The sequence below is a fragment of the Sinohyriopsis cumingii genome, unplaced genomic scaffold, assembly GCF_028554795.1.
Source record: "Sinohyriopsis cumingii isolate HCF-2022 unplaced genomic scaffold, ASM2855479v2 utg001176l, whole genome shotgun sequence".
NCBI classification, from domain to species: domain Eukaryota; kingdom Metazoa; phylum Mollusca; class Bivalvia; order Unionida; family Unionidae; genus Sinohyriopsis; species Sinohyriopsis cumingii.
The window spans coordinates 1,830,196-1,974,374 of record NW_028315968.1 but is presented as its reverse complement, the minus strand read 5'-3'; the positions used below and the strand labels follow the sequence as shown (position 1 = coordinate 1,974,374).

The 144,179-nt window shown below is 37.3% G+C and overlaps 2 protein-coding genes across 2 annotated transcripts; one reads left to right on the top strand and one right to left on the bottom strand.

The window, feature by feature from the left end:
* The first annotated feature begins 21,557 nt into the window (after window positions 1-21,557).
* Window positions 21,558-39,357, top strand: LOC149772765 (DNA-directed RNA polymerase II subunit RPB4-like). Its single transcript, XM_089947346.1, has 5 exons — window positions 21,558-21,810; window positions 25,413-25,470; window positions 31,095-31,217; window positions 32,272-32,367; window positions 38,884-39,357. The coding sequence occupies exons 1-5, from the start codon at window positions 21,735-21,737 to the stop codon at window positions 38,960-38,962; spliced, it is 432 nt and encodes a 143-aa protein (XP_089803472.1). The 5' UTR covers window positions 21,558-21,734; the 3' UTR covers window positions 38,963-39,357.
* Window positions 39,358-59,892: 20,535 nt separating this feature from the next.
* LOC149772764 (spermidine synthase-like) lies at window positions 59,893-115,949 on the bottom strand. Its single transcript, XM_089947335.1, has 8 exons — window positions 115,765-115,949; window positions 112,098-112,218; window positions 107,714-107,806; window positions 82,466-82,619; window positions 80,391-80,474; window positions 76,755-76,900; window positions 72,039-72,161; window positions 59,893-65,577 (listed from the first exon to the last, which is right to left on the bottom strand). Exons 1-8 carry the CDS (start codon window positions 115,893-115,895, stop codon window positions 65,509-65,511), a joined length of 921 nt encoding a protein of 306 aa, XP_089803461.1. The 5' UTR covers window positions 115,896-115,949; the 3' UTR covers window positions 59,893-65,508.
* Between the last annotated feature and the right edge of the window lie 28,230 nt (window positions 115,950-144,179).

Genomic DNA, 144,179 nt, shown 5'->3' with positions numbered 1-144,179 from the left:
TTTGGAATCTGAATTTTTCATTCCGTTTGGTGGGTTAAATCAATTCATTTCACTCTACATCATTTCATGTAATACCACGTCATTTGAAATATAAATGCATCATTCGGTTTTGTTCGTTAAATCATTTCATGTGACAACACATCATTTGGAATCTGGATTGATCATTTCATTTGCTAGGTTAAATCATTTGATTTCATACTAGATCATTTGATTAATGTAATTTTGGCGGCGACGGCTGCCCATACAAGAGTCATCAATCGGATAACCTTCTGTCTTTTCCGTAATGTTGAAAAAGACATTATTTCATGATTTGACGGTTCACTTTGCACCAACCTGCATTGAAAAACACCGTAAGTTTGAGTTTTGCCAAAGAAATTAATCGAAGTTGCAAATGATAACATTTGATTCAAATATATAAGCCTGATTACGAACCGAATAATCTAGTTGAAAAGCAGGTATAATTTTATTTCGTTATTTCTGACTTCAAATAGTGCTATGAATAAAATACAGGTCATACTTGTGTGTTCAATCACTAACCCAACCCAACCCCCTAACCCCCCCCCCCCCCCCCCCGCCCAAATCTGTGTTGATATTGATGGATGATAACCCGAAAATAAACGTCATCATGGGTGAGGGGCTAATTTATCGGCCTAAGTATATACCTGTAGGCGTTCAGTATCGACTATTTCAAAAATGAGTGAAATTTTCAAGACTTTTAGCATGCATACCACTAACTGGCGATTATTCACTTTATTCCGATCCCTATATATCCATATTCCTTGCAAGTCATATACAGGTACCAAAAAATACATACGCCAAAATCAAAGTTCAAGTACGTGGACATTTTTGGATGAAGTCGTCTTATGAGTTTCATATAGTACAAACATGAATAAATGTTGCGTGTTGTAATGTCACAGTGCGAGTTGAACGTGTTTTTGAGAAGAAAAGAAAATGCCAAGTACCATGTTGTTTGCTATAATAGACCTGACGTCATCTTTTCTTGACCCAGTTTTGTACCAGATAACCATTGCAAAAGTCCAGAGCTATCAATTATTCTCGTCTGGAAGATTTGTCACGATATCTAAAGTGCAGAGTATTCAACAATCATAACTGACTTAATCTTGGCTAAAATACATTAGTATTAAATTTGGATCAACAATTAATATTGCATTTAATTTTAGTAAATGCCCGCCGCACCCCCACATGACCACGTTGACATGCACTTTAGGTTTCTACGTTTCTTTGAACTAACAAAGAAAAGAAGCGGTAATTTAGAAAAGTACCAAAGTCAACCCAAGTTGAATATTGCATGAACCAAACATTCAAAGCAAATGCAACATTTTTTCTTTTCGTTCATGCATGTAATTAGATACAAACGTGAAGGTAATAATTTGATGAATTGAAGATAATAGTAAATTAAGTATCCATTTCGTGAAATGTCATCACGTATTTTAGTTTTCATCTGTCGTATGGACGATTTAACAAATCAAAGAACATCTGGATGTGTACTGTCTAAATTTATGCACAATTTTATATATAAATGTATTGCATATTGCTGATACAATATGTCCATACATACTTGATCATTAAATGGTACATGTACTGCCTGTACTCGCTTATAACACGAGCACAACTTAAAACCACACAGACCCAGATCCACCTCGCACAATGCGCTGGCAGATGTGATCTTTGGAGTTTATAGTGAGTAATTAGTAGAACAAACCACAAACTCTGAATTGTCAGCGCATTGTGCGACTGTATATAAGGGTCTATGTTTTTTCAGATGGAATCGACATATTTGCTAATACAGACGGTGATCTCCAGCTATTCGGCTGGATTATGAGAGAATGGGGCTTTTGCTCATGTTCCAAGTAATCTTCATTTAAAGTCTATGCACATGTATACAACATATGCATACAACACATGCGTACAACATATGCATGCAATATATAAAGACATGATCTCTTTTTTTTTCTTCTTACTTCTATATTTTTTCTTTATTTTTCCCCGTGATAGCTTGAACCTTTATAGCTGGGTCAGGGAACACCATGCTAATGCCACCTTAAAATTAAACATTTCTTGGTATCAGATATTCTTGGGACATAAAATATAATGCACAAAAATTGAAACGAAAAGCATACACATGCATGCACACACGTATATAGCACGCAATCTCTTTTGACGTAAACTAGATAGGCTTACACAAGCATACAGTATATAAGTGACTTGGATTTCGCAATACAGATGTGGTTCCTGTTTAACGATTTGCACAAGTTACGTGTTCATGATTGAGGCCCATTTTTGAAGGAATTGGTCATGCTTTTGTTTATATTAGCAGTATATTTTTAAATTTTTTGATGCATTTCAATAATTTTGTTAAAAGCATAAATTGAAGGATTTTGCACGTCGAATCTTCAAGTGTAAATACAATATTTAGCCCAAAAAGTAAGAGATTATTCAAAATGTACAATTGTTCACTTCCTAAAAATACTTCTTTTTTGGACAAATGTACAATATTTGGACAACAAGGTGCAAAACGTATAGTAAAACGGTACAGAACTGAAGTAATATTGCAATCGAAGAATAAATGCTCAATACTTTCGTTTTCACTGTTACAGAAGTGCATTTCTCGTCATCTTATATGTTAATTCTTTTCAAAAGGTTAAAAGCGACAATTTATCTGTGAATAAATTTAAACTTACGAGAGAACAACTTTGTAACCTTAGCATAAAGTTTTGCCTAGCTATAAATCTTAGACCACTGCTCACTACTTATATTTTTATTTAATAGTAGTATCCACGTTTCTTACCTCGCAGTGTATTGCCTCGTTACCTTTACTGACAATCTTGGTAAACAAACTTCAGTGAATTTTGTTTTTGCAAGTTCATTTTTTTAAACCTCCTGCTTATCAAACATTTGTGAGCCAAATGGTTTCTGATTGCATCTTTCCAAGATTTTGGAACTTTTTATATTAATCAAAAGTATTTCCAAAATATCGTCGCATCCAGGTTTTCGTTTTATCGTTTCAAAAGGTATTAAATTGCTATGATCATCAAGTTAATTATCAAGAACTTCAATGTACTGACGGAACTTTCTAGGTGGAACAATATTTTTTTTAAAAAATCAGGGATAAATACTCATTCGCATTTTGTAGATCCTATTTCCAGTTTGATACTGCATAAATTACATCGCTCCAAAAACTGTTTTTAATGAGCTTACCAATTTTAATCTCATTTTCTCCTCACTAAATTCCAAATATCTTTCATATTTGTGAATATATTTGTATTGACCAGGTTCTGCCACGCTCCATCGTCGTTTTCCAGTATTTTGTTAATCGATCTTATCTTAATATACATAATACATTAATAAATGTAATCCTCCCTCATTCTCCGGGGGTACTAGTATATCACGTTTAATTCTCTCTACTTTTCCACCCCCATACAAATGTAAATAAGGTACGATTTAGTTCTGCTTCACTTTTTTGCTGATGGATTTGGAAGTGCTGATAAAAGATGTATGAATTTTGGCAGAACCAGAGTTTTTACAAAATCTACTTTACATACTACAGAAAAGAGTCGTTGACTCCAGCTTGCCAGAATTCATTTTTGTTTGTTTATTGGTTTCTTACTATAATTCATTTCCATCATTTGTTGTAAGTCTAAAGAAAAATCATTGACAAGGAGTTTAAAATTGGAAGAAGACCAGTTCAGTTTCATATCGGGGTATATTCCTTAATCTCTTGTTTCCAATCCAAATGCCATTTGTTTTTGTTATGTTACTTATAAGTCCAGACAATAGAAAACGGTCTTGCAAGATATTTAAGACACAAGCTCATGAGTTTGTCCTAATAAACATTTAAAACAATAATTTAAACAAGAATAAAACTGAAACGTTTAAGAAGTGCAAAAGAAGCAGCAGGGAGGGTGAACAGACCACTTTTTAGAGCAGTCTATTTATGAAAAGAAATCTTCCTACGAAAATAAACAAACAAGCGTCAATAGTTCTAAACCGAGTCCTCTAACCAACCAAGACTTTTAATCGGGTTAGAATTATTGTAGCAGCAGAGGGGGCGAATCCGACATTTTGTCCAATCGTTATTTTGCTTAATTAATACTTTCTGCACTCAGCGGATCCGGTGTAGTCAGCGCCTGGTAAAAAAAAAACGACGATTGTCCATCCTACACGACGGTGACGTCATTTGGTTTAATACACTTTTCTGCGCGCCGATCCCCAGCGTCGTCAGCGTCCGGTAAGCACATCGACGACCGCGTCGATGTCATCACCCCCTCTGCTGCTGACTATTTGCCGGATTTGTATCAAATCCATGTGTGACATTGACCAGCATCGATGGAATTAATAATGACATTTTCTTCATTGATGAGGAAATTGTCATAGTTCCTATAATACATTCCCCATATGTGGCAGGTCAGTTTTGCAAAACAGCATCGATGAAGGAACTGTCATAGTTCCTATATAATAATTATTATGACATTTCCTTCATTACTCTGTCATGGGTCATTGTTGTTGTTGTTGTTGTCGTAAAATAAAAAATTTTTTTATTAAATAATGCCCCATCGGCGGATTTTAACCGACGAGGATACCAATGAAATAATAAGACTCCGTGGGAAAACACCAATATCGGAAATAGCAGATCGATACAAAATCAGTTACCAGCGCATCTATAAAATCTGGAAAAATGAGCCCGACAATGATATCAGAATGATAGACCTCAGTATCGACGATGAAATAAACCAGATTGTTGATACACCCAGTGATGCGAATTCATCCATGGACGCCATCGTGGATAAACAGACCATTCAAGACTTGCAATGGCGGCTAAATAATTTGATCAACGAGAATAAATCATTGCAACAACGGTTAAAACACGTGTCAAGCACGGCCGATTATAGTCGAGTACAACGGCGTTATGATTATTTGCAACAGCGTTATGACGATTTACAACAGCGACACGATGATGCGCAACGGCGTCACGATGATATGCGACGCACCATTGGTGGGCTCCAGCACAAACTCGGAAATGTTCGGAAGGAATTGAATGAAGCGCAACACGATAATGCGCTACTGATTCAGCGAATCACCGAAATGACCGCAGTCCTCCCCAGCGAGCCGGAAATAATCAGAAAAAAGAATAAAAACCCCTCGGACAAACCTCGCGAGGATAAATTCACGATCGACGAGATCCCCGGTGTGGTATCTCGCAGCGATATTAGGTTTGTCAACCGCATGGACAAGGTGCTTTAAGATAGCGACTAGACCCTTCGTTGGTCATGGTTTGGAAACATTTTTTCGTATTCTCGTTGGTAATATTTGTCGCGGAGACATAACCGAGCTTTCGCTGAACGGCTTTCAAATACCATACAATCGTATTTATCCCCGCTGGGAAATTTCTGAACTGCATGATATTTTCCGTTCTTGAATTTTACACTGATTGGCATCCTCGGGCAGGATTTTTTATAATCGCTGATGACGCTGTCGAATTTCACCGGATGATATTCCAACAACGACATTATAATTAAAGCCGTTATTTAATTAAATATTAAAATGATATCAGGTGGACGATCCTGGATGAACAGTTGTGCCGAAAACTTTTCCAGACAAGCTAGTCATTTCGTTGACGATGTTGCTTCGGGGCGAATTAAACTAGCACCACCGAAATTACCATTATTTCGGTACGACAAAACCAGAATAATTTCCCCGGCGAAACAACTTTACAAGGGCACTAGAGTCAATACTATCTGTTTAAACATCAACAAGAAAAATATCATCGAATTTGATTCCATCGCGGAGACGTGTAAATGGTTCAACCTTAGACCGGACACAATTCAACAACCCTTTTTTCAAGCCCAAGATGGAATATTATGGATCGTACTGCGCGGTGATATTGGCGCGGAAAAGCGGGTTTGGTTCGATGACGTTGATACTCTATTCGATAACGCGATTAATAGTCTTCCAGAAATATATCGGCTGTGGGTCAATTGTTTACTCGAGTCCGGAAAATACGGCCTCAACCCCAAAATACCGTCAATTTAACTAAATGATTCAGTTGTATCAACGAAAGCCGTTTTTTAAGTCAGCGGGGGTAATTCGCGGTGATAAAAAACATTGTACCACCAAAGAGATAATTTCCGACGCGATGAAGAATTTAACGCCCGACCAGTGAAGGAAATGTCATAGTTCCCATATAATAATAATTATGACATTTCCTTCATTGATGGGGAAACTGTCATATTTCCTATATAATAATAATTATGACAGTTTCCCCACTATCGAGAAAACCGACCACAACGTACCACCGAGGAGATAGATTCCTCCATTACTCTAACCGGTCTCCGCCGATGGTAATATTTTGAGCGTGAAGGGAACTGTCATAGTTCCCATATAATAATAATTATGACATTTCCTTCATCATCGGGAAAACCATCCATTACTCTGACCAGCCCTTCATTGATGGGGAAACTGTCATATTTCCTATATAATAATAATTATGACAGTTTCCCCACTATCGAGAAAACCATCCATTAACCGACCACACATGAAATCGTAACATTGTAGTGTGTTCGTCCGTCGCGGTAACATCTCCCCCGGCGAATCCAACATCATCGATGGTCTCGTTGATCCACGCCGGATCATTTACAAAATCAGATTCGGGCCAGTCGGGATAATACAGCACGTAGTCGGATCGATCAGCGTGTTTAGTATCATCCGATTGTAATCGACCGCCGAATCCCTTATATATCGATTTGATTTTTTCAATGATATTTTTTAGCGTCAATTTACCCCTTCGGAACCTCATATCCGGAAATATATCGCCGAAATGTTTCAACAGCGCGTTGTACTTGTCAAGTCGGTCTGGTTGCGCTAGCATTTCTGAGATGCTATTGATTAACCCGGCACGACTCACGGGAACGCTCTTCACATCAAGTCGATCCGGAACTACATCGGGGAGACTCAACGCGCCAAGAACGTTTCTAACGGTGTTAAGTTGTTGCCGGGGACTGATTTTATCGGATCGACATGGCGTCGTTGCTACGGCGTTACCGTTATTATGCTCGTCAACGAGAACGCGCTGATATCGCTGCAGCCGTGAAACGTTTTTATTCAGATGTTCTATCCGGTATTTATCTAGTTTTCTTACGTCGGTCTGAAACACGTAATTGAGATACGTCAATGCCTTTTTGTATGGCTCTAGTCGCTGTTCGGGGTCGTATTGGTAGTATTTATCGCCGGTGATTTCATCGTCGGTGATTTCATCGTCGGTGATTTCATCACCGTCACTATTAACCGCTGCAATTCTTTCTCCGATGGACGATTTTAAAAAATCATCTACGCGTGGATCACTGTTAAGTACAGCGTCGCTGACTCGTTTCTGCTTTTGTTGTTTTTTTTCCTTCCATATTTCGTATTCATCTGGTAATTCCCATTCAACTGAATAACCGGTTCGTTTCATCATTTCAACCAGTCTACACGTGAAATAACGTTTTGAATTGTTCTCGTCGATGATCGTGCTAATAAACATATATCCGTAACCGGTATGCACGTCACAGCGGTTGGGCGTTCTAAACAGTAACTCTGTCGACGATAAATCCCTTTCATGTGATTCGATTGCGGAAATAATATCATCGCGGGTCAGTGGAAGCTCTGTGCGGCTCCGTTTTGTTGCTGAATAACGTATTTCCGAAATATTTCTGAAACGATGGATGGCTTGTTTGGTCGCCTCTACAGAATTTAATTCCTCGGAAAACACCGTCATGTACTTGAATCGCGAGTCCACAATGGATATCCCGGCCTCGACGGTGCAATTATAGATCACCACGTCGATGTTTTCAAACGCCGCAGTGGTATCAGCGAAATCTCGCTGTTTTTCGGCCGGGTCAGTGTACGCATGATAGTATTTTACTCGGTATCCTAAGTGCTGTAACAATTTGGCGAGCTTCTCCACAGAATAATTTCCGCGTCGCTTGTGCGTGAATACAACTACACGATTTCCTCGTCGTAACATGTCCAACAGTTTACTGTAGTTATCTCTGTGAGACTGTTCCACAATAAATTTTTTACCATGATCGGGCCGATATTCGTTGATGATGAATTTCATGTCCGGGCGATTCAAGTATTTCCTGAATAATTCCAAGTCGTCATTGTTAGCGTCCGCGTCAAGTACAATTACCCGTTTCGCGGATGAAATCAGCCATGTCAGTGTTCCCCAAATCTGTTTACCGCGTCTTGATGAGACTATCTGTCGAAGGATTCCGTGCCACTCATCCAGCAATAGAACATCGGGAATTCCCCCGACCCGTACAATTGATTCTATTTGTGAAATGACTTTACGAGGCTTTTTAACGTTGAATATAATATCTCCATGGATATTTTCGTATGATTCAAGATTATAGTCGATGGCGGTCTTTCTGGTAAATGTCTTTCTGTACGATACGCACAACACAGACTGATCATCTCGTATTGATTTCCACGCCGACTCTGACTTGCCGAGTCCACAGTGGGATCCATCCATGTAGTCGTCGTTGAGAATGATTTTACATCCCCGGCCGCCTTCATGAACGGGTGACTCGTGATAAGTATAATCGGGAGTCCTCTTGGGAAACTCGCCACTGTAGTCCTTGCGGCGATAATTAAAACCCCTTACATATCTTTCGTAGAGGGTTTTATCATCACCGGGATTTTTGTCACCATCACGCGGTATTATTATTTTTTGCGTGCTTCTGTAAGAACCGATCACAAACTGATCAGAGTAAACACGCACAAATGCGTCAATGGCCTTTCCTTCGATGAATCCACCGATCTCATTGTACCCGTGACGTCGCTGACATATGCTGCAAAATGAGCCTGCAACTCGCCGTAGCGACACTATGTTGCCGAGTCGATTTGTAGTCCCGGTGATTTGATCGGGTTGTCCGGACAACAACGTGGAAAATTGTCGAATTTGTTCAGCGGTGATTTCATCATCGGTGATTTCATTATCACCAGTGATTTCAGGTTTCAGTTGTTCGTAACACGGCTGAATAGAGACCGGACAAGATAGCAGCGTGCTGGTAAATCCAACAGGATAAATCAATCGCTTATCAACGCTATTTGGTCTTGCCGACCTGGTTCCGGACAATTTGATGCTATATAGCCCAGCTTGCGTATCAACATTCCATGTTGGTCTATCCGCGGCGACTTTTTTCAACAGCGATTGATGTTCCTCGAAATCTACCGGGATCGTTCTTAACATGATGTGATAACCGCCGCTGGTTTCAAAAACCAAAACATCGTTGATTTCATCAACTAACTCATGGAAATACGACAACAACTCGGCCAGCGATGGCGTCTTGGAATCCACGTCGATGGTAGGATATCTGCACCGGTGTTTCGGAATAATTTCATTAACAGCGGAATGCCCCTGAAATTCTCTTATGTCAGGATCATCTACGAATACATAGAATTTTCCCATTTGCTGGATGATTACTCCACGAATTTGATAGTCTGCTACGGTGAGAAGGTCAATTGCGGACTTTTTACTGGAAACACTCCAAGATGGGCCCAAATGCCTTCGGTAGTATTCTCGCACGTCGTGATACGTCTCCGGGGACGTAAAAAATTCATCCGGGGACTCCTCGTAGTAAGATGTTCCGCGCCCCAATGCGTCGATGAAGGTGTTATTGGAATAATGATTATCCATTATACTGTATGCTTTTTAATATTTAATTGAATGGTTAATAATGGTTAATAATAATGGTTAATCCGGCGCTTGCTGTCAATAAATGCAAATGGCTTCCCCAGGGATCAGGGGTCCCATGCGGAAAAAACTGCTACGGTGAGTTTTGCGGGGTGCATAACAGTAGATCAAAACAGGGGAGCAAGAACGGTCCTCAGCCCTGTCTCAGATGTGGAACGGGCGTCCGAGGAAGGATTAAAATTTGTATCAGCTGTGGAAGCCCCCAGTATCGATCCGCGGTAGAATACTGCCAACGAAAGAATAAACCGATACCATCCCCGGAAGAATTCTTAAAATCACGATGGGACGACCCGTCACATGTCAATAGTTTCCCCATCAATACTGGTCAAAAGTAAAACCGACCTGCCACACATGAGGAAAGTGTCATAATTATTATTATATAGGAAATATGACAGTTTCCTCATCAATGAAGAAAATGTCAATCAGTCCCGATAATGGGGAAAGTGTCATAATTATTATTATATAGGAAATATGACAGTTTCCCCATCAATGAAGGGCTGGTCAGAGTAATGGATGGTTTTCTCGATAATGGGGAAAGTGTCATAATTATTATTTATATGAACTAGGACAGTTTCCCCACTGATGAAGGAAATGTCAATCAGTTCCCGATAATGGGGAAAGTGTCATAATTATTATTATATAGGAAATATGACAGTTTCCCCACTGATGAAGGAAATGTCAATAGGAATTCATCGGCGGAGACTGGTCAGAGTAAAAAAATTATAAAATTATTGTTTTTGTTAATTCTGGCCATTTTTTGACCATTTTTTGACTGTTTTTGGCCATTTTTTGACTGTTTTTGACCATTTTTTGACTGTTTTTGACTGTTTTTTGAGGGCAAAAACCCAAGGAAATCATTTAGAGAAAATCGATGTTTTTCTGAAAAATCGAGAAAAAAACGACTATAGTCGGCAAAAAACGACCAAAAACGACCAAAAATCAAGAAAAAACCAGAAAAAAACCGGATTTTTATCGAGGGCAAAAACCCAAGGAAATTTTATCAAAATTCATTCCGGTTTTTAACAGGAAAAAATTCCCCATGGTCAACCCACCCCCGCGATGACGGACTTATTACGTCGTAAAAATGGCTCTATCATCGATGAAGGAAGTGTCCTAGTTCTATATAATAATAATTATGACATTTCCTTCATGGTGGTGACTTGTAACGCCAGGGTGCGAGTAAATTACCTATCGCGGCGATGAATTACAAAAAAAATATCGCGGCAATAATTACAATTAATTTTTTTCTCCGTGGTAAAATATATCAGTTGTTTTTATTGTTGTTATTGACCCCTAAACAGTTACTACTAGTAGTGACCTTGCTATAACAACAACAATAAAAACAACTGATATATTTTACCACGGAGAAAAAAATTAATTGTAATTATTGCCGCGATATTTTTTTTGTAATTCATCGCCGCGATAGGTAATTTACTCGCACCCTGGCGTTACAAGTCACCACCATGAAGGAAATGTCATAATTATTATTATATAGAACTAGGACACTTCCTTCATCGATGATAGAGCCATTTTTACGACGTAATAAGTCCGTCATCGCGGGGGTGGGTTGACCATGGGAACTTTTTCCTGTTAAAAACCGGAATGAATTTTGATAAAATTTCCTTGGGTTTTTGCCCTCGATAAAAATCCGGTTTTTTTCTGGTTTTTTCTTGATTTTTGGTCGTTTTTTGCCGACTATAGTCGTTTTTTTCTCGATTTTTCAGAAAAACATCGATTTTCTCTAAATGATTTCCTTGGGTTTTTGCCCTCAAAAAACAGTCAAAAACAGTCAAAAAATGGTCAAAAACAGTCAAAAAATGGCCAAAAACAGTCAAAAAATGGCCAAAAACAGTCAAAAAATGGCCAAAAACAGTCAAAAAATGGTCAAAAAATGGCCAGAATTAACAAAAACAATAATTTTATAATTTTTTTACTCTGACCAGTCTCCGCCGATGAATTCCTATTGACATTTCCTTCATCAGTGGGGAAACTGTCATATTTCCTATATAATAATAATTATGACACTTTCCCCATTATCGGGAACTGATTGACATTTCCTTCATCAGTGGGGAAACTGTCCTAGTTCATATAAATAATAATTATGACACTTTCCCCATTATCGAGAAAACCATCCATTACTCTGACCAGCCCTTCATTGATGGGGAAACTGTCATATTTCCTATATAATAATAATTATGACACTTTCCCCATTATCGGGACTGATTGACATTTTCTTCATTGATGAGGAAACTGTCATATTTCCTATATAATAATAATTATGACACTTTCCTCATGTGTGGCAGGTCGGTTTTACTTTTGACCAGTATTGATGGGGAAACTATTGACATGTGACGGGTCGTCCCATCGTGATTTTAAGAATTCTTCCGGGGATGGTATCGGTTTATTCTTTCGTTGGCAGTATTCTACCGCGGATCGATACTGGGGGCTTCCACAGCTGATACAAATTTTAATCCTTCCTCGGACGCCCGTTCCACATCTGAGACAGGGCTGAGGACCGTTCTTGCTCCCCTGTTTTGATCTACTGTTATGCACCCCGCAAAACTCACCGTAGCAGTTTTTTCCGCATGGGACCCCTGATCCCTGGGGAAGCCATTTGCATTTATTGACAGCAAGCGCCGGATTAACCATTATTATTAACCATTATTAACCATTCAATTAAATATTAAAAAGCATACAGTATAATGGATAATCATTATTCCAATAACACCTTCATCGACGCATTGGGGCGCGGAACATCTTACTACGAGGAGTCCCCGGATGAATTTTTTACGTCCCCGGAGACGTATCACGACGTGCGAGAATACTACCGAAGGCATTTGGGCCCATCTTGGAGTGTTTCCAGTAAAAAGTCCGCAATTGACCTTCTCACCGTAGCAGACTATCAAATTCGTGGAGTAATCATCCAGCAAATGGGAAAATTCTATGTATTCGTAGATGATCCTGACATAAGAGAATTTCAGGGGCATTCCGCTGTTAATGAAATTATTCCGAAACACCGGTGCAGATATCCTACCATCGACGTGGATTCCAAGACGCCATCGCTGGCCGAGTTGTTGTCGTATTTCCATGAGTTAGTTGATGAAATCAACGATGTTTTGGTTTTTGAAACCAGCGGCGGTTATCACATCATGTTAAGAACGATCCCGGTAGATTTCGAGGAACATCAATCGCTGTTGAAAAAAGTCGCCGCGGATAGACCAACATGGAATGTTGATACGCAAGCTGGGCTATATAGCATCAAATTGTCCGGAACCAGGTCGGCAAGACCAAATAGCGTTGATAAGCGATTGATTTATCCTGTTGGATTTACCAGCACGCTGATATCTTGTCCGGTCTCTATTCAGCCGTGTTACGAACAACTGAAACCTGAAATCACTGGTGATAATGAAATCACCGATGATGAAATCACCGCTGAACAAATTCGACAATTTTCCACGTTGTTGTCCGGACAACCCGATCAAATCACCGGGACTACAAATCGACTCGGCAACATAGTGTCGCTACGGCGAGTTGCAGGCTCATTTTGCAGCATATGTCAGCGACGTCACGGGTACAATGAGATCGGTGGATTCATCGAAGGAAAGGCCATTGACGCATTTGTGCGTGTTTACTCTGATCAGTTTGTGATCGGTTGTTACAGAAGCACGCAAAAAATAATAATACCGCGTGATGGTGACAAAAATCCCGGTGATGATAAAACCCTCTACGAAAGATATGTAAGGGGTTTTAATTATCGCCGCAAGGACTACAGTGGCGAGTTTCCCAAGAGGACTCCCGATTATACTTATCACGAGTCACCCGTTCATGAAGGCGGCCGGGGATGTAAAATCATTCTCAACGACGACTACATGGATGGATCCCACTGTGGACTCGGCAAGTCAGAGTCGGCGTGGAAATCAATACGAGATGATCAGTCTGTGTTGTGCGTATCGTACAGAAAGACATTTACCAGAAAGACCGCCATCGACTATAATCTTGAATCATACGAAAATATCCATGGAGATATTATATTCAACGTTAAAAAGCCTCGTAAAGTCATTTCACAAATAGAATCAATTGTACGGGTCGGGGGAATTCCCGATGTTCTATTGCTGGATGAGTGGCACGGAATCCTTCGACAGATAGTCCCATCAAGACGCGGTAAACAGATTTGGGGAACACTGACATGGCTGATTTCATCCGCGAAACGGGTAATTGTACTTGACGCGGACGCTAACAATGACGACTTGGAATTATTCAGGAAATACTTGAATCGCCCGGACATGAAATTCATCATCAACGAATATCGGCCCGATCATGGTAAAAAATTTATTGTGGAACAGTCTCACAGAGATAACTACAGTAAACTGTTGGACATGTTACGACGAGGAAATCGTGTAGTTGTATTCACGCACAAGCGACGCGGAAATTATTCTGTGGAGAAGCTCGCCAAATTGTTACAGCACTTAGGATACCGAGTAAAATACTATCATGCGTACACTGACCCGGCCGAAAAACAGCGAGATTTCGCTGATACCACTGCGGCGTTTGAAAACATCGACGTGGTGATCTATAATTGCACCGTCGAGGCCGGGATATCCATTGTGGACTCGCGATTCAAGTACATGACGGTGTTTTCCGAGGAATTAAATTCTGTAGAGGCGACCAAACAAGCCATCCATCGTTTCAGAAATATTTCGGAAATACGTTATTCAGCAACAAAACGGAGCCGCACAGAGCTTCCACTGACCCGCGATGATATTATTTCCGCAATCGAATCACATGAAAGGGATTTATCGTCGACAGAGTTACTGTTTAGAACGCCCAACCGCTGTGACGTGCATACCGGTTACGGATATATGTTTATTAGCACGATCATCGACGAGAACAATTCAAAACGTTATTTCACGTGTAGACTGGTTGAAATGATGAAACGAACCGGTTATTCAGTTGAATGGGAATTACCAGATGAATACGAAATATGGAAGGAAAAAAAACAACAAAAGCAGAAACGAGTCAGCGACGCTGTACTTAACAGTGATCCACGCGTAGATGATTTTTTAAAATCGTCCATCGGAGAAAGAATTGCCGCGGTTAATAGTGACGGTGATGAAATCACCGACGATGAAATCACCGACGATGAAATCACCGGCGATAAATACTACCAATACGACCCCGAACAGCGACTAGAGCCATACAAAAAGGCATTGACGTATCTCAATTACGTGTTTCAGACCGACGTAAGAAAACTAGATAAATACCGGATAGAACATCTGAATAAAAACGTTTCACGGCTGCAGCGATATCAGCGCGTTCTCGTTGACGAGCATAATAACGGTAACGCCGTAGCAACGACGCCATGTCGATCCGATAAAATCAGTCCCCGGCAACAACTTAACACCGTTAGAAACGTTCTTGGCGCGTTGAGTCTCCCCGATGTAGTTCCGGATCGACTTGATGTGAAGAGCGTTCCCGTGAGTCGTGCCGGGTTAATCAATAGCATCTCAGAAATGCTAGCGCAACCAGACCGACTTGACAAGTACAACGCGCTGTTGAAACATTTCGGCGATATATTTCCGGATATGAGGTTCCGAAGGGGTAAATTGACGCTAAAAAATATCATTGAAAAAATCAAATCGATATATAAGGGATTCGGCGGTCGATTACAATCGGATGATACTAAACACGCTGATCGATCCGACTACGTGCTGTATTATCCCGACTGGCCCGAATCTGATTTTGTAAATGATCCGGCGTGGATCAACGAGACCATCGATGATGTTGGATTCGCCGGGGGAGATGTTACCGCGACGGACGAACACACTACAATGTTACGATTTCATGTGTGGTCGGTTAATGGATGGTTTTCTCGATAGTGGGGAAACTGTCATAATTATTATTATATAGGAAATATGACAGTTTCCCCATCAATGAAGGGCTGGTCAGAGTAATGGATGGTTTTCCCGATGATGAAGGAAATGTCATAATTATTATTATATGGGAACTATGACAGTTCCCTTCACGCTCAAAATATTACCATCGGCGGAGACCGGTTAGAGTAATGGAGGAATCTATCTCCTCGGTGGTACGTTGTGGTCGGTTTTCTCGATAGTGGGGAAACTGTCATAATTATTATTATATAGGAAATATGACAGTTTCCCCATCAATGAAGGAAATGTCATAATTATTATTATATGGGAACTATGACATTTCCTTCACTGGTCGGGCGTTAAATTCTTCATCGCGTCGGAAATTATCTCTTTGGTGGTACAATGTTTTTTATCACCGCGAATTACCCCCGCTGACTTAAAAAACGGCTTTCGTTGATACAACTGAATCATTTAGTTAAATTGACGGTATTTTGGGGTTGAGGCCGTATTTTCCGGACTCGAGTAAACAATTGACCCACAGCCGATATATTTCTGGAAGACTATTAATCGCGTTATCGAATAGAGTATCAACGTCATCGAACCAAACCCGCTTTTCCGCGCCAATATCACCGCGCAGTACGATCCATAATATTCCATCTTGGGCTTGAAAAAAGGGTTGTTGAATTGTGTCCGGTCTAAGGTTGAACCATTTACACGTCTCCGCGATGGAATCAAATTCGATGATATTTTTCTTGTTGATGTTTAAACAGATAGTATTGACTCTAGTGCCCTTGTAAAGTTGTTTCGCCGGGGAAATTATTCTGGTTTTGTCGTACCGAAATAATGGTAATTTCGGTGGTGCTAGTTTAATTCGCCCCGAAGCAACATCGTCAACGAAATGACTAGCTTGTCTGGAAAAGTTTTCGGCACAACTGTTCATCCAGGATCGTCCACCTGATATCATTTTAATATTTAATTAAATAACGGCTTTAATTATAATGTCGTTGTTGGAATATCATCCGGTGAAATTCGACAGCGTCATCAGCGATTATAAAAAATCCTGCCCGAGGATGCCAATCAGTGTAAAATTCAAGAACGGAAAATATCATGCAGTTCAGAAATTTCCCAGCGGGGATAAATACGATTGTATTGTATTTGAAAGCCGTTCAGCGAAAGCTCGGTTATGTCTCCGCGACAAATATTACCAACGAGAATACGAAAAAATGTTTCCAAACCATGACCAACGAAGGGTCTAGTCGCTATCTTAAAGCACCTTGTCCATGCGGTTGACAAACCTAATATCGCTGCGAGATACCACACCGGGGATCTCGTCGATCGTGAATTTATCCTCGCGAGGTTTGTCCGAGGGGTTTTTATTCTTTTTTCTGATTATTTCCGGCTCGCTGGGGAGGGCTGCGGTCATTTCGGTGATTCGCCGAATCAGTAGCGCATTATCGTGTTGCGCTTCATTCAATTCCTTCCGAACATTTCCGAGTTTGTGCTGGAGCCCACCAATGGTGCGTCGCATATCATCGTGACGCCGTTGCGCATCATCGTGTCGCTGTTGTAAATCGTCATAACGCTGTTGCAAATAATCATAACGCCGTTGTACTCGACTATAATCGGCCGTGCTTGACACGTGTTTTAACCGTTGTTGCAATGATTTATTCTCGTTGATCAAATTATTTAGCCGCCATTGCAAGTCTTGAATGGTCTGTTTATCCACGATGGCGTCCATGGATGAATTCGCATCACTGGGTGTATCAACAATCTGGTTTATTTCATCGTCGATACTGAGGTCTATCATTCTGATATCATTGTCGGGCTCATTTTTCCAGATTTTATAGATGCGCTGGTAACTGATTTTGTATCGATCTGCTATTTCCGATATTGGTGTTTTCCCACGGAGTCTTATTATTTCATTGGTATCCTCGTCGGTTAAAATCCGCCGATGGGGCATTATTTAATAAAAAAAATTTTTATTTTACGACAACAACAACAACAACAATGACCCATGACAGAGTAATGAAGGAAATGTCATAATAATTATTATATAGGAACTATGACAGTTCCTTCATCGATGCTGTTTTGCAAAACTGACCTGCCACATATGGGGAATGTATTATAGGAACTATGACAATTTCCTCATCAATGAAGAAAATGTCATTATTAATTCCATCGATGCTGGTCAATGTCACACATGGATTTGATACAAATCCGGCAAATAGTCAGCAGCAGAGGGGGCGATGACATCGACGCGGTCGTCGATGTGCTTACCGGACGCTGACGACGCTGGGGATCGACGCGCAGAAGGTGTTAATTAAACCAAATGACGACGCGACGATCCCCCAACGACGTCGTCATTTTTTTTTTTACCAGCGCTGACTACACCGGATCCGCTGAGTTCAGAAGTAATAATTAAGCAAAATAACGATTGGACAAAATGTCGGATTCGCCCCCCCTGCTGCTATTGTTATTTTTATTTTGACGTTTTTGTGTCAAATTTGCATGTGTTCTCGTTTACCGACCATTACTTTTACTGTTGGTCGTCACCCTCCATGCTGCTGTAGCGACGCGGTTAGGTGGGTTGTCTCTCAACCAAATATTTTATCGAGACGTATGCGATATCGTGATCAAGAATCATGTAAATGTATCGTGATAAATCCACGAGGAATCGCTTGCGCTTTTGAGAAGAAGTTTTTAAACTTAATCATATAAATGTCTCCTGAACACCAAGTCTGGTGGATATTTCTTAGTGTGTGGGTATCAACACCATTAAAGACAACCAGAAGATTGCAGTTATCTCTGATCACTTTAGGTATTTGCACATATCGCTGAGTAACATATATAATATCGGTGATTTTGTGTCTGCCGCTGGAAAATATATGAGCTGGATTTTATTGCTTGTCTAGCATCACATCAGCGTATACTACGATATGGTTGATTCCCCAGTTGAGATCATCTACCAACGGCTTATCGTTTATGTCGGTGATAAAATCGGTACTATAGTTGCCGTCCTCGTTCAATAACTTTGTATTTTCATTATAATCTCTAAGCACGTTGTAGTATCGCTGATCATCTACAGATGGTGCTACTAATATCCCACTTAAGCCATCTCATTATCAGGTTAAGCAACAATTGCGTCTTACCAGACCCAGATGAACCTTTGAAAAAAAAAGCGACTGACCCATTCTGGAGTGTAACCACACACAAAGGTTTCAGTGTGGTAAGATCCACGGGTAAACATGCATCACAGGGATCCTCTTTTAACTATTCATTATCTTTATTCTTATCAGGATGACGAACGACATTCACTTGTCGTCGAACAGGAAAAGATCCTGAAATCTCCTGTTTGTTTGAAACGGCCATTAGTGAAACTGATGCTACGATAGTACCTGTCTGTTATTTTATTAAAATTGGGGTTCTTATAAGAAAATGGAGACCTCCCAAAGTACCAGCATTTGACTAACCATTTAGCAGAACGATGGTAGATTGTGCTGGTCCCTTACCTAAGAACAAGTCAGGTAACCAATACTTGTTGATTATAATGTGTGCGCCAACAAGGTTCCCAGAGGCAGTTTCTTTGAGGACTATTAAATCTAAAACAATAGTAGAAGCTTTGTTAAAGTATTTTATTCAGTTTGGCATTCCCAAATCTGTCCATTCCGATCAACTGTCAAATTTTATGTTTATAATTTTCCAGCAAGTTATGTACGAATTAGGCATCCAACAGTTCAAATCTTCTGCTTATCACCCTAAGAGCCAAGGGCCTTTAGAAAGATTTCATCAAACTTTGGAAAATATGATTCGGCCATATTGTTTTGATACAGGTAAAGTTTGGGATGAAGGTATTCATTTACTTTTGTTTGCTGTTTAGGAATCATTTCAAGACTCTTTAGAATTCAGTCCCTTTGAACTGGTTTTTGGACATTTAAGTTGCTAAAAGAGAAACTTCTTTCTAATGAAATTACTGAATTCAATTTTCTTGATTATGTTTCAAATATTAGTATAATTTGTCAAAGGCTTGTGAGGTTACAAGTGCTAATCCGCACTCTACTCAGTCAAAAATGAAAGTAAGATATGCTCTGACTCTCTTGCCCATACCACAGAATCTTCTTAAGACCAAATAGTATGGTCCTTACACAGTTGACAAGAAAGTAAATGATTTAAATTATATCATAAATAATCATGGGAGGAACTCCGCCGTTGCCGGTCCCAAGCTCGGATGTAAAAGGAGGATGGTTGGGTGTGGGGCTAGTAACTCGACCCTGTAAAACCCAACTTGCTACAAAAAAGTAAACAGCAGAATAAATAGAAATTGAAAGCTTAACGGAGGAATTGTATTCTTCTGGAAGACTTACGACGCTCTGTGGTGAAATCCGCGAGCTCGCGGAAGCCATAAAGCAGACCAGCATTCAATCAAATAAGAGAATCAACATCGCAACATGGAACGTGAGGACAGTGTATGAGGCAGGAAAAACAGCATAGGTATTAGCAGAGATGAGGAACAACGATCTATCCCTACTGGGCATTAGCGAGACAAGTTGGATTCAATCTGGACAAAGAAAACTGATGACAGGAGATATACTACTGTATTCAAGACACGAAGAAGATGATGCGCCTCATACATAGAGGGTGTGGCTCATGCTGTCGAAGTAAGTATATGATGCACTGATAGGATGGGAAACACGGACCATGAATCTGCACGGCAACGTTTAGGACCAAGAAGGAAAAATTAAAGATGAACGTAACGTCATACAGAGCTACGCTCCAACAAATGACGACGAAGAAAAAGAAAAGGACCAGTTTTAGAACATACTACAGAACACTGAAGAGAACTTCCCAGACACAGAAATAAACATCCTTTTGGGTGACTGCAGTGTCAAAGCTGGGTTAGACAACACAGGGTATGAGGATGCCATGGAGATCTACGGCCTGTGCGAAATGAACGAAACTGGATGACGATTCTCGAACTTGTGTGTATTGAACAACCTAGTCGTCGGGGGTACCCTCTTTCCCCACAAGAGAATCGACAAGAACACATGTGTATCACCAGACCATGTGAAAGAAAATCGGATTGATCACATCTGCATAGCCAAGAATTTCAGAACATCTCCGCAAGATGTGAGGGTGAAGAGGTGGGCAGATGTGGCATATGACCACCACTTAGTTGTCACAAGGCTGAAATCTATGGTGAAGAAGAACTGGATGGGCACAAAAGAGAAGAAAACAAAGTATAACATCAGACTGTTGTAAGATGATAAAACTAAAGAAGAATATAGTCTGACCATTAACAACAAATATCAAGCGCTACACGAGCTTCTTGAACATGAGAAAGACAATGCAAACAACAGATGGAGGAAAGCTCAGGAGACAGTATAATCAGATACCAAGAAGTAAAAGCCCCATGAAGCACCATCAGAACGAATGGATTGCAGCCGAAACATTGCGCAAAATTCATGAGCGGTAACAGAAGAATTAGCAATCTAAAATGCGAACACGAACTGTTTTAAAGTGCAGACTCACGGCATGTGTAACAGCAAACAGTAAAGTTTGTATAAATTCGCAACAGATAGAATCGCCTCTACTGCTTGAAATAAAATCGTCATGTTTAAAGTATTTTACTGGTACTTAATATTATACGACCGAACTGAACCCTGCATTTTGTGCTGCTGGGTATGTAAGATTGTGAAAAACTTATACATCTGGACAGAGTGTGTGTGCGCGCGCGCGCGCACGCGCCTTGGCAATTATTTCATCTATTTCTGTAATCAGATTGAAATCGAGCGTTACTTGTTGTAAAGTCTAGATTTTAATCAGACTGAGTTTATGTGTGTGCTTCGTCTGAATTTATATTTACAATAGTGTTAAGTTCGGTCGATATATTTTTACAGCTAATACATTATTTATTGTAAAAAGTTAAACTCCATTTTTTAAAACACACGTATACAAGCGGATGTATAATGACCCAAGTCCCCGTCGAGTGTCTTTGAGTGAGTCCGCTGAACCAGTCACGATTGCCTTTTAGAATAGTCACCTTACGTTTCCTGATCAAGATCAAGCTTCTAAAGTACAATTCGAAGGGTCCTTCAACCGGAAGTCTGGGTTAAATAATGGCGACAGCTGGTACCTCAGTGCAACAGAACGAACAGCAAGAAGAAGATGCTTCCGAGCTACAGTTTCCTAAAGGTTAAATCTTTGCCTTAAACTGATTGATGTAATACCTTGTAATGTTTAAAAATAGTTCACAAAACGGAGATTTTAAAGATATTAATTGTTAATTACATGTAGATTAACAAAATGAAATATCCAGTAACATGTTTCCGAGGACCACTATTTTTGTCCAGGATCCGCTTTTGATGCAACCCTTGAAGTTGTCAGAATTTCGTCTGACCATTGCCACTTCACTTTAGATATTTTGAAATTTATGTTGGGGTTTGGGGTAAGAACCAATTAGGGATTCGCTGCTACCCTGCGGCGACGGCATAGGATAGTCTAGTCCTAACTGACAATAATCAAAACCTGTCAGCAATTGAGAACTGCAGATTCAGTGCACTGTTATCCCACATTGATTATTAAAAATTAGCACTAAAACACTGGCACATTTACTTAATTAAGTCATGGGATTACTTGAAATGCTGAACCACCAGTGCCAAAAGTGGTTCAATCTCATAAACTCCTCAACTACTTGTTTACGCTCCACCACCTAAACAATAATTCTGCATCAGCCAGTGCTACCCATTGTTTGTAAAGACAATTCATGTTGGAATAGATAATTACTTATATTATACAGTATTTACTAACATAATTATTACCTAACTAAATAATCACAGTTAATACTAACAGCCTTCATGGTGAACCCTTAAAGAAAAAATACTCAGTCTTTTGTCAAGAAACAAAAATATGGATGCCTAACTATTATGCTTCCTCATTGGTCATTTAAAGAAATAGGCACTTGCAGAAAGGCATGTGACAGTTGCTTCTGTTGGCTAACTGTAGCTGAAGGAATATAGGAAGTTAAATAATTAAACCAGTCACAGTTGTTGTTTCATGCCATATTGGCTTTAGGAGTAATTGTAAAAAGCATTCATTTCCCTAACCATTTGGACACAGTATTAATAGTATTGGAGTAATGATAATGTGAACCATAATTATGTATGTATGTGTACAATTTGGATTTTTAACATAGCTTTAAAACATCGGTCATATTGCTACAATGTCTGCAGTGTGGCAGTTTATACTGATGTCTAGCACCCACTCACATTATCATGACACCAGGCAGATCAGTCCTAATGCTAACCTCTTAGTACTGAGTGTCAGGCGAGGCAGCTGTTAGTACCATTTTATAAGTCTTTGGTATGACTTGGCCGAGGTTCAAACCCACTATCTCCCGCATCTGAGGCAGATGCTGTAACCACTAGGCCACTGAAGCATCGATACTATATACGTGAAAACTTTTGCTGCACTTTGTATTAGCAAGACTGTCGGTGAGTTGTAAGTATTGCATACAGTTACGACTAACTATATACAGTACATTGAAATGCCTCCCTACACAAAGGTCAGGGTAAACCATCATCACCCTACATACTGATGCATGCTAACCAAGTCATTTAGCTAAAGAACATTATATATATACCAAAAAGGTCTGGGTGGGTGGGAAGTGGGTGGGTGGGTAATTTGGGCACAAAACTGTGTACTTTAATGGCACAGTTACCATCTTAAATTAATGTGTATAATGTTTTACTTTATTCAGATAACCATGCATTAGTAATTATATATATATATATATATAGTAATTCCATCAAAAATATGCAAACAAAAGTATAATATTTAGTAAGCATTTTCAACCCTCAATCCAAATACTATGTCATTGAAGAAGATTTTTGGAGGCTCAAAACAGGAAGAAATCAATGAATTTGTCCAATATTTCACTTGTAAAAAGAAATCTATGAATTCAGACAATATTTCACCTTAAAATATTTTGAAATTATATGATTTGCCCTCAGTGATCATGAGTCACCTGTTTTCAGGAACAGTCGTCTATTTTCAAGGTTGTTCTCAGATAAAAAAGGTTAGATATTTTAATAATTTAAAAGTTTTATGACTAGTTTTTTGTATTTTAATGCTTTTTGACTTACAATTTTTATAAGTATATTTGACATTACAAATTTTGACCTAAGTTCTGTTCTCCATTTTCACATCACTTTGCCCTACTATAATAGATAAGGGAAAAGTCACATTGCTTAACATTTTGGGACCAATGTGACCCCAGTTTTATTTTGATACATTATTTTCTCTAACACATCATTTCTTATATTTACAAAAACACATCATTTCTGTAATGTTCCTGTCAGCTGAAAGTTTGATATTGGTTCAGATAATTTATTCTATTCGGAGTTTAAAGGTTGGTTTGCATTGTTTTCACCTGTTCTTGCTGATTATCTTTTTCTAAGGATCATTGCAAAGGACTATCTTTTCCTACAGATCAATGCAATGAAGGATTATCATTCCCTAAGAATCATTGCACAGAAGGATTATCTTTCCCTAAGAATCCTTGCATAGAAGGTTTTATCTTTTCCTAAGAATCATTCCATAAAAGGACTATCATTCCCTAAGGCTCATTCCATAGAAGAGTGGAAAAACAACTCACTGACTGGTTATTAAATGATAGCTGAATGAGTTTTTCAGAGTTTTAGACATTTGCACTGGTTGATCATAGTCTTCTTGTATCAAATACATGTATACAAAGAAAAGGATATATCAGCGCTTAAATGAATTTAGTATCACATATCAAGATTACATTAGTTTTCTTCAATTCATGGCATGTTGTAAGTTGCTAAAATGTTTACAATGTCAGATAGGAGGGGCCCCGAGTGGCCGAGTGGTCTAAAGCGCTCTCTGTTACGGATCACTGCCATCTCACCTCTGTCTGCATAGGTTCGAGTCTTGGATTCGACCAGTGTGGGTATGTGAGAAAGCTTGCCAGTAGCTTCTCATGGGTCGGTGGTTCTTTCCGGGCATTTCCCGGGTTCTTCCTCCACCATTAATACTGGCCGCCATTTATAGCCTATCATGTGCTGAAAAATGGTGTTAAGCCATACAACAACAACAACAACCAATGTTGGGTAGGCTTTGCAGTTTTTATCATTTTCTTTCACAGAACTGTTACTGTGATTATTAAAATTTTATAAGAATTTTTCTTTTTCATTATTTAATAATAGGAGTTGCAACTATGTTGTTTTCACATTTAGTCTCAAAGGCCATTGTGGCATCGTGGTTAGTTTGCTGGACTCGGTTTTGGTGACACTAAGACTGACTTGCTTTGACCTTTTGATCAAGTAATGTCTGGCTGGGAATTACACTTCTTGACCAGCCTGGGTCAGTCACTGGTGTGTCCATGGGCAAGGCTCTTTACTACAATTCCCTTGGCACTAAATAATCCATTTGTGTTGCTGTGCTGTACAGCACCAAACCAAACCAAAACATTCAGTCTCTAGTGCTATGATACAAAATATAGATGATGCCATAATGTAATTTTCATTTAATTTCAAACTGTGCAGTACAACAAGTGTTGATTTTACAACTTAAGACTCATCTTTTGTCCTCTCGCCCTCTTTTTTTCTTCACTTTTTTCTATCTATTGATTTTGACGATGTATCAGTTTCTCTTCATAATATGTTATTAACAGATGTTTAGTTCAGGGCTTGATTTATCATTAATAAATGATTCAGAGATTCCATGTGATCAGATTTTATTTTGTCTAAAGAATTGCTTGTGTTTTTTTATTCCAGAATTTGAGAATGCAGAGACATTGCTAGTATCTGAGGTACAGATGCTACTGGAACACAGGTATAGAAGTTGTACATTAAAGAGTTTTGTTAAACACATATCCCATGCTCCTGTTTTGTCCCATCCCAAGTCATGTGAGCTATGGAAAGATCCCCATGTCATGTAAGGTGTGGATAAAGACCCCCATTTTATGTGAAGTGTTGGTAGATCCAGACCCTGAGTAAAGTGAGGTGAAGATAGATCCAGACCCCATATCATGTGAGGTGTTGATAGATCCAGGCTCCCATGTCATGTAAGATGTGAATTGATCCATACCCCCATTTTATATGAAGTGTTGGTAGATCCAGGTCACGATGTCATGTGATGTGTTGATAGATCCAGACCCCCATATCAAGTGAGGTGAAGATAGATCCAGACCCACATGTGATGTGAGGCATGGATTGTACCAGGCCCCCATGTCATGTGAGGTGTGGATAGGTCCAGGCTCCCATGTCTTGTGAAGTGTTGATAGTTCCAGTCCATAATGTCATGTAAGGTGTGGATAGATCCCGGCTCCCATTTTATTTGAAGTGTTGGTAGATTCAGTTTACAAGTTCATATAAGGTGTGGATAGATCCAGGCTCCCATTTCATGTGAAGTGTTTATAGCTCCAGACCCAAGTCATGGGAGTTGTGGATAGATCTATAGTCTCAATAATGGAAACCTTTAATGTGATAAAAAGTGTAAGGAACTTTGTCAATTCATTCCTTGATTTATTTCTTACCTGACTGAGTAGAGTGGCCCTAACACTGTCATCATCTGTGCATTTCATGCTTAACAGATGTTTTCAATATAATAGACAGACATGCTCAAGATCCAGTTCCAGTTCCTGTACAAATCCATCTTCAGCAAATGGGGTGGTTGCACACCTATAGATGTACATAAATATTAAATTGTCTGCTTCTGATATTTACAATGTCGAATCAAGCAACGGAAATGAATGACAACAGCAAATTTGCCTTTCACATGGATTTTTCAATCAGTTTAATTTCTATGTTTATGTGTGCAAAAGGGATATAATTCCAAACTCTCGACGTTTTGTAAGTTTCAGAATTATCCATCAGTTATTGAACAGGATGAACTATGTCATTATGTTGTCTGATGGAAATAAACTAGCTCATAGTGTGTACAGTGGTGCCTTGTAAGTATGGAAAGTCTGTTAAGCATGAAAGGTGCAGGGGATGCCAATATTAGTGCCATTCTGGTCACAGTCAGGTTGAAATTATAAATCAATGATTCATTTGACTTAGTTCTGTGCACTTTTTATGACATTAAGCATTTTTGTTATAGAAATCTGTAGGGGATACAAACAAATGGGGATGTATAGTCAGACTATAGGCCCCCATCTCATGTGAGGTGTTGATAGATCCAGACCCTGTGTCATGTGTGGTGTTGATAGATCCAGACCCCCATATCATGTGAGGTGTGGATAGATCCAGAGCCCCCATGTCAAGTAAAGGGAAGATAGATCCAGACCCCAAATCATGTGAGGTGTTGCTAGATCCAGACCCCCATGTCATGTGAGGAGTTGATAGATCCAGGCTCCCATTTCATGTGAAGTGTTGATAGATCCAGGCCACAATGTCATGTGAGGTGTCGATAGATCCAGACCCCCATGTGATGTGAAGTGTTGATAGATCCAGGCTCCCATTTCATGTGAAGTGTTGATAGATCCAGACCACATTGTCATGTGAGGTGAAGATAGATCCAGACCCCCATATCAAGTGAGGTGAAGCTAGATCCAGACCCCCATGTGATGTGAGGCATGGATTGTACCAAGCCCCCATGTCATGTGAGGTGTTGATAGATCCAGACCCCCATGTCATGTGAGGTATGGATTGTACCAGGCCCCCATGTCATGTGAGGTGTGGATAGATCCAGAACTCCATATCATGTAGGGTATGGATTGTACCAGGCCCCCATGTCATGTGAGGTGTTGATAGATCCAGAATCCCATGCCAAGTGATTGAAGTGTGGATAGATCCAGGCCCTTAAGTCATGTGAGGTGTTGATAGATCCAGACCCCCATGTCATGTGAGGTGTTGTAAGATCCAGACCCCCTTTCTATGTGAAGTGTTGATAGATCCAGGCCACAATGTCATGTGAGGTGTCGATAGATCCAGACCCCCATGTGATGTGAAGTGTTGATAGATCCAGGCTCCCATTTCATGTGAAGTGTTGATAGATCCAGACCACATTGTCATGTGAGGTGAAGATAGATCCAGACCCCCATATCAAGTGAGGTGAAGCTAGATCCAGACCCCCATGTGATGTGAGGCATGGATTGTACCAAGCCCCCATGTCATGTGAGGTGTTGATAGATCCAGACCCCCATGTCATGTGAGGTATGGATTGTACCAGGCCCCCATGTCATGTGAGGTGTGGATAGATCCAGAACTCCATATCATGTAGGGTATGGATTGTACCAGGCCCCCATGTCATGTGAGGTGTTGATAGATCCAGAATCCCATGCCAAGTGATTGAAGTGTGGATAGATCCAGGCCCTTAAGTCATGTGAGGTGTTGATAGATCCAGACCCCCATGTCATGTGAGGTGTTGTAAGATCCAGACCCCCTTTCTATGTGAAGTGTTGATAGATCCAGGCCACAATGTCTTGTGAGGTGTTGATAGAGCTAGGCCCTAATATTGGTTACAGTAATCAGAATCTGTGTTTTCTTCCCATCTGAATTCCAAGTTCTGACTCAAGGGCCTCAGCTCTATGTGAAGGGAGGTTTCATTTAAAACTTAGTTGAGGCAATCATAAATACAACCTCCCAGACATGAAAGACTAATTATTTTGTATGCCATTGACTGGAAATACAAGAATTGTAGTGTACAGACAGACATTACATGGCCAGAAGGTTAAAGCAAGTCAGTCTTGGAGTCACCGAAACCAATGCTAGCAGCCACCAAATCTGAGAGTGAGGTAGATTTACACAGTGTAGTAATTAAGAAACCTATGAGACATAGATACATTTGGAAGTCTATAGAGTATGGTCCCTTTAGAGCCCCCTGATATGGCATCAGGGAAAACTCTTAGAAGTCCAGACTTCCATTGCTTTAGTAAATGTCTGACAGCATGGTTTAAAGTTAAATGAAGCTTACATTTTGAGCTGTATAACATTGACTTTCGTTGATAAGCTTTGTATGCAGGGCTTTTGTATTATTACATCTAGATATGAGTCTCAGTTTGAAGATAGTAAACAAGATCATTTTATGTACTTTCAGTTGTGTAGATATTGGAATTTTGTTGTTCATCCTAAATAACAGTGACGATGTTTAGTCATCCAATAAAGCCACCATATCATGAAAATCTTTTCATTGATACATCATTTGTAATATCAACATGGGGCATTGTCTGTAAATGATTTCCTATACTGTTGGTTCTAAACAAAAATGTTGCCAATGCAACATCTAATGGGGCTGACATTACAGTTATGAGCAAAATCATATTGCCACTCCTGAATGGCTGTTATGACAGCTTGGGGTTGTTATAATGTCTAGCTTGTTGTAAATGAAAATGGCGCAGATCTGATGTCCAATATGAACACCATAGCAGCCATCTTGAACATTTTTGTATTATTACTCCACCTGAATGGATGGTCATATTGCATGTAGTTTTTACTAAACATACTTTTTATATCTTGCATTTTCATTTTGAAAATGGTACCTATCTGACATCATACATGGCCACCACAGAAGCCATCTTGAAATTCTTGTTATTTCTACTTCATGTCAACCTGGGGTTTTCATTGGAAGACATGGTGCTTTGATGGCGTCAGCTGAAAATGGTAATCTGACATCTAGTATGGTCACCATGGCAACCAGATTAAACTTTGATGTTTCTTGGACATATAACATGGCGACCACAGAAGCCATCTTCAAATTCCAGTTATTGCTGCATGTCCTGAATGGAAAGTCATATAAAATTGGGGTTTTCACCAGAAGATGATTAATGCTATCTATTTAGTCCTAAATGAAAGTGGAGCAGATCAGACTTTAGATATGGCCACTGTGCCAGGCATCTTGAAAAATGTTTGTGTAGCTACTCCTAAATGGAAAGTCATACCGACTGTAGGTTTTTTACAGAAGACTTTTTATGGTGTATTGGTCCTGAATAATGACATCCAGCATGGCCACCATTTTGAAGACAATGTTCTTGCTACTCCTTCTGATTGGATGGTCATATCAGCATATGGTAGTCACAAGTATCCTGATTGAATGGTCATATCAGCATATGGTTGTCATAAGTATTCTGACTGGATGGTCATATCAGCATATGGTTGTCACAAGTATCCTGATTGGATGGTCATATCAGCATATGGTTGTCATAAGTATTCTGACTGGATGGTCATATCAGCATATGGTTGTCACAAGTATCCTGATTGGATGGTCATATCAGCATATGGTTGTCATAAGTATTCTGACTGGATGGTCATATCAGCATATGGTTGTCACAAGTATACTTCATATGGAATATAGTTGGTCCCAAATGAAAATGGTATCACATAGATATCCAATATGGCTGCCATTATAAATATATTTAAAATCTTGTTATAAAGTCATATCTCCTGAAGAGATGGTCATATTGGCTTGGGTCTTCCACCAAAATGCTTATAATGGTGTCTATTTTGTCCTAACTGAAAAAGGTCCTAAATAAATATCAAGTATGGCGACCACAGTGGCTAATTTGAAACTCCTGTATAATTAGAATATTGGAGATGGTTTTATCACTTAGCACTTAAAAGAAGAAAGATCTTATCTTGAATTCCTGGACAGTCGAGCATCAGTCCTCTTGAAGGAATGTTGTTTGCAAATTTGAGAAGAAAACAAAACTGAATTCCTTACTATTGTCCTAAAGAATGCAGTTAAGCATAGTAGTAAAACAAAACATTTTTATCAACAATTTAATGTATATGTACGGTTCTATAAATTTCAGTACCTTCTGTGGTTGCTTTTAGTAATCTTGTTTATTTTACTGTACCATTAGATGTCTTATTCAGTTTGGAGCTTGGGCTTTAAGAGAAAGTGTCAGAATGGAAGCAGAATTGATTTAAAGTGGCATTCTTTCTGTGCCAAATGGTAAATTCTGTTCAGTTATAGCCATAGAGAATTCTTGAAGAAAAATTAATTTCATCAAGCCTCGAATATTTTGTTTTTAAATTTGTGGAGACCTTTTGAAAAATCAACCTTTGTGGTAAGCGCTTAGCTTATCTGACGGTGTCATAATATATAGTCTGGTTTTTTCATCCCAGTAAATTGATTTGAGATAATGTGTGAAAAGTGAATCTCCTGCTTCTGTATTCTAGAGTTGCCATTGTCGAACTACCATTACGACACATGCTTAAAATGGTTCTAGTTTTTTAGTTCAGTATTGATGCAGCAAGGTCATGGTGTCGATTAAGAAAAAAAATGTGAAAAACTTTATTTTTTTTGTTTTAGTTACATCAAGTCTTTTAACCTGCACGAAATTTACCAATACTTTTCCAAAAACTGGGATATTTTTAAGGCAGCGATGCTGGAACAGCAAATGGTGGAAAACAGCGTAAAGTATTTTGGCTCTTCTTTTTTTTTCAATAAAAAAAGTCTGTAGAATAGTTATAGTCTGTTTCATGATGTTGATAATTTTGTGCTTGTGTTTTTAGAAAGCAGCAAAATGAGAGTGCAGAGGAAGAACAGGAGTTGTCTGAAGTATTCATGAAAACTCTGCAGTACACACAGAGATTCTCCAAGTTCAAGAACAGAGAAACTATTGCAGCAGTTAGAACGTAATTCTGCAGTTCTTTTGAACTAATTAGTTTTAATACATGTGATATTACAGCCTCTTTAATACATGTGATATTACATCCTCTTTCATATATGTAATATTACATCCTCTTTCATACATGTAATATTACACTCTTTCATACATGTAAAATGACATCATCTTTATTACATGTAATATTACATCCTCTTTCTTACATGTAAAATTACACCCTCTTTCATACATGTAATATTACATTCTCTTTAATACATGTAAAATTACATCCTCTGTCATACATGTAATATTACATCCTCTTTCATACATATAATATTACATCCTCTTTCATACATGTAATATTACATCCTCTTTAATACATGTAAAATTACATCTTCTGTTATACATGTAATATTACATCCTCTTTCATACATGTAATATTACATCCTCTTTCATAACATATTGAACAATTCATAGTTTCCCACAGCAAAAGAAATTAACTGAGCATACACCTGTCCCATCCCAATCCTAACAATAGAGCATATCTTGTCCTTTGCTTTCTGCAAATGTGTTTTGAAAACAGAATTTAGAGTGAAGTTTAATAATAAGAGGACCTAGGTCAGGTTTCATTTTCATCAAGGTCAGGTTTCATTTTCATTAAGGTCAGGTTTCATTTTCATTAAGGTCAGGATTCATTTTCATCAAAGTCAGGTTTCATTTTCACTGTTTTTCATCAAAAAAAACTTAATAAGTAAGTTGTAGCCAATGTTCAGCTTCAGATTTTGTGCATCATATTGATGAACATCTGCAAGATTTGGACACATTTCTAGTACTGATAAATCATGAACAATTTCTCTTTAAAAGAAGTGGGTTTTTTATATATACAAATAGTCATTTCATTGATGAAATTTACAGTCTCTTTGTAAGGTATATTTCACATGCCAGTGTTTTGTAAACATTTATTTCTAAATGTTTTATTGAGCACTTTAGTTACCCACAACAAACATTATTAAGAAATACTGATGATCTTTGAGAAAGAGTACACATATTGTGCAAGATTCTTTTTATGTATGTTTTGCTTTCAGACTTTTAATGCAGAAGAAGCTACACAAATTTGAGTTAGCATCTTTAGCCAACCTTTGTCCAGATAATCTTGATGAGGCCAAGTCGCTCATTCCCAGGTGAGAGAAAACCACATTCTTTGAATTTATGCCCAGTCTGCTTCCAGGGGTTACTAGGACAAAAGTTTGTGAATCCCTGCACAGTCTGGTTCCAGGAATATCTTTGACAAAAGTTTGTAAACTATTGAACAGTCTAGTTCCAGGAGTGTCTTTGACAAAATTTTGATTTCATGATGTACAACCTCTGCTTCTTTGCAATGGAATTTGTTTCATTCACAGTGGCTTCTTATGATGTCAACATGGTTGAAAATGAAAATAGAGCTGATCTCTCTTCCAATATGATGGCAGCCTTCTTGAAAATCGTGTTCTTAACACTACTCCTTTTTAATAGAAAGTATTATCGAAATAAGAGTTTTTCTAGCTGACTTAATGTGGTGTATAGATGGTCCTAAATAAAAATATGCAAACTGATACTACATATGGTCACCATGGTAACTGTCCTGAAAATATTGTTATTGCTACTTCCAATTAGATGGCCATATGGAATTTTTAGAGAATATGTCTTATGATACCTATTTGTTCCTAACTGAAATTGTTGCCAGTCTTTCATCCAATATGACTGCCACAGCAATCATCTCGAAAATCTTGTCACCGTTCCCCCTGCCCATATTGAAGTCTGGTTTTCATGAAAAGACTTGTAATGATGTATAGGATCCCCATTGGATCTAAGGCCTTTCAGATCACTCACACATTTCATCTCTGACTGTGTGAGTTCAATGTCTGGGCTTGATCGATATGGGTAATGTGGGAAAACTTTCCAGTAGTTTCTTCCAGCGGTCTTTCCATTTTTGTCTTCTATCAAATATACTGGCCACCATGTACAGCCTATCGTGTGCTGAAAAATGGTGTTAAACCCTAAACAGACTTTTTAACTGTACTGGGTGCTAAATAAAAAATGATGCCAGGCTGAAATCCGCTATGTCCATAACAGCAGATAATTTTAAAATCTTTTTTTATCTCTACAGAATATCAGGTGGTTTCAGCATTCCACAGTTAAAAGGAAAAACTGCTCTTTTTCATTATTATTATATTTAGATCTTTAGAATATCAGTTCCTTCAAGAAACTTGTTTATTTTGCCATCACAATAGAAGCTGGGATATGGGGGAAAACCTTTTTTGACAGATGTCTGATATAATTTATATTCTATTGCAAGAATTATTTCTCTTGTATTTCATCAGTAACAACTGAAGTATGTGGCCATGTTCTCTTGGCTAAAAAATAAAATGTTTCCTTGAGGTCTATATAGTAGACTTTATGCTAAAAATGAAATGTTTCCTTGAGGTTTATATAATAGACTTTATGCTAAAAATGAAATGTTTCCTTGAGGTCTAGGCTATAGACTTTATGCTAAAAATGAAATGTTTCCTTGAGGTCTAGATAATAGACTTTATGCTAAAAATGAAATGTTTCCTTGAGGTCTATATAATAGACTTTATGCTAAAAATGAAATGTTTCCTTGAGGTCTAGATAATAGACTTTATGCTAAAAATGAAATGTTTCCTTGAGGTCTATATAATAGACTTTATGCTAAAAAATAAAATGTTTCCTTGAGGTCTATATAATAGACTTTATGCTAAAAATGAAATGTTTCCTTGAGGTCTATATAATAGACTTTATGCTAAAAATGAAATGTTTCCTTGAGGTCTATATAATAGACTTTATGCTAAAAATGAAATGTTTCCTTGAGGTCTAGGCTATAGACTTTATGCTAAAAATGAAATGTTTCCTTGAGGTCTATATAATAGACTTTATGCTAAAAATGAAATGTTTCCTTGAGGTCTATATAATAGACTTTATGCTAAAAAATAAAATGTTTCCTTGAGGTCTATATAATAGACTTTATGCTAAAAATGAAATGTTTCCTTGAGGTATATATAATAGACTTTATGCTAAAAAATAAAATGTTTCCTTGAGGTCTATATAATAGACTTTATGCTAAAAATGAAATGTTTCCTTGAGGTCTAGATAATAGACTTTATGCTAAAAATGAAATGTTTCCTTGAGGTCTATATAATAGACTTTATGCTAAAAAATGAAATGTTTCCTTGAGATCTATATAATAGACTTTATGCTAAAAATGAAATGTTTCCTTGAGGTCTATATAATAGACTTTATGCTAAAAATGAAATGTTTCCTTGAGGTCTATATAATAGACTTTATGCTAAAAATGAAATGTTTCCTTGAGGTCTAGGCTATAGACTTTATGCTAAAAATGAAATGTTTCCTTGAGGTCTATATAATAGACTTTATGCTAAAAATGAAATGTTTCCTTGAGGTCTAGATAATAGACTTTATGCTAAAAAATAAAATGTTTCCTTGAGGTCTATATAATAGACTTTATGCTAAAAATGAAATGTTTCCTTGAGGTCTAGATAATAGACTTTATGCTAAAAAATAAAATGTTTCCTTGAGGTCTATATAATAGACTTTATGCTAAAAATGAAATGTTTCCTTGAGGTCTAGATAATAGACTTTATGCTAAAAATGAAATGTTTCCTTGAGGTCTATATAATAGACTTTATGCTAAAAATGAAATGTTTCCTTGAGGTCTATATAATAGACTTTATGCTAAAAATGAAATGTTTCCTTGAGGTCTATATAATAGACTTTATGCTAAAAATGAAATGTTTCCTTGAGGTCTATATAATAGACTTTATGCTAAAAATGAAATGTTTCCTTGAGGTCTATATAATAGACTTTATGCTAAAAATGAAATGTTTCCTTGAGGTCTAGGCTATAGACTTTATGCTAAAAATGAAATGTATCTCTTAACCGGCTTGAAGCAGCTGTTCCGTTTTTTATTGCTGTTTTCATGATATTTGTGCTTGTTGCCTGTTTTCATCTTCGTTATTGTGTTCATTATGTATTGGCTGTTAAATTCGTATGTGTTCCTTCATCTCCTTGTTTTGGAAATGAGAATAATTAGACTTTTTCTCGGCTGTCTTGCTCCACTGTTTTTGAACAAACCGCCATCACGTGATACTCACCTGTCAACCCGTTTATGTTACGATGGACCCTCATTAAATGCTTTAAATGTTCACCCCTTGGCTCTCCACACTACATTGTGCTCTAGACTAAACGAACTTGGACAACATTCATCATTACCTAAATGTAAACAGAAGCGAAAAAAGAAACGTTGTTTCAAAGCTGGCCGGCCTAGAACAGGAAGAAGAATAACTGTTATCTCCCTTATTTTGGCACAACCATTTAACAAATTTTCGACTGTTAATTTAAATAACCTAATTCAAATCCCAATTAATTTGTCAACTTTTGTGTCAACTATCCAAGAAATACCTCAGCGCATTGCGTTATTCAATGCCCAGTCAGTAGGACCACCGGAAAAGCGCACAGAAATAGTTAATTTTATCAACAACCAAAATGTTGACATATTTTTCTTGACAGAAACATGGCTAAAAACATCAGGCGATGAGCCCAAGTGTACAGATCTAGCACCCATTGGTTACTCCATCAAGTCGTTCTCCCGTAATTCTCGCGCAGGTGGAATTGCTGTCATCACAAAGAACTCCATGATAAAACGTCTTAACTACACCACAACATTCAATTTCGACCACACTCACACTGGAGCAAAGGTCAGTCCATTTTTTCTGCCTATACCGCCCTCCTCCTAGTAGAAAAAACAAGCTGGCTGACTCTCTTTTTGGAGCAGTTTCCGAATCTCCTGGACTATGGAAATTCGATAGGTGGCAACCTGATTATTCTTGGAGATTTCAGCTTTCACTTTGACTGTCCCGGAAACTCAAATACATCAAAACTCATAGATTCCATTAATGTTTTCAACCTCAGTCAGTTAACCAACCCACCCATAAACATGGTCACATTTTAGACTGGATTCTTCATAGACGTGATGATAACATTCTACGGTCCTCCCTGGTATCCCATGACCTTACATCAGATCACCTCTGCATTATACGCCATCTTGACGTATCAGTCCCTAACCCTCCACCTTTATTTGCTACTAAGAGAAACCTCCGTATGATAAATAGAACCAAATTAATGCACGACATCCAAGCTAACCTAACAACTTGCTTACCTCCTACTGCAGAACAACTCGATAACTGTCTGCATTCATTATTTGACGAACATGCCCCAGCTACCAAGTGCAGAGTATCAATTCCAAAGTGTTCTCCGTGGTATAGCGGTGTTAGGGACCAGCTTCGCACTGCTAAAATAGACCGCCGTAAAGCTTAGAGGCCCTGGTTTTCCACCAGACTCACAAATCTATGAAGTCGCTAAGAAGAATGTCACAAATATAGTCCATGCAGCAAAATCAGCCCACTACACATGGAAAATTCCAGCTGCAAAGAGCTCTTCGAGATTACTAACAAGCTAATGTCAAGGAACAAATCAACGCCACTTCAATTACCTTCTCTCCAGTCAACCTTCCGGACATGTTTGCAAATTTCTTCCGTGACAAAGAACAAACCATTAGAGATAAGCTTGACACCACAATTTCAATTGACTCGTCGTCAGCATACAGTTGGGATACAGAATTTGAGCGGCAACCATTAGCAGCATTTGAACCTGTTTCTATGGATTTCGTACATACAGTCGTGATGAAGAGTGCACCAAAGTCGTGAACTTGATCCAATTCCAACATCACTGCTGCTTGAGTGCTTAGATCCAGTATTGCCTTCACTAACTGATGTTATTAATACCTCTCTCTCATCTGGGGAATTTCCATCATTTTTCAAAACTGCCATTGTAAAGCCTCTGCTGAAGAAACCAACACTAGACCATAATGATTCAAAGAACTACCGCCCAATTTCTAATTTCCCATTCATTTCAAAAATCATAGAAAAGGTTGTTCTATCCCAGCTTGTATCTCATCTAAATTTAAACAGTCTTTTTAGCAATGTACAATCTGCATATCGCCCTTGCCACAGTACTGAAACTACTCTTCTAAAAGTAGTTAATGACATTCTCTCCGCGTTGGATGGTGGAAAGATTACAGTCCTCACCCTCCTTGATTTGTCTGCAGCATTTGACACAATAGACCATGATATATTACTTCACCGCCTCCAGCATGTATTTGGCATTCATGATACAGCCTTACTGTGGTTCAAGTCCTACTTGGTCAACAGGACACAGATTGTATCCTGCAAATGGAATACACAAAGCCCAGTTGATCTATGTTGTGGTGTTCCACAGGGGTCTGTTCTTGGACCTGTTCTCTTCATTCTGTACACTCCTTCGCTCTCAAGTGTCACAGATCATCATCCAGTGTCTCACCAATTGTACGCTGATGACACCCAAATATACAAATCTAGCCACCCAACTGAAGTTGATGCTACCGTCCAAGGTGTAGAGAGGTGCATTTCTGATGTGAAATCATGGATGACTTGTAACAAGCTGCAGATGAATGATGATAAAACTGAGGCCATTCTGATCACAACACAAAGACTTTCTCATTCACATCCTTTACCTAAAACAATAAATATCAGCAACACCAACATTAAATTCACACAATCAGTACAAAAGCTAGGTGTTACTCTGGACAGTACTATCACATTGTACCAACATGTCATGAACATAGCAAGACTGCATATCTTGAGCTGAGATGCATCAGCTCAATTCGCAAATATCTTTCAGTTGATGCCACTAAACACTTGTGTGTTCATTAGTACTTTCAAGACTGGACTATTGTAACTCAATTCTGTCTGGTTCATCTCAGTATCTACTCCAGAAACTTCAAAAAGTTCAAAACACAGCTGCTCGGATCATACTTAGAGTACCACGATCAGAGCACACCTCCCTGCTGCTCTGTACCCTACACTGGCTATCCATTCGATCCAGAATCAAACACAAAATTTGTTCTCTGTGCTACATTTCACTGTCGGACTCTAGTCCAACATACCTATCTGACCTCACCCATGTGTACACACCAGCAAGATACTTACGCTCCTCTTCTGACAATCATATACTCATTATTCCCACTATCAAAACAAAGTCATATGGACAGCGTTCTTTTGCATTCCAGGGCCCAGCAACGTGGAATGAATTGCCCACTGAACTTGGACACAAAGACACAGTGATCACATTCAAGAGGGCTCTCAAAACTCACTTATTTCGACTGCAAGAACAAACTTTTAAAGACCTAATAATGTTTCCTACCTGAAATATTCTCAGCATGTTTTTTATTTTTTAATGTTTTTCTGATTTCATGTTGTTTGTTTTTGTAATAATATTATTATGTTTCTTATCTTATAGGTGTTGTCTAATGTTGTAAAGCACTTAGAGCTTCTAAAGATTAGGCACTATACAAAGTCCTCATTATTATTATTATTACTATAGACTTTATGCTAAAAATGAAATGTTCCCTTGAGGTCTATATAATATACTTTATGCTTAAAATGAAATGTTTCCTTGAGGTCTGTATAATTGACTTTATGATCAAAATTAAATGTTTCCTTGAGGTCTCTGTAACAGACTTTATTATAAAAATGAAATGTTTCCTTGACATCTTTATAATATACTTTATGATCACTCTTTTGCAGCTTAGAGGGTCGCTTTGAAGATGAAGAACTAACACAAATACTAGAAGATATCCAAACAAAGAGAAGTTTCCAGTACTGAGTTAATGTGTGCAACACAAATACTAGATGATATCCAAATGAAGAGAAGTTTCCTGTACTGAGTTAATGTGTTTAACAGAAATACTAGAAGATATCCAAACGAAGAGGTTTCCAGTACTGAGTTAATGTGTTTAACACAAATACTAGAAGATATCCAAACGAAGAAAAGTTTCCTGTACTGAGTTAATGTGTTTACCTTAAGACAATGGACACTTTATTTCTTACTAGAAATTGAGTTCAGAAATGCGTGTTCTGTTTGACAACAGTAATTACATATTAATTGCTCACTTCCTGGGATTTATTATTAGAATATGTTCAATTTTAGTTTTGTGGATCATATCTATTTGTCAGGTTTTCCAGTCTCTTTTTCGGTAAATAAAATATTTGGCAGTTGAATCACAGTTATACTTTTATTTATAGAAAAATGTTTTTTAGCATTACTGCTCATTAAAACCCAAACTGAACTGTAACAAAACAATTATAGCAGTCAACTTGAAAATATTGTTATTACAACTCTTGAATGGAAAGCTATATTAAATATGAAATTTTCACAAAACAAGTTATACTATATGTGCTTGATCCTATTTGGATGCTCATGTCAGAGTTTTTTTTGCAATATGTTCTTTGTTATGTAATATCTAACTTCAAAATGGCCATATTGAAAGCTATTTTATGGCTGTTTCTCCAGAACGTATGGTTGTAAGATTGAATTTTGACTAAAAACTGTCATAATGCATGATTGGTCCTGAATAAAATGGTGCTGAAAGATCTGACCTCTTCCATCTAAAAACCTTGATATAACTACTGCCCTTAAAACAATGGTGGTATTGTGATGGTGCTTGGGTTTATTAATTTTCCAGAATAAAAACAGTACCATTATCTTGTTCTTGCAATTGTGAATGCATTTGAAGATGAGATTTATCGACCATTTGGGAAAATATTTGGTCACTGCTTGTATTTTTGTACTTAATCCATTTTATCCTGAATACGACTACGGTCGTAATACCTCATTCTGTCCTGAATACACCTGTGGTTGTAATATCCCATTTTATCCTGAATACGACTACAGTCTTATTCTACTATGTATGTGTGTAGTGTATCTAGAAACGTGTTTTACATCATACAAATTTGTGTACTACTTCACCAACACAGGAAATGGTTAAAGCACACATGCACAGTGAAATGTTCAGAACACGCTTTTGGAAAAGAAATTGTTGGCTTGAAAATGGATCAGTAAAATCATGGACGACAACTCAGATGTTAACATGGATGTTGATATTGAGGGTAGCGACACTGAAGATGACGATTTGGATGATTCTGATGATAACATTCACTTAAATGATGGGTTAGAATTGAACCAAGTTGAATCAAGAGATGTTGCATGGCTTCATGCATTTTTCGACAGTGATTCAGAGAATGAAGCTGACTTTGAAGGCTTTCAAGAGGAATTTGTCTGGGATGATTTTTCCAGATTAAATCATCCCTAAGTAACTCAAAGTAATGTTGTGCATCGGCTTCTTCTGCATGTTGAACAGTTGCCCCTTCTATCAATTTAAATAGTGGCTGCAACTGATGTGACAAGTTTTCATGAGAAACTGCACGCATGTGCTTGAATGTTTAGTATTAGTAAACAAATTGTTCCAAGTGTTGTCCAATTTTAGTAACTAACAGTGCTAGAAATTTCAAATTAGGACCAAAATACTAGAAATAGAATTATCTTTATTTTATTATTAGAAGCATTTCGTTCATCTTCATTAACAAAAGATTCACTGAACATCATGGTAAGTTTTTTAATTTGTTTTTTTCTTCTTTCAAGTCATATTTCAAAATACAGTTGTGAGCATGTACATTGGTAAGTGATAACCAAACATATATCACTGGGTTGCAAATTTAATCACCTTTTCAGAGGTACATAGTTTTCTATACTTTAAAAAGAATAACAATGTCACAACATTTTTAGTAAACATGGTAAAGGTCATCACCATTTCTACTGCTGATGTATGATGCACTGTTTTACCACAATGTATTTAGAATTGATTCTCAGGAATCAGGCACTGCAGTTGAAATTGGGAAACGGGATAAAATGGGTTAATGTAGCTTACAAACACAGTTAACTTTAGACTAGACTTTGTACTTATTTTTATGTTGATGGTTGGCACTTGTTATATTTTGTTTTCATTTGAAGTTCTAGGTTTTACCTATGAGCAGGATATCAGTTTATGGATATAGTTTTGAAGAATACCTTGGATAATGCCAGTTAAACAATTTGTGATTTTGAAATAATTATATTCCAGATGAAAGATATTGTTAGTGTGTGGAAAATTATTGTTTGTGGAAAATATACCTGTCAGTGATGGTTTGTTGCTGTTCAGAAACTTATATGCATGTCCCTCAGTCTGTTACTTATCAAACAGTTCTGTATTTTCAAGGTTTGGGATCATAAGAAGACCCCTACCCTCCCTTCCCTTCACGGGTATGGGATTTTTCATGTAGAAAACAAACAAATGTAAGAAAACACATCATCAAAGTTCATGTGAAATATTATTCACATATGTTTTCACTTTTAAGAGTTTACATTTTTGTGAGGGTATGTGTTTACATTGTCATTACTAGTACATGTTCTGCAAAAAATGTATTATGGGTCAATACTGGTACATGTACTGGTAATATTGTATTATGGGTCAATACTGGTACATGTACTGGTAATATTGTATTATGGGTCAATACTGGTACATGTACTGGTAATGTTGTATTATGGGTCAATACTGGTACATGTACTGGTAATATTGTATTATGGGTCAATACTGGTACATGTACTGGTAATATTGTATTATGGGTCAATACTGGTACATGTACTGGTAATATCGTATTATGGGTCAATACTGGTACATGTAATGGTAATATTGTATTATGGGTCAATACTGGTACATGTACTGGTAATATTGTATTATGGGTCATTAACACCTTTTAATCTCCAAGAAAACATTAGTAGAAGTTACATATTCTTCCTTTCATTAATTTGTGGCATAAGAAATTAATTGTAGGTGATGTCCAGGTAATTTGGAGATTTTAGTCATAGATAACAGGACCATTGAGACAACCACTGTTGTTATTAACATCATCATTGTGTGTGATCAACACATTTCTTTCTCATAAATTTAATTTCAGAATGTCACAAAGTGTAGATACCCACATTACATGTCCTCCATGCACAGATGGAAGTCCAACTGACTCTGGGACCCTGCTGAACACAGGCATGCCTATCAAGGGAGGAAGAGAGTGCTGTCGTCTCTTGCTGTCTGAATTCCCAAGATCACAGAATATACTGGAATCTAGTGCCACCCACCTAGTTAAATAGGGAGGGACAGCACCTTTTCTGGGAGGAAAAACTGTTACCTACCCTGAGAAAGGAGCTGCACATTCTCAAATAACAAGAGTGTGTCATCCAATAAGGTAGCAGCCGTCGTTATGGGTTGTAATCTCAAAGTCGAGATAAAGTTGGCTGTAATCTCAAAGTCAAGATGAAGTGCCCACTGCCCCCCCCCCCACTACAGGAGCATAGCTGCCAACCCTCACGATTTTAGCATGAATTTCATGACTATTCCAGCGATTCATGGATTCACAGCATGTGCAAAAAAATTGCGAATTCCCCAATTCTCAATTATTATATATCTTTAATAAAATAACTGATTTCCCGTTAAGCGCTAGTCACGATATCGGCAGTTGCTGAAACAGTGCGGTACTGCTGGTCGCGATATTAGTGGAACTATAGCTGATTGATATAGGTGGCCTGGTAGCAAGCATTTTAGAGTATTTTAATCTATAGGTATAAGAGTAGTTTTACAAATGCTTTTGAGAGAAACTGGGGCTTAACCGGAATTTTTGTCTGCGCATGTACCAAAAACACTGATTTGAATTACCATTCGACACCACATCTTGAAGATGTCTTCACCAACACGGAAAATGAAATGTATTGCACAAAAGGTGAAGTTTAGTTTGGAATATACCAAAACTTGGCCATGCATTCAGCCATCAAACACCAATATACATCATGCTTTTTGCACACAGTTTGCCACAAATTTTAGCATTGGGCATGGTAGCAGAGGTGATGTGAGGAAGCACATTGGTAGCAAAAAGCACATAGAGGTTGGGTAAATTAAGAACTTGAAGCAGATTTCAGCTCTCGACAGAAGACCTGCAAGCTACCAACACTGAAGCATTGTTTGTGAGTTTTCTTGTTGAACACAATCTACTTTTATCAGTTGGTGACCATGCTAAACATTTGTTCCGAGAAATATTCCCAGACTCAAAGATTGCTTCACGAATTCATATTAAACTTCACTAATTTGTATCATTATTTTCACTAATTGCGAGCCTGGAGGGTTGGCAGCTATGCAGGAGGTAGTGACAGCCTTAGCTTGTGAAATTGCTTACCCCTGAGGAGGTAGAGCAATGCCTGACTGTTGAGAATGATTTCCCCCTCAGCACAACTTTGCATAGATGTTGGAAAGGCATAGTGAAGAAATCACTGACTTCTCCTCCTTTCCCAAGCCCAGTGGAGGGGATGATCCCAGGGATTACATACCTCACCTGCACTGCATACTGCGTCCTTTAAAACCAGTTGGAGGCTGACCAACTCTTTTCAATGGTAAAGTAAAACATCATGTTAGATTGGTGAGTCTTTTCCATAGTAAAGGATGACTCACATCTGTGTTTCACAGAACTCTATGATCTCTCTAGGAACCGTATCTTATTCCAGCTGTGAAATATAACCAGATGAAAGGAAAAGATACACACCCCTTTTCAGAAGGGAACAATAGAAAGGGTGCAAAACACCGGGTTGCCAACCTTTTATTCTTGGATTGTTTTAGTCACCCAAAAAGTTGACCAATTCGTGCTCATCATGAACCCCTCTCACCTCACACAAAAAACTCATGAATTCTTCAGGATGCCTATTTTTGCATCTCGGCTTATCCTCTACATCAGAAATTCTTTGTATTTTGCATAGGACAGGCAAATTTTCAGTTAGGAGTCATTGTACTTTTATTTGTATTTTGCATAGGGATGAATTTCACCGATTTTCCTCACAGTTTATATTGGCTAATTAAAAAAGAACTAGAATATTTTGAGTATTGTTCAAAGAACCTTTAATTCCCTTTATTTTGTTGTATGATTGATGGGTTATAGTGTTACAGCTTTATTTCACGTGTACTTATCAATAAACTGCTAGCTCATCTTGGTCATTTGGACAGTAGAGGTAAATTGTAGAAAAATAGTTGATAACTTTTTTAAAAAATTTTAAAATTTTATAATTCATTGTCGGGTTTGGCAAAATTCATTTTCCCCTGCTTTAAGAACTGCTAAAGATAGTTTTTCTTAGGCTAATTCAGGCTGATTTTTCTAGCACATGGCTGTAGCCATTTTTTTTAGCTGTAAGATTAGATCATATAAAGTTCCCACAGGCTAATATCCAAAGAAATGTAAGCCACAGTACATAAAAGTAACACTTGTTGCAAATGCAAACAACTTTTGCAGTACACCTATTAATCTCTCGGTGGTACATTTTATCAGTAGAACGCTCCATAGCATAAGAAACTAAAGTTATCTCCCTTTACCATCAATTTTGCTCTGAAAATTATTTGCAGTTTATTTTCTCTCGCTGTGCTAGGTCACCAGCCTTGCCAGAGAATACAAGAATGCAGATAGCTATTACAATACCGTCTTTAAATATATGTGCAAGTGCATTTAAAGATACTCAACGTTTCACATTTATCACATGAGCTATATGATGAACTCTGCAAGTATTAGACTGACGGATTCGCAGGCGCGGTATATCTAAATGTACTGCGATATGCACCATGATATACCGTAATTATATTAAATTTTTAAAAACTAAAGTGGGATTTTTAAGCTTACATTATAGCTGATGTCTTGCAAAAGACATTAGAAAGCATACTGGAAGTATTGACACACTAGCTACACTGTTGATATAATAAGCAGATAAACTTCGAGTGAGATTCCAACATTCGGGAACAATATTTATTAGAGAATGCCAGTGAACATATAGCACAATGAGTCAACAAACAAGAAAATATCTAGTGGACTCGAACAGAAAACAACTGCTCTCCTGAAATTCATATGACGAGTCTCAGTCTTAAAAAGGAATACAAACACATAACACATAAATATAAGATAACACATAAATATATAAATAAATAACTAAAAGTTTGGGGTGTTGTATTGTTTTATATTTATATCCAAAATGTTTCCAAAATTTGGATTTAGTCTGTATATAGATCTCCACGTCTCGTTCAGAGGCTATAATGGCTGAGTAACGTGCATCAAAATAAAAGGTTTCTAAAGATAATTATATTTGTAATGTTCTTGATTAATTTATGACAAATACAACTATTTAAAAAAATGAGTTTAGGGATTAATTTTTCATCAAAAATGAAAACGTACGTAAATTTATATTATATTCTTAACTTTATTCATGAATTACCTCACTATACAAAGAAGCAAAAGCAAAATCACATTGCTTAGAATGGCAGGCCTACTAGAGATTCATTGAAATCTTTATAGAAGTTAGTAATCTGAATCAAGAACAACAAACCAAACAAGCTGAAGAGATTTTGGAACTACATCTAAGTCCTTACATGGAGACAATTGTGGTGTGGCACCACTCAAGGAACACGGGGGGAAACAACATTCAGAGGCATCTGACGAGGCTAACATCCTGAATCGTCAATACCAGCCAGCCTTCACACAAGCTACCAAGCCTACATGGAGATAGTTAACCACCAATGCCTGACATCCAAGTTACTGAAGAAGGTGTATACAGCTAGTTGCGGAAAATTAACCCACAGAAGGCCACAGGACCAGACATGATTCCAAGAAGGATCCTGAAAGATCTAGCAGAAGAGTGTGTACCATACTGGAGTTTTATTTACTAGAAGTGCCTCTCAACAGGTTATGTCCCTTATGCATGGAAAACAGCAAACATTACAGCTATCTTCAAAAATGGAGAAAGATTCAAGGCCAGCAATTACAGACCTGTCTCAACATGTATCTGCGGCAAAATGCTTGAACACATCATAGTCAGCAACATGATGCAACCTCTAGATTGATACAACATTGCAACGTACTGCCAGCATGGTTTCCATGCCAGATGAAGCTTTGAAACACAGCTCATAACCCTAGTGGATGAGCTCGCCAAATCCTTAGAGGGAAGCAGTACAACCTTGCTATCCTTGACTTCAGTGTACCCCATGAGAGACTACTCAGTAAGTTGAATCACTATTGCATAAGGGATAATAGCCAGAAATGGATCAGAGATTACCTGACAGACTGAATGCAGAAAATTAAAGTAAATGGAGCAACATCAAGTCCAGCACCAGTCGTTGGTGGGTAGTTCATGAGAGTGTTTAGGGTCCCATCCGCTTCCTGGTGTTCATCAATGATCTACCTGCGAGTGTCAAATCCAGCACAAGACGTTTTGCAGATGACTGTATGGTCTACTGGAAAATAAATGCCTCCAAGGATTGTGCAATCCTTCAAGACGACATCAACCAACTGTTCCTTTGGGAAAGAACTTGGGGTATGTCGTTCCACCCAGAAAAATTCAGTATCCTTAGAGTTTACAGGAATAAATCACAAATCGTGTCTGAATATACTCTTAAGGGGTACAAGTTAATCAATGAACAGACAACAAAATATCTTGGGGTTGAATTGTCCAGAGAACACTCTCGGAAAAGGCACATAGACAAGATAGTGAAAAGGGGGAACAGAACCATTTGGTGTCCTGTGCCGCAACCTCCAAATCAACAATGAAGAAGTAAAAGTGCAGCATTTTTCATTCTGGCTCTGTCACGTTTTGAGTATTGCACGACTATGTTGAACCGGAATAATAAAGATCTAATAAATAAGATAGAGATGGTTTAGAGGAGAGCTGCTCGATTCACCACAAATAAATATCGTAAGACTAGCTGTGTCAGTGCAATGTTGAACCATCTCCAGTGGGAATCACTCGAATCCAGACGAATCGAGGTCCAGCTGACCATGTTGTACAAGATTGTGAACAACCTAGTGGACAAATACCTGACCCTGGCATATAGCCAAACTGTGGCAAACCATAGGAAAAAGTTCCAGTGAAAGTCAACATTGACAAATTGTTTCAAGTTCAGCTTCGTCCCATGTACAATAGTGATTTGGAACAAATTACCATCAATAATTGCTGAAGCGCCTGCCTTGGTATCTCACAAGCTGGAGCTTTCCAAAATCACATTCAAGTCAGCTACAAGTAAGACCTAGTGATTCTCAGGGCTAGGCCAGTTGAGGCTTCTTATCTCATGGCCGCTACGGTAGCCGGATTGGTCTGAGTGAAGAGACGAAAATGCACACTGACACTCTTTTACTTATTTCTGCCTTTCCTTACTATATTACGTACGTTGAATTTTAAAAAAAATATTAATCAATTAAGTCTTAGAACTGAAATGACTCATACTTGTTTAACAGGCCTCTTTGTGCAAAAACAGTGCTAACAAGACCGCCTATGATGCCCTGCATTATGATAAAGATCGTGACAGGTAGGATTGGTTTTACATTAGATTAAATTGTTCACATTGTTTTGAACCTACCTCGTATGATCATGGCGACTCTATTTCAATTTTTTGTGGGGTTTCTTTTTGTTTATTTGTGACCTGGAAGCATCTGGAAAGAAGAACCAGTTGGAGATCGGTATTAATTTAAAGCAGTTACATATGTTGATGGAGAGTAGGGTTAATTTTGTGGAGAAGATAGTCTCTGAACAGTCTAGAGAAATGGTCGAATACAAACAAAGATGGTCGGTTTGATACAGCAATTGGGCTTGAAATTTGTCAACTTCACTGGATCAGAGTCCGAATCCATGTTGACAAAGCGACAAACACCTGGTAAGTTAATCTGAAATGTATATCCTTCCTCCTGGATTGTGCATATTGGCTGGAATTACTGACAAAACCAAAACCATTAGGATGAGTAGACTATCTTTTAAGGCTGGAAAACTCTAGTATCCATAGGAAGAAAAGACCAAGTATAGAAAAGGTGTCATGAAGGACCAGGAGGATAAATATCTTGGTTGTGAAGAGCTAGGGCATATCTTACTGCGTTGTATCAAGGTGTCTGGGCACATGCACGTGCATATTCGCTTGATTTAAAGATAGCATAGCTTGTGTGTTCTCACCATCCTTGCCATCTTTGCTAGCCAGTGGTCGTTATTGGATGGATGATCCCGTGTGTTTGCAAAGATACATCCTTAACAGGTAGCCGTCTACCTGGAGATTTTCATATTACAAGCTCTCGGCGCATTATGTCAAAAGGAAATGGCTAAAAAAAGCTTAGCTTTCCTGTATGCTCCTTGTTCAAATTTAATGACCACCTGAAAGAAAGCGTAAATGCAAGTTTCTGAAGTGTAGACATATTAATAAACATCTTTACTAATTATCCTACCCAAAGTGATGGTATAAAACTTGATCTCGAGGATTTCTAACATAATCATTCAACTCAAAAGAGGGAGAAGAAGTAAAACAAAAATTAAAATAACAGTTTGATATATGAAAAGTTTTAACATGAATTGTCTGCTTGTGAATTACAGGTAATGTGGTCTTCTCGGCGTACGTATGCAGACAGATGTATCATATCGGAGTTGGGCAGGTCATCATATGTGACGCAGTACGACCAATATTGGAGGCGCATATGATCCTTACACGGGATTATTCACTGCTCCCTTCAACGGTGTTTGCTTGTTCTCGTTTTTCGCAGGGAAGGAGGATACTTACCAAATATTCTTTCAGCTTGTGGAGGAAATATATATATATATATATATATATATATATATATATATATATATATATATATATATATATATATATATATATATATATATATATATATATATATATGTATGTATAGCCACCAGGCCGCATGCCATTAAATGCAGTTCGTTGTGGGTGATGGCTGATAGTAGATAATGGGGTATTGGACTCTGTACATATGTTAGTCGTAATAGCAGATAATATACGGACAGTGGGAATTAGCATTACAGACACCCCGGGACACTATACGGACAAAACGTTTCAAATCACCCTAGACGATATACGGGCAATGGGAATTTAGCATGGGAATATTAGGACTGTATAAGTACATTGGAAAGTGGCGTTGTTGTATTATAGGGACAATAGGTAAGGAATGGGTGAGATGACGTCACGGTACCAGAGATTGGTAACAATGTAGTAAAGGCTGAACAGAATACGCACTACTCTATGGAGAGACAAATACAGTAGAAACATAGACATAGACACATACAGCATACATAGACATAGATTGATGAACATCAATCTATCACACCTAAACTATAAATTTGGATAAAAAATGTGTTAGGCAAAGAGAATACATATCTTTTCAAGGCATATGAGTGGCCATGAAATGGGTCTTTGTGTTACTTCTTCTTGTCTGTCTTCTAATCTCTTTTTCTCTCCACCAACTTCTTTTTTTCTTCTCTTCTTTCTCCTCCTATTTTTTCCTTTTTTCATTCTCTTCTTTTTCTATTTTCTCATTCCTCTCTCTCACTCTCTCATCCTTATTCTGTTTTCTTCATCATCCTTGTTCCCCTTTACTTTTTAGAAGCTCTTTCAATCTGTTCTTCGTCTTCTTTACAGTGTTTGTCTCAGTCTTGGCTCTGTAAATAGTATAGACACCATACTCCAATTTCACTATGAATTCCTCCACCATCCCCCGATCATCTGTAGCCTCTTGCAACATCTTCATGACGTCGATCTGATTTTGGAGCCATCTTTCATTATTCAATGTTGAATGACAAACGCTTGACTTTATATTTGTCAAGAACGGACGTGAATGAAAACATCCCTTATATTCACTTCATTATATTATCTACTATCCACACAAACGAACTCATACAAACCCCAAACTATACAATCCACACACGGGAAGAAGAAAAAAAAAACAATCAGAAATATACTATTATCCACACATGGGAAGAAAAAAAAAACCAATCACAAATATACTATCCACACACGGAAAGAAGACAAAACTATTATATACTAATCACAAACCCCAAATCTACTATTCACACACGAGGAGAAAAAACAACCCCAAGATATACTATCCATACATGGGAAGGAGAGAAAAAAAACCACGAATATACTATCCAAACAAACGTAAGAACTCTACTACACACACAAACGTACGTGAACGCATACAATCACAATATCTGCTATCCACATAAATGTACATGAACGCATACAAGCCCCAAATATACTATCCACACAAACGTACGTGAACGCATACGAACTCCAAATATATTATCCACACAAACGTACTCGACCGCATGCAAACACAATATATACTATCCACACAAACGTACGTGAACACATACAAACACAATATAAAGCCCCCAATATACTATCCACACAAATGTACGCGATTGCATACAACCACGCACTCTACTATCCACACAAACGTACGCAAACGCATAAAAACCCAATATCTACTATCCACACAAACGTACGCGAACGCATACAAACCCCCAAATATAATATCATCACAGACGGGAGGGAAAACAACCCCCAAATATACTATCTACACATGAAAGAGGAAAACAATTCCATATCTACTATCCACACAGAGATGAGAAATAAAAAAACTAACCCCATGTCTACTATCCACACAGAGGGAAGAAGAAAAAGTAACCTAATATACACTATCAACACAGAGGGAAGAAGAATAAAACATAATATAATATCCACACAGAGGGAAGAAAATAAACATTATATAACATCCAAACAAAGTGAAGAAATAACTCATTATATATAATATTAACACAGAGGGAAGAAAATAACCCATTATATACTATCAACATAGAGTTAAGAAGAAAAGTTTTTTTCCTTCCAAAAGCACTTAAGCCTTCACCTACAATAACCAACTCTACCAAACACCCACACCCACACACAAACCAAAACCCATTTAGCCTGTTATTCTATGGCGTCAGCGTTTGATTTTACAAAAGATCAAGACACAAAATGGTTGAAGCACAGACTATTTTTACCCACTTGCACGCCTAAAGTGTGTGGGTGAAGGAAAACACCCCTTCCATTTTAATTCTAACTAAAAAAATGACCCAGAGGGATAGAGAGAGGTGAAAGAGCACATATTCATCCAGTGTCAACAAACACAAAACACGCCATCCTTATCATAAAAAGTCAAGACCAAGAGACATTTACGTTTTCTTTCTGGTCTATTCTCTTTTAGAAGTTAGTATGAAATTTCACACCAGGGCCAACGCATCGGTTCAAATTGTCAATTTTTCCATTTCCATATCTGCACTGGCAGAAGTTCTTCCTCATCATCAATTCTTCTTCTTCTTCTTAACCCCTCTCCACTTTCCCCTCTTGTTTCTGTCTTCTCTTTCTTCTTAGGGGGACACTCTCAAGCCATGTGTCCATTCTCCTGACAACGATAACAGATATATTGACTTTTATCTCTCTTTCTTGGACAAAGCAGGTATTCTGGAGACAAATACCCATTTACCTTGCAGATATAGCAAACTTCATCAGCATTGAAATAGGAGTATGGTGTTTATACTATTCATAGAGCCCAGATGGAGACAAGCAATGTAAAGAAAACGAAGGAAAGATAGAAGGAGCTGCTAAAAATGTAAAAGTAGACAAGGAGGATAAAGAAGGCAGAATAATGAAAAGAGAGTGGAATGAGAAAAAAGAAAAAGCAGAAGAGAATGAAAACAGGAAACAAGAGGAGGAGGAGGAGAAGGAGAAAGAGAAGAAAAAAGAAGAATGTAGGATAGAAAATAAGAAGTTGGTGGAGAATAAGAAGAAATTAGAAAATAAACAGAAGAAACTCAGGGCCACTTTTCAGGGCCACTCATATGCCTCAAAAATTTATTTTTGAATTTCTTAACAATTTTTTTTAGTGATTTTATAGTTTAAGTGTTATAGAGTGATGTTCATGAATCTATGTCTATGTATGTTGTGTGTGTCTATGTCTGTGTCTACGTTTCTACTGTATTTGTCTCTCGCTAAAGTAGCGCGTATTCAGGTCAGCCCCTTGCTACATTGTTACCAATCTCCAGTACCGTGACGTCACCACACCTGTTCCTTTCCTATTGCCCGTATACAGCAACCCAACTTCTTTTGTCCGTATACAGTCCCAATATTCCCATGTTAACTTCCCATTGTCTGTATATCGTCCCAGGGTGATCTGAAAAGTCGTGTCCGTACAGTGTCCCAGTGGGGTCTGTAATGCTAATCCCCTTTGTCCGTATAGTATCCCCTATTACTACTAATGTTAGTCGTGTAATGTGGGTTGTTGGGTAATATTTAACAGGGTATTAGTCACTACAGATGGCATGTTGGACAGTATACATGTAGTGTGGGATTGTAGATAATGAGGCATAGGTCACAACACAGGGCATATTTGCTGGCATAATTTGGGGTGTTGGGTGGTAGATGACTGGGTATTAATCACTACAGATGGCATGTTGGACAGTATACGTGTAGTGTGGGATTGTAGATAATGAAGTATAGGTCACAACACAAGGCATATTGCTGGCACAATTTTGGGGTGTTGGGTGGTAGATGACTGGATATTAGTCACTACACATGGCATTTTGGATAATAATCAGAAAGCAATTGCTGGATACTGTGTGTGTGTGTGTGTGTGTTGGATAGCAGATTACTTCATCTGACCTAGCTCAGTTTATGGACAAGATAAATGCTATATCAAATTCTCCTTGTCCGCAGACTCTCATTTAACTTTAAATTACTAGATCAGTCCCGAAACAAGAAAATAATTCCCAGACTACCGGATCCGATGTTTAGTTCTCAAACCATCCAATGTCAATGTATGGGCTAATGTTAATTCCGTAAATCCCCTGATTCCCACATATAACTACTTGTGCGCACAGCTCACACCTCTTGTACATCACTGATTCAGAAATAATGATACTTCATTTCTCAACAAATACGATTCTACTAAGTTAAACGATAACAGCTTAAATATTGTGCTGATGTGATCGTTTGGTGGTAGTATGGACCCTAATTATTGGATACATCCATTTCATATCTCTAATAATTTGTTATGTTCCAATTTGATGTGAATTTTAATGCTGACAAAATAAGTAAGGTCAACTTTTAAAATTGCTATTATTTAGTGGGCTTATGACTTTGGATTATTGAAAGTAGATACTTTCATTCCCACACATTAACTCTGCTCATTGATATATCATTTAAACGTTTCAATCAAATTTGGCATGCGGCATTACATGTACATGGATGCTGTCTTAATAAAGTTTGAGGGTTGGTAGTGCCATTTTCATTGGAGTTGTGGCCCCTGATTTTCCGCCAGACTCTCTTCGTTTCCAGATAATAATTCACTTTATTTCCATTTGATTACAACCATACCTAGCAGTTTTCTGAATCATTGAGATATTTGGCAATGACGGTCGGAATAGCTATGTTTCCACACAGGAACAATGTTCATTTCCTACGATTCTGGCTAAATTGGATATGCACAAGCAAACATACACTCTAATATGATATTTAAACATATGCATGCTTTAAAACAGTCATGTCCTGATTTTGAAAATTCGTGTGTGTGTGTGTGTGTGTGTGTTTGCTTGCGTGTTTTTAAAAAGAATATTTGCATTTATTTTTGTATTCATTGTCATGTGAAAAAGGCAGAATAAAGATGAAACAAATGTGAAACTTTATTTTTTTTTATTTTGAAAGGAAATTTCTCGTATCTCACAATAAAAGTCGATGTTTAGTATCACCTCAGTATGACTGTTGTTTAGTTCCAAAAATTTGAAGTTCTAAAAATGTAAAAATTAAAAACTGTGCAAGAGCATGACAAAACCTTTCCAAGTAAATGTAAACACGTACTGCCAGATAAAATAAAACGATTTTGATGCTTAAATTCTATTAAAATGTTTTAAAAAGGGCAACAAAATAAAGAAAAACACATTCAATCCTCAACATATATGGTCCAAACTTCCTAATGCAAACCGCATTCCCTCAAAAAATCCAAGGTGTCCTTTATAACATTATACAAAGTTGTTTCCCAATCAAATTCTCCTAAAAGAAAATTATGTCCCACTTGACCACAATGAGTTCCACTATTAGTGAACACTGGCAAATTATGCACTAAGGTCGGGGTTTACTCTGCTGGCAGAGTATGCACTAAGGTCGGGGTTTACTCTGAAGGCAATGTGCATGTGCATTTCATACGATACTCGCACAATACCTCCTCATCCTTTCAATTTTGCATTATGCAAAGATTGCCACTTCCCCAATGGATGAGTTATTTTTTTTTTTGGGGGGGGGGGCATTTTCTTTCCGCTTTTTCTCTAAGTATTTAGAACAGGCCAATTCAAATAATAGTTGTTGTTGTTGTTGAAGGGTTTAACGCCAGTTTTCAGCATACGATAGGCTATACATGGCGGCCTGTATTAATGGTGGAGGAAGAACCCGGGAAATCCCCGGAAAGAACCACCGACCCTCGAGAAGCTACTTCATATAATAGTAGTTGCCAGTAAATAAATTTTCCATTCCAAAAATGGTTGACTGAAGGGCAGTTTTGTCCTTGGTATCCACGGTTTCATTACCGTTAATACCAAGTAGAAATTCAGTACTTATTGTATGAGCAGAACATTTCTCTACGATTTGGGATATTAACAGGTTGATAAAATCAAAGTTTTGCTACGAATTCAGTATGGGAAGGGAATCAAAGAAGATAAAGTTTATATTTTTGAGATTTCAAGGTTATTTAAAGATCTGAGTATGGCTTTAATTTCTGGTAAAATGGAGACTTTATATAACAATCGGCTCGAGATGGTGCCATGAGATGTTGTAATGGCAGTTCAAGCCAGGTCTGCATCTTTTTTAGCCATGTGTATTCATGGACATATAATCAAGATAGGAGACTCCGATTTCATTTAAATTTCCTCTAAAAAGTGTTATGTATAATTGATATAATTATATCTGATTTAACATATATTTATTTCAATTTAATTGTTTGTTTGTCAGTTTTTTTAAACAAATTTATTTTTCATTACATACTATTGTAATGTAAATCCATTCACTAGAGATGATACCTTTTCCAGAAAATAGTTTGACCTTGGCGGTTCGTTTTAGTAAACATCAGGTGTTGACCTAGATCCTGGCCTTGATTCAAAATTAAAAACAACCTCGTAAATAAGTTCTATTTTTATTTCAAAATGATTGGTTGTTGTCCAGGTCACGATGGGACTACGTGTTTAAAATGTAAACAATTTATTTTATTTCTTAAAATAAAATGATTGGTTTTCGTCAGGGCCACACTAGGTGTACATGATCTTTAGCAAGTAAATAATTTCGACAAGCTTCTGGAACATGATCACGTGACACCTTTTTTTGCATTTTACAATACGATATAACCTTTGTTTTGGAGAGATATTGTTAGTTGGGCTCTTACACTGGAAGTTGTATGTTGTGCTGTTTGGAGTTATTTCAAATTACTCGGATTCAAAAGGCTTAATTTTTTCCCCTGGAAAGACGTGTGCTCATATGAAATTGTTGAACAAGGACAGCTTTTACACAAATTTATTCAGATTTCCAAAACCGGAGTGATATTTCTTGTTTCTACAAGCAACTGTAGACTTCAACACTACAGATTACAGCATACGTCATCGTTTTCCATCTTGGATTCTTTGTCGGGACTCGAACTTGAAATCATTAGAACATTTTGTTATTATGACTTCAAAAATTGTATTCGTGGATTATTCTTGGATTTGATTTTTAAAACCGTAAGTCCATATTTTTTAATTTTACAGAATTTTTCCAAGGAAATAAATTATTATATTTTTCAAAGCTTGTTGTTTTCACTCTTTCATGTATTACTATTTACTCGAGCCTACACATGTAATATGAGAAAAGGAAAGGCTTTATTAAAGATAGTTTTAACTGGCAGAGATTTAATATTGTTTTGGGGTTTTTGATAATCAAGATGGTGATATTGGAACTGAGAATTTTGTATCATTTACAACATTTCTAAGTGAGGATGGATTTGGGTGGTAAAAGAGAGAGTGAAATTTGATTTCTGAGGGCACACGTCCTGGAATTTGGGCCTAATATTTCATCGGAAGGCTTACATGAATTAGAAGGTAGCATATAGAGCAGCCAATTTTGTCTCAGGGGTGATGGTTCATTTACTTTAATATATAGGCTTCTGAAGTGGAAGTTCTAAATGCTCCAAAGAGTCTGTTCATCATTCGCAGTTAATATTTACAAGCTGATCCATTCATAATCAAGCCATAGTCAAGTTAAGGTTTTGCTAAAACCTGTATACCAGAGCATGACCCGATTTGCTTGGCAGTCTGTGGCGTTTAGGCCTGTATTAAATCCATGGATTAATCCCCTTCTCCTATCCCTACTCTTGACATATATTATATCCTTTAATTCCCTTCTACCGTCACTACTCTTAACATTGGTTATCTCACAGGATGTATAAAGGTTTTGGTACAATTTTTTATCACATTTCCAAGAGCGAAATCAGATGATTAGAGAAAATGCTGAAACTGTCAATGGCATAAATTCCCAGTTTTATAACATACTCAACTAAAATTTCATGTTTTTCTTGGTCTTAAAAACGCTGAAATCAGCCGATATGCTGAATTCATCTTGCTTTAATTTCAGATATCCTTACCGAATAATTTTATCTTTGGAATAAATTATCACCACACCTTTTACTTTCTTGCTGTGCAACCGTTCCGGTGGCCCAAATGGTTCGAGCGTCAGCCTCGTATGCGGGAGGTCGCACGTTTGTATCACATCCGAGTCATATCAAAGAGTTATAAAAAATTAAAAAAGGATACTAGCAGCTGCCTTGCTTGGCGCTCAGCAGTAAAAGGTTAGTGTTAGAACTGGTTGGCTTGGTGTCAGAATAATGTGACTGAGTGGGACATGATACTTCATGTCTGCGGCATGAAGCCCCAGTGCTAGACATGACTATAAATTGTCACACTGTAGCGATATGACTGAAACATTGTTAAAACTATATTAAATATCCAAATCACACGCACACACTCTCTCTGTTGCTTTGCCACTCATTCCGTTGGGTAATGTCCGTGGGTGGTGCCATTGGATCAAAACGTATGGTACTGTTAGGTAATTTTGTTTCATCATTTAAATTTCACAAATTCATAAAACTGCAAAATACTGTTCTCCCAATACTTATCGTTGTCCAAAGGGCCATGGACTGATCCATTAAGTTTGCCACTTTTGTTTAAGGGTTCATGGATCCATTAAGATTGCCACTTTTGTCCATGGGCAATGGATGCATTGCATTTTCCAATTTTGTCAAAGGGGTCATGGATCCATTAAGTTTGCCACTTTTGTCCAAGGGTCATGGATTCATTAAGTTTGCCACATATGTCCATGGGGCAATGGATCCAGTAAGTTTGCCACTTTTGTCAAAGGGGCATTTGAGGTGTTGGAATTCAAATGTTATACAACTGATGTCATTTTTCAATAATCTTAGGCGTCAAGGAGAGTGTGTGTGTGATTTGGCCTTTTTAAAACAATTTTTCAGTCATATAGCTACGATATCTGCTGTGTGTCAGTTTATAGTGATGTAGACATTTGGGCTTCATGCCGCATCATGTAGCATGATGTCCCACCTAGTCTCATAATCCCGACACCAGGCCGATCAGGCCTAACACTAACCTCTTAATGCTGAGCGCCAAGCGAGTTAGCAAACCCACTACTTCCTGCATCCGTGACGGACGCTCTAACCACTAGGCTACCGGTGTGGTCCTGCGTCGAGAAATATGTTTCCTTCTTCCTACTGTTGACAGATGATGGTTTAATCTGACTTTTGAGTCAGCATGTTGCTTTTTGTTACGATCATGAATCCCATTATTGTTCTAATACATCATTGCTAGCATTCACCAATTAGATATCGCTAACTGGTTTATTTTAAAGGAAACTTATTTTATCCCAACAAAACTTTACTCAGACAGTGAATAAGAGACTCCTAGGCTGCCATTTTTATTTTACTATTAAATATCTACTGCAAATAATATTTTAATTTAATCTCAGAATTTTCCAATATATTTTTTACAAGTTCCATTATAACATAATTATATAACTTTAAGGCAGGATGAAGGATATTGTCATGAAATTGTGCATACTAAAATACATTTGTTTAATGAAAATGTACATGGGCTTTGTATTCACATACAACGTTGTATAATTTCAGCTGTAGCTATTTTTAAACTACTGAGTTTGGTTCACTCACCTCTGTGCTACAAAGTACCTGCTTTGAGAAACCATATGCAATGAGTTCTCTGACCATGGATCTGACTTTAGCCAGGGTACGTATAGCCCAGATTCTTTGCATCTTCACAATACTGATAAATTTTGCCAGGGACCTGCCCACTTTACAGAAGGAATATTCTGCTTTAGTACTGTTGAAGAAGAGTCATTAAATTCAACTTAGATGCTGCAGTCATTGGTGATGTTGGGTCTAATTCATTCAGTGTGAGGGGCCAAAGTTAAGGATCAGTGGGTCAATGGAAAAAGGAGGCTCAAAAGGGATCATTTGGCAGGTTGCTAAAAGCTGACCACGCGAGGCCATTCCTTTACGTGTGGACAACAGCCGTGAAATTTGAAACGTCTCATGATCGTTGCCTGCACGCTACGAGATAAACAGAATATGTTCCAGTTTTTAATCAATTTAATCCAAAGGTAATATGCTTACGAAAATGAAATTGCATTTCACTATGTGGTTGAAAATCAATCTTATACCCATCATACTTTATGATGAATGATTCATCCATCATACTTGATGAGCCATATATCATACCTGTTCATAAATTCCATACTTTGATCATATGATGTCGACAGATCCAAATGTCAGCCATATATGTGTATAATTTCATATATTCATCACATCTGGTGATAGTTCCATAAGTTGATCATATCCACTCACATGTCTGTGTGATTATGTTCCAATCTTTTATCGGTTTCATTTAGGAATGATATCATTTTCTTATATCCATTTCTGTTACATCCACTGCTGAACCTGTCCCCACGTAAGTCATGTGTCTGATTTACTCATGTGCATCATAAATGAACATCTTACTCACGTAATTGTATTGAGTATTTTTGCTAGATCAAATCCCAGTTTCAACCCTGTTACATACAGGACCCAACTAACCAAATGCTATCAGCTACCTCAAACAGGGGTCTAACCTGGTCTAAGCCATATGTTAAACTGATGGATTGAAAACACCCTAAACATATTCTGTTTAATACCATGTATGGTCTGTATACTATTCTACAGTAACCATGAGGTTCTTGGCAATTACATGACTGTCACACAGTAACTTTATTTATGTTATCAGGGTTCCTTGTTGACAGTTATGATGAGCTGGACAAGTTTCCTTTCCTACTGCAGATTTACCTCTCAAGACCTATTTAAAGATGTATACAAAGATAGACAAGGGGGGGGGGGTTTGAGGGAGGGATGGACAGAAAGAGAAATAGAACAAAGACATGGATAGATAAATAAATAAGTGACATGTATGGCATGTCTGCCAGCTAAAAGACACGATGGCAACACTATTGCAAAACCAATGATTGTAGAATGCAAAATTTCAAAATTAGGATCATAAATTGTGTTAGCTACCACTATCTCAAAAACTTTGATGAAAAATAAAAAATTTGTGTAAAACTTCTATCGTTTATTAAACAGGATATTATAGCCACTAAACATGATTCAAAATTAGACATACTCTCTTAGTATCTGAAATGGCAATAACCAGATGCAATACTATTTCAAATAGAGAACAACAAAAATATAAACACAAAGACCAAGACACTGCAGTTTTATATTGTGCTTTAATACAGAGATCTGTGTATTTAGAGTCTACACATCAATAAACTGTGCACAATATGTACAGCTTTCATGAGAATATTATTGCACAATTGTTTGTGAGCAAATGCAAAACCTGCAAACAGAAAGTATATTCAATGGCATGTGAAAGCAAACCCAATACTTTCCATGTGTATCTCCGATTTTGGGGTACAATACCATGTCTCAAATACTTATTGTGATAACCTTTCATTACAAACCCCCTTCAGCATCAACTAATGATGTTTAAAAAAGTATTTACATATCTGATGCACACATACATACAAGTTGTAAATGACTTCAACTAGGACACATAAAAGTCTGCCGCTATGTCAAGAGCCTGTAGGCATGTATGGGTAGGTAGGGACACATGGGCTAAGTACACGAGTAGGTTGTACCACTTTATCAAGTTTATAATGCTGTAGGCATATATAGGCTGATGGGCTAAGCACATCAGTAGGTTGTTTCACATTTATAGATAAATGGACTGATGGGCTAAGTACCCAAGTAGATTGTTCCACTTTATAAAGTAGGTTTTTCCAATTTATAAAGTAGGTTGTTCCACTTTATAATGCTGTAAACATATATGGGCTGATGGGCTAAGTACACCAGTAGGTTGTTCCACTTTTCAAAGTTGGTTGTTCCACTTTATAATACTGTATGCATATATAGGCTAATGGGCTAAGTACACAAGAAGGTTGTTCTACTTTATAAATAAGGTTGTTCCAATGCTGCTCACAAGAGCCATTCAAGTGCTGAGAGGTCACACTATACTGAGGAATGATGCAAGCAAATCTGTCCCAATGGTGCAGAATGTTGTCTTTCCTGCTCCACCATGGCATAATCCAAAAACCTTGCACTGTCACTAAAGAAGTAGATGACTGACCTTAACTGTAGGTCATTTAGGTAATAAATATCCCTAATATAAATACACTCACAAAATTTTCAAGACTATACACATTAACAGAGTCTAAATAATAGAGCTATATGCATACAGTTAATGCAATTTATTCTTGGAGCATGAAAGTCTGTCAACTTTTGCCCTTGGTGGGTAGTGCCCTCCAAGATGAATACACCCATCAAGCTACGTGACTATACTTACAGTGTCAACAAAACTGAACTAGATGCAAATACTTAAAAGCTGGAATGTGAAAAGTAGGTCATCATGACCCATTTTTGCTGATGGTCAGCAGTATCATCCAAGATAGATATATCAAGTTTCGTTAATGTACATCCAAGTCTCAGAGAAACTAAGCTAAAAGCAAAACTTAATTATAATGCCCATGAAAACAGCAGCAGCACTCTCACAAGTAAACCTTATGCTTTGCTGGCAAGACAACACAAGACAGAACAAGACTCAACCAGTGTAATGAGATCCATGAAAACACCTACATCATATGAGGGGGAGTGGTATATCCAGGGACTTTATAGCAAGGATCCACTGTATAAGGCATATATTTAGACATTAATAGTGACCCAATAAGGGTTCCTCTACATGATGAACAAAATATGACACAGTTCTCAAACCTCATCACTTACTTGACAAGTATATTGTTATGTATTTGATGAACTTCACCCAAACATGTAAGAAAAGAATTCACATTGTTAATTGAAAGACCAGGTAGATATAAAGAGAGATGAATGTAAGGCATCACATGTCCTTGACACTTTCATGGAAAAGTAAAGGGAATATTGCTTAAATGTCTGGCATACCTTAAAACATTGATTTGTTTTTGTTCGTGTTTGAGGTAGAAAAAGTAAGAATATAGACATTTATGTTAAATGCTTCTGAAGCTTACATTATTTAGAATCTATAACTGACAAAAACTGCTAACATGTTACTAAAAAATGACAGATCTGACATGAATTCTTATGATTTATAGAAACTGATGGAACACAGCTGATCCAGAAGTTTACATTCCCAAAACATACTCAACTGGTGAGGATGTTTACCACACCAATACATATACTCAACTAGTCTGAATGTTTACCACACCAATACACATACTCAACTTGTCTGGATGTTTACCACACCAATATACATACTCAACTTGTCTGGATGTTTATAATGAAGAAACAAAATTCAATTTGCACCACAGTGCTTGTTTTTATGCCATTGCTTGCATCATGTACTGTAAATTGCACACAGCTCACATATGAGCATACACACACATATCATTTCTCACCAAGAAATTTGTGCATAAATAATCATTACTTAAAAACTTAGATGTATAATTTGCCCAAGAACTTCCTTAGTTTAGAAGCAATGTATGGAAAAGATACTTTTGATTTATGCCAAAACCACAGGCAAACATCTATGGTGTAAATAAAACATCACCTGTAATCAACCAGTCTGGATGTTGACCATTCTAATGCAGATACAAGATGTTTACAGTACCCATACCAACACTGGTAATCAACAGGTCTGGATATTGACCATTCTAATGCAGATACAAGATGTTTACAGTACCCATACCAACACTGGTAATCAACAGGTCTGGATATTGACCATTCTAATGCAGATACAAGATGTTTACAGTAACCCATACCAAACCTGGTAATCAACAGGTCTGGATATTGACCATTCTAATGCAGATACAAGATGTTTACAGTACCCATACCAACACTGGTAATCAACAGGTCTGGATATTGACCATTCTAATGCAGATACAAGATGTTTACTGTACCCATACCAACACTGGTAATCAACAGATCTGGATATTTACCATTCTAATGCAGATAATTAACAGGACTGGATGTTTACCGTTCTTATACAGACAATCAACTGGCCTGTATGGCATACCATACCAATACAGGTAACAAAATGGTCTGGATGGTATACCATTTTATCACAACTAATCAAGTACATGTATAAAATACAAACTTACTGTCTAATAAGGTATATTCCGTTTAAACATACATGGTACCCATGGAAGGCAGGTTTAAAAAATATTCCAGGGAACTATGATTACATAAAAGTTCATATGAAAATGATACAGTTACTGTTTCTTAATTGTATCATTAGGCGGTTACTCAGCATTAAAAGTGCACTAATCCAAAGCACGTTTCACTAGAACAGCTCCATCTTTACATAAAGGAATCACCATTAAACACTGCTTCAAATACCCGAAAATGTGTAAAAATGTTCCATCTTTAATTAATTTAATTAAATTTCAAGGTTTTGAATTTTTAAAGTTTGGACTAGTATGATATCAGATCCATGTAAATTTGACAAATAAAACCTGGATTAATTTCCACTGGGATATAAATACAAGTATACAAATACAAATTATAATCTCAAACACATTTCCTTTATGAAAGGTATAAACTGGAGATTACTTTTTAAAATAATTTTTTTTTGCACCTACTCACTAGAAAATTAAGCATCGATTAAAAAAAGTAAAAATGCCCATAAATAACCTAAATTATGAGTTATTTTACTAACTGCGATATGGTAAAAAACAGATCATGACACTAACAATAGTGATTGACATTGATGCAATAAACACTTCTAATGTTCTAAGCCAGGGGAGTCTAACATCTTCAACACTGTAGGCCACATGGACACAAAATGTAATGGCCATGGGCCACACATCATATATTTAATCCTTTAACATACGATAATCATAGAACTGACTTTTGTATGAGCACGGGCTAAAAACATGACCTGCAGGCCTGTAGTTAGGCCACTGTGTTCTAAGCCAATAGCTGTGTATTTTGGTAGCTATGTTAGTTTTCTCAGGTCTTTGTTACAAACAGGCAACAGTACCAACTATCACTGATACTTCACAACAAGTAAATACAAAAACATTCTGTAATGTGAGAAAAGTGGTAGTCAATGATTTAAAAAGTCTTCATTGACAAATTTTCTTCAACTGAGTACAGAGCATGCACCTGACAAGCAGTAACAACAAAAACACTATTTTATATCACAATTATCGCTAAATTATGTTCATGCCTTTTATTTCCATGATTTAAGTTTATAAGGCATCTATACAAAAATGACACAATGACAATGTCTAGAAGCAATCTGCAACTTTTAATCTCACAGATTTACTTTTTGAATCCAGTAATATGATTGGCAGAAATTTAAGTTGCCTTAAAACTGACAAATCAAATGTCTTAACTCATTCTGCCCCAATCCCGCCTGTAGGCGTGATGATGTTGTACCCTATTTCCGAGCTCTGCAGCATCAAGGTCATTTAAGATACACCAACGTGGGTGGTATTACTAAAAAGCAGACAGATATAGCTCTAAAATGATACCAAATAATCTGGAAGTTCTAGCTGCACTATAAAATACAGAAGGAAAAACCTCATTTTTTGGACCCGATTTTTTTCCACCCAAAATTCGCCCATGGTCGGAATGAAATTTTGTGTCCGGATTTTAGACCTTTTGGCCTCAGATCTAAGGCAGACAGGTTGAACTGCACAGAGACAGATGAACCTTTGCAAAAACTAGGATAAGGTGGGTATTTGGAATAAAGAGTGATCTCCATACGAAAATGATGGATCCATTAAGCAAAAAAAAACGATCAAAAAATAAAATAAAAAATTACTCCAACTTTTACCCTTCTGCTCATGCACAAGCAAAATAACCAACGGAAAATGATGTTTCTAATATGGAAAATCTGTTGAAAGCTGATGTATCACAATATATTCAGAAATAGCCCCCCAAATGTCTTTCCTATGCGCATTTCAGGCGAAAACGACAAAAACCTCTGGGGCCGAATGAGTTAATGGGAGAATTTTGGTGACATCACCAAATCTGATTGTTACTTATTTATTTCATCATTTGTGCATCAGTACTGCACATAAGTTACAAAAATAGCCATTCTTTGAAAATTTCTAAGAAATTTCCATAAACTTGATTACCTCATTCGGCCACAATCCTGCCTGTAGGCGTGATGAGGCTGTACCCTATTTCCGAGCTCTGCAGCATCAAGGTCATTTAAGATACACCAAAGTATGTGGTATTACAAAAAAGCAGACAGATAAAGCTCTAAAATGATAACAAATAATCTGGAAGTTCCAGTTGTACTACAAAATACAGAGGGAAAAACCTCATTGTTTGGACCCGTTTTATTCACCCAAAATTCGCTCATGGTCAGAATGCGATTTTGTGTCTGGATTTTAGACCTTTTGGCCTCAGATCTAAGGCAGACTAGTCTGAACTGCACACAGACAGGTTAACCTTTGCAAAGACTAGGATAAGGTGGGCATTTGGAATAAAGAGCGGTCTCCATACAAAAATGATGGGTCCATTAAGCAAATAAATAAATAAAATAACTCCAACTTTTACCCTTCTGCTCATGCGCAAGCAAAATAACCAATGGAAAATGATGTTTCTAATAAAACTAGGCATTAGTCTCATGGAAAATCTACTGAAAGCCGATGTATTACAATGTATTCAGAAACAGCTCCCCAAATGTCTTTCCTACGTGCATTTCAGGCGAAAACAACTAAAACCTCTGGGGCCGAATGAGTTAAAACATACCATATGACTTATATTGGTAAAACTGAAGCTAAATCTATCATTTAGACTGATGTCATATGTAATACACAAGGTGGCTTTTGAATTATGTTGTTAGTTTACATTATTGCAGGCAATACCATTACAATTTGTAGCTTGGTCATCTTCAGCTTCAAAGAGCACCTGAAATTAGAAAAAAACTGTTTGAAGATCAAACACAGGATGATGTTTTAAAATCTTATCATCAAATACGGATGCTGTCCAAAAAATGAAACCCGCTATAATTCTTTTCTGCAGTAGTAAGGTTGTGCGCTAGAATTGCCAGATTGATCCTGCTTTGTTTTACTTACCTGCCTTTCTTTATCTGACTGGTTATATACAAAACCTTTGCTCCCAAAAATTTGCATTCACAAACTGACACAAGTATGCTAAAATACCTTAAAATCAATGGCATTATGTATGCCATTACCCCAGCAAAATATGTAAACTCTTAAGTACTTATATATGCATGTACGGGATTTAACACATCAGCAAAATACCATCTTGAGAGTGCCAATTACAATTCAAACAAAAATTGTGTGATCAGCAAAGTATATGCCCATCAGGATTAATAGTCCTCTTACAAAGGCATTAGTAGGGTATGGTTGACTTGGAGCTCTTTGAGCAATTGGTCTCAATGACTTTGGACCTTTGGTCAAGGTATGTTATCTTGAACCAAGCTTACTGTGTAAAAGTCATTTCTTTTCTTATTACATACCATAACTATGACCACTGTCCTTAGGATCCCCCCCCCCACTTTATCTTTTACCCTTGGTTCAAGCCAAAGTCTTTCAAAGAACTTACTTTACAAGAAATATTATTCAGCAAGACCGATATTTCTTTGAGACCAGTGACCCTGACCTTGTACTTTTTGACCACATATCAACAGGACACATCCATAACTAAGTGCAAGGCCCCCTCACCACTTTGACTGATGTGTGAGGTCTTGAAATAAAGTTATTGTGCAAAATAGTACTTTTTTTCTGTCAAAGTCACTTTGACCGTTCATCGTCTGACCTAAAAATCAATAGGCTTGCATAGTGATCATGTCTCTTGTTCATAATCAGTTAACCACAATCTTGAGGAAATAAACACATTCAAATTTTTATATAAAGAAACTGGATGCCAACTACAGTCGCTAGATCTAAAGAGGTAACAAGTTCAGCCAATCATATGTAAAGTATCTCACTGATATCCATTATAAAAAACAATGTCTACAACAATGATAATATAAGCTCAATTTAGGAAAGATAGACGACGTTATTGGACGCACCAATTACATACTCTAAAGCTGGTAGGGATTAACATCTTGGTCAAAATGGGAGTACAGGCATTTTTAACTGACTATTAAATCTGATTTCATTGGAAAGTGACGACTGTATGATTAGAACTTATTTGTACTGTAGCTATATTATACACATGAATTGTACTGCAACAGATTGCATGTCGTCCCTAACCCTTTCTTTCCCTAACGTTTGCATACGTCACTAAACAATAGTTGACAATAAACGTGTCTTTTGTACAATATGTGAGCTGTGTTTACAGAAATAATGTCACTGATCTGCTGGGGTGTCTACAGTACTTAAGGCAAATTTGACAGTCATGTGTACTTTAGCCAAATACAATGGCTGATATAGAACAAAGATACAGATGGCTTATTAGAGACATGGGTAATTTCAGGTGTTCAACAGCCTGTTAGGAATACAATATCTTACCTTACCTGAATTTGCCTGAAAGCTAAACCAAGACCGCAGAAAAATGTTCTGTTTATGTCCAAAATCCAGTAGTTTTTTTTTTTGTAAATTAAAATATCTTAATAAATAGAAATTATTTGCAGCACACATGTCAATAAAAAAATATCTGAACAATGATCTTTTTATTTTGAGCCATTAAAATGTATGGGGTTTATGTTAATTAATATTTTTTTTAAAAAATCCGATTCTGTTTTCAGCCTGTAAAATTTGGTTCTAGTGACACATCACAGAGTATCAATTTCCATTCAATAATATCTGTAGTTAGATTCATGGCAGCTGGAGGTACATGTGCATCATATTTCTTTATCATCGGCAAAGACACACGCAAATCCTTTTGCTTACAGTTTGGTGGTCAGGTTTAGATCATATTTTATTTCTTCAGGAGGCAAGATTTTATTTACTGAGGAATACTGACACAATGATATCTTCACTGCAAAATATACACTGACTGAAATTTCAGGAGAAAATAAAGTACATATTATACCTTGATTTCAAAGAGCACACATACATGTACATCCTTGTGAGTAATTTATTAACAATACTGTTATTTTTGCATTGTCTGCTATGTACAGCTAGAGTCTGAATTCTGTCTAAAAAGTTACGAAATCAAAACACGTGTTACTTGTTTGCCTCAAGTACACATAACTCTGTAAAACTGTATACAAATAAAGCAATAATTAATCGTAAATCTATGACCTGTTTGTCGGCAATGTTCCAGTAAAGATAGGAGTAAGAAACAGGAATAAAGGCCAATGGCATCATTAAAATTAGGTTACTAGATTTTATGTAATCTGATATTTCAGACCTGGTTATGTCATCAATATTTTGACACCCCTGATGTAATCAAGATAAATGGGTTTGACTGTACCAAGTTGAAAAAATGATAGGAGAAAAATAGTCTCTAGATTTAAAAGGTAACATGCTCTGCCAATCTGCAAGGTATCTCATTAAAATGTGCATGTATCACTATTTATAGAACCTGTCTTCAACAATGATAATGAAAACTTAAGGTTCAGCAAATCCAACTAGAATTCAGTCTCCGAAGTGGGCACATGCTCAGCCAATTAGATACAAGATTACCTCAATAATATCTGCAGATCTTGCTCATAAACCAAATGATCCAATACCTTTTTAATATAAGACCATTTAACAAGTTTTTTCAAAATCTGATTAGAAATACAGTTGCTAGATTATTGGCAAGTTAGCCCAAGTAGATGCAAGGTCAAATCATTAATATTCATGAATTTCATTCACACTCAACCAAGATTTGGATGACAAAGGTCTATTTCACCCAAGTTTGAAGAAAGTCATATAATGAAAAAAAAACAATCTCCAAACTGGTAAAAGAAAATATCTCTGTATCAGATGCCAGGTCACAGAGCTCATTTATCATTCAACATCCTGATGAAATAAGCTTATTTACCAAGTCTGATTGGAATCACGTCAGATATATGGTCTCTCAAATAGTAACAAACTCAGCCAATCAAATGCAAGATCACCTCATTAATATGCATGGATCCTGTTCATTGTAAAATACATAATATCTTAAAGATACGAGTCTTTTTCCAAGTTTGATAACAATACGATCAGAAATAGTCACTAACACATTTACAAACTCAAGACAGATGAAAAATATATGTAAGGACGTTGCTCCTAACTGTTGTTGTTGTTGTTGTAGGGTTTAACGCCATTTTTCAGCACACGATAGGCTATACATGGCGGCCAGTATTAATGGTGGAGGAAGAACCTGGGAAAACCCCGGAAAGAACCACCAACCCACGAGAAGCTACTGGCAAGCTTTCTCACATGTCCACATTAGCCGAATCCGAGACTCGAACCCACGCAGACAGAGATGAGATGGCAGTGATCTGTAACGAAGAGCGCTTTAGACCACTTGGCCACTCAGGGCCCCACTCCTAACTATAAAATTCCAACACCTTAATTGTTTAAGCCTATTTACTATGTCTGATTAAAACTGGATCAGAAATAGAGACCTTAGAGTGGTAACAGGCCCAGCCAATCATGTCAATAACATGTATAGATCCTGCACATTATCACGCTTGTGCGAGAACTTGATCATATAGGTGCTCTACATAAGTCTGATCCAATTCATATGAAAACATGGCTTCCTGAGTGGTAATGAACTTTGTCATTTAACTGCAAGATCATCTTTATTAATATGCATGGATCCACTTGCTAATGAATTTGTCAAAGCTTGAATATCAGACATGATTTTGGTCTTCCATAAAAAAAAGCTGAAAATCTGAAAGGGGGGTTTGGGGGTCCTCCCCCAACAGGGTTTTGAGGGGCAGTGCCCCTGATCAGCTGCTCCTGGTGCAACTTATGATCATAATTAATATATAACAAAATAATCATTTAAAATACTAACAAACTTACCAACAATTTTCAACTTTAATAATTTCAAAATATATATTGTCACATGAATTTGTTCTCCAATACTATTGGTGCTTAAGTTATTTCATCTGCATGACAGTGTTCACATCGTAATTAAGTCAATAATTAGACATTTTTTGCTGCCAACATATTACACTTCTCTCTTTTCATAACAAATCTGTAAAATAAACACCCAAATACATCACCTATATACAAATAATCCCATATATTCACTTGTCTTTTTGTCCACTGGACAAATCTGTTATATTCACTTGTCTTTTTGTCCACTGGACAAAATCTGTTGATATGCCAGTCGAGCTCTTTTTGCGGCTTTATCAAATATTTCTTTAGCCTTCCTTTTTGTCACCAATGATTTTGTTAGCTCAATGTGCAATCATTTCTTTTCCTTCTCAACGAGAGCCTTTTTCCTTTCAAGCTCCAGCTTGTGTTGGCGACATGCAGTGCACATATTCTGACAGGGCTACATCTGTTCCAGACTCTTCCAACCATGACTTCCGTAATTTATATCTTTACTGCAGAGGTCACAAAATGCCAGTCCTTGAGCGTTCAGTTTTCTTATAAACTGACCAACTAAATTTCCGTCAACTTTTTGCTCCAGCCATTCCCATTTCCATACATTTTTTAAACCTTTATCTAAACTTCTTGTGTCATGGTCTCTTTCAACAACTCGGGATGCCATTTTTTATAAGCACGCTTCTTCTTTCCATTGCCATCAGTTTCATTTACACGAAGATTCATTAGATGAATTTAAACTTTTGACCAATCAGAATACTCTTTATGAGAGTCATGCGCTAACTAATATATGGAGCGAATACGTTACAAGGGTCATTGCGGAATGAGACCAAACAGATTGTTTAAAAACCCGGATCGGACATAATAAAAAAAAAACAAGGACTATATCAGGAAAAATCATATTCAAGTCAGGAGAAAAGTGGAATTCCGCTTTAAAATGGAGAAAAATCAATTACCAAACTCATCCGAGATCATTAAGATATAAGCCATCATTCCAAGTTTAATCAAAATCAGATAACAAGTATGGCTTCCACAGTTTTGACATGTTCAGCCGATCTGATTCAAGATTACATCATTGATATGCAGGATCTCAGTCATTATAAAACCCATCCAAGATCTCTCTGACATACGCCCATATTTCAAGTTATATCAAAACTGAATTAGAAATATGGCTCCCTGAGTGGTACCTAACCCAGCCAATAACATGCAAGAACAGCTCATTAGGATGCGTGCATCTTGCTCCTTATCAAACTTGTCTAAAAATTTGATTATAAAACCATATATTCCAAGTTTGATCATAAATGAATCAGAAATACATGTTCAGCCTCCCCCAAAAATTCAGCCAATCAGATGCAGTATCGCCTCAGTAGTATAGGTGGATCTAGCTCATATCTAATTCATCAGATATCTTGGTAAGTACAAACTCCAAGTCTGATCAAAATGAAATTAGAAATTTAGCCTCCAGGTTGTAAACAAGGTCAACCAATCAGATGAAACATTGCCTCATTAATATGTGTAGCAGGAGCATATATTTTATAATTTTATATATTCATGTTTTAATTAAGCAGAAGTAGATATTTTATTATTTTATGTAATTAAAGTTTATTAATGAGTGAAATAAAGTCATCAGTTGCAATTATTGTATAATTCTCATTTTACACATATCTAGCCATTTAGGTAACTTTGAACCAGGATTACCTGTTAAGAGTTTTATTCACTGAGCAATGAAGCTACCCTGATTGCTGTTCATGCTGGCTTGGTCTACTGTATGACAAGTGGTAAACAACTTTCTGAGTGGTTAGTTTGCTACTTGTCTGTATAAACAACATAGTATGAACATCATATCAGTGGTGGTCAATCCATTGGAGCTTCTGAAGAGTGATGGTCATGGCATTACATTAAAGTGCCTGAGGATTCTTTTGCTTGCAAGAGAATGTGAATTGGCCTTTGTCCCATATGATAAGGTAAACAGATTTATAATATGTTTAATGTAACAGTTTATTTTATATGTACTCAGCATATCTCTCTGGAATGCATATTGATGTATTTTAGTACATTTTAATAGGTTATCAACCTGCATTTTATTTTACTAGCATATCATTCTGTCCATACATTTGTCTGTCTGCTCTCTACTTTTACTCTAAAAACTTAGACTGTTATTTAGGTTTAGTTAATATATTTATTAATAAATATATGGCATTGTAAGTTATTCGTACTGAATGTACTGTAAAGAGAATCAATGTAAACATGCAGAACAATAATGCACTGATGACAATATTATTTATTATTGTAGTAAATGTATTTATTTGTAGGGTGTATGTAACAAAGCAGGAGAAATGTATCAATCTCCACTTATCAACCTCAATGCACAATAAACCCAATAATGAACAAAAATACTGGACTGGGGGGGGGGGGGGAAGATACCTCTTTTGCAAACTGTGGAAGTGTAAAAGCTGCCCTATGGACATCGGAGTTGTAGTATTTCAATTTCAGGATTTTCAACTCTTTAGTTCCCCATGTTGTTACCGGTTCCTTGAAGTTTGTGTCCTGAAATTCAAGGCAGTGACAAAAAAGTCATAAAAATCAGTTTAACATTCTTGGCTATTCTTCAACAACTAATTAAAGAAATAAAATATTTGTTTCATCCCTAAGTTAATGTATCATAATTTAAGAGACTATTTATAAGTATGCATTGTGGTACAGAAGCTGAACAAGGCAAGTATCTTGGCCCAATGTACAAACACTATAATATTTGAACTATGGAAATTTTAGGAAACATCTACTGGGGTACCTATTAGTCCTAATGATCAGTTACCCAGGTAACCAATCAATGGAAAATTTGTATTGAATGTATACCCTGGTACCCAATCAATGGGAAATTTGTACTGAATGTGTACCCAGGTAGCCAAATCAATGGGAAATTTGTATTGAATGGGTACAAATCTGAACTACTATTTTTTGCAGGCTGATGCTGGTACAGACAGCATGCAGAAGTGTATTTTGCAGTGGTTTAAGCATGCAAAATGGGATGTATTTTGCCAGTCACATCTGAATGAAATAGTGACTTGTTGTCAGTGAGTCAGAGTTGCATTTTGGAGAAGAAAAAAAAAGCCTAGCTGGATCAATAGATAGGAACATTAATAACAAAATTCTGCCAAATATACCTGTATTATTGAGTGGTACAAGTCACAAATAAATCAACTTATAACATGTTCAATTAAAAATCTAAATTTTTTGAAATTTTAAATTCTTTTAGATGATAAATCCATGAATTCAATTATAGGTCATACAGTGGAATAGAAAAATTCAGAACAATTTGATTCACAATATCCCATGTTAATTCCATGTATCTCACAAAATAAACAATAAAAGTCCACATTTATTTTAAAAATTCACAGGATCCATAGTATCCTATATATGTCACAACCTCATGACATCTGATACAATATCCAAGAATTCATCCTGGTTGTCTGAAAATTCTGAAATCCTTCATTATATAGTAAATTGTCATGATCTAGGCATCATATTGTGCAAATACACTTCCTTGGCCTGACTGTCCTACACAGGTGCTTATGTAGAGACTGAGCTTGGGCTCTGGAAGTAACGCATTGATCATACTGTGTGTGAAAACTATTAAAGGCTAAAAATGAACATGTGACAATTATGTGGCAATATCAAATAACCACCCTCTTTACTTGCCACTGAGTAAGTTTCACTCACAGTTCAATCAAAATATTGTCATTTGGGAAAACAGGCCAGGAGTTAACGATTGGGTGAGGTGCCCAACATACTTTTCCTTCTACACTTTCACTCAGTCTGGAATTTATTTACAAAACCTTGCAAATGTCTATTTTAATGTAGTGTTAAGTTGCTAAGAAGCATAAAAATTAATATTAAGCTGTCTTATGCCATGTCAGTGATTTTTGAAATTTAATTTTAAGAAACTGTGATCTCTAGTAATGTAAAGGCTCATTTGAAATAAACCCTATGTGTGAGTTTGTTAAGTGAAACATTAGATGTATTATATTTCATATACAGACCCTGCGCAGATTAGGAATGAGTCCATTAATGAAAAGGAACTGTTTCTGTTGTGGATCAAATTGGTCCCCCCCCGCAATCTTTTATATATATATATATATATATATATATATATATATATATATATATATACACACACACACACACACAGAGAAAAGAATGCAAAGACACCTGCAGGAAATGCAAATAAATTTGGAGAATTGGCAGATTCTGACCCCCCACCCCACACAAATGTTAAGTGACCCATTACATCTGATATTTCACATGTGGGCATTAAGCTTATTGCCAAAGAGTCCATTAATGGAAAGAAACTAATTGGTTGGGTGAAAGGAATAACTAGAGGGGAAACTGAATGTGAAAGGGGGGATAGAAATAACTAGAGGTGGGGAAAGAATCAGCGAGCCAAATCCTTCTTCAGGAAAACTATTTGGGGTGGGAGATTAGCTGTTACATCGGAAACACCCCTTGAAACGGGATATCCCCATTTTGTAATAGCGGCCAAAATGGACTGACACAACCTGAATGAGTGACAAAATCCTTGAAATAAGTGAATCTTTTCTATTAAGAATTTGGTGTGGTTACTAATACTGATTGGGACTAGATTCATACATTTGGTGTGGTTCCTAATACAGAATGGGACTAGATTCATACATTTGGAATGCTAAAATGTTATACAAGAGCTCATACAAAATAAAAAGGGAAGGTGGTTGCCTGATGAAACAAATGTTTTCATTAAAAAATCTGAGATATGCAAAATAGGGGCATTTCTATATCAATACCTGAACACAGTTAATGTGAAACTGAGAAAAACTTTGAGGTGGTGCATAAAAGCTGTAATTTTGTTATATACACAACCATTACATGTTTAAGACTATCAAGGCTTTTCACACATAACATTTAAAGATGCTCATACCAATCAAGACCATTTTCATGAGCAGGAGCCAATTTCATGCAAATGGTGTTTTATATGCTAAATGATAACATTAATATACACACGATCACATCGTGATATATATATATATATAAATATATATACAATACTGGATATTTTCCTTTAAACAGCCTTGACGTGGAATGTGCAAATAGTAGACATTCTCAAATATACAACCGTGTACCGTGTACGTTAAAAATGATCATACTTTCACAAAAGCAATGTGGAGATACAAAATGCCAAGTTTCATACATGCTTTCTTCTCATGTTACATACATGACTTTTCCATACATACATTTTTGAAGTGTTATATACAAAACGGGGATATTTATCAAGCTTACGTTGTTAATGGCAGGACCATATTTGGGACTAATGTTAATGGCAGGACCATATTTGGGACTAATGTTAATGGCAGGACCATATTTGGGACTAATGTTAATGGCAGGACCATATTTGGGGCTAATAAGTACAACATACCAAGTCAGATGGCTGTGTGTGTTAGAAATACACCTTTCACAAGTTGAAACTGGTTGATGCTAACCCTTGCTGATAGTTTATAATAGTGCTGATTACTGCCTTAATTTCTGCAGATGTCAAGCTCTTATTAATGAGATAATTTAATTTTTGGGGACCTTTTTTTAAAAATGTTTGAAAACATTTGCTTACTCTAATTTACAGAGTAAAAAGAAAGATCTTATTCCACTCTGTAGTTTGCTTGAAACCAGATTTATTTTGATGAAATAAAAAAAAATCACACTTGGAAAGAATATTTTAGTCTCATAAATTAAATGGTCAGTCCCTTACAGTATACATATTCAGAACAAACTAGTTCAAAGGTTTGTGTATTCAGTCTTGCAACTGTCCCATTACTGCTGAAGGACTAATCATGTACTTTGCATTTCTGTACAAATTATTTTTTTAAAGAAGCAGTTTGTCATTTGCAAATTAAATGTTTGTCCTCAGAGACGTTTAATTTGCAAATGACAAACTGCTTCTTTGGGACAAACTGCTTCTTTACTTAGTAAATAAATGACAAATTTATGGTGTTCAAGAGAAGCTCAACAAGGTATGCCTCTCATCAAGACAGCAGTTCAGATTTCTTTGAATAAATTAAAATGATAAATTTATTGCAAAAGAAGCCAACCACTTTTCTAAATTTACATGTACTTAACATACAAGAAATAATAATTATTTTTTATAGACCAAATATGTCATTAAAATTCAGGTGACTGATTCTTCAAATGATATTCGATTGCAGATAAATCACAAAATCTCATTGTTGCTCAAATGTCAATCAGTAATACTGACCAACCCCTCCACTGGAGTTGCTAACAGCAAGCTTGCAGTGGTGATTTTTAGGTATTTATTTCTCCACTCCGGAGCAAATGTGGAGGTGATTAGGTCTACCAATGTGATGCATGGGGAACCAAAAAATCATGTGAGCTGAGCTGTAGAGATTTTCGAGATAAGGTGTTAGGGAAAAATGACAATTTTCAATAGCCCATAACTTTTCTGGACAAAGAGAAAAGTAATTATGTTTTCAAATGTCACTGTTTGTACAGTAAAGAAATTTGTTTGAAAATACAAATTTCTAAGAAAGAGGGTAATTATCAGAGAAATTACTAGCTGATAGTGCGTAATGTTGGAGAATTCCATTGTAGCCCTCTTGTGGTACACCAGATAATCAAACATGTCACATGATCAGAAGGAATATGAGGACTATAAGGAAAATTATGTATGTGTGTGTGCGCATGTGTGTGTGTGTGCAAGAGAAAAGGACAATAGATGTAACAAAAGTTCAGTGTCCAATGTAAATGGTCAATATGGATATCTTCTGATAATAACATTGCATGTAACATGTATCAAGTTTCATAACCATCCATTAAAAACTGCCAGACTAGCTGCAGTCCATTACACATTATTTCTAGCTGCATATAAATATGCACTCATCAATACGTACATCTACAGATCTCAACCATTAGATATACCAACTTTCACATCAATGCATCTGAAGAATGCATGCTCAGGTGTGCTAGCATGATTGTGTGATGGACAGATGGATGGACGTAAGGAATTTTGAATGCCAAGAATTTTTTTATAGAATATGATACAAAATTTGCTGTATTAAGACTGCTTGCAACTGATGTAGGTACTGAGATGTTTTGACTTACTGGATTGGAACTACAGAGGATGAATCCAATCTGCCCACTGGGATAGGTTGGAATGGTGGTGAAGGCATAGTCTGAAACTGGAAATACTGTCCTGCAGAATGTAAGCATTTCCTTAATCAAGTTCAGATGCAGCCATAAGCACTCTCCTGCAATATAACAGTTATAAAACGTATCTATTAACTGTTCCATTTAAATAAACAGTACATATTATCAAGGAAAGTAGCCAAAAAACAACTAAATTGTTTAAAAGTACAGACTGGTCTGCTAACTAACTTGAATGTGAATATAATGAGTCTGCAATGCAAATTTTCAAATTAAAGAAACTCTTATGTTTTCTTGGAAATTGTCATTTACAGTTGCTATAAATAGAAAATTAGGAAAGTACATGTATATCTATGATGTAGAAATTAGCTCTTATACTGTTCTTATGCTGCATTCTTTCATTTTAGAACATTCTCAGATTTTCACGACAAGTGGAAATAAAGAGATGATAACAAAAATAACAAACAACTTTTTACTGGTTTATGTGTTTTTAAACTGGTTATCTTTCAGTCTTGTAGAAAGGCTCTTTTTGCATTGATACCCAAATCATTTGACGGTCAGAGTTCAAAACAACATTAATGACAACAGTTTTTCCATGGTGTGCGGTCTGAATCTTCTCAACATGCTCTAGCAGTGTTTAGGAGCTGCATTCCTGTGTGGCAAGCTGAGTGCTTCATTGGATTTAGGAATGGGTTTCTTCAAGGGTGCGGAAACTCTGCTTTTATACCTAGAAGATGTAAAAATGGTGTTTATCCCCGAGTGAAACTGGCGAGGTCTGAGATAGGGGAGTGTTGGAAGTCCACAAAACACGTCTTCAAGTTGACACTGTCAGTTGCTGTACCCAGCCTATCAATCGGCTGAAGCACAGCTTCTGCCGAAATCTCTCATCTTCTTTCTGGATTCAGGTAACCAAAGGCCTTCAGGGTCTGGTCATGAAATGGAAACTTTGCAATCATCTTTGCTGCAACTTCCTCACAGAAGGACCTCGCACTCCAGAAGAAGCAGCTCAGATGGGTTGGGAAAATGTTGTCTAGACTGTTATCAATGAAACATCTGGTTTCCATAAACATAGCTAACAGAGTTGTCCTGCTGGTTTTCTGGCGACAAAGTTGACCACTGTAATGCTGACTGATGCAGTAATAACAACTTGTCTTCACAAAGTTTCACACAAATTTCTGTAGAATTCATTCCATCTCTAGCTGGAGGCATCCCACCACTGCATCGGCAGGAATTTGGTTGTCTCTCTGTGAATGTCACTGTCAAACACCCTTACAAGAATTGCTATACACTTTTCACACTGCTGTCATTAGACTCATTCATCATCACTGAAAAAGGGTTTTCCTTGCATAGTTAAGTTACTTGATTGTCATAAATCAGATAAAGTGCATTGTAAACAATCATGGCCATAGTTACTTTGTAATGTAATCTTTCTTAACGAATTTGCTAGTCTGGAAACAACCTTAGGCAGTTCACTAAAATGATCAGCATAAAAAAATGGTAAATTATGCTCTGACACAATGTCAGGAAACAGAAACTGCTCTAGTGACACACATTAAAGAATTCTCCCTTTTCACTACCCTCCACATTGAAATTCACCTATCCAAGCACTGTTGAACTGGTAAACATATTTCTTGTTTCGACGGCATATATGCACTTGAATCTGCTATCAAACATTTTGACATGGTACCAAACTAATACTTTTCAAGCAAATTTCCAAATAGTTCAAGAAATGTTTACTTGATAGTGAACAACTTACATGTGTACAATAAATGCATCAGCAAATGTCATGAGCCGTGCTTTAACTAGTCACTGGGTTGATAACAACTGATGGACTACTGTAGACATTAACAGTGTATTGAACATTGATTTAGCTGGAAATACTATGCTTGACAATTTTTATATTTCCAGTAGTTTTTGGCAGCAAATTGGAAGATCAAAAGATGGGTCAAAAATCAAAAGACTCCTAGACAGTCCAGGAGACTTGGCACTAATGAGATTGTGTTATACACTGCATTCAACTACAAGATAAAAAGGGATGTAATTCTTGGAATTTTTTTCCTTTATTTCACATGATGGCAATAATATCTTCTTACACAACGTGACATACTCAAATCGACATGTGATGTCCCATAAATGTATTGTGTCCCTTCCTGCTTTTATTCCTTTGTATTCTTCTGTACTGATTAATAAAACTGTTTAAAGAATTTTTTATATATATTTAACATGTATTGGTAGCTGGGTACCATTAAAAAAATATTCCATAATCAACAGTTTGATCATGCAGATGCTTCCCATGGAAAAATATGTGCAGTTTAAAGTGTCTAGGTACTACTACAAAGTTAGCCTGTTCTCTTACTAATTCCCCTAAGATTAATTTTGAAATCAGATCCAAAACAAAACCTGAATGATCAAATTAATATCCAGATATTACTACAACATATTTCCATAATGTTTCATTTTATTCTGTAAGTCCATATTTTAAAGGTAATTTTCATAAGACTTACAGCAAATAAAGGTTGGCAGGTGTACCATTAGACCCCTAAGTCAATATCTTTCAATAGCATCCACCTCAGATGCATGAGGTCGTTGGGTTGATCCCCGGCAAAGTCATACCAAAGACTTACAAAAATGATACTAACAGCTGCCTTGCATGGCGCTCAGCATTAAGAGGTTAGTGTTAGGACTGGTCAGCCTGGTGTCAGGATAATGTGACTGGGTGGGACATCATGCTACATGTCTGCGACCTGACACCCTAGTGCTAGGCATCACTATAAACTGCCACACTGCAGTCATTGTAGCGATATGACTGAAAAATTGTTTTAAAGCTACACTGAAAATCTAAATCACACACACACACAATATCTTTCTTTCTTACTCTAAGTGCACTTTGGTGTTATTATGTAATTTTAGGATTAATGATATTTGGTGGAAACCATTTTTTATATTCTTTCAGTCAGTTACCTTGACCTCAGATCTGCTGACCCTGAAACTGACAGGATTCTTCACGAACCTAAATTTCAAGCTACCCACCAAGTTTTGGTAACTAGATAAAGGAGACCTGTTATAATTTAGCAAGAACTGCTTTCCTCCTGCCAGTAAAAGTGACCATGATTTTTGAGCTCTAAAGCTCTTGAAATAGTTCTTCCCTACACCTTGAGAAACCCATCCACAAAGGCAGGTGGATGCTGAATAACTAAAATTATTGTGCAGAAACCACTCATAACAGTCAGACAGTCAAAAATATAAACAGTATGCAATGCTTTATGGTGAATATATAAAAAAGGCAATAACTCCAACAAAAATTGCAGGAACAAAGTGATTTCTGGATATTCACATCATCACCCTAATAATTATCAGGTTTCTTGGCAATAAATCAAAAACCGCTGGACTAATTCGGCTAAGAAGTCTTGGACAAAGGATACACATTAGGATTACTATACACCACAGTCTAACAAAAAGTATGATTATTAATCATATCTTGGGTACCTACATATGACTGACATACAGACCAGGAAAAAGTTAAAGCCGCAAGGATATTAGTGCAAATAGTTACATCAGCGTTTGTGGTGTGGAGAGGGGTTATAAATAGGGTACCTTGGCAACACAGAATTCCATCAGATTTCAATGCTGCCTTCATCAGCTCATAATAAGATTTCTGGAACAGAGTGGATGCTGGACCTAAAATGGAATAGGGATAAAAAGATAACAAAGATTATAGAATAATATGCCACCTAAGATGACAGGAATAAATGTCTGTCCACAGTTTAAGCTGATTTTCTATCCTGGACATTTACGTTGGATGCAGAATCCACTGCCTATCGAAAGCTAGAATTCGCTGACACCATTTGGTGTCAGCATAGAATAGCCGCTTACTAACCATCCTAGCAAACTTGAATGACCTTTCATCAAGATATACCTGAATGAAATCAGTAGGATTTATTTTCTCAGAAATGGTAAGTATAGCATAAGCTACATCTTTAATCCGCTAACAGAGAAGACAAAACTACAGCATTGACGAAATTTGACTTGAAACTTGCCACTTGCCATCCTATTCAAATGACTACACAAATCTTGCAACCTACATGTCAATAACATCCCATGTCCAATAGACACTTGGGAACAACTGACCATAATTTAATCCCCAAAGATAATTACACCATAAACAATGAAATTGTTGAAAAGGTCAAATTTGATAAACTAATGGAAGTTTAAGATTAAATTTATTTGCTATTAACTTTAACAGCAGTGCAACAAAAAGGAACAGGGATATAAATAACGAGTTACCTCAAGTATTTAACCAACAAATGACCTTCTAAGCAATAACATGGCTTTATTCAAATGTTTCAAATAACCATGGAGAGATTAGTCGATTTAAAGTTCAATATGGTAAATATAAGCAAGGTAAGGCATGTTTACATAACAATTCACATGGCAAACCATATTTCAGCCAGGTTTGACAAAAATAAGGACAAATGACAATCTTTATTTGAAAACTGTTGATCATAATGGACCAACTTCATCATAAAATGAGATATTCAGTCTATTTTACATGTTATTTACAGGAAAAACTAAATAAATAACCATCTTTACTTTAAGATGCTCCTCTTTGATGCCTCAGAACATACACTAACAGAACAGGAGAAGTTCAAGTTTAAAATTTAATACCCCTCCATCATATTTTTCATCAATCTTTGTAAAGTTTCAGCTTTCAATCAATTTTATGAGAGTGTAATAATGTTTTTCACTTTCTGTGTGACTTTCACCATTGGTTTTTGTGGGTTTTGCCAGATTGTTCACTACAGTCAACATATTAATGGTAATTTTTATCACTTTCATGATCTGAGAGCGTGATACTGGGGGTAAAGAAATAAGATATATATTGTTCCATATCTACCGCATGGCAAACTTTCACCGTCTTTACAAATGTAACTAAATCATGTGACTAGATGCATGAGCTTACAAGAACTGACACAACTAAGTAAAATTTATTTAGATAATGAATACATTACTTGAATTTGTCTCATAATTTTTTAGACTATTACAATTCAGATGCATGCGAAGATTAATCGAAACCATTCAAACAGAATTTGATGGCACATACCAAGTATATGATTATTTCTAGATCATCCCAAATTTTGCCAAAATGGGATTAGTAGAATGTGCGATATTAGATAGTCGAATCATAGCAAACAATTCAATCAAATATGATCAATTCAAGGATTTTGTTCATTTTTGTAAAAACATCCATTAAGACATTGACTGGTTGGAGCATCTTTATGAGATTAAAGGTTAAAAAATGCACCTTGTTCATTTTTGGCACCAATTTTTGTGCATTAAATTTCTTTTTTTAAAAACTCAATTTATATCTACATTGTGCAAATAATGGCTGACAAAAATTATGCCTTTTTGGGAAAACAAATATTTTCTTATGTTCATTACATTTGAATGACCACTTTACACAGTAAGAAACCACTGTTTGGTTAGGAGACACCTGTCCATTAAGTGCAGAAAGTGACCATTTAATACATGATACATAGAGAGAAAGCTTTACAGGAGGAAATGGGAATAGCCATTGCAACCAGATGACAACCATATTTATGCTGACTGCTGTTGCAACAATGGTATTAAATGATCAAATAAAGTGCACAGACCTTGCAAACTTTTCTTACCAACAGGATCTGAGGAGTCAGTAATGATGACATCATATTCTCCTTTGTGCTTCTTCATAAAGTCAAACCCATCTCCTATGTGCAGGTTAACTTTGGGACTGTCATATCCACAGGCCATGTGAGGGAGGTACTTCTTGGATACTTCTATAACTTTCTGGATACAGAACATTGTAACAGCTTTACAATACTTTTGACATGGAATTCATGGGTAACAATATAATTTAAAAAAATTAAATTCATCATTTCATCTGTGACAATGACGATGAAGGTTTAATCACATGTCTTTTAATTCACCCATACAAGTTTGATCACTGACATACAACTACTCCATTTACCTGCTTATGTGTGGCAAATTCATGTCACCAGAGGTATAGCCTTTAATACAGTTCTTACCAGTGTGCCAATACTAACAAACATATATACTCCCATATAAGCAGAATAATTTAGAAAAAAAATAAAAGCCTGAAAAAAGTGTGCGTGTGTGTGTGGGGAGGGGTCGACTTATCTGTGGGCCAAGGTTTAAAGTTTGTTGACTATCATAATGGCTGTAAATCTTGATCCATGAGAAAAGACTTTTTCAGTGTCCTACGACTTACATGCATTTAATTATTTTCAGTGTCCCAAAATTTTGCATGTCTATGTATCTATTTTCTTATAGTGCTGGTACAAATTCTACCCAGAATGGGATGAAAGATCTCTGAGTTAAAAAAATAGTGTATATCATCTCTTACCTCCATCCTATGGTCTGAGTAATTTGGGGAGCAGTTGTTTAAATGCTATGATAGTGCCAAGCATCTTAATTTCATGATCCTACATGTATAGCAAGTGCATTGGTCTTGGGCTAGTTCTGCACAGCTGAGTGGATAACCCACTGTATCCAGGAAGGCAGAGCCAAGGCAAAAATATTGTCAATTCTCTTTTTTTTTTCAGTGTTAAAATAAAAGATCTTCTCTTTTTTGATCAACTCAGTTCATTTTTGGAAAGCAATTAAGAGCCATGATAGGATCCTGCAGGTACCTAGTGAAGGGACCAACCAGGTGCTTCTGCTGAATGTTTGAACTAGTACATGTACATGTTGTTACACATGTAACTCTAAGATAAGAAGACCTCTGCATGGGTATGTGAACGTATATGTCTTGTAGATCTAGACTGGCAACAAAACTGCCTTCCTGACCTGCATTTAGAACCAAACCTAGTGTCTATAATCTTAATATGGTGCCTGAATAAAATTGATAAGAGTTAGATTCATTTTTGGAAGAAGCTTGCTGTTGGCCTTTGGACCAAGTAAAATGTCTGGAGCGAGTTTGCAATGTGAACATAATCAATTTCCTCTTTATGTAAGAAAAGCATTGATTCTTGCTGCAGGATGTCAACTTTGTATGGATCTTTTGGGATTTATGTAGTGAAAGAAGTCATTGATAATGGAAAGACACTGAATATGGCTCAGAGGCCTTAGGAAACAACTTGTATCACCCACCCTTCGGTCAGGCAGCATCTCTCCCATTCCATGAAAGGTTTTGAATTCCTCACTTAAGTCTACTCATGCCAAATGTGATAATAGATAACAAGGCAACTGAATTAATGGTAATTTATAAACAAAAGTGAGCAATTTCATTAGAAAAAGTTCTTTAAAGACAATCACAATGCAATTATAAAACAAGCATTCAGCCATTTAACTGTCCCAATTACCCCTCCCCTTGATTCTTCTTAATGTACAGTGGGGATGGCATCCCCTTCTTAATATTTTAGAAGTCCCTCGGCAATTAGTGCCCTTGCTATCTATGTATTTGGACCCCATTATGCACAAGATATCATGGGAGAGGTGTAAACAAAAATATTGCTAACAAAAATATTGCTGTAGTTTAGCATACATTCAAAGTGTGAGAAACATCTACAGAATTGCTCAATTGATGAAAGCAAACAGGTAGGTTTAGAATTTGTAAGGCTTCAAGACTGAGCTTTCTTGCTAGCATAATGAAAGCAGAAACTGGTGAATTGATGGTATCAATCCCTCTATTTGAAAAAGACCACACTCATCTGCATGCTACCTTTAAAAGCATATGTAAAATGACATATTCTCTGCCTTATCAATGTTCTTTCAGAGTAAGCATGTTCTCTGACCTCCTGACCCTGAACTTTGATAGGTTACTTTCTTAACCCAAGTGCAAGCCATCCACAAACTTTGGTCTAGATAAGCAATGTAGAATAAATGTTATTGTGCAAAAACACTTTTTCCACTTTCAGTCAGAAACAATTACCTTTAAACTTTTGACTCCAAAATTGATGGGAATTTCCCATACCCCAAGTTAAAGCCATCCACAAAGTTTAGTAACTTTACATGAGTTACTGTGAAATGTTTTTTCTTCTTTCATTGTGACCTTGACCTCTGAACTTTTGAACCTGAATTCAAATGGTTCTTCCTTACACCCAGTGTAAATCCACCAGAAAAGTTTAACTGCAGATGGTACACAAATGTGCAGAAATGAAAATGGAAGCAGACAGACTGATGAACAAACATCAAAACTCATTTCACTCCATATTATGGCAGACATATTATAACTAACAGAAAAATTTGATTAGTCATATAGTGCGACCCCACTATAGCATGCTCCATTATAACATGAATTTGATATAGCATGGTCGTGGTGTGGCTCCTGAAATTTCATTTACATGTGAGTTTCTCATGCACATAAAAGCCCAACAAATTTGTCTTAAATTTATGAAGAAAAATAAGAGTAAAAAGTTGATCATTTTCGGTGAAGAGATCTCGTATGAATAATACAAGATGATCGTGGCGTGGCTCCTGAAATTTTAAGTGTTTTTCTCATGCATGAAAAAGTAGTTTTTTCCTTCCTAAAGTAGTTGTTGTTGTTGTATGGTTTAACGCCATTTTGCAGCACAAGATAGGCTATACATGGCAGCCAGTATAACTGGTGGAGGAAGAACCCTGGAAAACCCAGGGAAGAACCACTGACCCATGAGAAGCTACTGGCAGGCTTTCCCACGTACCCATGCTTAAAGTACAAAAATAACGTGTAAAAAGTTTATTCTGGGATCAAGTAGGGTTTCGCCAATGTCGCAAACTTGGATTTTTTTCCTTATTGGCAGAAAAATATACCACGTGGCGATTTTTTCTACTGGCGATATTGTTGGCTGTTTAAACTTGTATATACAACCATTGGTTTGGAGTAGAGAAATTCAGAGGCCCCATGAAAGGAAAGCTGCAAACTGGATATTAAATGGACTAAAATTTATCTATTGTTACATAAACAAATTCTTTGTCCATATTGACAAACCATCTAAACAGTGCACTGTTATGTCATAATCTGCTTATCTTGACATCTGGCATGGGTACTGTATGTTGTGAGATACCTGCTTTTTTGTTGTTGACATTGCTGGTAATGGAGATCAACCGGATGAGGCATTATCTCGTAATCTATCTTTCGTTGGATTTTGCTTACGAATGCTACTAATACCGACTTAGAATGCAAACTAACTTTTAGAGACTTGGGACATACTGTAAAGTAGATGTGCTTCATCATTTGTTACGTGATTGTTCTGTTTTTCCACTGAATTAAGACCTTATGACCTGTGACAAAGTTATTGAATATTTTAAATCTGTGTGTGTGCATATTTTCGACAGAATCACTTATATTGTGGATTCAATGTATATGATGAGATTCGCGAGCGAGTACACGGTGTTGATACTCTATCCATGATATACATTAGACATGTCTATATAAACAGTATTCACATATATGTACAAACCTGTGGTTCTCTCAATAAAGTAAACTATTATATTTGCCTTCTCTGTTTTCACTATAGGTGTATTTCTCATTTAATATGCACTGATTTAACTGTGCCAATGAAGCATGTACTTTACCACCCATTTATTGCCTACCTACCCCTCCCACCCACCTGCATTTTTTTGGGTGGTATTTACATCATTTTCTTCAGCTAACTGACCTGGTTGCTTATAACACGGTTCGGTCTATAACATAGTTGTGTGTTCTATGGCTCCCTACTACTGTATTATAGCGGGGTCACACTGTATGCACAAATAGGGAAAACAATACGTTATATAATGTTATGGAAACAAAATACAAAAAAAAATCTCCTGCCCTGATCTACAAACTCATAATCACAAGATAAAAAGGTCAGTCACTGCATCAACTCAGCCTTTTTCTGAGATATATACAACAGGATCTATTCTACGATGTGGATGTAGTAATTTTTTAAAACATGTCAAAAAAAGAAATGCATTTGCAACACTTGCACATATGTCCAAGCCGTAACTTTATTTCATTATTAAATTCCCCCTATTTTCCCAAACTTATCCCCATTTTAAAAAGAGAGAAATTTCCTCCCTAAAGTTCCAGATCCACAGATCCAGAATAGACCCTGATAAAATTAGTACTGAAGGAAAAAGCAAAACAAAGAGAGATGAAGAAAGATACCAAAACATATCAAATACTGTTCATAAAAATTAGACCAAGATTTCTGTCTTCACAACCAAATATTGAGAGTCATTAAAAGAAAATTGCAAACCTATTAGTGCTAAATAATTATATGTGCTCAATCTATTTTGCAAGGTGGCTATAGCCCTGTCATTTTGCATGTGATTTCTTTCTTTCTTCATCAAAGATAAAAAAATGTTATTTTCTCCATCCTAACCATCTACCTATTTAAGAAAAGAATATAACAACAGGATTTGAAAATTCTCTCATCCAACGTGAAATGGAGAGTGAAAATTTCTCAAGTGAATTTTCCAACTGCTCATCAATGTGGCAAGTGCTGATTCTTTCATTAGAAGGATATTATGTTGAGAATTGTTTAATGAAATTCCATACATATTGTCAAAACACCGTCCTCCATTTGTTTTTATCAAGATCATACAAGCACTCCATTCTCACTCTTCAGTATTAATAAACCCAAATCAAAGAGCCAGAAGACTGGTCTAAATATGTAATTACACATAACTGGTGTCAGAAGGCTGAAAGAATAAGTTCTGGGAAACAACCAGTCACAACACTGGATTTAGTTCATTAACTTCATCATATTTCTACAACAGGTGGTTGAGTATTTTATTCTAGATAATTGACATGTTTTTGCACTTGCCTGACTGGGTGAGGGGATTTTAATAGATTTAATGAATAAGATACAGGTGATGAAACTACATCATAGCTATTTTTTATAAAAAGATCTAACTTACCCAAAGGTCTGACCATCATACATTTTTTTCTCCAAAATATTTAATAAAACCCATTCCAAAAATGTTTTGTGATTTAACTGGTTACTCACATGTCAATCAAATAAATGTTAAATTACATCTCCATGCCTTCTCCGTTGCAGAGATTCATACTAGTGAGTGCATAGAAATGGTGGTGCATATCTATTGATATTTCCCTCCACCACAAAGGGTTAATATGAAAGGAATTAAATGTACAGCTGCATTGTGCGAAGAAAGCAAATTTTATAGTAAATACAGTTTCTCTGAGAATACCCACCCAATCACACTAACTTAGGAATATAAGTCGATTCCAGCCCTGCCAGAAGATACAAATTTGTCTTTCTGTCTGTATCATATCAATGAAGGGCAATAATTCGTGCCCATTACCTCCCTTTGCCACCACACAGCTGCCAGTGTTTAAGCTGTTTGAGCCACCAATGAAGAAGTTCGCACTGCAGAGTGGTAGGCAGGATCTTCAAGTAATGTGTTTGAGTAAGTATTCTTGGAGAGAAACATAAAATTTACTTTTTCCTTTGAATAACATTCCCCGATCATAATAGTATTAGGAGAATAGGTTAATACCAGGAGGGAATGCTAAGCACCCAACTTATACCTCACGTACCCTTCTATGGAAGAAATACTGGATTCCTATGAGACCAAAACCCATTCTACTCCTTAAAGCAACACTGCCTGTGGTCACATGTCCATGACCAACCTGTCAGGTTAAGATAATTATTGAAATCTTCTTACTATCAAAATTCAATGCCGAATGCAGTAAAGCTAAGAGACTGTGTTGATTTCATCAGGTCTGGTAGTCATCTAGGTTAAAGATATAGAACCCACCAGCTAAATAAAAAAGGTTGTTTCTGCATGCCAGCTAAGAGCATCTATGTCTTTGATTGAAATGTTGCATTAAAACATAATCTCAGTGATCTTCTAATTTCATGAGCCAACTATGACTTTTTGAGATGTCAAGAGTACACCAAGTGTACGACCCACATAAGCCATGAAGACAGGGTACGAAAGGTGACACACTGCGTTCTTGCCATCATAGGCTGTAAGAGCCATCTGTGGTTGCCATGACTTGTTGCTGTGTGCTTAATGTTCTGTGTGAGGGCACAGAAAGGATCTTCTATGGCCACTGCTCTTGACTTATATATAGATGAAGGAGGGTATGACGATTCTCTGATTGCCCAATGATTGTAAACAAATCCTGACCATGAAGTCTGGCTGGGTCATGAGATCAATGAATCATCTGATCTGAACCGATAGTGTGGGCCAAAGTAAAGGGCATGTAACTCACCCAGCCTGCACGCTGAAGCTATCAGGAAAATAGGTTTTGTATGGCAACAGCTTCAGTGAGGCCCCAGCTAATGGCTCAAACCTCTCGGAGTGCAACCATGTTAGGACCCAGGACAGATTTCACTTTGAAAATGGGACGAGGGATTCTGGACTATTCAAATCAAAACTGTCTTGCAGGTCAGATAGATCTTTATCATGGCCAATATCTCTTCTGCCATGGTGTTCTGATTGTGTCAGATATCATAGAGCGGTAGCCACTGATGATAACTGGTGCCAACTTTATCTCCCGGTTGAGCTTAAGAAAAAAAGTCAGCAAGTCAAGGGATCGAGACACTCAAGGGATGAAGGTACTGATTTTCACCAGTCTCTGGAAATATTATCTCATAAGCCTGCAGAGCCAAGGGCCTTCTTGCTCTCAAGATTCTCTCCACAGTAACCTTTTTGGTCAAGGACAAAAAAGTAGGCATCTGTGAGACTGAGACTGGTTACATACTCAGGAGAGCTGGATAGACCTTGTCATTTCCATCTTGAACTTCACCTGATGAATGAATCCACTGAGAAGGCTCGGGTCTATGATTGGTCTCAACTTGCCAATGACCTTTATATAAAAAACAGTGGTGAATAGAATCCCCGAGACAGCTGTTCTCACGTAATCTCCACAGCCTGTTTGTCAGTTAGTGACAGTATCTCCTGCTGAAGAATATGGTCCTTTTCCCTATATGGTGGCACATCGGTTAGAGTGCTAGAAAAAGAGGAGGGAGTTGAATAAACAAAATCAAAAGCCCCTCAAAATGACTTGGATTACCCATCCATTGTGCCAAGATAGGTTGAGCCAACACGACTGGAACTGCAGAAGTCGGGGTCCCACTGAATGTTAAGTCAGCATCAGGAAGAAGGAGGCTTTCGGGTAAGATTGCCTCCTAGATGGATTTGGCTATTGTCTACTTGCATAAACTTTAGATCTTAACAACCATTGGGGTGTGAAAAATCCCTTTTGCCTGACTTGAAAGTCAACATTGTGGTAGAGATATTGGGTTCCTAAACAAGGATACATGTGGAACAGTGAGCTGGAGGGTTAGTTCCTGAGCCCACAACTTTTGTTTTCACACAATCTCCATCACCTGTTTTTGTTGATTAGCGAATGTATCTTCTGCTAAAGAACATGGTTCTTTTTACAATCTGAAGGCACATCATTAAGAGAGGAAGAAAGCTGAGGGGATGAATAAACAAAATATGAATTGGGTCATCCATCAATTCTATGGAAATACACTGATCCAACTTGATCAGAATTGCAGGTGTCTGAAGTACACTGGTAGACTCAACGGGCGGTGGAGGTGTCACGTCAGTCTCATGATGTGTTAAAAATGCAAATCAAGATGTATCAAGCTGAGATAGGCAAAGGCAGTCACTGCATTAGTGAATGTAAGGTGAGTTGCTCTGTTCATTCAGGCTACTGACTCCAAGTCATGTTGGCTGGCCATTTGTTCTGCCCATCGGAAAATCACCAATGAGGCACAATCCAGCACTGAATTATGCAACAGCATTTTGAACCAGCTTTGTTGTGGCCAGAAATACATTCTTATCAACCATATAAACTGGCAAGGCCGCCATGTTAACCATCATTATACTCTTATCCAACACCAGAAGATCAGTATAGTAGATAGTGGAATGTGTCCTGTGCCAGCATGGTGAAAACAGTTCATACCTGGCTTTCCAAAAACAAAGCTTTAGCATTCCTGTGTCAGTGATACAGTAGGATAGCAGATTGTTAATCTCCATGAGATTCTGCTGGCTGGGAAAGCAGCTGGAAAGGTGGAGACTTCCTCACTTTCAAGGTCAACTTGCATTTTGACCTTACAGTCATGTGTGGTGGTAGGGGTTGGAGGACATTCCAACACCCAGTATATCTCTGAGACATAAGTCTTAAAACTAAAATCCATCCTTTTCATGGTCAGATCGGAATACGGCTGTTGCACAGCTGTGTTGTCATATTCCATGTATGTATACTCTTGGTCTTCATCTGCTTCCATTTCAGGATAAACCATGTCCTGAGGTAACCCCTTAAATACACCACTGTTAATTAATTGTAGGTACGCAGTGAAAATAGGGAAAGACAGCTCTGCTGGACTAATTTGTCTCACCTGGACTGACAACTGTTTAGCCTGGAGAATGGTTGGCTCAGTTGCTGGATGTGCAGAAGCCAGTCTTATCAACCACAGTTCTAGGTATGCCTGAAGCATGACTGAACAGATGGATTTTCTGCTACCATCCCCATCTACATGTGTCAGCATGGATATACATGTAGATCTTTCATTAAGATTCCTGTCCTTATATATATACAAAGCCCTAAATGGTCAGATTCATCACTTAAATCCCTTTAATTGAGTCCAGGTGGGATGGCTGGGTTAGCTTAATGGCCAGTATGGGGATACAATACTACATAATGGAACCAAAGAATCTGAAAAGTACCCCATGTACCTGTCCTTTCAGGCCTGAAAGCCAAGTTTGGATCTGCAAGGGGACCTGTGCCCAGTGGGCTACCTAAAAATGGGGGAACAACCCCCTCATTATATCCTATTTGTCTGCAGAAACAAAAGATTTAAAAAAAGAACAAAATTTGGCCTGATGTCAGGAACTTCTTCACCCACTGAACCATATGTTGCTGAAAGGCTGGCATATCTGCATTTGTCTTTCAGGTCAAATCTGATTTTTGCAATGAGGCCAACCAGATGTTCTCGGACCATAAATTGTACATGCTGCAAGGGGAAGAGGTACAAAACAAGCAGAACTTGCATGTGTCTTCCTACAATATGATTTCCTTGTATTTACTGTATTTAGAAGATATGTTCCTGAAACAATAAAAAAAGAAATGACAAATTAACACATCAGTGTGTGAATTTTCTAAATAACACCTGTTATAAACAGAGTTCCTGAAATAAAGATAGTGTGCACAAACTCTTGACAGCAAACATGCATCAGCGATAGTGTGTTGTTTCTCTTGGTCTAAAATAACTGAGAAAATTATAAATTTTTCATGAAATATCTACCAAATGAACAAAATAATGAATACCAACATTTTAGGAATCAATCTTAATCCATAAATGTTTTGGAATGGATGGCTTGAATTTCATACACAATGACTGAGATTCACGGGATGTTTATTCCATACAATGCTGTGTGCAGAAGCAAAGCTGAAAAATAGGCAACACCTAGTGGTTGCAGGAAGGGGTAAGGGACAGTGCTTGCCATTGTTTTTAAGACATGAAAAAGATAAATTCTTGTCTTTTAGTAGGGCTCAATTCTGGAGGTAGCAGGCTTATAGTCCCAACGTTAATGTGATTGGGGAATGTATTTATAGATGAAATCCAAAACTAAGTGAGCTGTAATGCAGTTTAAACAAGGTTGAATGGAACTAAAAACCTACAGCTGTGTTGTTATACCTTATAAATAATAAATCCCACCCCCTCTTCAGCATTTTCTAATCACTGTATGCTCTCCTGCAATCCTGAAGAAGAGATTATAATTACAAACCAAACAAATCTACCAACCATCCTTAATACATTAACCGGAAACCCCTAGCAACGAGTTAACATGGCACAAGGTAGTAGCCTACTGTCGAGTTCTGTAGCGTCATGGTCATGCATGATACACTAAAGTGGGTGGTATTATAGTAAGGTAGACAGATGTAGCTCTACAACGATACCAAAAAATCTGGAATTTCTAGTTGCACTACAAAATACTGAGGGAGAAACCTCATTTTTTGGACCCGATTTTTTTCTACCCAAAATTCGCCTGTGGTCGGAATCCGATTTTGTGCCCGGATTTTAGACTTTTTGGTCTTGGATCTACAGCAAACCAGTATGAACTGCAAACAGACAGACGAACCTTTGCAAAAAGTAGGATAAGATAGGCATTTGGAATAAAGAGTGGTTTCGATACAAAAATAATAGCTTTGTTTAGCAAAAACTAAAAAAAAAAAGAAAAAGAAAGAACTCAAACTTTTACCCTTATGATCATGCGCAAGCCAAATATCCAATGACAAACAATGTTTCTAACACAACTAGGCAATATGTTATTGAAAGATCACCTGGGATTTGGTGTTTTTGGATCTATTTAGAAATAGCTTTCAAAATGTGTTTCCTACTCAAATTTCTAAAATGCCTAAAACCTCCAGGGGTTAATGTGTTAAACAAGTAACCAAACAAATCTGCCAGCCATCCTTAAACGTGTATTTGGTTAAAGTCAACATTTCATCTGAATAAGCTGCACAACAGTGCATATGCAGGATCTCACTCTGCACAATTTTTTGTTGAAAAGGAAAATAAAGTCCATTGAAGGAATTTATGCTCTACTGGCCAAAAAGATGTAGGAATTCATGAGAAGTCAGCTTCTTCCTTCCTTTTATCTTCCATTAATTGCCAAGTTCATCTTAGAAATTCCTGAAAAATTCCAACATGCTAAATTTGATAATAAAAACCTTTCCTTTTGTGTTTGAGTTAAAATATTCATAAGGTCAGTGCAAATAAAAAAATAATTTGCCATGGCCCATAACCCTCAACCTAATATCAATTAATTCATCTCAAATACAAAAATACATATGCGCTAAGTTTGGTTCATTCCATAATTAATATATATATATATATGCACACAAAAAAACAACTTGTTCAAAAGCCTCATTAGGTATACATGAAAGCAGTGACTTTTGGCTTGATACAAGGTCTAGAAGATCAAGGACAAAAACACAGATGCAGATTTTGCTTTAATCATCGTTTCGACCAAACTGCATTCTTCCAGATAACATTTCAGCTAGTCCTTAATAGCTGTTTCATTTACATTGAATCATGCACTCACAAGTTACTCATTTTCAATGATATATGCGATCCTACAAATTGAGACAATATTTTAAAAAAGGTATGCAAGTTTATTTGTATAAGGCACATAACCATCATAATTTACATGTTCATGAAGAGTGGTAATAATAAAGGCTAAAATTCTCACAGAGATCAACTAGAGCAACATCAATTTTAGTTTTGTGTTTTAGCTGAACAAACATAACTTTCCACAAAATGGAAAGCTTAATGTTTCGGTGTCTCCTATGTTGATAGTTGGCGACTTTGTCTTTCATTTTGCAACAGACCAGTTAATCATTAAAACCCTGAAACTGGCTTGCGGTAAGAGGGAATTCTGACTGGTAACTATACCAGTTTAACATTGTTATACACAGTATAAAAATGCCAGGTGTTCACTCGTGTAAGATTCTTTTGTGGGAATGCAGCTATAGCATATGATGTTACAGCATTCGTAGTGATCATTCTTGGGATTGAAATTAATTGTGGATGATTTTACTGTTGTGGTTTAATTTTTTGTTCTGGTTTAATTTTTATATTATTGTTGAGGTAAAAAAAAAAATTATATTAATTTACGTGAATAATGTCTAAACGTAACATTCTATTTAGTGAAGAAGTGAATTCCTTATACTAAAATAATTATTTCGTTGCAACAATAATATACAAGTGATATAACAGAACATGTAGGACGTTTCTTGTTTCGAAGAAATTAAAATCAAAAACATAATGTAATAATCAGAAGTTCTCTGCAAAAATTGGAAGATATTATGAAATCGGGAATTAGGCATGGAGTGACCCCAAAAATCGGAGTTTTTTTCTCTTCCTCCCGGCCTGAAAGTTAACAGGTATGATGTAAGGTTGCTTATATCAAAGCAAGATCCAACTCTGCTTTGATGGTATTAACATAATTTTCAAAGCATTATTTCTGAAACTTTATTATTGTATTTTGGAGATATCATAAAAGTTGAGCATTGTACCCATGATTTGACTCCAAGGTATGTACTTAATCCAGCGTATAATCAAACCAACAGGCTTATACGTGAGTATATATTTTAATGTGACAGCCATTACTGTGTCTGATTCAAACAAGTCTTTTCAAAAATAAAATAAAAATATTTTCATTGCATTTTTAATTTTTGTAATCATAAGTAGTATTCACTATTCCATTGAGGAAATGGAACACATTGTTATTCCTAAAAACATTTCAAAATATAATTAAATGCTGAATAAACAATGAGCAGACCGGTTCCACTTTCTCAGAAGCCCATATTCTTTAAGTTGATCCGAATTAACACTTTGTCAGGTGTGGTGATACACCACTTGAATCTGCTTTAGAGCTGATGTGTTCAGGCTGATCTAGACTTTATTAAAGAGAACATCTCTGCTATCATCCCATTCATTTATACGAGTAATAGCTCGTGACAAATATATCTTGAGGGTTGTTGTTGTAGGGTTTAACGCCATTTTTCAGCACATGATAGGCTATACATGGCGGCCAGTATTAATGGTGGAGGAAGAACCCGGGAAAACCCCGGAAAGAACCACCGACCCACGAGAAGCTACTGGCAAGCTTTCTCACATACCCACATTAGCCGAATCTGAGACTCGAACCCACGCAGACAGAGGTGAGATGGCAGTGATCTGTAACGGAAAGCGCTTTAGACCACTCGGCCACTCGGGGCCCCTATCTTGAGGGTTGTGTGCAAACAACATAAATAGTGAGTATGATGCCAGTTTCTTTTAAATGAGACAGCAGCCTCTTCCAGCCAAATGCCCTTACAAACACTGACTAAGGTGATCAGATGGTATCAGAATCTGGACTTCTTAGGCAGGCTCACAACAGTAGGAAATTTTATATCAGGTTTCCTGCATTTTTTACATTATCAACAGCATGGTGATAGTATAGAGAGCAAAACTAAATTTTGATGGAAATGTTTATATTTGGAAAAGATAAAAATTCTAAAAAGCTTGTTCACTGTCATCATCTTTGTTTCAACACCAAACATACACCCAGTGACAGCTTTGCTTTGACAGTGGTCTCTAACAGCACTGAAAAACACTAATTGCAGTCTTAATTAATGTAGTGGAATTAATCTTGTACATTCATAAAAAAAAGTATGCTGGCATCTTCTCTGATTCATATCTCTGCATTTATGCTAAGTGTTTGCAATAAATAATTTGCTTAAACAATCTAATTATTTGCACTGCTCCAGTGATCTAAGTGGTTAGAGTATCTGCCTCAGATGTGGGAGGTCATGGGTTTGAACCTGGCTGAGTCACATCAAAGACTTACAAAAATGATACTAACAGCTGCCTTGCTAGGCACTCAGCATTAAGAGGTTAGTGTTGAGGTTGGCTGGCCTAGTGTCAGGATAATGTGACTTGGCAAGACATAATGCTACATGTCTGTAGCATGACGCCCCGATGCTAGATATCACTATAAATTGCAACACTGCAGAGATACAATAAAAATCCAAATCACACACTAATTATTTGCAGATGGTATAGTCATGGTTCACGTTAATAATATCAGGTTATGAAGATGATTACTGAAATCTTACCCTCAAAATTCACTGCCAAATCCAGCCTAAGAGACTGTACTGGTTTAACTGGGTCAGGTGGTCGTCTAGTGTGCAGCCACAGGAACTATCAGATTCAGGTTTTGTCTCAAGAGAGTTAAATCCATGAGAAAAAAAAATAATTGAAAAGGCTGACTGTCACACTGCATGCCAACCCACACCTTCTAATGACTTGGATTGAAACATTACATTTAAATGTGACGCTTACAGAGCTCACTCTAATTTCATGTGTTGAATTCCTCATGAGGCGAATGAACCTTTGAAACATCAGAGAATTTCAAGCTTATAATCCACACAAGCCTCAAAGATTGGGCTTGGGATGCAATATACTTATTTTCTGCATTAGGAACGTAAGAGTCATTTTCAGTTGCCATGACTTGTCTGTGTGCTACAAGTAAAGCTTAAGGCCAACGACAGGATCTTGTATGACTACACATCCTGACTTGTCTACTAACGAGGAGGAGCAAATGATGACCCTTGGACTGCCCACTGATGGTAACCAGTTCTTGACTATAAAACCTGGATGTGTCATGTGGATCAGTGAACCATAACTAGCTTACCTTATATGTCAAAGATGAAGGTATCAGAAAACAAGTTTTGTGTCATAAAAGCTTCAGTGAGATCTGGGCTAATGGTGTGAATTTCTTAAAATTGAGCAGTGTTAAAATCCAGAACTGATTCCATTTTTGAAACACATAGAGAGATTTTGATCGTCATCACGATTGGTATCTCATCTGCCATGGTCACCGAATGTGTAGGTAATATGCTGAACAGACTGATGTCCAGTAATAAGTAGGCTACATACTGGCATCTGTACAACATTTCATTTCCAGCTGAGCATTTTTCAGTGAAATGCCTGTCAGAAGTCAACATGTGGTTACACAACTGATACATGTATGAATGTACCTCATTCATGATACTGACCTTTCATTTGAGTAGACTGGAAAAGGGTGCCATTGAATTAGCAACATCATTTTTTGTAATCGGTGTATGTTAAGGCAGCCCAGCAGATCAAATTCTCTATCACACTGAATAATCCAAGGAGTTGCAAGAACTCTTGCTGAAAGCCAAATTCTGCTGGAAATGGATTGAATTTAATGAACCATGTGATGCAGACATGAGGATACGTACAAGATTGAGACTGGTTATAAACTCCATACCCAGGTGAACAAAGATCTAGGATGGGTGTGTGTGTGTGTGTGTGTGTGATTAGGATTTTTAACGTAGCTTTAGCAGATTTTTCAATTATATCGCTATGATGTCTGCAATATGGCAGTTTATAGTGATTTGAAGCACAAGGGCATCATGCCACAGAAATGTAGCATGATGTCCCACCCAGTCACATTATCCTGACACCAGGCCGACAAGTCCTAACACTAACCTCTTAATGCTGAGCGCCAAGCAAGGCAGCTGTTATTACCAGTTTTATAAGTCTTTGATATGACTCGGCCAGGAATCAAACCCATGACCTTCCAAATCTGCGGTGGATGTTCTAACCACTAGGCCACTGGAGCGGTCACATAGAAAATATCCGCATCTTTGCAATCATGACTGACTACATACCATGGGTAGAAAAATAGTCTGTCTGAACACAACCAAAACCAAATGCCAGGTAACTAGTTTTCAAATCAGCAAGCTCAGTTGGGCAGGACAATTTTTAAATTACAAAAATATGATCATGTTACAAATTAAAAATGGATTTTTATATATTTTCCCCCAATTACCAACATATGATTGTTAAATTGTCAGTCAGGATACCTTTAGCAAGTTGACAAAATATTATCTCCACATAATTCCATAGCTGAGTGTTGGGTAATTTGTACTAGTAAAGCCACAGTAGTCCGCATGTGCCAGATATTAATCACTGTCCCTACTACTATATCTTTGGAATGACAGACAAAAATACTAACAAATGCTTGACTTTTGTCAACACACAAACATATGATTGCAGTATCTTTCATCTTTGCACTTTCCCACTGGTCAATGGAAGAAATGGGCATTCACTAGGGAACATGTGACAGTTGTTTCTGTTGGCTAACTTGAGCTAAAGGAATATGGCAAGTATATATAATCAAACAAATCACAATTATTGTTGCTTACAATAGCGGATGTTGGGTAATGACTAAACAAAAATTCCATTTGGAAAGATCTTGATTTCCTTACAGTTTAAATACAGGAATAACAGCATCAGCTAATGATAATGTGAAAAGTAATGATGTAAACTCTGACAAGTTTCAGCTTAGGGGTGGCTCATACTACAAAACTAAAAGATATCAAGACAACAAGTCTGGTTAAGTTTTGGGGCTGATTTATTGGACTATAAAACAACATAAAAAAAAGTTAGTTTTTAATTATCTTTTAGCTGCTCATCTCAAAACAAATTAAATAAGTATGTCAACATTAGCTGAGCTGATGGTGAGGCAGAACATATAAGATGGGTTCCTCCACTCCCATTTTGTCTGGTTTACCCACCCCCTCTCTACCTCCCACCCCTTTTTGTCAACCATAAAATGCTTATTATTGCTGACACCCAGAAGACAGGAAGAATGGGGGGTGGGGGCAAGATACCCAATCTGGCAAGATAATTTTTTTAACCTTAAAACCTGAATAGGCCGGGTAACTGTCCTTTGTCAATTTACTGGACAACCAGCAATTTTGAAAACTTGTCAACCCCTGTACCATAATAAGTAGATCAGAGATAAACCCATATCATTATGACCATCCGTTCAGCAGACATAGCTGTGATGTTTTACCCCAACCCCTTGTATTATACATGTATTTATAAGTCTGTAAGTGGAGCCAGGTAAGCTTTGTTTTTCCAAGTGCCTAAGTTGGCTAATCCTCTTACGTAACCCAGTCTTTGTTTGAGCTCTTGAGTGGAAATCTGGCGGGAATCTTTGTACATGGGAACACGTGACGTAGACAACTTCAAAGAGCCGGAAGCCGACAATGGTAGGCTGGACAGTACATGGGGACACACAGACTGACATTTTTATGATTGACAGTTCGATCAAATGACCAGAGTCCGTCGCCATCCAATCGGGATGCGTTGTAGGTGGGACTTGATTCGAGAAGCTGGAATAAGACTTGTACAAGCCTGAAATTCGTCAGTTGGTGTTTAAGAGTCGCAGTGACACACACTCCGTTAGCCATTCGTAAAAATTGGCGGAATTTAGGAAATTCATGAAATAGCTTCGATCAGGAAGCTTTCGGGGGACGAAAGAATTTCAGAGAATTTCGGGGGACGAGAGAAGTTCAGAGAATTTCGGGTGACGGTGAGAGATACCGAGTGAATTTCGGGTGACCTCAAGGGATACCGTCAAGGGTTCCGGATACTAGAAGAGGAACCGGAAGTCAAGATAACGGCAAGGAACAAGGATAATAGAAGAGGAAGCGGAAGTGGAGATCACGAAAGGAGAGAAAGACAAGGGAACGAAGAGATTTAGATGAGTAGCACTCAAGAAGGGAAAAATCTCCTCACACTGTGAACTCAAATGATGATCAAAGGGATCATTGGGTGAAAGAGAAACATTGATTACTTTAAATTCTTTTAAATTTCATTTATTAAATTGTTATTGTTTAAATTTCATCTTTGTATTTCTTTTAATTTAACTGTCGGCATTGCTGACTGGGGGCTCGTAGCCATAAATATATTTAGTCAATAAATAATATAGTGTCCAGAATTAACCTTCTGAATAAGGACCAGGGGAACTTCTCATAATTCGTTAAAGTCTATAAGAAGAACCCCACCCCTAGACAACCACTACACCCCCACAGTGGGCGCTTCGTCCGGGATATGAATTAGACATATATATTATTTTGGGACTTAAAGTTATTGGTAGAAGTATTAGTGAACAGTGTGAGATATTTTCCATTCTTTGTATTTGAAATTTTGTGATTTTCTCATCTTGTATTTTTATTGTCATATGTGCAGGCTTTGTAGATCTTCCATTCATAGCAGTACGTGTGAAGCAGATATCGAACAAATATCTTACCTGAACGAAACTAGTTGTTGTCGACAGGTAAGTATTTAAACTGGTATTACAAATATCTGTATATTGTTTGAATTTTGAGACAAGGTATCACTTTACATTAGTATAATGGCTACCGAACGACAAATGATAAAGGAATACCGCGCCATGGGGTCGGAAGATCTTGGATACGAGGGAGATCGCCTGGCAACCTTTGTAGAAGAAAGGATCAAGGAATGGAAGGCCGAAAAAGCAGCGGAAAGAGAAGCCCAGAGAGAACTAGCCAAGATAGCAGCGGACCAAGAGTTAGCCAAGATAGCCGCGGACCGAGAAGCCCAGAGAGAACTAGCCAAGATAGCAGCGGACCGAGAAGCCCAGAGAGAACTAGCCAAGATAGCAGCGGACCAAGAGTTAGCCAAGATAGCAGCGGACCGAGACGCCCAGAAAGAGCTGGAGCTAGCCAGACTCGCTCACACTCTGGAGATGGAAAAGGTCAGAGTTGAAGCTAGGACCAACGGACGGGACGACGCCAGTACAAGCTCTGGAACAACCGGCCGACCTTTCATCGACCACCGGATAGTCCAGATCAACATGTCACGCTTCAATGATAGGGAGGAGGCTATTGACGATTTTCTCGTCCAGTTTGAGAAACTCGCACGCGCTCATCAGGTCCCTGAACAGCACTGGGCCATTAATGTCTCAGCCTTTTTGCAAGGTGCAGCTCGGGAAGTCTACCACGGCTTAACTGCAGAAGAGGCTGATGACTACACTGCCCTCAAGAAGGCGCTTCTCTGCCATTATCGGCTGACCGCCGAGACTTACCGGAAACTTTTCCGGGACTCGGTGAAAAAGGTAACAGAGACCCACTCTCAATTCCACAACCGTGTTCGAGGTTTATTTGAGAAGTGGATGAAAATGGCCGAAGTCGAACGCACGTACGAAGGGCTACGCGAGGTAATACTCAAGGAACATGTCCTGGGTACTTACCGTCGCGAGTTGACAGTTTTCTTAGCAGAAAGAGAACACCGGACGCTCGAAGAGATCGCTAACATGGCGGAGCGATACGAGCAGGCGCACTCGAAGAGTGGAGGTTCCGGGGTTGCTGACCGACCCCGACCCTCTGAGTCGCGTCGTATGGGGGAGGTTGAGCCGGCTGTCCGTAACCGTCAGGGCGACGGGAAGGTCGGAGGGGCACCTACAGGTAGGGCTGCCGCCTATCGACCTGGACAGGCCTCACCCACGAAACCAGGACTTGCAAGTCGGCGAGGGCCGCCGACATGTTTTAATTGCAAGCGCCTGGGGCATTTTGCCAGGGACTGTCCCAAGGGCAGGCAGACCCAGGTGAATGTCGTAGCTAAGAAGGAATGTGTGCCGGAAGCGAGTCGCAACCCAGCCAACCTTGCGGCCGCAACTGTCAATGGTGAAGGCGCCACCATCTTGTATGACACTGGGTGCAGCGTCCCCGCGCTTGTCGACAAGAAATATGTCAAGCCGGAGGACTATACAGGGGAGGTAATAGAAGTTCAGTACGCGAACTGCGCGCGTGACTCATTACCAGTAGCTGTCATTGACCTCGATTCACCATACGTGAAGGGGAAAATTGAAGCTGCTTGCTTGGAGGGGCTATCACATGACGTCATATTGGGTTGCCGTTATGTGTTACCCCAGCCGAACCCCGAAACCTGCACACCTATGCCAGTGAGTGCTGTTGAAACCAGGGCCATGAGTCGACAGCCGAAACAAAAGCCAATCCAAGTTACATCGACACCGGTTAGTAATGTTATTCCAGCGGAGTTAAGGAAGCTGCAACAGGAGGACGCAACTCTGGCGCAGTTGCACAAACACGCAGAAGCGGGAACAGAAAGGGAAACTCCGAACGGCGCGGTGAAGTTTGTCTACAAGAAGGGAATCTTGTATCGCCACGCCAGGAAACACAACGAACACTTCAAGCAAGTCGTCGTGCCAAAGGAAAAGCGTTGCGAAGTACTGAAACTTGCACACGAGAGTCTCATGGGTGGACACATGGGAATTGCTAAGACGCGTGACCGTCTTGTAAAAGAGTTTTACTGGCCAGGGGTCCAGGGAGACGTAAAACGGTTCTGTCTCTCCTGTGACAAATGCCAGAGAATGGCACCGAAAACGGATCAGCGACCCATCCCTTTGGGGAGTACGCCCCTTATCGATGAACCATTTAGACGTGTTGCCATGGATTTAATCGGACCGATAAAACCCGCGTCTGCGCACGGAAATCGATATATTTTAACGGTTGTCGATTATGCTACACGCTATCCGGAGGCCGTTGCGTTGCGTAACATTGACACGGAAACCGTCGCGGAAGCTCTGTTTGCGATCTGGTCAAGAGTCGGAGTGCCCGACGAGATCTTGACCGATCAAGGAACACAATTTATGAGTCGTGTGATGGCGGAGGTGAATCGTCTCATGTCGATTAAACACCTCACGACTACACCGTATCACCCCCAATGTAACGGATTGGTCGAACGGTTTAATGGGACCTTGAAAAACACGCTCAAGAAATTGTGCGAAGGCCGCCCCAAGGATTGGGACCGGTATATTCCGGCCATGCTTTTTGCATACCGGGAAGTACCGCAAGCGAGTTTGGGGTTCTCTCCCTTTGAACTCTTGTACGGGAGAACCGTACGCGGCCCAATCGCCGTACTGAGACAGCTGTGGACAGACGACCACGCTGTAGAGGAAGTACGCACTACCTACCAGTACGTCGCGGACTTGCGCAACAAACTGGAAGAGGTTTGTTCTCTCGCGCAAGAAAATCTCAAACGAGCTAAGGCGCAACAGGCGAAAAATTACAATAAGCGCGCAAAACCACGTCAGTTTGAAGTAGGGGACAAAGTGTTGTTGTTGTTGCCCCAGGAACACAACAAGTTGCAAGTTTCCTGGAGGGGTCCATACGTCGTCACCAAGAAGGTCGGAGGTCAAACCTACCGGATACAGCTACCGACGAAAGAGAAATTGTACCATGCCAATTTGCTCAAGAGGTACCGGGAAAGGGAGACCGCCAGCGATTTTGTTGTCGCAGCGATAGTCACCGAGGATATCGAAGGCGATACGGAAGGTGCTAACACTGTCCCGAGCTGTCCATTAACGAGGGCCGAGACTCCGTCGGACGTGGAGTGTGACCCCATGTTAACTGAAGGGCAGCGGAACGAGATAGAGACCTTGCTGGCCGGATATTCCGACGTGCTAACAGAAAAACCCGGGAGGACGACGCTTGTCGAGTTCGGGTTAAAGATGGTGGACGACCGACCAGTTCAGCGTAAACCCTACCCCTTGCCCCACGCGAAACGACAAGTTGTAAGGGAAGAAATCGAGCAGATGATTGCTCTGGGAGTAATCGAACCTGCCGACTCTCCGTACAGCTCACCAGTAGTCTTAGTGCAGAAGAAGGACGGCACCCATCGGTTCTGCGTCGACTACCGGAAGCTGAATCAGGTGACAGAATTTCAAGTTGAAATGCTACCTGACCCCGAACATATCTTCGCTTCGGTCTCGAAAGCGAAATATTTTTCCAAACTGGATTTGTCCAAGGGGTATTGGCAAATTCCGGTAAGGAAAGAAGACCGACCGAAGCTTGCTTTTGCTACTCCCGACGGGACATACCAATGGTTGGTGATGCCGTTCGGGGTACAAAACGCGCCCAGCGTCTTTACCAGAATGATGCGGAAGTTGTTGGAGCCCTTGCGCGATAGGGGTGTCCACAACTTCATGGATGACCTCTTGTTAGCTACAGAGACATGGGGTGAACACCTCGCTCTGTTAGCTGACGTTTTGGAGCGGCTACGTCAGGAGGGCTTGACAGCCCGCCCTTCCAAATGTCACCTTGGTTTCAGGACATTAGACTATTTAGGACATACCCTGAGCCAAGGCACGCTGTCTCCAGAGAAGTCGAAGGTGGAGCAGTTGAGAAACGCCGCACGCCCCACCACGAAAACGGAAGTGAGGTCATTCCTGGGACTGGCCGGATATTACCGGAGGTATGTCGCTAATTTCAGCGCGATTGCGGGCCCGTTGTCTGACCTAACCAAGAAACGGACCCCGAGTAAGTTCGTTTGGACAGATGCGTGTGAGCACGCATTCCAAACGCTAAAGGATAGACTTACATCCGACGCAGTTGTTCGTCTACCGGACTTGGATAAAGAATTCGTTCTGCGCACCGATGCATGCGACACGGGACTGGGAGCAGTACTGCTCCAGGAGCATGACAAGACGCTTTTTCCTGTCGCATACGGCAGCCGGAAGTTGTCTGCTGCCGAGAAGAATTACTCAGTATCGGAGAGGGAATGTCTCGGAATCGTGTTCGGCATATCACGGTTCGAGCGATACCTATATGGACGTAAGTTCATATTGGAGACCGACCACCAACCACTCGCCTATCTGGCGCAGGCAAAGTTGTCCAATGGTCGATTGATGCGATGGTCGCTGTTTTTACAGCAGTACCAGATGCAGATCAGATACGTGAAAGGATCTGAAAACGTAGGCGCAGATTTCATGAGTAGGAGCGCCGAAATGATATAGATCATTTGTTATATTTTCGTGTTCATACTCAGTTTAGCATTTAGTTCATTTTGCTGATTTTGTTCTTTATATCGTGTAACACTTTTGCTTTTTTAGTTTGAGTGAATAAAATCCTGATTTTATTCTCAAGCGTGGGGGGATGTGATGTTTTACCCCAACCCCTTGTATTATACATGTATTTATAAGTCTGTAAGTGGAGCCAGGTAAGCTTTGTTTTTCCAAGTGCCTAAGTTGGCTAATCCTCTTACGTAACCCAGTCTTTGTTTGAGCTCTTGAGTGGAAATCTGGCGGGAATCTTTGTACATGGGAACACGTGACGTAGACAACTTCAAAGAGCCGGAAGCCGACAATGGTAGGCTGGACAGTACATGGGGACACACAGACTGACATTTTTATGATTGACAGTTCGATCAAATGACCAGAGTCCGTCGCCATCCAATCGGGATGCGTTGTAGGTGGGACTTGATTCGAGAAGCTGGAATAAGACTTGTACAAGCCTGAAATTCGTCAGTTGGTGTTTAAGAGTCGCAGTGACACACACTCCGTTAGCCATTCGTAAAAATTGGCGGAATTTAGGAAATTCATGAAATAGCTTCGATCAGGAAGCTTTCGGGGGACGAAAGAATTTCAGAGAATTTCGGGGGACGAGAGAAGTTCAGAGAATTTCGGGTGACGGTGAGAGATACCGAGTGAATTTCGGGTGACCTCAAGGGATACCGTCAAGGGTTCCGGATACTAGAAGAGGAACCGGAAGTCAAGATAACGGCAAGGAACAAGGATAATAGAAGAGGAAGCGGAAGTGGAGATCACGAAAGGAGAGAAAGACAAGGGAACGAAGAGATTTAGATGAGTAGCACTCAAGAAGGGAAAAATCTCCTCACACTGTGAACTCAAATGATGATCAAAGGGATCATTGGGTGAAAGAGAAACATTGATTACTTTAAATTCTTTTAAATTTCATTTATTAAATTGTTATTGTTTAAATTTCATCTTTGTATTTCTTTTAATTTAACTGTCGGCATTGCTGACTGGGGGCTCGTAGCCATAAATATATTTAGTCAATAAATAATATAGTGTCCAGAATTAACCTTCTGAATAAGGACCAGGGGAACTTCTCATAATTCGTTAAAGTCTATAAGAAGAACCCCACCCCTAGACAACCACTACACCCCCACAATAGCAAAAGGAGGATTTTGACGATATGGCTATAGTGGATGTTAGATCAGCAACATTTGATAAGCATTTAATATGGCTGCCATCAGACTAACCCATTTTCAGCTAGGATCATCTGGATGTCATTAGAAGACTTTCGGTGAAAACCCTGTGTGAAAATGAACTTCTCTTCATGAGAAGTAGCAATAACAAGACAGACATTAGATGAATAAGAAAATCAACTAGAACTTGTGGTAAATGCATTTCAAAGCTTCATGTCATAAATTCTTTTAAAGTGAAAACACTAAACTGATCTGTGCCGAGGAAAATTCAATAGAAAGATTATGAAGCTGTCAGTATAAAGGATGTCAAAGAAGCACAGTTTCAATAAGACCATCTCAAGAGCAAACAAGTTAACCACAACAATATTTTTCACAATAGTACAATTTTCAGTATGGTGTAATGAAATGTTGTGTAATGTTATTGTTGTCTTGTAAAACTTTGACAAGATCAGAGGTGTGATCAATAGGCAATAATGTGTGCAACTGTTTGTAATGTACACTTGGATCTAAATGACTGCCAATTCAGTGACTGCAGTTGCTAACCCATGCATAACCTGTTCCTATTTTATATTTCATATGACAGCAGCAAATACCTCTCTTGCCATTAGCAATACTCAAAGTGACATGTATCTAATAAACTGAAGGGTTACCTTTCCTGCCTTTTTTTAATCATGAACATGAATACCTTTGTGATGATCGTTAGAACATTTTATGACACTGTCTCTTTCACCTTCAATGTTTTCTCATTTTCTACATATAGCTAATGATAAATGTAAAAGCAAAAGTTTGATCATGCAGGCATTTTGCATGAAACACATGGACAGGTTAAAACATCCAAGGTACTCATGTAAAGTCTTGTACCCTGATAAACTCCAATGAATCTATAATGAAAACCCAGATCTGGACCAAACCCAGCCAAGCCAATATCCTCATTGTATTGTTGTACTTTTTGGGTATTATTTCAATGTCTGTAATTTATGGGACATTTCAGTAAGACATAAGGTGCAATTGTTAAGGTTAGCATGTTTGAGATATAAGAAATCTTTAAGTAAAATCCCCATGACAATACTAGCATCCCTTTAAGTGAAGCGACATAAATATTTTACATAATGGTTGTTATACTAGTGGGCAGACTGGAACCATTTTCTTGTAGGACCAACTACATCTCATAAGAGGTCTTTCAAAGAAAATCCCATATCAACACAACCACCAGTATTGGATGAGTAACAACAATGGAACATTTAATATCATTACCATGGTGACAATATTCTGCATCAGATCAGTCCCATCTTCATTTAGGATCAACAAAACTTCAAATGATGTCTTTCACTATCGAAAACTCTCAGGAGATATGACCAACAATCTATTAAGGAGAAGTAGCTATAACAAGATGGCAAAGATATTGGTCATAACAGTTATGCAACCAACTAGTTCTTGCAATGAGTGTAATGATGCTGGACAATAGGCCACTGTACAAGCTCTTCTGGTCTTTAACCAGTTGAGTGATAAAGAATAAAAAAATTTTATAAAAAGAGGCAAATACTTGTCACATACCTCATCAATTTCACACTGATCCACTGTCTCCACAAATGGATGCTTCACCACTTCTCTGAGGACACCCCCATCACCACCACCTATGATCAGCACCTACATTTGTAAATAACAGATACATCTTAAACATTTAATTTTATTGCAAATCCTGATTTTAAACTTAAGGATCCTTTTAATTAGGTATGTTACAGAACATGACATTTGCAAAATAACTAGTAAGACAATCAAGATGTTTAAAATGGGTTGTGGCAGGGGTCTCAAACACACAGCCTGCCAAAAAAATGACTGGTCACAAGATGTCACGAAAGATAACAAATGTGATGCGGCCCTTGGGCCATCGTTAATGCCCTCAGGGTGGTTTGAGACCCCTGGTTTAGGGTGTACATGGTGGCTACTGGGCATAACATTTCAATCAAATAAATTTACCTTTCATTACAGTTGACAAGGTTTTATCTGAAGTTAGCACATTCTCCCAACATCCACCAATCATCAAGCCCACAAGCCACTGGAATCCATATATCCAAATATGCAAGAAATTGTAAAATCTACAAGAAAACTTCTGGAAAAATTTACCTCACTGACTTACACTAATATTTATCACAAATTAAATTGATGAATGAATGGGCAAAATATGTTACAAGTTTTCAAACCAACCAATTGGAAAGTTGCTTGTCCTGTATATTTAACAGCCACTTTAAACAGGCAATCAAGGCAGCCATTTTTTATTATCTATATCATGAATACATTTATTTATTGGGGTTTTCCCCCTTAAGTTTTGCTGCAAAAGAAGTCCCCTTCTTAAGTGGTCACCCCTCCGACCAGCAGCCTCCTGCTCCTTACAGCCAGAATCCGTTGGCACCGACGAGTTTGTATTCAAAAGTACCTGTCACAATAGGCCACCCAACTAAGGATATAGTAGTTGTATTTTAATATTTATCCAGAACCAGTATTTTATTCATAATGTGTGTTAAGTAATTTGATTTCTGTTTCCCGATGTCAAGTTTTCGTTACTGAAAGAAGTGTTGACTAAAACACATGTACCACTATGATTAATATTATATCATTTACGCCTCACGAGAAGCCACATTTATTCCATAAAGCCAAGAAAGACTCAAATTTTAATCCATACAAAAGGGTAAGTACATGTAATCCGATTAGCCTTACTGCTGTGTTATCATGAGATGTCCAGTTTAGTCACTCTGATAATTGTTGTTGTTGTAGGGTTTAATGCATTTTTCAGCACAAGATAGGCTATACATGGTGGCAAGTATAATTGGTGGAGGAAGAACCCCGGAAAACCCGAGAAGAACTACCGACCCACGAGAAGCTACTGGCAGGCTTTCTCGCATACCAACGTTAGCTGAGCCTGAGACTCGAACTCACACTGACAGAGGTGAGAAGATAATTGTTAAGATTACAATTACTGAACAATAGTAACAGCTACAAAGTGGCAGCATCAATGTACAATACAAGTCAGCAGGAAAGTGGTTTGATAGCCTTTATGGCTTTCCTTAGTAAGATGTTGAGTTTGATAATTAGTGGCTATTACTACTTACAATAACTGTCAAAATTACAAATCCAAACGGCCACGAGATCAAATCGAAATTAATGGAAATTCAGTTCAGTTCGACCTGTTTTTTTTTTGTAAACAACTAATAATAGAAACTTTGTACCAAATGCTGACATAGTTCCTACCTTGATTCAGAACCAGTATGAGTTGAAGTAAACTTTTTAAATTTGTTAAAATTCTTTCCCAGAGTAAGATTAATAAAGTGAAGTCGAGGCCTTGCTTGGAGTATGTTACAAATAATATGTATCAATTAGGTTTTTCTGGAGGATTGACTCACATCCAGGCATCTGTTTTACATTGTAACTAGATTTATTATTGATATTTTAAAAATAATTTTCATTACTTGCCTTAGCACTGGAGAGGTCCAGGTGTTTTATATTGTGACTAGTTTTGAGGCTAATTATTTTGTTTTCTTTAAATTATTTGGATTCCAAGATATTATTTAATTAATTCTTGGACAAACAGTTATCAAAATTTACACACAATTCAAACACTGAAATATTATTTTCTAAGATTAAAAAAAGAACCGTTGACACATCAGTACAATGCTTACCACAGCAAATGTCTTTTTCCATTTTGGATCTCATCGGGAATCAAACTCAGTTCCATTAGGACCTTTCATTACTAGGATTTCTACTTTTTAATTCTTGGATTATTCTTGGATTATTTTGGGATTTGATTCATAGAACTGTAAATTCTTTTTCTCATTTTATTTTGTTTTTCTAGGGAAATAAATTATTTGCTAAATTTTTACAAAGCTTGTTGTCTTCACTTTTTTCTTGGTATGTTTTATAAGAGCCTAAACATGTTAACAAATGAAAAAGTTTTTAAAGTTACACAATCTAGTGCTTCATGTACAGACATCACGAATCAAGCATTTCCCAGAAAATTTGGAGAAAATAAAATCATTTGATGAATTTTTGAAGGCCATAAGAGATAAAGATGATTTTGCCGATATTATGATCATGAACATGGATGAAACTCCAGTGTACTCTGAGCTCATTCCTGGACTGACTGTCAATAAGAAGGGGTTAAAGGTGAGAATTTGCACGACTAGTGCTGATAAAAAGCCATTACTTTCTGCTTCAGCAGATGTGTTGTCTCCAATGATAATTTTACATGACTCGAGGAAGCTATTCATGCATCGAAAGTATGGATTGTACATGTGCTGGAGAAGGGTTGGGTTGATGAGAAGATGCTGCTGTGGATTAAAGTGTTTTATCTCATATAAAGTGTCCCACAAGACATAGACTCTAATCTGATGTTGCATAATGCACCAGCAGATCTGGGTCTATGTTGTTTGTTTAACTGATTACTTCCTAACAAGCTGCATAGACCCAGATCCGTCAAAACATTATGCATCGGAAGATATGGGACCATGAAGTCCGCAGTGGGAGCCAACTTAAAAGTGAGCAAAGGCAATTCAATTATATATCAAAATTAACTCTTCATAATATTTCCTAAGATAATTCACAACAACTTGGCCTTGAAACAGATACAAGAACTTAAACATGTCTGTTCCATTACATGGAATCATGCTACCAGGCCAAGTGGGAATCTAAGTCACTTACAGGGCTTCCATTAATTCAATATTTTATGGAGTCCCAATGACCTCCACATTTGATTTTTATAGGGTTCTTACAAGATGTTAAACGGTCCCACTTTATAGTTTCTACAGTAAGTTGTGTGTCTATGTGTGTGTGAGAGGTCTCACTAGACTTTTGATGAAAATATGAGTTCCACCAGCAAACAACGTAGTCTCCTCTAAGAAGCACATTGGGCATACATGAAGTTGAAAAAATCGATTAAAATGCCAGGAATAAAGAGACACAAAATCTATTTTTTATACTTATTTGTAATTCTTTAAATATTCATGTATTAAACTCACTTGGGAACATGCTACACAAGGTCGTTATTTCAACAGTAATAAGTTGTGCCCTCCAAAACAAAAATATCAAGCGAGGTGTCTTAATTACAGAACTGGATGATTGTGAATTTAATTTAAATTTTGCAATGAGCTCATGTGCTCAGTCCTGAATGCTGTATTACATTTCTCTCATTTTCTTCTTTTAAAGTTTGTAAACCGGAGTTGATTTGTCCTTTTTTCTTATGTGACATGTTTTGAAGTTTGCAAAGATCCATCTGATCTAACATTTTCCGTAGGAATAAGACCTCTGCTATGAGCGACAATGCACGGATTGATTTTATTATATAAACGATCTGTCATGAACGACCACCTGCTGAATGCGACCAGTGTACACAATGTCTTGGCATAATATTCATTTTGACACTGCTATGAATGACTGCATTGCAAAAATGGGGATAAACTCAACTGAACTTTATTTAATATAATGACCACTAATCTATATAAAAAAAATTAAAAAAATGGGAAAAGAGGCTCGCTACCAATATTTGAAATTTTTTAGTATTCTTATAGTGTTTCATATTTTCTGCTGTAACCCAGACTTAAGTACCTGTAGAGCATTCAAGCAATTAACCTGGTTCATGGCCTTATTGTAGTGGGACCATTTTGTAGCTAATGCCGATATGTAGGCTACGAGTAGGACCCAGTATCCAGCTCTATGAACTTTTACAAATAAACAAACAGGGAAATAGAGGGCAAATTCAAGTAAGAAAACACACACACTGCATTTCTTGCACTGTTCCCACGTCTACCTGTTCTGTTCATAAGGAGACGTCATTCTTCCTAAAATTCAAGTCTAGCTTGACCCGTGCACTGTACTGATAGGTGTCAGCATATGACATAATACTTCTTCAAAATGCTTGTATATCAGTGTGAATTATTCTAAAAGATACCTTTTTAGGATCTGGATGAGAGTTCAGTGGTATATGTGCCATCATTTCTTGGTAGGAGAATTCATCCTTCTCTGTGCACTGTATAACACCATCTAGAATAAGGACATTACCATGGGTCTTACTGGAATGAAAAGACAGAAGAAATATATTAAAGAACAAGTTGCAAAAAAGCAGCATTATCCCTAAGCCTTGTTTCAGCTATCACAATACCCCCTATCTTTTACACAGATCTGCACATATTTTGCCCCCTTCTCACAATGCAACCCGGAAATGAATCCAAAGTCCTAAACTATACATCTACAGACCATCCTTAAATCAGACTGCATTGTTTCAAGTCTTTCTGGTAGAAGATAGTTTAAGAGAAGTTGTGTATAGATTCTTTCAATGCATTTACATCGGTGCCACACCTAATGTCAGACCCTTTTCTCAAGAATAATGATGGTTGGGGGTGGGAGTAAGCTAATTAAATTTATGAATTACTTACCTGTTGCTACTGCATAGCTTTTATTTTATCATGCCCAAAATTGTGTCCATGTGAATGTATCCTTCCAAAGAGTGGAGAACTGGCAGCAAGATATGGTCCACTCAAGCACCACACATGCCTCTGTGCTGAACAGTCATCTACATAGATGAGGCTTATGCCTGGACATCAAAGTGGGGTTGGAGGAGGGGATTTAGCAATAGTGATGGGTAAGTAATGTAACTAAAATTAGTTTTACCCAACACACACAAAAATCAACAAGTATGACAAGATCTACAGTACTTACAAACACCACATTTTAATTTTTGGTCAACAGAAGTGATTAAAGATCTTGTGATAAGTCTTCTTAATCCATAAATGACCAGCCAAAGGAGTTTCATGGGCCAGACATAGTTATTCCCGTCTCTATGATTTTGGAACATAATTTGATAGTTCACTGACCACTTGTCACCAGCAGGTACCTTGAGAGGTCTCCATTTTCTCACAAGAATCCTATTTTTAATGAAATAACAAACAGGAACTTCTTTTGGCTTCAGTTTCACTAATAGTCCTTTCAAACAAACAGGAGATCTCAGAAGCTTTTTCCTCTTCAACATCAAGATATTGTCATTTGTCACCCTGATTAGAATAAAAAGAATGAGTAGTTAAAAGATGATCACTTTGATCAATACCTTCTGATTGATCCAAACAAGTAGTGAAAGTGACATCATCAAAAGCCTGACCAATACTTGTGTTAGCTAAAGGAATACTTTTCTTATCAACATCAATCTCAAGAGCTTTCTTTGCTATAGCTCTAGTAACTGCACAAGCTAGATATAAATCAGGGAATTTTTCAACAGGATTGACTTTCTGATCCAAACAAGGCTAGTCAGTTACAAGTGCATTAACCACAACCTTATCTCTAGCTAGGCCGTTGCCTAGTAATAAATGAATTCCCTCAACTGGTAAAGAAACACTGTTCCAACTGTCATAGGTCCTGAGACTAAGTCTGATAACAAATGTACACAACGGAGAGGAACATTAACAAAGCCACACTCTACTCCCGGAATAAGAAGGCTCTTATCAGAAGAATGCTTCTCAGAAAAGGCAAAGTACCTGATAATAAAAGACTCTTAGAAGATCATGTGTCCCTTAAAACTTTAATAGGGATAGGATTGGCCAAATCATCCATGAGTGATATAGAACCCTTCGATATGAATGGTTCATATAATTCTCCATAATTAAATCAGACTGGGGTTTATTAGACCCAACAAATGTATTGCTTTCAATACATGACCATGACCTCTTAGAAATAAGAGCATTTGAAATAGGTCTGTCTTGAATCTGTTGTTTATTTTTCAATTTGTAGCAATCAGAAATAACATGTCCTTTCTTCATGAAATAGGTACACGTAGGAAGAGATAATGATTTCTTATCATTCTCATCAAAAAATGAAAAATAAACCTGTAGTGAAAACACAGAAGGCATACATATATATTTTACTATATTTAGATAACCACGAATTGGTACATGTACGTATATACTTTTTATATATACATGTCTAATGTATAGCATGAATAGAGTATCAACACCATGTACTCACCCGCGAAGGTCTCATTTTGTACCTTACCGTGTTAAAGTGAAAATGTCTTGCATGGAATTACATGTATTGGTTTTTATGTTGAGTATAAACTCCAAATCTTGCATATCTGACATTATTTTAATTTTAGTGTGCATTTTAAGGTGAGTGAAGGCAATACAAAATATTCAGATTGCATGTTATACTCTTCTTCATATATGCACTCCACACATACATTTCTAGAAAGGGTAACGATTTTACTATTTTTCAAGATATTTTGAAAATTCTAGCTGATGTGCACTGCCTGAAATTGAGTTTTGAATTAAGTGGGTCAGACATGTAATCCAAAATGGAAGATGCACTGCCAGTATGATAGAAATAGTAACGATACTTTGAGATATCCTTCTCAATGCTCAAAAATATGTTACAATGCAAATTCATACGAACTTTGTGACCAAAATCGGCATACCATATGGCAAATATAGAACTTTTCAAATGCTAGGTATACAATTTTAATAGGACTGAACATCAGCTTACAAATTGGACTGCTACTATGGCAATTTTCAGAACCAATCTAAATTGTTATACATAAGACTTAACCCTTTGCCATCTTGATGACATACCTCACATAAAAGACAGCCCGACTCACAAGCTTTCTTACAGTCCCTGCAAGGAAACTGTTTCTTGCTCTTTCCTTTTACCATACTGATAATATCCAAGATATCACAAACGTCCACAAAATTGACAATTTTAACACGGTGAATAGAAAACTGTTTTTTTTGATTGACTGCAACCTTCTTATATAAGGAATATATGTCTATTGGAGCCTTCTCATTCTTATTCATCTTGATGCCAATTAATTATTTATATTAAAACTCACTGTATAAACATTAGTGAAAGTTGGTAACAAGCACTATTGTTCATATATCAATTCAAGTCTGCAACAAATAATATTACATCTCAGTGTATCGTTAAGCGATAATTATGTTAGGCCATAACTGAGACTGATATACATACATAGAATTAAATGAGGGATGAAAGAATGATAAAGTCAGAGGGACAGTGATTCATGTGGTCTGGGATGAAAAATTGCAAATAACAATCGTGATGGAACAAAAATAATAATCAATTTCTGCATATAAATCTTATAAAACTAGTTCCAGTGATTTACTCCATTCCTGTAATTTCTCTTACATTATAGTATTTTCATCTCCATTACTGTTTCGGAGACCGATTTTTAACAGCTCATGGGGTAATATCTTTGGGGTTATATGGGGAAAAGTGCAAGCATGAAATAATTAGACCATGATAAATGCAGAGAAGTTAATGTTACAGCTTGAAAATGCGTTTTTCAAAATACCTTGCGCATGGCTATTGAGTGTATTTCGGTGCTTCTAGTAACCCATTGTCATCGATACACGAACAAGCGAATGTCGCTCATATTTAAATAAAAGCAGATTATGTGCCACTATATTTATTCCTCGCGCAATATCTCGTAATCGTATCATAATGCTTAAAGTTAACGAAATTGGGATGACCACGTTATTTTGTTCAAAATGCTGTTTACAGTTATCACACCCCAACCCCCGATTCAGGATAGCTATTTTTATGGGATGGTGAGATCTGACCTTTTGAACACCATCACATCCTGATATCTGGATTTTTCATGGAGAAGAACTTCTTCTACTTGTAATGACATTGCTTGTCCCGGCCATAATTCGCTTAATTCGCTGAACCAGCCTTTCTTGAAAGCATCCATACCACGAACTCATGCGTTTGCAACAGCTGCAACTGTCACATAACCACGTTATAAAATGCGCATCTGTAACAAGAACCGGAAGTCAGTATCCACTTGGGACCTTAACGCGAGTTATTTCCCCTAACTAGATCCCTTAAAAGTTTAGAGGATATGCGTACATCTTGATCAACATATTAACATCTTTATTTATTTTCTTTTTTTTTATTTACAATTATTCGTCCGATGTCTTTGTCTTAAAAATTTCACATAAATTTATTAATAATTTCATTTTTATTCTCAAATTTAATGTTTTTTGTTTTTTTTAAATTTCTGTTTACAAGTTTTATAATGTCAGGTTTAACTTGTGACAAGAACAAGTACCGTTATTACTTCTGTGAATGTACGTTTACCGACATTTGCTTTAAAAGCAGTTATTCTCTATATCTGAACATTTTATTTCTTGTGCTGCAACCATTCTCTTCAAATCTCTCTCTCTCTCTCTCTCTCTCTCAGACCGCTCCGATGGCCTAATGGTTAGAGCGTCCGCATGGGATGCGGGAGATCGTGGGTTCGATCCCCAGTCGAGTCATACCAAAGACTTTCACAAATGGCGCTCAGCATTAAGAGGTTGTGTTAGGATTGGTCGGCCTGGTGTCAGGATAATGTGACTGGGTGGGACATGATGCTACATGTCTGCGGCATGATGCCCAAGTGCTAGATATCACTATAAACTGCCACACTGCAGACATCGTAGTGATATGGCTGGAAAAATGTTAAAGCTACGTTAAAAATCCAAACTCTCTCTCTCTCTCTCTCTCGTTTAAATTGTTACTTGTGCCTTATTTAGTATTGCATTTCTTCTCCTTATTCTACTGCTTTCACTTCATATTGCCATTAATGTTTACGTATTATTCAAGATGATGGAGTCCTTCTCTTTGTAATATAAGAATTTGTATTTGCCTCTTGACAGTGTCTTAAGCAACGAAACCCGTTGCAGTTTGAAATGCCCTTCAAACATTGCGTGTGGCAATCCCGTCTTTAACAGTCTTAACCAACTAAACCTGTTTTAGTTTTTAAAAAAGCCCTTCAAACATATTGTTTCCTGAAGATAATATTTTTGAGCTCATTTTGTTTTACTAAAGAATACTTAATTATTGCTATTGTTTCCATCTTTGGTGGATGGGGGTGAGTGGGTGTTTGGGTGGGGTGGTGGTAAAAATTGTTTCAGTATCCGCTCATCAGAGAATTTTGCGTTGCTCTGATTGTTTCCAACGTTGTTGAATTTACAGATCTTTAATTGAATTATAGAATCATATTGTGAATGAATGCGCAAATTTTGTTTCTATGTTGATATATGGAACGCCAGAACTGTTTTAAGATGACAATTGTTATTATGTTATCAAATAAGTACAAAATCACATCATATAAAGATTGCACATCATATAAGGAAGAAAGTACAGCATATAAAGAAGTTTGCACATCATACAAGTACAAAGGCACAGCATATAAAGAAGTTTGCACATCATATAAGTACAAAAGCACAGCGTATAAAGAAGTTTGCACATCAAAAAAGTACAAAGGCACAGCATAGAAAGAAGTTTGCACATCATGTAAGTACAAAGGCACAACATATAAAGAAGTTTGCACATCATTTAAGTACAAAGGCACAGCGTATAAAAAAGTTTGCACATCATATAAGGACGAAAGCACAGCGTATAAAGAAGTTTGCACATCATATAAGTACAAAAGCACAACATATAACTAAGTTTGCACATCATATAAGGACGAAAGCACAGCGTATAAAGAAGTGTGCACATCAAATAAGTACAAAGGCACAGCATATAAAGAAGTTTGCACATCATATAAGTACAAAAGCACAGCAGATAAAGAAGTTTGCACTCATATAAGTACAAATACACAGCATATAAAGAAGTTTGCACATCATATAAGTACAAAAGCACAGCATATAAAGAAGTTTGCACATCATATAAGTACAAAAGCACAGCATATAAAGAAGTTTGCACATCATATAAGTACAAATACACAGCATATAAAGAAGTTTGCACATCATATAAGTACAAAAGCACAGCATATAAAGAAGTTTGCACATCATATAAGTACAAAAGCACATCATATAAAGAAGTTTGCACATCACATAAGGACGAAAGCACAGCAGATAAAGAAGTTTGCACTCATATAAGTACAAATACACAGCATATAAAGAAGTTTGCACATCATATAAGTACAAAAGCACAACATATAACTAAGTTTGCACATCAAATAAGTACAAAAGCACATCATATAGAGAGGTTTCCACATCATATAAGTGCAAAAGCACATCATATAAAGAGGTTTCCATATCATATAATAACAATTGTCATCTTAAGACAGCTCTGGCGTTCCATATTGATGCAACTGAATACTTTATTATGGGGGACTGGGTTATTATGTCAGTTCAGTGCAGTAAGGAGAATGGATTTCAGCTGAAAATGTAGGCTCCTCGAAATTCCAGTACAGCTTCGGTGAGTATCAGGTTTTGCAGGACATGTCCGTCGGATTTGAAATGACTAAGAAAGTGCATTGTGAGGAAATTCAAGATGTATAAATGTAAGTACATTTATTTCCATTCGTATTACCAGCTAGAGAAAACAGGATTATGCCCTGTCACTTGCATCTCGCCGCATCACTTGCAAATCGCTGCTGGATGGACCCCAGCTGTAACCTATATCATACAGTGTGTCTTCTATCGTTAGCCTAACTAGTCCGAATTTCCTTTGACCTTGCCACCCCATTTTTGATATTTGGACATTTATGTTGGGGTGTAGGCTGACATTTAGGTTGCGAGAGTTGTGTAGTCACGTGACTAGAAATGCAACTGGCCAGATCAAGGTTAAATTTCAGCAACGATGTTCTTTTGTCTCGTCTGTCAGCGGATTAAATATGTAACGATTGCTATGATTGCAACGTCTGAGAAAACAAATCATATTCCTATCGATTTCATGTAGGTATATCTCGATGAAAGGTCGTTCAAGTTTGCCTGGCCGGCTAGTAAGCGGCTACCCCATGCCAACTTTTCGATAAAGAATGGACTTTGACCCCACACCCCACCATAAATGTCCAAATATAAAAAATGGCGTGACAGGAGTCAGAAGAAACTCGGGCTAGAGCCTAACAGTCTATCAAAATAGCTACACTTGAAAAATCGAAAAGCAGCTGTTGAGTGACAATTCATTTACCAAGCGGAAATAATACTTTTTCGTCGTCTGGGCTTATTGGCTTAGAGGCTTTTGGTTTCTACCAAAACCTACAGTTGCTTTTTTCTTTCTTATCCAATCTAGTGTTTTAACTAACTTGTAAATTAGTTCGTCTCTGATAGATATGCGATATATCTTGGCCTCAGTATGATTTTCTATGCTATTTTTATAGACCCTCAAAGAGAGCACTCGTCATAGCCTTAACCGTTGTATTTGCCAAAGGATATGACTGTTCTAATAAATTACTGTTTCAATGATCAGAACGGTGTTTTCAATTACTGCGTCTCTCACGTTTGTTGTTGACACTGCGAATATCATGTTCATTCGTTTGCTTCTCTGTACTATGTACAACAACACAAAAAGGCAAACAGATACACATTATCCTCGACCATTTTGAATAGTATACTTATCATACTTGTAATTATTTTGATGGGTAATATTTCCAATCCAATTTCCTATATAGCCAATACAATTTTTATTTCTCAAGCTTCAAGATATTCTTGATAAACTCGTAACGGTACCTTCACTAAAAAGAAATTTATTAAACAGTATGAATTTATCCTATGTTTCCAACAGTGTTCTATCATAAACCAAATTTTCAATTTAACTTTACCTTTCGACTGTTGTCTCATTTGGAACCTTTGAATCTCGCTTTCCTTTTTTTTAGGATTTATTAGGATATTGGAGTTCTTTCCCTTGCATCCCTTACATGCAGTTTTTATCACACTTTATACTTGATATTATTTCTCATTAATCCGTTGAAAGATAAATCATGTGTTGTTTTTTAAGTTTGTAGTGATAGAAAGCTGCATTTAAAGTACAAACAAATTGATACTAGTATTGAAATATAGCGACAAAAGTGAAATCAGAATGCTAGTTTAATGATTTCTACTGAGATTCAGTTAATGTATCTGTATGGTATTTTTCACTTACTTTTTGCTCCTTAAAAATTAACAGTGTTAAATGGTTTTTGGTTTTGTACGTTTATAACCAATTTTCAGCTCACCGACCCCACGCCAAACTTTTTGCACGTTTTCTCACTTAACCACACTTGGTTGAGCCAAAGACTCGATTGCACGCGGATAGCGGTCAAATGGAAGTGATTAATAAAAGCATGAACCTTAGAACAATCGATCACCCGTGGTCCCTATTCAATAGGAATTGAGTGAATTTAATAACGCACAGTAAAATCAACCACATCGAAAAGTTGGAAGAATATAATGTCTTCAGAGCTGCAAAGAATAAACTTCCCCACCCCCACCCCACCACGCCCAAAAAACCCCAGCAGCAAAGATGCACACGTTACACATCTTGTTGATAGAGACAACAAAGTGGTGGAGATAAAGTATTGATAGAGACAGCAAAGTGGTGGAGATGAAGTATTGATAGAGACAGCAAAGTGGTGGAGATGAAGTATTGATAGAGACAGCAAAGTGGTGGAGATGAAGTATTGATAGAGACAGCAAAGTGGTGGAGATGAAGTATTGATAGAGACAGCAAAGTGGTGGAGATGAAGTATTGATAGAGACAGCAAAGTGGTGGATATAAAGTATTGATAGAGACAACAAAGTGGTGGAGATAAAGTATTGATAGAGACGAAAATTTCAGGATGTAGCTCCATCCAGATATGAAATAACCATGTATCACTTCATATGCTTTTAGAACCTTACATTAATGTATTATAATAAAGGCTAAAATAAAGTTTAATCCAAAATCATGAGAAAAGAGACGGATTTAAAAGGGACAAGAAAAGAAGATCGGTGGCATTGACTTTTGAAACGTCTTTACACAACGATTTCCTAAGTAGTAAAAACGCGCAAACCTAAAGTAAACTAAAATTCAATAAATAATATATTTCCTATGAATACAAAGTGAAAATTTAAATCCCAAATAATTCTAACATTTGTATCACAAGTACAAAAGTATAGAGTGTTCCAAATTAATAAATTATAATCTTGAATTTACTGATGTGCCAGTGGTCTTATATGTGCTTTGTGTCAACAGTCCTGATGTATCAAAATTATACAATCCAAAATGTCCTTCAATGAATTTACAATAATCTCAAAATAGTGATTTAGTTAAAAAAATCAATTAGCACTTTTTAATTCCAATGATAATTTAAATCAATTTAAATAAATTAATCCTCTTAAATTATGACTGAACACAACTAAAAAACTAAAAGGCTGAGTCCACTAGACATGTTAAAATAGCAATCAATAATCCTGATGTAAAGAAAAATATTTTTCTAAAAATAAACTGTCCTATTAATGTAAACTTCCATCAAATTCGTAAACAGTCAGGTCTATTTACTTACATTTTAGCGACAAACATGTCAGATCGGATAGACCATATAATTTGCAAGGGAAAACCAATATCCTGAAATCAAATCCATTTAAACATGTTTGCAAACGCTTATCTTAAATTTTAATCTACACTAATGGACAAAAGTTACCTATGTAATATGATGCTTACAAAAATGACCCTTAAAATCTACAATCATGGGCAAACGTTAAATACATAATATATCCACACATGTAGCCAGCTTGAAAAAATATTCTGCCAATTGTACTTGATATCCTAGAGATGTGGTAGCTCAGCTGGTAGATCGTAATAGGCTGCCTCAGTTTGTCCTTTAGAAAGGCGCTTAGTTTCCATTTCCTATATGATGTAGTTAAAAATGTGTTACAAATGCTCTTAAAAAGGCTTATATGCCGGAACCACAACATGTTTTTAAAATTTTGGTTATTCAGTGTGAATTACGTATTTCCATTGCCTCCTTTGTGTCTTTGTTCACATTGCCGTTTGATATTTTACACTGTAAATGACGCAAACAATTAAGCTATTTAGACCTTTTCTACACATCTCACGCCAGCTTGAGGTAAAATGCCGCAACCAAGTATATAAGGAAAACAACACTGTAAAATATGCAAGAACACCCCTCTGGTCTCTAAGATCTGCCTGACTACAGATAATCTAAGTTGTTTCCCTTCGAACAGAGTGTTTCAACAGCCAGATTGCAAAGTGGGAAGAGCCCACAAAGGCAGTAATTGTACTAACGGACTCAGCGGTACGAATTTAGCTTCCATAGCAAACATGATATTAAAATTTCAGTAACTTTAAATTTCAGAATGCTCATGATCAAGCATCAATTTTTCAGTATAGACACGGCATTTTCTGGATCTACATGCATTTGAAACATGTGTTTTCTATTCTGTACCAAAGAGCCAGGTGCTAATTTGAATAACGTGTTTTCCAAACCCAAGTCTGTAAAAGGACAGAAATTCCATTAATAAACATCTATTTTTTGTCAGTTGCACCGAAGATAAGTTCTCAAAAGACTCTTTTTACTAAAAACCATCCTGGCCAGTCAAACCCACCCTATTAATTTCAAACATTTCTAGACTGACCCCCAATCTTCCATTATCATTAATACCGTGAGTCCCGAAAAGAAAAACTGATACTAGCTTTCTAACTATGTGCTTGCGTGTAAACAAAATTACCTTAAAACCGTTGAGTAGAATTAAGTAACAATTGGAAAGAATAGTCATGATATATACACACAGCTATATTCGTAATTTTTTCTGAGCTGGCGGAGAGAACGAGTTTGATACAGGGTGGTGATTCATCGAGGCCGTATGGGGGAGACTAAGTCATACCATATCAAACAGTTTTCTCGGAACCGGTGTGAATATGGAATCTGAGGGTACGAATATAGGGCGTCTGGGTGTGAATATTGGAAGTGTTGGTGTGAATGTGGGGAGTGTGGGTGACAATATAGGGCGTTTGGAGGCAATGGAATGAAAGTTATACTACTTTAATTTAGGCAAGAAAATATTCCAGGTTTTTACAGTAGAAATCCGTCGTAATTACTCTATTTTCTCTGTCAAAACTTTCCTTATGGAACTTTTTGGTTACTTATCATGCGATTTTCCTCCCACCAATAGCCTAATGTTCGAGAAGATAAAAATTATGACACATTGAAATCATTCCTTCACCCCCTGTCGTAAACGCTATTAGCCTTTTTCTTTCTTTTTTATTCGTTTTTTGGTATTAATTTCCCTACAGTTTGCAACAAATGCCCATAAAGAATGCAATATATGAACAGGCATTATAGGTAAATTGACGTGTTTCACAACCAAATATTTTTCATGGACCCAGGAGTGGGGGCGCTGTTCCCCTTGATTCACGCTTGTATAAAGTAACCCGATGCACATTATTAAACAAAGGAAAATATACGGAGAAGAAACTAAATACATCTCCCTAATTTAAGGAAACTATTCCGGGTATATACTAAATGCGTATCCCTAGTTTAACTGAAAATATACGGGGTATATATTAAATGCGTATCGCTAGTTTTAATGAATACATACAGGGTATATATATATATATATATATATATATATATATATACTAAATGCGCATCCCTAATTTCTTAATTTAAATGAAAATATACTGGGTATATACTAAATGCATATCCCTAATTCAAATTAAGGTGTTAACGGAGAATAGAATTGCTGTATAAAGAAGAAGTTTATAGAGAAACACATTTATACATTTATGATTGTAAAAGAAAATGACTGACCTGGTTAATACAATAGATACTCTTTTTGAGTTATTATATTCATTTAGAGTAACATATAATCTTTCAGCGTGGTTTTTGAAAATCTCTGATTCTAAAAGATTGAGGATACATAAGAAAATAAAAACAAACAAGCAAGCAAGTATTATGAACAGTTTGTATTTTCATTAAAAATACAAGATGACGACCAAAGTAAAGTTCATCTGCAGATGACACAAAATGCAAATATCTATCAAACTAGTTTGAACCAGCATGACAAATAAATTGATACATGGTCTTAAGACAATTGAAAGGTGACGTTGAATCCGCAGTCAAGAACTATATTTTACCGCGAAGAAGAATGTTCAAATATGAAATTTAAAGATTGACACAACAGATACTGTCGAGCTGTGTTGTATATGAGTATCTTGCAATATTAGATATATTAATTTTAACTCGGGGAAGGGGTTTGACAGGGATGTCTTTTCCAAATACTTAACTGGAAGAAATGATGCATTTGTTAGAAAGGTGGGGATTATGTCCTCCTACCTGCCTGCCTGTTGATCCATTGGTAACGTCGTGTATCTTCTTCACCATTAAATACAGAGTACTTACAATTTCAAAATATGATTTGGGATATTGTTGAAATATATACAGTGGTTTCAAATGGATGATTAATCTTTCAAAGAAGTCTATATAATTAAAATATTGTAGGTGGAACTCTAAAATCTGGTTTGTATCATCTTTATGGCCAGGGCTATGAAATATGCATTGGGATTTTGTATTACACTTTCAGGTCTTGCCCTGGAATTATCCCTGTCGGTTTGCTTCCTCTAGAATCACAGCTTGGAAACTGTTGAGATTTCCGGTCAGTAACTAGATATTGGTTTGAAGGACACGAGACAGAACTAGACATACTGGTATATGACACTTTTGTTGTGCACTTGCCCCTGAGTCATAACCAGGATATAGTCGAGATCCAAACCTTCTAACCTTATATTGTTTCAAAGCTGGCCGGCGTAGAACAGGAAGAAGAATTCCAGTTATCTCCCTTATTTCGGCTCAACAATTAAAAAATGTTCGACCGTTAATTTAGATAACCTAATTAATTCGTCAACCTTTGTGTCAATTATCCAAGAGATACCTCTGCTTATTGCGTTATTCAATGCCCATTCAGTAGGACCACCGGAAAAGCGCACAGAAATAGTTAATTTTATCAACGACCAGAATATGACATTTTTTTCCTGACAGAAACATGGCTAAAAACATCAGGCGATGAGCCCAAGTGTGTGGATCTAATTCTCGCGGATGTGGAGTTGCTGTCATTACAAAGAATTCCATGATAAAACGTCTTAACCACACCATAACATTCAGTTTCGACCACACATCGTTTGAACTAGTCCAAACCACACTCACACTGGAACAAAGGTCAGTCCATTTTTTCTGCCTATACCGCCCTCCTCCTAGTAGAAAAAACAAGCTGGCTGACTCTCTCTTTTTGGAGCAGTTTCCGAATCTCCTGGACTATGGAAATTCGATAGGTGGCAACCTGATTATTCTTGGAGATTTCAACTTTCACTTTGACTGTCCAGGAAACCCAAATACATCAAAACTCATAGATTCCATTAATGTTTTCAATCTCAAACAATTAGTTAACCAACACACCCATAACCATGGTCACATTTTAGACTGGATTCTTCATAGGCGTGATGATAACATTCTACGGTCCTCCCTGGTATCCCATGACCTTGCATCATATCACCTCTGCATTATATGCCATCTTGATGTATCAGTCCCAAACCCTCCACCTTTATCTGCTACTAAGACAAAGCTCCGTATGATAAATAGAACCAGACTAATGCACAACTTCCAAGTTAACCTAATAACTTGCTTGTCTCCTACCGCAGAACAACTTGGTAACTGCCTGCGTTCATTGCTTGACAAACATGCCCCAGCTACCAAGTGCAGAATATCAATTCCAAAGTGTTCTCCATGGTATAGCAGTGTTAGGGACCAGCTTCGCACTGCTAAAAGAGACTGCCGTAAAGCTGAGAGGCTCTGGCTTTCCACCAGACTCACTATTCATAAGCAGATATATGAAGTCGCTGAGAAGAATGTCACAAATATAATCCATGCAGCAAAATCAGCCCACTACACTACTAAGCTCATGGAAAGTTCCAGCTGCAAAGAGCTCTTCGAGATTACTAACAAGCTAATGTCAAGGAACAAATCCACACCACTTCCAACTACCTTCTCTCCAGTCGACCTTCCGGACATGTTTGCAAATTTCTTCCGTGACAAATGCAAACCATTAGAGATAAGCTTGACACCACAATTTCAATTGACTCGTCGTCACCATACAGTTGGGATACAGAATTTGAGCGGCAACCATTAGCAGCATTTGAACCTGTCTCTATGGATTTCTTACGTACAATCGTGATGAAGAGTGCACCAAAGTCACGTGAACTTGATCCAATTCCAACATCACTGCTGCTTGAGTGCTTAGATCCAGTATTGCCTTCACTAACTGATGTTATAATTACCTCTCTCTCATCTGGGGAATTCCCATCATTTTTCAAAACTGCCATTGTAAAACCTCTGCTGAAGAAACCAACACTAGACCATAACGATTTAAAGAACTACCGCCCAGTTTCTAATCTCCCATTCATTTAAAAAATCTTAGAAAAGGTTGTTCTATCCCAGCTTGTATCTCATCTAAATTCAAACAGTCTTTTTAGCAATGTACAATCTGCATATCGCCCTTGCCACAGTACTGAAACTACTCTTCTAAAAGTAGCTAATGACATTCTCTTTGCGTTGGATAGCGGAAAGATTACAGTTCTCACCCTCCTTGATTTGTCTGCAGCATTTGACACAATAGACCATGATATATTACTTCACCGTCTCCAGCATGTATTTAGCATTCATGATACAACCTTACTGTGGTTCATGTCCTACTTGGTCAACAGGACACTAATTGTATCTGCAAATGGAATACACTCAAGCCCAGTTGATCTATGCTGTGGTGTTCCACAGGGGTCTGTTCTTGGACCTGTTCTTTTCATTCTGTACACTCAGTCGCTCTCCAGTGCCATAAATCATCATCCAGTGTCTCACCAGTTGTATGCTGATGACACCTAAATATACAAATCTAGCCACCCAACTGAAGTTGACTTGGTATAGGCTCTCTTGATAACTGCTAACTCATGTTCATCTAAAGAGTGTGAGCTCTTTCAGAATCTATATTGCATGAGAAAGTTAGATAAAAGTTGACAATATGGCTGAAATGAAAATATACTACCAACAATAAATAAAAACAAAATAAATAAATAAATAAATAAATAAATAAATACTTGAATGTTTTGGGAGATTTTCATTAGAAAAGAACAAAAATGCTCTCTCAGCAGGATATTATAGATGATATGGACATTGAGAGAAAGTCTCAAAATAGTTTTGATGTTGCTCAAGACATGTTAGATAATGAAAATGAGGACAACACCAATTCAAGGCCGGATTTAAACTTATCAGAGATGGATGATATGGGGAAACCGAAGGGAAATCTGAGAAACATTGAAAATGTCACTGATGCTGATACCAAAGATGATACCAATGATGATGCTCTATTTGTCTCACAGACATCGCAAGCAGAACAAGATTCAGATGTAGACGAAATTAATGAAGGCATATACATGCAAATCAAAACCAAATTTGGAACTCTTAATAGAAGTGCCTTCAAAAAAAGATTGAAATCAACACTTGATGTCAAAGGTCTCAGGGATTCTAGGCAAGCTCTCTTTGATCTAGCAAAAAGGAAGAGATATGATTGTCCTGATGGTCGATTAGTAGAACGTTTACCTCGAACAAATAGTGCTCCTGTGGAGGATAAGTTATCGGAAGATATTTATATTATATTCCATTTCATTGAAGGAGAAAATAATTACAGTGACATGAAAGCATGTATATCTAAATGGGCATTGAAACATAATTCTGAAACAAGATCATCCCAGCGTATAAACTCAATTCGCAGTGATTGTATATCACAAAGTCCGAAAGCTCCGGTCAATGATAGCGCCTTACAAAGAACTGATGAAGATGCTGATAGAATGAGCACAATATTTGCGCAGATAGCGATAATGAATGATAAGTTTGAAGAAAAATTCTCCAGATTGGAAAACCAGTTGGGTGATATTATCACATGGACAGAAAATGAGATCCTAAACTTAAAGTCAGACTTAGTGGAAACTACGAAGAAACTCAAAGAGGCGAACTCTCATATAGAACAACTGAAATTAAAGGAAGAAAAACTAATCAATGATAATAGAGGAATGTATTTCCAGATGTCATCAATGGCAACCCGGGAAAATGAGATTAAAGAATTATCTTCTCATGTACATCAACATCTAGATGTGATCATGAAAAAGATTAACTGTATTGAGGGAAAGTTAGACACAATTTGTACAAGACACAAACTTTTATTCAATCACTCTAACAAAGGAAGTGATAGAAACGTAGACTTGCAAATGAAAGAAAATCATGGAAATCATGAACTATCAGCATACAAGGAGAGTAGACATGTTATCTCTCCATCTATTGATCAAGAAAATGTAGTACATGGACAAAAAGAAATACATAAAGAGCCTGCTAGAGCTCTTCCAGTAAATTTGCCTAGCAATGGTCCCGCTATGTTTACATTGAAAGATTTCCCGCCACTTTCACGGAATGATCGGACTAACATAACGGAAAATGTGAATCATAATCAGCGCACAGAAATAACATCTCACAATGCAAGTACATCAACCTACAATCAGCAAAAGAAATTAAGATATGAAGATAGAGCTAACATAAATATAAATGAAAACATAAATAAAGATCAAATAGGGCACAACAAATCACCAAATGATCAAAGAATGATTCCGAATGACGAGGAGAGACAAAAAAAGGAAGATACATCGTATAGACATATTGAGACAATTATTACCAGACCCAATCAAAGGAATATAGAACCGGATGTGTTTGAACCAGTTGTAAGAAACAAAATAAGACGCATTCTGCTATCAAATGTCAAATCGAGAAAAAATATAGATGTAGTAAGGACAGCTATTGCAACTCAGTGCAAGGAGGAAGGTGTGACAGTAACATTCGTCCGCCTCATAAAGGAACGACCCCATTGGGATGGATCAAATATATATACATTTCGACTAAATGTACTGGATAAAGATTTTGAACTGATGATGAATAATGAATCATTTTGGAGTTCTGGAATAAAATGTAGGGAATGGATAACAAACAGAAAATGGAGAGAAGGCTACTTACTTGATGAAACGCATGAGAATTACAAAATATATTCCTAATGAGCATAACCATATGACTAGTAATTGCTTCTTAATTATAATTATGATCATTATTTCAACATGGAATGTACGTGGTATAATGTCTAGCACGCAGAAACTAATTGAATTGTTACCAGACACAGATATATTTGTTATCACTGAACATTGGCTTTGTACAAAGAATCTAACGTATTTAGATAAATTACATGATGATTTCAAAGTAGTTGCGCTACCTACTGAAGAGATACAACAATGCTACAGAGGTAGTGGCGGGGTTGCCGTATTTTATAGATCATCACTATGCAAAGCAAGCACCTTACAAAATGAGTTCCCAAATATTATGGCGGTGAAAATCTTAGTGAGAGACTTGGAACCTATAATTTTGATTGCAACCTACTTTCCCTCGACAACTAGAACTGATGATGCATATGACAAATTTTGTGAAAATGTTTTTGATGTGTATGATAGGTATTCTGCTGAAAATATATGCATAATTACGGGCGACATGAATGCAGATCTTGTGTGTAAAAATCCATCAAGAAGAGATCTTGCTCTCAAAAAAAGAATAGAACAGAGAAACATAGTTGCTACGCTGGTGATAAAACCACATGAACATTACATCACGTATAGATCAAAAGACATGTCACGAACGTCCACACTTGATTATATATTAATACCTGAAATAATTAGAGGTGCTGTGAAAAGACACATAGTAAATGACAAAATCGATTTCTCAATATCGGATCACCTACCTATTACAGCGGCACTTGCAAAAGATATACTGAAGGAAAATAAAAAGACATGTGTATCTCCAAGAATGAAATGGAACTTGGCAAATCCATTAGAAATGAGCATGTATAAATCTGATGTTAGTGCATTCTTGAATTTCACCTATGAGTGTAAAAAGGTAGAAGATATAGAGAAGTATAATGAATTGATAACTAAGAGTGTAATAACTGCATCAGACCGATATATTCCAAAGTCCGAATTCAAATCGCACTTGAAACCATATTGGAAGAAAAGTGGGCTTGAAAATTTACATCAGAATATGAGAAAAGCGCGCGGAGAATGGATCAAAGCAGGAATAAATAGAAGCACAGAGTGTAGCATCAAAAGAAGATACAAGGACGCGAAAAGAAAGTTTAGAAAGAAACATAGGCAAGAGAAAAAGGTATATAAAGAGTGTATATTTGAAGAGATAGAAAAGAGTGCAGAAATGGGAATAGACGAATTCTATGCAGTCATACGGGAAAATAGAAAAGATAAATCGGACATTGGTAATATTGCATTTCGAGGAGTAGAATCTAATACTTTGGATGAATGTGTCAATCTATGGAAACTATATTTTTCTGAATTAAGTGGTACAACAGATGAGGAACATAATGATTGTGTCAAAATGAAGAATATGTACGAAGAAAGCAAACTAGAGAATGATAACATAAAATGTAATAATATTACAGAGGAAGAAGTGTTGCAGCATATCAAGTCTCTAAAAACAAAAAAATCACCAGGCATTGATTGCATATCGAATGAACACTTAAAGTATGGTGGAAAATATTTAATCAGACATTTAACTGCCCTTTTTAATTACATGATCCAGTATGAGTATTTGCCTAATGTATATAGATGTGGGATGATTATACCGATATACAAACAAAATGGTAAAGATAAAAAGGATCCAGTGAATTATCGTGGTATAACATTGACATCTTGTCTGGGAAAATTGTTTGAAAAAATATTGATGACTAGAATTCAAAAGTATTTAGACAAAATAAGCTTTCCACATCCTTATCAATTTGGATTTCGTAAGGAGGCTGGATCTATCTCCGCTGCTTTTACTCTTCAAGAATGTTTGATGTACTTTAATAATCATAACTCTAATGTATATGCTGTTTTTCTGGATAACGAAAAGGCATTCGATAGACTGTGGCATTGTGGACTATTAAAAAAACTAAAAATATTAGGAATTAATGCAAAAATATGGAGAATAATCGCCCATTCCTACACACAGTCAAGTGCCTGTGTAGCGTGTAGAGGATGTATATCTAACACATTTCCATTACGGAGAGGCGTTGGTCAAGGGCGTGTAATGTCGGCTTTTTTATTTCTCGTGTACATAAATGACCTATTGAATGAGCTAGTAATGACTAATTGCGGGATAACAGTGAATCAGATGAACATACCTGGCATGCTTTTGGCAGACGACACTACTCTACTAAGCTCTACGCTGAATGGATTGCAAATACTCGTGAATACAGCTTATCAGTATGCACAGAAGTGGAAATTGAAATATAACTCTAACAAGAGTAATTGGATGATATTTAGTAAAAGAAAGGAAGTGTACTCATCAAATGGAATTACTCTGGGATCACAGAATATTCCTAGAGCAAAAAAAGTGAAATATGCAGGAGTTACCTTTTCGCAATCAATGAAAACTAATGATCGTATAATCTATTCCTACGATAAAGCTAAACGTGTAACAAACTCACTATACTCAACTGGATTAAATGCAAATGGAATGAATCCTATAGTCTCTGTGAAAGTCTGGGAAAGAGTTATATTGCCATCTGCTTTGTATGGCTCAGAACTCTGGTTTAATATGTCATATCAGGGCATTGAATCAATGGAGAAAATACAACGATATTTCGCCCGGAGAGTACAAGGTTTCCCTCAAAGATCGCCTACTGGATCTACGACATCGTGCTTGGGGATGATATCAATGGAAGCTCGCATAGATAAGCAAAAACTCGTATTCCTTGGTCGCATGTGTAGAACATCAGCAAATTTAACGGCTAAAAAGGTTTTCCTCTGGGCTGTTGGAAATTTTATTTTTGACCCCCAACATAGCTACAACTCTTTTATATATGATGTAAATACTGTACTAAAAAAGTATGATTTAGAAGACTATCTCAACGACTTTATTTTCACTGGAAAATTTCCAGACAAAATAACATGGAAAAACTTAATTGGGACAAGAATACAGATATTAGAGGAGAGAAAACATGAAATGAGTATCAGAAATCCATCAGAGGGATTTGGTAGATTTTTAAAAATTAATCCAGGATTAAAAATGCATCATCTATGGAAAATAGCTTACACTGACTCAAGCAGAAAAATGGAATATGGGACATTAATTCGTATTGGAGGAATGCAAGCAAGACCTGGACTGTGTCCCCTATGTGGCAAAATGAGTCATGACCGTATTTTGCACATTTCGATGAATTGTGCCTTAACCTCAGACGACAGAAACCACTTGATGGAAAGTCTATTTTCGTATATGCCTCCAGTGATTTACCGTGATTTCTGTGATCAGATCGATGATGTTATACTGATTATACTACTTGGTGGTTTAAATGATATATCAGAACGTTTAGAATTTGAGGAATGGTTAAATATGATCAGACTATCTACCAAGTATTTCATTAAGATAAAGGATATTATATATTCGATTCAATAGAGAACTCACTCAAAATATAAGGAAAGAAATACTTGTACTGGATTGCAAAGAGAGTAGGAAACTATTTTTGTTGTGAGGATACATTTTCAAATGTTTTATCGTATATATATCTCTATCTAGATTAGTAATGATTTTAATTTATTTATTCGTTTGCTATTGGAAATAATTCAATAAGTAACGAATCTACTATTTTTGTGATTCTATGTATTTAAATGTATTTCTTTTTTGTCTTAAAATCTTCAGAAAATGGAGGAATAAAAGAATATCATCATCAGACCGCTCCGATGGCCTAATGGTTAGAGCGTCCGCATGGGATGCGGGAGATCGTGGGTTCGATCCCCAGTCGAGTCATACCAAAGACTTTCACAAATGGCGCTCAGCATTAAGAGGTTGTGTTAGGATTGGTCGGCCTGGTGTCAGGATAATGTGACTGGGTGGGACATGATGCTACATGTCTGCGGCATGATGCCCAAGTGCTAGATATCACTATAAACTGCCACACTGCAGACATCGTAGTGATATGGCTGGAAAAATGTTAAAGCTACGTTAAAAATCCAAACTCTCTCTCTCTCTCTCTCTCGTTTAAATTGTTACTTGTGCCTTATTTAGTATTGCATTTCTTCTCCTTATTCTACTGCTTTCACTTCATATTGCCATTAATGTTTACGTATTATTCAAGATGATGGAGTCCTTCTCTTTGTAATATAAGAATTTGTATTTGCCTCTTGACAGTGTCTTAAGCAACGAAACCCGTTGCAGTTTGAAATGCCCTTCAAACATTGCGTGTGGCAATCCCGTCTTTAACAGTCTTAACCAACTAAACCTGTTTTAGTTTTTAAAAAAGCCCTTCAAACATATTGTTTCCTGAAGATAATATTTTTGAGCTCATTTTGTTTTACTAAAGAATACTTAATTATTGCTATTGTTTCCATCTTTGGTGGATGGGGGTGAGTGGGTGTTTGGGTGGGGTGGTGGTAAAAATTGTTTCAGTATCCGCTCATCAGAGAATTTTGCGTTGCTCTGATTGTTTCCAACGTTGTTGAATTTACAGATCTTTAATTGAATTATAGAATCATATTGTGAATGAATGCGCAAATTTTGTTTCTATGTTGATATATGGAACGCCAGAACTGTTTTAAGATGACAATTGTTATTATGTTATCAAATAAGTACAAAATCACATCATATAAAGATTGCACATCATATAAGGAAGAAAGTACAGCATATAAAGAAGTTTGCACATCATACAAGTACAAAGGCACAGCATATAAAGAAGTTTGCACATCATATAAGTACAAAAGCACAGCGTATAAAGAAGTTTGCACATCAAAAAAGTACAAAGGCACAGCATAGAAAGAAGTTTGCACATCATGTAAGTACAAAGGCACAACATATTAAGAAGTTTGCACATCATTTAAGTACAAAGGCACAGCGTATAAAAAAGTTTGCACATCATATAAGGACGAAAGCACAGCGTATAAAGAAGTTTGCACATCATATAAGTACAAAAGCACAACATATAACTAAGTTTGCACATCATATAAGGACGAAAGCACAGCGTATAAAGAAGTGTGCACATCAAATAAGTACAAAGGCACAGCATATAAAGAAGTTTGCACATCATATAAGTACAAAAGCACAGCAGATAAAGAAGTTTGCACTCATATAAGTACAAATACACAGCATATAAAGAAGTTTGCACATCATATAAGTACAAAAGCACAGCATATAAAGAAGTTTGCACATCATATAAGTACAAAAGCACAGCATATAAAGAAGTTTGCACATCATATAAGTACAAAAGCACATCATATAAAGAAGTTTGCACATCACATAAGGACGAAAGCACAGCAGATAAAGAAGTTTGCACTCATATAAGTACAAATACACAGCATATAAAGAAGTTTGCACATCATATAAGTACAAAAGCACAACATATAACTAAGTTTGCACATCAAATAAGTACAAAAGCACATCATATAGAGAGGTTTCCACATCATATAAGTGCAAAAGCACATCATATAAAGAGGTTTCCATATCATATAATAACAATTGTCATCTTAAGACAGCTCTGGCGTTCCATATTGATGCAACTGAATACTTTATTATGGGGGACTGGGTTATTATGTCAATTCAGTGCAGTAAGGAGAATGGATTTCAGCTGAAAATGTAGGCTCCTCGAAATTCCAGTACAGCTTCGGTGAGTATCAGGTTTTGCAGGACATGTCCGTCGGATTTGAAATGACTAAGAAAGTGCATTGTGAGGAAATTCAAGATGTATAAATGTAAGTACATTTATTTCCATTCGTATTACCAGCTAGAGAAAACAGGATTATGCCCTGTCACTTGCATCTCGCCGCATCACTTGCAAATCGCTGCTGGATGGACCCCAGCTGTAACCTATATCATACAGTGTGTCTTCTATCGTTAGCCTAACTAGTCCGAATTTCCTTTGACCTTGCCACCCCATTTTTGATATTTGGACATTTATGTTGGGGTGTAGGCTGACATTTAGGTTGCGAGAGTTGTGTAGTCACGTGACTAGAAATGCAACTGGCCAGATCAAGGTTAAATTTCAGCAACGATGTTCTTTTGTCTCGTCTGTCAGCGGATTAAATATGTAACGATTGCTATGATTGCAACGTCTGAGAAAACAAATCATATTCCTATCGATTTCGTGTAGGTATATCTCGATGAAAGGTCGTTCAAGTTTGCCTGGCCGGCTAGTAAGCGGCTACCCCATGCCAACTTTTCGATAAAGAATGGACTTTGACCCCACACCCCACCATAAATGTCCAAATATAAAAAATGGCGTGACAGGAGTCAGAAGAAACTCGGGCTAGAGCCTAACAGTCTATCAAAATAGCTACACTTGAAAAATCGAAAAGCAGCTGTTGAGTGACAATTCATTTACCAAGCGGAAATAATACTTTTTCGTCGTCTGGGCTTATTGGCTTAGAGGCTTTTGGTTTCTACCAAAACCTACAGTTGCTTTTTTCTTTCTTATCCAATCTAGTGTTTTAACTAACTTGTAAATTAGTTCGTCTCTGATAGATATGCGATATATCTTGGCCTCAGTATGATTTTCTATGCTATTTTTATAGACCCTCAAAGAGAGCACTCGTCATAGCCTTAACCGTTGTATTTGCCAAAGGATATGACTGTTCTAATAAATTACTGTTTCAATGATCAGAACGGTGTTTTCAATTACTGCGTCTCTCACGTTTGTTGTTGACACTGCGAATATCATGTTCATTCGTTTGCTTCTCTGTACTATGTACAACAACACAAAAAGGCAAACAGATACACATTATCCTCGACCATTTTGAATAGTATACTTATCATACTTGTAATTATTTTGATGGGTAATATTTCCAATCCAATTTCCTATATAGCCAATACAATTTTTATTTCTCAAGCTTCAAGATATTCTTGATAAACTCGTAACGGTACCTTCACTAAAAAGAAATTTATTAAACAGTATGAATTTATCCTATGTTTCCAACAGTGTTCTATCATAAACCAAATTTTCAATTTAACTTTACCTTTCGACTGTTGTCTCATTTGGAACCTTTGAATCTCGCTTTCCTTTTTTTTAGGATTTATTAGGATATTGGAGTTCTTTCCCTTGCATCCCTTACATGCAGTTTTTATCACACTTTATACTTGATATTATTTCTCATTAATCCGTTGAAAGATAAATCATGTGTTGTTTTTTAAGTTTGTAGTGATAGAAAGCTGCATTTAAAGTACAAACAAATTGATACTAGTATTGAAATATAGCGACAAAAGTGAAATCAGAATGCTAGTTTAATGATTTCTACTGAGATTCAGTTAATGTATCTGTATGGTATTTTTCACTTACTTTTTGCTCCTTAAAAATTAACAGTGTTAAATGGTTTTTGGTTTTGTACGTTTATAACCAATTTTCAGCTCACCGACCCCACGCCAAACTTTTTGCACGTTTTCTCACTTAACCACACTTGGTTGAGCCAAAGACTCGATTGCACGCGGATAGCGGTCAAATGGAAGTGATTAATAAAAGCATGAACCTTAGAACAATCGATCACCCGTGGTCCCTATTCAATAGGAATTGAGTGAATTTAATAACGCACAGTAAAATCATCCACATCGAAAAGTTGGAAGAATATAATGTCTTCAGAGCTGCAAAGAATAAACTTCCCCACCCCCACCCCACCACGCCCAAAAAACCCCAGCAGCAAAGATGCACACGTTACACATCTTGTTGATAGAGACAACAAAGTGGTGGAGATAAAGTATTGATAGAGACAGCAAAGTGGTGGAGATGAAGTATTGATAGAGACAGCAAAGTGGTGGAGATGAAGTATTGATAGAGACAGCAAAGTGGTGGAGATGAAGTATTGATAGAGACAGCAAAGTGGTGGAGATGAAGTATTGATAGAGACAGCAAAGTGGTGGAGATGAAGTATTGATAGAGACAGCAAAGTGGTGGATATAAAGTATTGATAGAGACAACAAAGTGGTGGAGATAAAGTATTGATAGAGACGAAAATTTCAGGATGTAGCTCCATCCAGATATGAAATAACCATGTATCACTTCATATGCTTTTAGAACCTTACATTAATGTATTATAATAAAGGCTAAAATAAAGTTTAATCCAAAATCATGAGAAAAGAGACGGATTTAAAAGGGACAAGAAAAGAAGATCGGTGGCATTGACTTTTGAAACGTCTTTACACAACGATTTCCTAAGTAGTAAAAACGCGCAAACCTAAAGTAAACTAAAATTCAATAAATAATATATTTCCTATGAATACAAAGTGAAAATTTAAATCCCAAATAATTCTAACATTTGTATCACAAGTACAAAAGTATAGAGTGTTCCAAATTAATAAATTATAATCTTGAATTTACTGATGTGCCAGTGGTCTTATATGTGCTTTGTGTCAACAGTCCTGATGTATCAAAATTATACAATCCAAAATGTCCTTCAATGAATTTACAATAATCTCAAAATAGTGATTTAGTTAAAAAAATCAATTAGCACTTTTTAATTCCAATGATAATTTAAATCAATTTAAATAAATTAATCCTCTTAAATTATGACTGAACACAACTAAAAAACTAAAAGGCTGAGTCCACTAGACATGTTAAAATAGCAATCAATAATCCTGATGTAAAGAAAAATATTTTTCTAAAAATAAACTGTCCTATTAATGTAAACTTCCATCAAATTCGTAAACAGTCAGGTCTATTTACTTACATTTTAGCGACAAACATGTCAGATCGGATAGACCATATAATTTGCAAGGGAAAACCAATATCCTGAAATCAAATCCATTTAAACATGTTTGCAAACGCTTATCTTAAATTTTAATCTACACTAATGGACAAAAGTTACCTATGTAATATGATGCTTACAAAAATGACCCTTAAAATCTACAATCATGGGCAAACGTTAAATACATAATATATCCACACATGTAGCCAGCTTGAAAAAATATTCTGCCAATTGTACTTGATATCCTAGAGATGTGGTAGCTCAGCTGGTAGATCGTAATAGGCTGCCTCAGTTTGTCCTTTAGAAAGGCGCTTAGTTTCCATTTCCTATATGATGTAGTTAAAAATGTGTTACAAATGCTCTTAAAAAGGCTTATATGCCGGAACCACAACATGTTTTTAAAATTTTGGTTATTCAGTGTGAATTACGTATTTCCATTGCCTCCTTTGTGTCTTTGTTCACATTGCCGTTTGATATTTTACACTGTAAATGACGCAAACAATTAAGCTATTTAGACCTTTTCTACACATCTTACGCCAGCTTGAGGTAAAATGCCGCAACCAAGTATATAAGGAAAACAACACTGTAAAATATGCAAGAACACCCCTCTGGTCTCTAAGATCTGCCTGACTACAGATAATCTAAGTTGTTTCCCTTCGAACAGAGTGTTTCAACAGCCAGATTGCAAAGTGGGAAGAGCCCACAAAGGCAGTAATTGTACTAACGGACTCAGCGGTACGAATTTAGCTTCCATAGCAAACATGATATTAAAATTTCAGTAACTTTAAATTTCAGAATGCTCATGATCAAGCATCAATTTTTCAGTATAGACACGGCATTTTCTGGATCTACATGCATTTGAAACATGTGTTTTCTATTCTGTACCAAAGAGCCAGGTGCTAATTTGAATAACGTGTTTTCCAAACCCAAGTCTGTAAAAGGACAGAAATTCCATTAATAAACATCTATTTTTTGTCAGTTGCACCGAAGATAAGTTCTCAAAAGACTCTTTTTACTAAAAACCATCCTGGCCAGTCAAACCCACCCTATTAATTTCAAACATTTCTAGACTGACCCCCAATCTTCCATTATCATTAATACCGTGAGTCCCGAAAAGAAAAACTGATACTAGCTTTCTAACTATGTGCTTGCGTGTAAACAAAATTACCTTAAAACCGTTGAGTAGAATTAAGTAACAATTGGAAAGAATAGTCATGATATATACACACAGCTATATTCGTAATTTTTTCTGAGCTGGCGGAGAGAACGAGTTTGATACAGGGTGGTGATTCATCGAGGCCGTATGGGGGAGACTAAGTCATACCATATCAAACAGTTTTCTCGGAACCGGTGTGAATATGGAATCTGAGGGTACGAATATAGGGCGTCTGGGTGTGAATATTGGAAGTGTTGGTGTGAATGTGGGGAGTGTGGGTGACAATATAGGGCGTTTGGAGGCAATGGAATGAAAGTTATACTACTTTAATTTAGGCAAGAAAATATTCCAGGTTTTTACAGTAGAAATCCGTCGTAATTACTCTATTTTCTCTGTCAAAACTTTCCTTATGGAACTTTTTGGTTACTTATCATGCGATTTTCCTCCCACCAATAGCCTAATGTTCGAGAAGATAAAAATTATGACACATTGAAATCATTCCTTCACCCCCTGTCGTAAACGCTATTAGCCTTTTTCTTTCTTTTTTATTCGTTTTTTGGTATTAATTTCCCTACAGTTTGCAACAAATGCCCATAAAGAATGCAATATATGAACAGGCATTATAGGTAAATTGACGTGTTTCACAACCAAATATTTTTCATGGACCCAGGAGTGGGGGCGCTGTTCCCCTTGATTCACGCTTGTATAAAGTAACCCGATGCACATTATTAAACAAAGGAAAATATACGGAGAAGAAACTAAATACATCTCCCTAATTTAAGGAAACTATTCCGGGTATATACTAAATGCGTATCCCTAGTTTAACTGAAAATATACGGGGTATATATTAAATGCGTATCGCTAGTTTTAATGAATACATACAGGGTATATATATATATACTAAATGCGCATCCCTAATTTCTTAATTTAAATGAAAATATACTGGGTATATACTAAATGCATATCCCTAATTCAAATTAAGGTGTTAACGGAGAATAGAATTGCTGTATAAAGAAGAAGTTTATAGAGAAACACATTTATACATTTATGATTGTAAAAGAAAATGACTGACCTGGTTAATACAATAGATACTCTTTTTGAGTTATTATATTCATTTAGAGTAACATATAATCTTTCAGCGTGGTTTTTGAAAATCTCTGATTCTAAAAGATTGAGGATACATAAGAAAATAAAAACAAACAAGCAAGCAAGTATTATGAACAGTTTGTATTTTCATTAAAAATACAAGATGACGACCAAAGTAAAGTTCATCTGCAGATGACACAAAATGCAAATATCTATCAAACTAGTTTGAACCAGCATGACAAATAAATTGATACATGGTCTTAAGACAATTGAAAGGTGACGTTGAATCCGCAGTCAAGAACTATATTTTACCGCGAAGAAGAATGTTCAAATATGAAATTTAAAGATTGACACAACAGATACTGTCGAGCTGTGTTGTATATGAGTATCTTGCAATATTAGATATATTAATTTTAACTCGGGGAAGGGGTTTGACAGGGATGTCTTTTCCAAATACTTAACTGGAAGAAATGATGCATTTGTTAGAAAGGTGGGGATTATGTCCTCCTACCTGCCTGCCTGTTGATCCATTGGTAACGTCGTGTATCTTCTTCACCATTAAATACAGAGTACTTACAATTTCAAAATATGATTTGGGATATTGTTGAAATATATACAGTGGTTTCAAATGGATGATTAATCTTTCAAAGAAGTCTATATAATTAAAATATTGTAGGTGGAACTCTAAAATCTGGTTTGTATCATCTTTATGGCCAGGGCTATGAAATATGCATTGGGATTTTGTATTACACTTTCAGGTCTTGCCCTGGAATTATCCCTGTCGGTTTGCTTCCTCTAGAATCACAGCTTGGAAACTGTTGAGATTTCCGGTCAGTAACTAGATATTGGTTTGAAGGACACGAGACAGAACTAGACATACTGGTATATGACACTTTTGTTGTGCACTTGCCCCTGAGTCATAACCAGGATATAGTCGAGATCCAAACCTTCTAACCTTATATTGTTTCAAAGCTGGCCGGCGTAGAACAGGAAGAAGAATTCCAGTTATCTCCCTTATTTCGGCTCAACAATTAAAAAATGTTCGACCGTTAATTTAGATAACCTAATTAATTCGTCAACCTTTGTGTCAATTATCCAAGAGATACCTCTGCTTATTGCGTTATTCAATGCCCATTCAGTAGGACCACCGGAAAAGCGCACAGAAATAGTTAATTTTATCAACGACCAGAATATGACATTTTTTTCCTGACAGAAACATGGCTAAAAACATCAGGCGATGAGCCCAAGTGTGTGGATCTAATTCTCGCGGATGTGGAGTTGCTGTCATTACAAAGAATTCCATGATAAAACGTCTTAACCACACCATAACATTCAGTTTCGACCACACATCGTTTGAACTAGTCCAAACCACACTCACACTGGAACAAAGGTCAGTCCATTTTTTCTGCCTATACCGCCCTCCTCCTAGTAGAAAAAACAAGCTGGCTGACTCTCTCTTTTTGGAGCAGTTTCCGAATCTCCTGGACTATGGAAATTCGATAGGTGGCAACCTGATTATTCTTGGAGATTTCAACTTTCACTTTGACTGTCCAGGAAACCCAAATACATCAAAACTCATAGATTCCATTAATGTTTTCAATCTCAAACAATTAGTTAACCAACACACCCATAACCATGGTCACATTTTAGACTGGATTCTTCATAGGCGTGATGATAACATTCTACGGTCCTCCCTGGTATCCCATGACCTTGCATCATATCACCTCTGCATTATATGCCATCTTGATGTATCAGTCCCAAACCCTCCACCTTTATCTGCTACTAAGACAAAGCTCCGTATGATAAATAGAACCAGACTAATGCACAACTTCCAAGTTAACCTAATAACTTGCTTGTCTCCTACCGCAGAACAACTTGGTAACTGCCTGCGTTCATTGCTTGACAAACATGCCCCAGCTACCAAGTGCAGAATATCAATTCCAAAGTGTTCTCCATGGTATAGCAGTGTTAGGGACCAGCTTCGCACTGCTAAAAGAGACTGCCGTAAAGCTGAGAGGCTCTGGCTTTCCACCAGACTCACTATTCATAAGCAGATATATGAAGTCGCTGAGAAGAATGTCACAAATATAATCCATGCAGCAAAATCAGCCCACTACACTACTAAGCTCATGGAAAGTTCCAGCTGCAAAGAGCTCTTCGAGATTACTAACAAGCTAATGTCAAGGAACAAATCCACACCACTTCCAACTACCTTCTCTCCAGTCGACCTTCCGGACATGTTTGCAAATTTCTTCCGTGACAAATGCAAACCATTAGAGATAAGCTTGACACCACAATTTCAATTGACTCGTCGTCACCATACAGTTGGGATACAGAATTTGAGCGGCAACCATTAGCAGCATTTGAACCTGTCTCTATGGATTTCTTACGTACAATCGTGATGAAGAGTGCACCAAAGTCACGTGAACTTGATCCAATTCCAACATCACTGCTGCTTGAGTGCTTAGATCCAGTATTGCCTTCACTAACTGATGTTATAATTACCTCTCTCTCATCTGGGGAATTCCCATCATTTTTCAAAACTGCCATTGTAAAACCTCTGCTGAAGAAACCAACACTAGACCATAACGATTTAAAGAACTACCGCCCAGTTTCTAATCTCCCATTCATTTAAAAAATCTTAGAAAAGGTTGTTCTATCCCAGCTTGTATCTCATCTAAATTCAAACAGTCTTTTTAGCAATGTACAATCTGCATATCGCCCTTGCCACAGTACTGAAACTACTCTTCTAAAAGTAGCTAATGACATTCTCTTTGCGTTGGATAGCGGAAAGATTACAGTTCTCACCCTCCTTGATTTGTCTGCAGCATTTGACACAATAGACCATGATATATTACTTCACCGTCTCCAGCATGTATTTAGCATTCATGATACAACCTTACTGTGGTTCATGTCCTACTTGGTCAACAGGACACTAATTGTATCTGCAAATGGAATACACTCAAGCCCAGTTGATCTATGCTGTGGTGTTCCACAGGGGTCTGTTCTTGGACCTGTTCTTTTCATTCTGTACACTCAGTCGCTCTCCAGTGCCATAAATCATCATCCAGTGTCTCACCAGTTGTATGCTGATGACACCTAAATATACAAATCTAGCCACCCAACTGAAGTTGAAGCTACCATCCAAGGTGTAGAGAGGTGCATTTCTGATGTGAAATCATGGATGACGTGTAACAAGCAGCAGATAAAATTGAGGCCATTCTGATCACAACACAAAGATTTTCTCATTCACATCCTTTACCTTAAACAATAAATATCAGCAACACCAGCATTAAATTCACACAATCAGTACGAAACCTAGGTGTAACTCTGGACAGTACTCTCACATTGCACCAACATGTCATGAACATATGTAAGGCTGCATATCTTGAGCTGAGAGACATCAGCTCATTTCGCAAATATCTTTCAGTTGATGCCACTAAAACACTTGTGTGTTCATTAGTTCTTTCAAGACTGGACTATTGTAACTCAATTCTGTATGGTTCATCTCAATATCTGCTCCAGAAACTTCAAAAAGTTCAAAACACAGCTGCTCGGATCACACTTAGAGTACCACGACCAGAGCACAACCTCCCCGCTGCTCTGTACCTTACACTGGCTATCCATTCGATCCAGAATCAAACACAATTTTTTTTCTCTGTGCTACGCTTCACTGTCGGACTCTAGTTCAACATATCTATCCGACCTCACCCATGTGTATACACCAGCAAGATACTTACTCTCCTCTTATGACAATCGTATACTCATTATTCCAAGTATGAAAACAAAGTCATATGGACAGCGTTCTTTTGCATACCAAGGCCCAACAACGTGGAATGAATTGCCCACTGAACTTAGACACAAAGATACAGTGATCACATTCAAGAAGGCTCTCAAAACTAACTTATTTCGACCGCAAGAACAAACGTAAAGACCTAATAATGTTTCCTACTTTAAATATTCTCAGCATGTTTTTTTAATGTTTTCTAATTTCATGGTGTTTGTGTTTGTAATCATATCATTATACATGTTTTTTATCTTATAGATGTTGTCTAATGTTGTAAAGCGATTAGAGCTTCTAAAGATTAAGCACTATACAAAGTCCTCATTATTATTATTACTATTAGAGTGTTCGAAGGACGTGAGAAGAAATCAGACACGTTTTTTTATTGCAGACCTGGCGGAAAAAGGCATGATCTT

Coding starts and splice junctions, on each gene's coding strand:
- LOC149772764 (XM_089947335.1), bottom strand. CDS start 115,895: ATGGATGCTTTCAAGAAAGGCTGGTTCAGCGAATTAAGCGAATTATGG. Junction 107,807..112,097: donor CTCATCCAGATCCTAAAAAG/GTATCTTTTAGA, acceptor TTACAAATGTAG/GTGCTGATCATAGGTGGTGG. Junction 76,901..80,390: donor TGGAATTCTGTGTTGCCAAG/GTACCCTATTTA, acceptor GTTATATTGCAG/GAGAGTGCTTATGGCTGCAT.
- LOC149772765 (XM_089947346.1), top strand. CDS start 21,735: ATGGCGACAGCTGGTACCTCAGTGCAACAGAACGAACAGCAAGAAGAA. Junction 21,811..25,412: donor CGAGCTACAGTTTCCTAAAG/GTTAAATCTTTG, acceptor TTTTTATTCCAG/AATTTGAGAATGCAGAGACA. Junction 31,218..32,271: donor ACTATTGCAGCAGTTAGAAC/GTAATTCTGCAG, acceptor TTTTGCTTTCAG/ACTTTTAATGCAGAAGAAGC.